General features: G+C 38.4%; 1 protein-coding gene across 4 annotated transcripts; it reads left to right on the plus strand.

Moving 5' to 3' along the window:
• The first annotated feature begins 13,662 nt into the window (after positions 1-13,662).
• On the plus strand, positions 13,663-87,669 carry GK (glycerol kinase). Of its 4 annotated transcripts, XM_058535603.1 has the most exons (21): positions 13,663-13,890; positions 30,415-30,488; positions 32,596-32,702; positions 39,794-39,871; positions 48,779-48,862; positions 52,236-52,312; positions 54,372-54,509; positions 56,380-56,489; positions 56,975-57,041; positions 59,847-59,882; positions 60,279-60,346; positions 66,673-66,715; positions 67,191-67,271; positions 77,334-77,412; positions 78,224-78,320; positions 78,875-78,959; positions 79,473-79,593; positions 79,704-79,847; positions 82,226-82,306; positions 84,781-84,867; positions 86,686-87,669. In XM_058535603.1, exons 1-21 carry the CDS (start codon positions 13,813-13,815, stop codon positions 86,694-86,696), a joined length of 1,746 nt encoding a protein of 581 aa, XP_058391586.1. In that variant the 5' UTR covers positions 13,663-13,812; the 3' UTR covers positions 86,697-87,669. The 4 variants fall into 4 exon arrangements, with proteins under 4 accessions (XP_058391586.1, XP_058391583.1, XP_058391584.1 ...); XM_058535600.1 differs by lacking the exon at positions 48,779-48,862 and having other exon boundaries at positions 13,665-13,890; XM_058535602.1 differs by lacking the exons at positions 13,663-13,890; positions 48,779-48,862 and adding an exon at positions 17,999-18,117.
• Positions 87,670-144,179: the final 56,510 nt, after the last annotated feature.

The following is a 144,179-nucleotide window of genomic DNA, read 5'->3' on the forward strand; positions in this document are numbered from 1 at the left end:
TCTTCTTGCCCACCCTATCTGTCCCATGTCACCACTGCTGACCAAATCAGGGTGACCACTTGATTAAAGGGAAGCTTACTTATAGGCAATAGGCAAATGAGTTGAGCCGATCAGATCTTCTTTTTGAGGGTTTGTATTTGGAAACAGATTGTAACCAATAAAGGATGGAGTCTTCTAGACTTGGAGACTGAGGTGTCATTTGGAGCCCTGTGCAACTTGATGAATCAACAGAGAAAGCCAGTCCTCAGAGTGAAGTAGGAAAACAGAACAGATGTTCAAAGAGTTTCAAAGAAGAGTCCCAGAGAGAGAAAAAAAAGATGGGAAGAATAGACTCAGTTCTCAGAGGCTTTCCAGCACCAGCAAACATGAAGCCTGGCTGAGCTGCAAGTCTTGTATCTAAGAAGTTGCCTGTTTTGTCATCAAAACCATATCTTACCTCCCACTCAGTATGTGACCATGCATACATACACACATATATACACACACAGAGTTTTGTTTTTAGCTAACTTAAAAGAATTTTGTTCCTTGTAACTAAAGAACCGGGCTAAGATATTTTCCATAACAGAAGAGGAAAGATGAGCAACCAGTTGTGTGATTGATATTCTCTCACATGATAGAAAACTGAACTGACTGGATGTGGGACTGTGCATCATGCAGCTTTTGCTGTATAACAAACCATCTTGAAATTTAGGGGCTTAGAACAACAAAATATTTTATTTAGCTCACAATTCTGTGGATTGTCTGTGATGGCTGAGATATTCATGATGGCTCTTCTGGTCTTGGCTGGCTGGGCTGAGGCTCGATGTTCTAGCATGGCCTCACTCACATGTCTGGTGATTGTCAAGCTGGTTTTCTAGTAGGGCCTCAGTTGCAATGACTTGTGTCTGTTCCAGGGGGTCTCTCATCCTCCAACAGGCTAGCCCAGGCTTCTCTCCATGGTGGTTTGAGGATTGCCAAAGGAGCTCTAACCATATTAAGAAGCTCATTTTAAGTCTTTGCTCATGTCATAGTTACTATTGCCCCCTTAGCCAAAGAAGTCACCAGGTCAAGTGTAGACCCAGGGTGATGGGGACTAAGCAGGGGTTGAATACAGGGACGAGTGAACACACTGGAAGCCATTATTGCAATGCCATACCACAAACTAAAATGGACAAGCAGGGCGAAGGGATACTGCTAAAGAAGGGCCTGGAAGGAAAGGCCAAAGGTCAGGGGAGTGGTATGTTTAAGGGAATGAGTCTAAGAAAACCTCCAGTTTGCTGTAGCTTGACCTACATACCTTTGGAAGAGTACAAGATTTTAACTCAGGGTCTTGTGACTCTAAAGCCGTAAAAACACTGGTCTAAATAGTTGTAAAATATATGATAAGTATCTGTAGCATTTTCACTCTCATTGGAATATATAATCTGCCTTTTCTCCTTTAGAAAAAAAGAATTTCAGTAGAATCAACAGGGGAAAAATATCAAAAGATTGAAAATAAAATCTTTCCTGAATACAATCCACATAACAAGCTCTCTTATACTTGATAGCAGAGAAAGGTCCCAAATAATAAACATAATCATAGGGGGTAAAACTATTCTGCTGCAAAACACTTCACTGGGTGCGAGGGCACAAGAAGAAGACATCACAGAAGGCACCAAACCCTTACTTGAAATGGGCTTATTCCTTTAAACTTCATAACCCCAAAGCTATGAATCATGAGTTGAAACTGGTCACTCTGTTCCCTATTCCTAAACACGTATGCCAGTCTGGGTGTCCCTATCTGTGAGACTGGCAGACTGGAGATCTCCAAATGTCGAAGCAATGTGGACTCTGTCAACTGTGAAATATGCAGGCATCCCAAAGTGTCTAGACATAGGTATTACATTAAAGCAAGTTCTCTTTAATAGGCAGAGATGTCATATCACCCCATCCAGAAGAAGAGAGAATCATGAGAGGAGAGTCATATAAACTTATGGTTTCCTCACTGTACAAATACTAATTTACAAATAGAAGTTATTTCCCCTTTAACCAGGTTCCTCTTGCTATGTTGCCTAACTGCAAACCAATGATTGTGACATCACCATCATTTCCAGGCAGCAAGACACAAACTACAAAGAGAAAATTTCCATTTGTAGACTGTGGTGTCATTAACCAGGAATTAGGGAAAAAGGCGTGAAGGCGAGTGGAGAAGTTAAGGTATTTCTGAAAATGTAAGTACAAAGTGTACTTGAAATTTTCCTGAAGAGCAGGGATTTGGGGACCAACTGTTTTTAAAAGGAGAAAAAAAATCTCTCTTCTCCATAAGTTAGTAATTTCATGTTGTGCCAATATTTTACAGAATTTTAAAATAGCTTAGCTTTAAAAAATTATTAAATTCATAAGCTTATTTAAATAAAACTAAAAGGTCAGCCCCATGGCTTAGCGGTTAAGTGCGTGCGCTCCACTGCTGGCAGCCCAGGTTCGGATCCTGGGCGCGCACCGACGCACCACTTCTCCGGCCATGCTGAGGCCGCGTCCCACATACAGCAACTAGAAGGATGTGCAGCTATGACATACAGCTATCTACTGGGGCTTTGGGGAAAAATAGATAAAATTTTTAAAAATAAATAAATAAAACTAAAAAGAATTCTAATAAAATTTACTTTGTCATAAACAAGGAAATACACCAATGCAAGCAATGTGGTCAAAAGTAAAGGAGGTTGAGGGGCCGGCCCCGTGGCTTAGCTGTTAAGTGTGCACACTCCACTACTGGCGGCCCGGGGTTCAGATCCGGGCGTGCACCAACGCACCGCTTGTCCAGCCATGCTGAGGCGGCATACCACATATAGCAACTAGAAGGATGTGCAACTATGACATACAACTATCTACTGGGGCTTTGGGGAGAAAAAGGGGAAAAAAAAGTAAAGGAGGTTGAGACCAGAGAATCAAAATGGCAATGGGAGGGAAAGAGTGATGATTTCTCAAGCAAAGTAACGGATGCCAGTAACACGAAGTGGGCCGAGGAGGATGACTAGAGGACAGAACCATCCAAATCCATCAAAACTGTCTCTACAGTTTTTAAAATAGATTTTATGTATTTAGAGTAGTTTTAGGTTCACAGCAAAATCGAGGGGAAAGGACAGAGAAATTCCCATATACTCCCTGCCCCCATACCCACAGCCTCCCCCATTATCAACATCCCCCACCAGAGTGGTACATTTGTTACAACTGATGAACCTACATTGACACATCATTATGACCCAAAGTCCATAGTTTACGTTAGAGTTCATTCTTAGGGTTTACATTCTACGGGTTTAGACAAACATATAATGACATATATCCACCATTATAGTATCAATAAGAGTAGTTTCACTGCCCTAAAAATCCTCTGTGCTCCACCTATTCATCTCCCACACACACACACACAAACCCCTGGCAAGCTCTGATCTTTTCCCCCCCCCGTTTTATTGAGAAATAATTGACATACATCACTGTATAAGTTTAAGGTGTACAGCATGATGGTGTGATTTACATATATTGTGAAATGATTACCACAATAGGTTCAGCTAACATATATCTTCTCATATAGATACAATAAAAAGAAAAAAAGGAAAAAAATTCTCCTTGTGATGAGAACTCGTAGGATTTACTCTCTTAACAACTTTCCTATATATCATCCAGCAGTGTTAACTATAGTCACCATGCTGTACATTACATCCCTAGTACTTATTTATCTTATAACTGGAGGTTTGTACCTTTTGACCATCTTCCTCCAATTCCCCATCTCCCCACCCTCTGCCTCTGGTAACCACAAGTCTGATCTCTTTTTCAAGTCTGATCTCTTTTTCTAGGAGTTTGGGGGGTTTTTTGGTTTTTTTAGGTTCCACTTATAAGTAAGATCATACAGTATTTGTCTTTCTCTGTCTGACATTTAACTTAGCATAATGCCTTCAGTCTCCATCCATGTTGTTGCAAATGGTAAGATTTCCTTGTTTTTTATGGCTGAATAATATTCCATTGTATACATGTACCACAACTTCTTTATCCATTTATCCATCAATGGACACTTAGGTTGTTTCCATGTCTTGGCTATTGTAAATAATGCAGCAATGAATATGGGGGTGCAGATATCTTTTCAAGTTAGTGTTTTTGTTTCGTTTGGATATATTCCTAGAAGTATAATTGCTAGATCGTATGGTAGTTCTATTTTTCATTTTTTGAGGATCCTCCATGCTGTTTTCCATAGTGGCTGTACCAACTTACAATCCTACCAACAGTGCACGAGGGTTCCCTTTTCTCCACATCCATGCCAGCATTTGTTGTTTCTTGTCTTTTCGGTGATGGCCATTCTAACAGGCATGAGGTGATATGTCACTGTGGTTTTAATTTGCATTTCCCTAATAACTAGTGATGTTGAACATCTTTTCATGTACCTGTTGGCATTTCATATATCCTCTTTGAAGCGATGTCTTTTCAGGTCCTTTGCTCAATTTTTAATTAGGTTCTTTTTTGCTATTGAGTTGTATGAGTTCTTTATATATTTTGGATATTAACCCCTTATCTGATATATGGTTTGCAAATATTTTCTCCCATTCTGTAGATTGCCTCTTCATTTTGTTGATTGTTTCTTTCACTGTGCAGAAGCTTTTTAGTTTGATGTAGTCCCACTTATTTATTTTTATTTTGTTGCTTGTGCTTTAGGTGCTATATGCAAAAAATCATTACCAAGACCCATGTCAAGGAGCTTTATTCCTATTTTTTCTTCTAGGAGTTTCATGGTTTCAGGTCTTATGTTTAAATCTTTAATCTACTTTGAGTTAATTTTTGTGAGTCGTGTAAGATATGGGTCCAGTTTCATTCTTTTACATGTGAATATCCAATTTTCCCAGCGCCATTTATTGAAAAGATTGTCTTTTCTCCATTGAGTATTCTTGGCTCCCTTGTCAAATATTAGTTGACCATATATTTCTGGGCTCTCAATTCTGTTCCATTGGTCTATTTCTCTGTTTTTATGCTAGTACCATACTGTTTTGATGAATATAGCTTTATAGTATAGCTAAAAATCAGATAGTGTGGTGCCTCCTGCTTTGTTCTTTCTCAGGTTTTCTTTGACTATTCGGGGTCTTTTGTGGTTCCATATAAACTTTAGGAGTGTTATTTTCTACTTCTGTAAACAATGCTATTGAAATCTTGATAGCAATTGCATTGAATCTATAGATGGCTCTTGGTAGTATTAACATTTTAAGAGTATTAATTCTTCTAATTCATGGACATGGAATACTTTTCCATTTATTTGTGTCTTCTTCGATTTCTTTCATCAATATCTTATAGTTTTCAGAATAGAGGTCTTTCACCTCCTTAGTTAAATTTATTCATAAGTATTTTGTTTTTTGTTTTTGTTTTTTGGGGGTGGGGGGTTGGTGAGGAAGAGTCGCTCTGAGCTAACATGTGTTGCCAAGCTCCCTCTTTTTTTGCTTGGGGATAATTAGCCCCGAGCCAACATCTGTGCCAGTCTTCCTCCACTTTCTATGTGGGTTGCCACCACAGCATGGCTTGATGAGTGGTGTAGGTCTGCACCTGAGATCCGAACCCGTGAACCCAGGCCACCAAAGCAGAGCATGCTGGACCCAACCACTATGCCATAGGGCCAGCCCCATAAGTATTTTGTTTTTGATGCTATTATAAATGGGATCAATTTCTTTATTTCTTTTTTAGAAAATTTGTTGTTAATGTATAGAAACACTACTGATTTCTGTATGTTAATTTTGTATCCTGCAAATTTACTGAATTCATTGATTAGGTATAACAGCTTCTGGTTGAGTCTTTAGGATTTTCTACATATAAAATCATGTCATTTGCAAATAGAGACAATTTTACTTCTTCCTTTTCAATTCTGATGCCTTTTATTTCTATTTTTGCCTGATTGCTCTGGCAAGGACTTCCAGTACTATGTTGAATAGGAGTGTTGAGAGTGGACATCCTTGTCTTGTTCCTTATCTTAGAGAAAAAGCTTTCAACCTTTGAGTATGATGTTAGCTGTGGGCTTGTCATACATGGCCTTTATTATGCTATGTTCCTTCTATGCCTAATTTGTTAAGAGTTTTTATCATGAATGGATGTTGAATTTTGTCAGATGCTTTTTCTGCATCTATTGAGATGATCATATGATTCTTTTCTTTCATTCTATTAATGTGGTGTATCACATTGATTGATTTGTGTATGTTGAACCATCCCTGCACCCCAGGGATAAATCCCACTTGATCATGGTGAATGATCCTTTTAGCGTGCTGCTGAATTCAGTTTGCTGGCATTTTATTGAGAATTTTTGCAACTACATTCATCAAGGACATGGGCCTGTAGGTTCTTTTCTAGTAGCGTCCTTTTTTGGGTTTGGTATCAGAATAATGCTGGCCTCATAAAATGCATTTGGGAGTGTTCCCTCCTCTTTGATTTTTGGAAGAGTTTGAGAAGGATCGGTGTTAATTCTTCTTTAAGTGTTTGGTAAAATTCACCAGCGAAGCCATCTGGTCCTGGGCTTTTCTTCATTGGGAAGCACTGATCTTCTTACTCTCTCCATGGTTTTGCCTTTTCCAGAATGCCATATAGTTTGAATCATACAGTGTGTAGCCTTTTTAGATTGCCTTCTTCCACTTAGAATATACACTTAAGGTTCCTCTATGTCTTTTCATGGCTTGATAGCTCATTTCTTTTTAGCACTGAATAATATTCCATTGTCTGGATGTACCACAGTTTACTTATCCATTCACCTACTGAAGGACATCTTGGTTGCTTCCAAGTTTGGCAATTATGAATAAAGCTGCTATAAACATCTGGTGCAGGATTTTGTGTGGAATTAAGTTTTCAACTCCTTTGAGTAAATACCAAGAAGCACGATTGCTGGGTCATATGATGAGAGTGTGTTTAGTTTTATAAGAAACTGCCAAAATGTCTTCCAAAGTGGCTGTACCATTTTGCATTCCCACCAGCAATGAATGAGAGTTCCCGTTGCTTCACATCCTTGCCAGCATTTGGTGTTTCTCTACAGTTTTTAATTCTTCATTCTCTAACAGAGAGAGATTGATGACAGAGATGAAGACCTAGGTTTTGTGTACAGTGGTGAGGAATGTGACCCTGGGAGAATGGAATACAAAAAATATAGTAGAAAAGCTCTCTGGAAAAAGGCCACATTTTTTTTTCAGTGATAGCTCAATTGTTTATACATGGAGTGTTTATATGTTTACAATATCTTTGGGAAAATAGTACTGTTTCTTGATTCAAAAGGTTGGCTTATACTCTTGAGTTCTTTTTTTTCACGAATAGTGATAAATTCATAAGACACACATGTGCATCTCACCTCTTGGTGACCAATTTCATACATTTTGAGTGACCTTGGACAAGTTACCCAGATTCTTGCCTTTATTGTCTTCAGCTCTAATAAGTGCAGTTGAGCTAGACAATCTGAAAAGTTCTTTCTAATCCTTTAATTTAAAAAATTAAGTCCATTTGTTCATTCACAAATAAGAAGTGCCCCCCAAAGTGGAATATTTCAAAAAGGAGTAGAGTTTCCCATTAAGAGGACAATGAATATAATTCAATTAAGATTATCATTCCTCTTTCCTTACTTGCCATTACTGAGTGATAAATGATACATTTTTTTCCAAATTTTTTCCTGATCAAGTTTAAATAGGGAGCCTAAAAAATAAACTGTCAAGTTACTTTTTCTTTTCAAGAGCTCACATTTTTTTAGAGAATCAGCAAATGAATGATTCTAATCTCATTGAGATTAGTAAATTCTTTTTATCCATTCAACATATATTTTGTGCCTACCTTGTGACTTGTCAGAGAAGGCACTGAATAAATTTTCTTTTCTTTGTATAATATGAATGTGTGAATGGAGCACTTGAAAAGTCAGTGCCCATGATTATAAATGTAATATGTAATTTATAATCATGAACATAATTGTGATTACTTTGGCTTCATTTTTGTCAGTATCCATATTTTCTACATCTCTATATACAGTGGCAAAAGGCAGAAAATAAAAAGGAACATACATCTTTGTCTCTCTTCTATCAGCCACTGGAGGCTTGGAGGTAGGCATATAAAAAGGGAAAGACAAAACAAACAAGCACACTAAAGAGAAAGCATGAGGAAAACAAGAGGAATGTGAGGCTGGAAAGCTAAACAAATGCTGAGGGAAGGAAATAAAAACTGCCAAAGTGACAATGGTTCCACCTTAAGCACTACCTTATCCTTAACAGACCCAACCAAGACCTCAAGGGCATTCCAGGTATCATCCCTGCCCCAGAACCTTATCAGGAACAGGTTTTCAAGTTGAAAACCTCTCAACTTGCAGCAGTTGCAAGTTTTCCAAATGTGTTTAGAAAATGAGAAAACTTCTGGATGCTCATATTTTGATTTTTCCAAAAGACCCAGTGTCTTGTTTGTGACCAAATACGACCAAGAATTAAATTCTATGAGGAATAGAGATCACATCAAAATGTGCTCATTGTGTCATTTATCTATTGCTGCATAACAAACGACTCCAAAACCAAGTGGCTAAAAACAACAATCATTTATTATTTCTCATGACTCCGTGGACAAGCTAGGCTCAAGTGGGTGGTTTTCCTGCTCTAGCTGATGTTGGCTAAGGTCAACTCATTCAGCAGCTGCAATCAGCTGGGAGCTCTGCTGGTGCTGAAATATCCACAATAGTTTCATTCACATATCTGGGAGTTGGTGTTGGTCAACTAGAGTGCCATTGTTCTCCTCCACATGGCTTCTCATTGACTAGTAGGTTAGGTTGGCTTTCTTACAGCGTGGCCGCTGGGTTCTAAGAGGGAAAGGTCCACTTTTGTACAAGCACTTATTAAGTCTCTGCTTGCATCATGTTTGCCAATGTCCCACTGGCCATACAAGTCACATAGCCTAAGCCCAGTCTCCTCTGTGCCTATGAAGTGGGTTGTGACTAATAAGGGTAGTTAAGGCTAGACTAGGTAGAGTAGTTACAAGGAGATAGAAAAGTGTAAGTTAACGGATGGGTTTTGTGTGCTTATCAAGGGAAATGTTAACATTTTATACCAAAGGTATTAATATCGGCAGCCTTTGACACACTATATTCCAAAAAAAAAATGAGTTTACATTTTGAAATGGTTTTTATAGCTTAGACTTTGTATGTACAGCCTGTCATACTTGTGACAGTTGTAGGACTTTATTTTATATCCAGCAGCAAAACCTACAATAAAACTTTAATGGGGGGGCGGCCCAGTGGCGCAGCGGTTAAGTGCTCGCGCTCCGCTTCAGCGGCCCGAGGGTTCGCAGGATCAGATCCCAGGCACGCACCGATGCACCACTTGTCAAGCCATGCTGTGGTGGCGTCCCATATAAAGTAGAGGAAGATGAGCATGGATGTTAGCCCAGGGCCAATCTTCCTTGGCAAAAAGAGGAGGATTGGCATTGGATGTTAGCTCAGGGCTGATCTTCCTCACAAAAAAAAAAAACTTCAATTGGAAAAAATAATGTGGGAGTGTACAACACAAGGACATTATTACCAGAAGGCATGATTCATTGGGAGTCACCTATGTAACAGTTTATCACATTGATCCATTCATTCATTCAGCAATCTCTTATAGAACACCTAGGCCCCTAGGGATATAATAATGATCAGGACAAAATCCCTGGCATCAAGGAGCCTAGCTCATGCATTTGAGGAGTTGGGGTAGGGAGAAGGTGGCAGGAATCTGCATCCTTAACAAGGGCACTGGGTGATTCTGACACAGACTAATGTTTGAGAACCTCTGCCTTAAGCCTTTATCTACCAATATTCTAACGATTACTTGATTGTTAGCAGAGAACTAAGATTTGGGAGAAAAGGGCACTAACACAAGTCATAAGACAGATTTCTCTTCCCTCACAGTTTTGCCATAGTTCTGTTAAGTCCTAGAAAAATAGAGATTCCAGCATACCCATAGCTTAGCAGTTCTTAGAGCGTGGTCCCTGTACCAGCAGTATCAGCATCACCTGGGAACTTGTTAGAAATGCAAATTCTCAGACCTCATCTACTAAACCAGAAATTCTGGGGTTGGGGCCCAGCAACCTGGGTTTTATAACAAGTCCTCTAGGTGGTCCTGATGTAGGTAAAGCTTAAGAATCATTGCTATATCCTAATTCTATTATAACCACAACATTGCATAAAGTGATACATAATTTTAGATAGTTACACTTAGATTACTAACATACATGTGAGTGGATTCTCTAGGTTGCATGAAGAGAGGAGAAGGCTTCCAATTTGGCTACTTTTATCAAGTATATTTAAATTCTTAACCTATCTTTAACTCCATCTGCTACCTTAGGCAAATCACTATGTCTGTCTGCCTAAATCATCCTAGTCCTATAAAATAAAGAAGTGCCCGTGCTATTTATTGTAATCCTTTCCAGCACTAACTTTCCATTTTATGCTTTTCATATCTATATCAATCCATATCCAGCTAATCATTAGAATAGCAATGAGAGATTAAGGAAAGGCTGGTTTTCCAAATAGACTAGACTAGAAACAAATAAGTCAGGCAAATATGAAAAGACCAAGAAGCGTTACTGGATAAAAAAAAAAGATTCTCTAGGGAAATGTAGCCTTTCTGCTTATATAAATTCTGTGTAAATTAAAGAACAAGAAAAACTAGAGGAGGAATGAGTGAAATACCCAGAGACTCTCCAAGGAGATTTATCATTGATTTCTTGCTCTACCAGTCAGAAATCATCACAGTGAGCTTTAGATGATTCAAGCTACTTAAATCATTCGCATGAAGGACCGTGGTCTTTATCTCTGGGTTTCTTGGGTGGAAACAGACTTGTCAGTGAGACTACATTTGCCTTTCATGAACTGTGCTGCTGGTAAAGTGCTTTCACAGGTATTACATCATTTAAGTCTCACATGAACCCATCCACATCAGTGACATTTCCCCTATTTTACAAATGAGCAAAAGGAAGCCATGGAAGGAAATGAGTTACTCAAGTGAGGGAGATAAAGTGTTGAAGGGCAGGGCCAAGACCAGATCAAGGTCCTTAGCTTTCCAGTCCAGTATTTCATCCACTGCTTTGCCTTCAAATCTGGGATGAGCGGCGGGGAGATCAAGGTGGACCGGTATCCTACCTTCTTCCTTTTCATCCATTTTCCTTCCTAATTTTCCTTGGCTTCCACTCCCTCAGGCTGCTGTAAAAGGGCACTAGGCTTGATGTCGAGAGATGGAAATTCTAGTTCTCGTTCTACCACAGAAAGCTGGCGGGTCTCAGACAAGTCACTTACGCACTCTAGGCCTCAGGTATACCGTTGTTATTTCCAACTCTGTCTCAATTCTAGTGTGAACAATGGAATCGGCATATCTGTTGGTTGATTTTCACATTCATATAGATTTGAGTTTGCAGACTGCGGCTGGGCTTGAAGAGATGACAAAGGGCAGGCAAATGGGAGCAATTCCAAAAGGATAAGAGAAAATTGATCTATGAGAGTCAGAGTAAATATTTAGGGTGTGGAGTTGAGATAGGCTGAGCTAGACTTTCATTTAAAACCCTTCCCTTGGGCCTTTCCAGACCTCTAAGAGAGAGCTTCGATATGGGTGACTCTTGAAAGCTCAAGTAATACCTTGGCCTTTCCATTTTGTTTTGGTGAAAGGAATGAGGATGTGGAATGCAGACTGTTGTGGGAACCACAGGATGAATACATTTAAGAATCTCTCATGTACATCTAGCCTTACTTATTCTGAAATGTCTGCATTCTGATCCTACTATACTGCTAAACAAACAATTTGCTGTCCTGTTAGTATCTGAGTCAAAAATGTGTGCAAGTTCAAACATGGTCAGGGATTGTGTGTGTGTCTGTGTGTGTGTGTGTGGAAGATTGGGCCTGAGCTAACATCTGTGCCCATCTTCCTCTATTTTGTACATGGGATGTCGCCACACATGGCTTGATGAGCAGTGCATCAGTCTGCACCTGGGATTCGAACCTGTGAACCCCCAGAACCCCCGGCCCCCCAAAGCGGAGCCACAAACTTAACCACTACACCAGCGGGCCCCTCCCCCCAATTTTTTTTTTTAATGGTTCAACGTGGTAGGTTTGGTGGCTTTCTTTTACTGCCTGCTAGAGTCAAGGAAATCCTTATCTATATCATTCAATTAATGTCTTTCACTGTGTTTAGAGGCAAATTAGCCTAGTTCTTTTACATTTGCCTGTATGCCTGTCCATGTCTTCTCCTCTTCCGGGAAATTCAGAAATACTGATTATCTGCACTCCTATCCTAAAGCAAACCAGTTTATCAACCGTTACAAGTCCAGCATTTCCATAAGCAGGCCTCATCTGGAACACCAGAATCTGATTTCTAGACAGAGTATAGGAAAATTTGCTTCCAGAGCAAGTGTGGTAAAACTATAAACACAGAGGTGGACAAGTAAGGTGGTGTAGAGTAAGTCAAGAAGGGAAAAAAATAGAAATGATATTCCACAACACTGAGAGATTGGGGAAATGGGTGGAAAGAAATGAAAGAGTGGGAATAGAAGAGTTGCTTTAGAAATTGATAGAGAGCATCGTGGTTTACAAAATCAATTTAGTGATTTTTCAACCAGCATTTAAAAAAAATGATATGCAATAGAATAAAAAAATACAGAATGCGCAGCATAGAAGGATAAATACTGTTTTGGAAACATTTTTCAATATATGTAAATATATATAAAGTTTTTATACATAATATATGTAACTATAATATGTAAATTATAAATAAATGCACAAGCACACGTGCGCACGTGCCTCGGTTGTTTTGTAAACTATTTCTCACAGTGGGTCTTGGTCCAAGTTTGAAAGTCCCTGGAACATAGAATCCAAAAGGATCCTGGCAAGATAGTCAAGGTCTAACGAGAGAGCCCCTTTTCTCTCCCTTTGCAGTCCAGAGCAGTTAATGGAAGGAAAGGAAATGGCGTATGAGGGAGGAGACACCAGAGTGATGTCAAGGAGCAAGGGCGCATCAGGACAGGAAAGTGCCGGGTGCTTTCTGCCGGGATAGTCAAATGGGGGACCTGGGGAGGTTGATCTTGACAGCTTCCCTTAAATGCTAAACCGAAATTACTTCCGCGTTCCTTGTCCCTGAAAAGCCTAAAAAGGTGAGGGATTCGCATAGCTCCTAGAGGTGACACTACACGGGGTCAGTCCCTGTAGAGAGGATTATCATTATAGTGCGCGAGGAGCGGGGAAGTGGGCGGGGCGTGGGAAGCGCGGGAAGGCGAGGAGAGGTGGGTCCAAAAAGCGACTCACGCCGCGCTCCGCATACCAATCAGAAGAACAAGCAGTTCCGTCTTTGGGACTCACCCGCACCCGGGAGCCCCAGGGCGCGGGTGGGGTTGTGCCCTGGGGCTCAACCGCGGGCCAGCGGCGCTCCCTACCAATGGGTAGCACCCGCCTCCGCCCCCGACCCTGCAGCAAGCTGACTGAGCCGCCGGGACGCCCGGCACTACGTGACCTGCCGCGCGGGCCGCCGCCTCCGCCGCGCCCAGGCCCCGCCCCGTGACGTCTCACCGCCCTCTGATCGTCGGAACGTTCCGCCTCTTTCCGCGTTAACTAATTGGTTGGCCAGGCAGACAGCGCCCCACCTCCGCCACGCCCCCGGAGCCGTGGGGACCGCGGTTGGGGCGGGGCCTATGCCAGAGGGGCGGGGTGAGAAGGCTCGCGCCGGTAAAGGCGCAGCCTGGAGCGCGGTGGAGAGTTCTGCCCGGGAGCACCGCCTGGCCCTCCGGACTCGCCGCCTGCCCCTCCCCCGTCCGCCGCCGTCACCCGGGAAACGGGCCGCGATCGCCTGCCGACCCGAAGCTTGTTTCATGGCAGCCACGAAGAAAGCAGTTTTGGGGCCGCTGGTGGGGGCAGTGGACCAGGGCACGAGCTCGACGCGCTTTTTGGTGAGCCCGGGATGACATTTGAGGAGGAGCTGAGCCAAGGCGGGAGCGCGGGGACGCCGGCGCTGGGTATCGCGTCCCCATCTCGCGCCTCCCCCGGCCCCGGGCCCCTGCCGTCAGGCAAGGGAAGGAGGCCAAGGCCCCCGGAGCGGGACCTGCCACGCTGGAGCTGCTCCGCCCGGGCCTGGGGTACCTCGGCCTCTCACGACCCTGGCGGCCGAGCTGAGCAGCCCCGGCCTCGGTGGTGGAGCCGGGTCACCTACTAATGGGGGGACTCCGCCCCCACAGGGAGCTAGGACTCGCCGAGCATCTGTGCAGAGCGGCCCGCCTGCAGCCAGGGACAGGTGGCCACACTGACCGCTGCTGCGGTCTTCCCCAGGAGCATTTGGCCTGCGGGGCGCAGGACGTCCTTGGATGAGGGGAAAGCTGTGTCACGGCCGTGGTAGCCTAACACAGCGTCTTTTGGAGCAGTAGAATGAATATAGTATTAGCTAATGATGCGTTGTCATTCTCTCCCACAGAAATTGCAGAAGGTAGAATGCTGGGGGGGGGGGGGAAGGGGGGAGGTGGCAGAACACATTAGGCAAAAGTGCTTTTTACACTGTTTTTACCAGAATCTTTATTTAATGTTGAAGACTCGCAAATTTCAGTTCTGATGCTTTGCCCATTACAAACAGATGATTGTCCTCTCCGTGCTTCACAGCGTAAAGTGACAGGGAAAGTCTGTTTCTCTTTTTATTTACCGTGTATAACAGCAGAGTTTTACCATAACGGAGTGCTATTTAAGTGACTGTTTATTAATTTGTTTCGTGCAATTAGGAAACTTGCTCTTACAGTGGTCTGGTACTGAGTTCGGTAAGATAATTTAAAACTACCATTCAAAATAAATGGTAGTTGGTTAAGAGCCCATGCTTTCAATGGACAGTTGACTAACCTGGCAAGTTGATGTAAATATTTATTGATTATTTAGCTCTGTCTTCACTGCTTTACCTCAAATAATTTTTCCTGCATTTAGTATGTATGTGTATGTATACATTATATGTACAGTATATATATTTTTTCAAAGTTCTGTTTAGCTGACCACTTGACTAAAACCTGCGTTTGTGCCTTCATTTTGATACTCATCTCTCTTGTCTAAAATGGAAAGCTTTCAGTCCAATTTTAGTTTGAATCTTATTTAATGACTTATTCTGGTTTGAGCTGCCAAGACATAGTTCTCCTATCTCTTACATTGTTTATCTTTTGATCACCCAGGGCAGATTTCGCTTTGTCTTATTTTCATAAGTGTTTATAAAGTAATCCTGAATCATAAGAAAGTCTGCCTAACTGGATTTGATTAATACATAAAATACACAATCATCATTGTGTATTTAAAATTAAGAAAGACCCTTAAGACGCGTGTTAACTGTGGGTTGATTTTTGAAGGCATATTCAAGAATTGCCCACACAAATGCCAGCAGGGGCCAGGCAGGTAGAGGGAGTGGGGCAGACTAGAGAGCAAATTTCAAGCCAAGGGGACAGCCTATAGCTGCCAAACAGGAACACAAGCCCAGTGTTGCCAGATCTTAATTCTTTAAGAAAAACTTGTAGTCTAGAGTTTTCAGTGAAATCTTCCTGTTCTTGAATATTGGCAACTAGTTCATAAAGCTTTGTGGGGGCCAAACCAAACATGGTGATTGTTGTCAAGTTTATGCAGCCTTTGCCCTCTATGAAAGTGGGTAAAATATTTCATAACTTTGTCAGCTGCCTTTTTAGGAGCCAGCCTTACTGTGCTTGTCTTCCTTTCAACTCTTCACAGTTGCTGTCCCTGTGGGACAATCTTCTTTATCTACTACAGGTTGTTCCTGGTCCTTCAGAGTCTGTTGCCCAAGAGGTATCTTTCTGTATTGATGGGCAAGGAATAAATCTTCATATTATCACAATTAGTTGTTCAGTGTGTGACATGAACAACATGAGCCTTCAAAAATTGGGTTCTGTTTCCTGGGCTCTGTATGACATGATCTCAATGAGTAAGCTAAGGTGCAAATTCAAAAGATTCGCATCCTGCTTATCGAATGATGTATAAAAGTTGATCAATAAAGTTTTCCGCTCTTTGAGAAACAACTATGAAAGGATGCTTCAGAGGTAGATAAAAAGACTTAGAGATCCTGTATGAAGTAGAGAAAAACTTGGGAATGGTTTAGCAAGGTATTTTTTCCTTTGGTTCTAAGGAAAGAGATTGCTAAACCACTTCCTGCAAAATGCAGATAATAGATTTGCTGAATATGTGTTTCAATCACAAGGTGATTCCCAGGAGTTATTCCAGGCATATTGTGCCACGTTGTAACTATGACTCAAAAAATAGTTGCTTACCTTCTCAGGAGCGAATACAGTGAATAAGAACTGTCACAAGGAAGCTTATAAAGGTATTTAAATAATTTCCTGACCATTATTCACTAAATTTGCATATCTAATTCAACTTTCACAAGACCAATAACCTCTCTGAGCTTTCTTCTTCCTTTTTCTGTGCTAATAATATTAGCTTTCTCCCATAAAGAACGCAAGATTTCTTTATTCATGCTCTTTCATCCAAAGGAAATGCCTCCTCCCCTATTCCCCATATCTGCTTCTTGAAATTCTATTCTACCTCTAATTGTGGCTCAATTGCCATCTCTTAGTATAAGTCTTCCTCAAACTCTTAGTCAGAATTTCTCCCCCTTCCTATAGCACCTTTCTTATATCTCTATTAATAGCTTTTATCACCTACTTTGTATTATAATTGTATACCTGCTGTACTTGAGAGCAGGGACCTCCTTTTAAGCCTTATTCATCTTTGTATTCCTGAAAACATCTTGGTCAACACGACAAATGAACACATATTTTGTCTACAGGGAGCACTTGACAAATGTTTATTGAATAGATTATCATTTTTCTTTAATAGGTCAACTGACTTTTAATTCTGGTTGTCTTTTTTACTTTGTCAAAAAATCTCAAAACTTTCTGACTTGGATATGTTTGATTACTTAATTTCTACTATTTTAGTAGTAGACCTGCAATTTTAGGACCTGTTCGTTTCTTCCTCCAGTTATCAGAGAATTAGTCTTGGGACCCTATGCATATGCTTTGTACTAAAGGAAAATTTCCTACTTGTCTGATAGGAAAGTGAACTGGGGTTGGCACATGGTTACTCAGATTGCACAATAGGAACTTCTTGGAAAGAGAATTAGTGTAACAGGTTTTAATGAGGGTCCATTTCTTTATAAGACAGAAGTTTGAGTTTAAACAGTCAACTTCCTTCTTTAATTTGGTAACTTCTTTTTTTCTCCATTAAGTTGAATGTTAAAAAAAACCAAAGGCTTAGAATGTGTTGTGACTTGATATGTGTCAGGTAATGCGTTGAGGACTCTTCCATAATTATCTCATTTAATCCTCATAACAACTGTGATGTAGGTAGTATTATTAAGCTCCTTTACACTGGTGATTAGACTGTACTGAGGATTGTGCCCAAGGTCGCAGAGTAACTGGTGGAACTAGGATTCAAGTCCAAGTCTGTCGCACTCAGAAGCCTGTCCTCCTAACTCCTGCCTTAGGCTCCCTGGCTTCCTCAAGTACTGTAAAGGGAAGATGAGAGGCTGGAGAAGGCCACTTACCCACCTCTCAAGCGTAAGTCCTGATTATAGTCACAGATGAATCTTCACCAAGAAAAAGATACTTATACATTGGTTTCACAGTCTGTAAAAAAGGTTGCCTTTGAGTAAGTACTGCTGGTTTTGATCATGTGATTCAGATTGAGCAAGTCCGGGGCAGGGCTCAGGTATAGTCACCGTGGATAATGGTTGCGTAACCATTTTGTTCCAATAGCCAGCGTCTATGAAGAATGACTACAATTGTAATTCTGTGCTTATTTTGGCAGGAAACGTTGCCTTGGCCCCAGTTGTTTCATCATACTTAGAGATCTCATAAGGCTTAGGGATGAATTTCTGCCTTCTTTCTTTCATTTATTTATTCAACACATATTTATTAAGTACCCATTAGGGGCCAGGGACTAATGAACAGTAAATTTGGTAAAACTAATTTGGCTCATAGCTAGAATGGGGCCACTCTTGTGATAACTACAGTTGTGATTCTTTTGTGTTTTTTGTTCCCACTGAGTTGGTTTGTTTTCTTGCCCAGCACATTACACAAATGGCAAGAGCACAGTGTCATCGGAGAGCTGCCACCCACCCTCTTGTCCTCTTGTCTCTCACAAGCGTAAGTGTTAAGAGCTTTCAATTTTGAGCTCCTTGAGGGGCAGAATGATGTCTTTTTTTTCCTCCCCAAAGCCTAACACAGCATCTGGCATGTGGCAGGTGCTTATTACGTGAATAGACATCAGCAGAGAAGAGCCTACAAGGTTCAGATGTGTTGACTAGGATTGGAAGACTAGGAAGGTAAAACTTGTGGGGTCTTGGAAAAAGTCGAATTCAGCAACTATAGCTGTATTAGACGTATGTATATGCTATTTAATACAATTTCATTTTTTTGTGTGTGAGGAAGATCAGCTCTGAGCTAGATGCTAATCCTCCTCTTTTTGCTGAGGAACACCGGCCCTGAGCTAACATCTATTGACAATCCTCCTCCTTTTTTTTTTCCCCTTTTTTCTCCCCAAAGCCCCAGTAGATAGTTGTATGTCATGGTTGCACATCCTTCTAGTTGCTGTATGTGGGACGCGGCCTCAGCATGGCCGGACAAACGGTGCGTCAACGGTGCGTCGGTGCGCGCCCGGAATCCAAACCCGGGCCACCAGTAGTGGAGCACACGCACTTAACTGCTAAGCCATGAGGCCGGCCCCTACAATTTCGTTTTTAAGAAAAATATAATGCCATTTGCTAAGTTTTCTTCCGTGGCTTTTTGGAAAACACCACGACACCTTTTGTGGTCAAGTTTGCAATGCAACATATTTGTAGCTAGTATTTTTATTTTAGGTCATTCAAATTTATATAGTATCTTAGTGTTCTAGAGCAGGAGTTTACATTCCTGAAAAATGTTGTATCACATAGTAAAGTTGAGTGTGGCATGAAAGAGTAGGCTAGTGGGAAATCACGTGAGGCGGGGAATGAGTGTGCATGTTTATGATGGAATAGCTGAATTAGTCCTAGGAGCAGTGAAGCAAGCCTAAAGGACAGTTACTTATAAGGACAGCATTTCGTGTCTCCACTGCTCTCCTTCTTCTAAGACACAGAAGGCATGCATTGTTTCAGAAAGTCCTTTTTTTGTTTTGTTTTGGTTTTTTAATTAATTAATTAATTTATTTATTTATTTATTTTTGGTGAGGAAGATCAGCCCTGAGCTAACATCTGTTGCCCATCTTCCCCTTTTTGCTGAGGAAGATTAGCCCTGCGCTAACATCTTCCTCTATTTTGTGTATGGGATGCCTGCCACAGCATGGCTTGATAAGTGGTGCATAGGTCTGCGCCCGGGATCCGAACCCGCGAACCCTGGACTCCTGAAGTGGAGCATGCAAACTTAACCATTATGCCACTGGGCCGGCCCCTGTTTTTGTTTTTAAACTTTTTTTTTTTTTCCTCTCCAAAGCCCCAGTGCATAGTTGTATATCCTGGCTGTAAGTCCTTCTAGTTCTTTTATGTGAGCCGCGGCCACAGCAGGGCTACTGACAGGTGGGTGGTGTGGTTCCATGACTGGGAAGCAAACCCGGGCCACTGAAGCAGTGAGAGTGCAGAACTTTAACCACTAGGCCATCAGGGCTGGCTCAGAAAGTACTTTTTAAACACTTTTTTATAAAAATAATTTTCCTTGCTTCTGCAGTTTTTTAACTATCCACCTCCTCCAAATCTGGAATTGAGTCGTGATTTAGGCATAGTGGTGAATATAGAGCTGGTGACTTCTAATTCTACCGCTTATAGGTAATAGTAGTAGTAGTAGCTGTAATAAGAAGCAGCAGCAGCAGCAGCAGCAGTAGTGGTAACATATTTTGGGTCTATGCTCTGTGCCTGTGCTGTGCTAAATTCTTTTCCTACATGAACTTGTTTGTTCAGTTTTTACTTGCCCTCCTCCTAAAACAAAATCTGGATCTGAGACGTGATTTGGGCTTAGAGATTAATATAGAACTGGTGATTTCAAATCCTAGTTCTATCACCTGTTGGCGGCGGTGCTGGTGGTAGTAGTAATAGTAACAACAGTAATAAAAATAGTAGCAGTCGTAGCAACAACAGTAGTGGTAACATTTTCTGGATGCATACTATGTGCCTGCCCTGTACGAAATACTTTTCATAAATTACTTTATTTAATCCTTTTACAGATGGATTTCTGAGTCAAGGCTCAGAAAAGTTCAAGTCAGATGGCTGACACAGGCCAAGCTGGGCCTTGATCCCCATCCCCAGCTCTGCGTGCCTCCCAGGCCTGTGCTCTTTGCCTCCACGTTACACCAAGTGTAAAGTTCTCATCTCCCTTTCTGGCCCAAACCAAATTCTGAGAGCAGATCTCTTTCTTTTTTTATTGAAATATAATTGACGTATACCATTGTGTAAGTTTAAGGTGGGCAATGTGTTCATTTGATGCATTTATGTATTGCAGTATGATGACCACTGTAGCATTAGCTAACATCTCTATCACGTCACACAAGTATTTCTTTTTTGTGGTGGGAACAATTAAGATGTAGTCTCTTAGCAACTTTGAAGTTTATAATACAATATTGTTGACTATAATCTCTATGCTGTGCATTAGATCTCCAGGACTTATTTATCTACTAGTTCCAAGTTTGTACCCTTAACGGATCTCTTTCTTTAAGCTTATGACCTAAAATATAAGCAACTGATTGCTGGGCATCTGCACTTATGTGCCTGAGTAACACCTCAAACACACATTATCTAAAATGAAATTTGCAATCTCCTTACCTCTTTCTGTACCCCAGCTACTGTTCCTACCCTATCCTTTGTCTTGTAAACACTGCCTACCCTAACCTGTAGCCTGTCATCCTTGGGTGTTCCTCCTTTTTCTTTACTCCTCCCCATCCATGCCCTTGATGAGTCTAACTGCTTATATCTCCTAAATTAAATCTCTCTCAGCACATGCCCTTCACTCCTTTCAATCCCCACTGCTGCGCCACCCCCCCTACCCCCCCCCATGGAGCCCTCCAGGTATCTCAGCTGGATCACTGCAGACGCATCACAGCTGCTCTCCCTGCCTCAACCCAGCCTCCCCCACCCATTCCTGGTCCCACACAGACTCCCTGCTATTTAACCTTTGCTCCCTCTGACTCAGCCTAGCCTCCCCCACCCATTCCTGGTCTCACACAGACTCCCTGCTATTTAACTTTAAGTCTTAGTCTAGAAGTCACCTCTTCTGAATATCCTTCTCTGACCCCCGCACATCTGGGTTAGGTGTCTTTTCTCCTCTTCATAGCACTGGCAGCCCCATGTCATAAAACTTCTTTGTATTTGCTGCCACTTAATGGATGATGAAAAACTCATAATTAGTATTAGTATGATTTCGTACTGGAAAAGCACTGAATTGGTATTTAGAATACCTAGAGTTTAGCACTGTTTGCAAGTATTATCCAGTCTCTTGGAGCTCACTTTGTAAATATGAGAGCAGTACATTCGGGCCATGGGTTTCAGTTTGTGTTGTCCTTTGTTTTCTTCCTTGGAACTCCATGGTTAAGCTCTTGTCTGGAAGAGTTTAAATCTGGAAGCTGAAGTCAATAAAATGTGACATCTAAGGTAGGGTGTGGTCCAGAGGCTCAGCTGGAGCTCCCTGTCTCTCCTTCCCAGCTTCTGAAGGGTCCTAGCGATGTAGGGAGCACATTTTGAAAACGCTGGCCCACAGGATCTCTTAGCTCCCATAGATTCATTGTATCTTAAAATATTCCTTTTAATTAATTTTCTTAGTGAGAGTCTTCTATTCTGTGCTGTTGTGCGTCCGAAGTTTTAACTGACTTTTAAATTTGGTGAATTTCAAACTTGAAAAGGGAGAAAAAGATATGGAGCGTCTGTAATTCTGAGGTGTTTCTCCCTTGCCATCTAATGACTTTTAAACAGATAACCATGCTAGACCTTTCATAAAGCAAACTATGTAGCCACTGCCAGGAGGCTTCATTACGATTCTTCACATGAACCTAGATATATGAAAAAAAGAGTACTCCAGAATTTCACTGTCCAGTATGACAGCCACTAGCCACATGTGGCTATTGATCACTTTAAATGTGGTTAGTACGAATCGAGGTGGACCATAAGTATAAAATATATACTAGATTTCAAAGACTTAGTACTACAAAAATGTAAAAGATTTCATTAATAATTTTTATATTGCTCACATGTTAAAATGATAATTTTTTAGATATGTTGGTTTAAATAAAATTTTATTGAAATTAATATCACCTGTTTCTTTTTACTATTTTTTATGAGAAAATTTCAAATTACATATGTGGTTTGCATTTGTGATTTGCATTATATTTTTATTGGATGGGGCTGCACTAAGAGAATTGCAGATTCTAAAAATATTAAATCTAAAAAGTGTCCCACAAACATGGAGTGTGCACAGGGTCAAATCCTAAATGCCTAAAGGTGATGTCCATTTTCTCCTCAGATTCAGAGCTCTAAAGAAGTAGGGAGGTCCAGTCTCCCTCCTGTTATGTCCAAATGCTGTGTGATCAGATGGTGTCATGCTCTAATATGGCAAATAGAATTTACCAAAATCCTTCCGTTTTCGATGCCTATTCCAAAGGCCTATAAATTCATTGTTAGGGGGCCGGCCCAGTGGCGCAAGCGGTTAAGTGCACGCACTCCGCTGCAGCGACCGGGGTTCGCTGGTTCGGAACCCCAGGCGTGCACAGACGCACCGCTTGTCAGGCCGTGCTGTGGCGATGTCCCATATGAAGTGGAGGAAGATGGGCATGGATGTTAGCCCAGAGCCAGTCTTCCTCAACAAAAAGAGGAGGATTGGCAGATGTTAGCTCAGGGCCGATCTTCCTCACAAAAAAAAAAGAAATTCATTTTTAGTGTGAGGGTCCTTAAGTTAGCCTACTTAGAACTAGGAGGTGATAGAAGAAGGATCCCGTTCCATTCATAGCCCCATAGGTCTGCTATTGAGGTTTTTATGAATCCAGCCAGCAAAAAGGATCACCTTTTTTCTTAACCCCCAGTCCTTTGGGGATCTGAGAGAAGACCCCAGGATCAGCAGTCATATGAATGAAAATAATACAACCATGGTTTCCTGTTAGAGCTTTTCTGCCACATAACCGTTTCTCATTTTATTTGATAATTTTTCTCCTGATAAGTACCTGATAGATCATATTTTTTCAGGCATTGAACATATATTTATTGAGCATCAACTCTGTCCCAGTCACCATTCTAGGCCCTAGAGATACTTCAGTGAATAAAACAGGACAAATGGAGTGGACATCCTAGAGAAATACCCCAGTGCTAAATTGTAAATTACCGGAATATTACATGGGATTCTGCCAAGCACCTTTTATTTATGATGTGTCAAGTTAGCCTTTGGCTTGTAAGATATTTTATCTCCTCAAAGGACTTGAGAATTTGTCTTCTTGCTTTCATTATGTTTCTCACTTCCTCCCAAAAAGGAGGTGTACGTGTGGTGGAGAGGGAGGGGAGCAGCAACTCACCATGTGTTTTCTTTTATGACTTTCTCTTTCTTAGTCTGCATTGAGCAGGAAATTTTCTCCTACAGGAAACTTAGGCATGGAAACACTTTCTTAACTAATTGGTGTGACTTTACTGCTGCAATTACAGTGATTTTTGGAAGTTAATTTTTTTTATTGATGTCATAATAGTTTATAACATTGTGAAATTTTAGTTGTACGTTATTGTTTGTTAGTCATCATATAAATGTGTCCCATCACTGCTTGTGCCCATCCCCCAACCCCCTTCCCCCTGGTAACCACCAAACTGTTCTCTCTGTCCGTGTGTTAGTTTATCTTCCACGTATGAGTGAAATCATGTGGTGTTTGTCTTTCTCTGCCTGGCTTATTTCACTTAACATAATACCCTCCAGGTCCATCTATGTTGTTGCAAATGGGACAATTTTGTCTTTTATGGCTGAGTAGTATTCCATTGTATATATATACCACATCTTATTGATCCAGTCATTTGTCGACAGACACTTTTTGTCGTTTCCATTTCTTGGCTATAGTGAATAATGCTGCCATGAACATAGGGGTGCATAAGCCTCTTTGGATTGTTAATTTTAGGTTCTTTGGATAAATACCCAGTAATAGGATAGCTGGATCGTATGGTGTTTCTATTTTTAATTTTTTGAGGAATCTCCATACTGTTTTCCATAGAGGCTGTACCAGTTTGCATTCCTACCAGTGGTGAGTTAGGGTTCCTGTTTCTCCACAACCTCTCCAACATTTGTTATTTTTTGTCTTGGTGATTATAGCCATTCTAATGGGTGTAAGGTGATCTCTTAGTGTAGTTTTGATTTGCATTTCCCTGATGATTAATCATGTTGAGCATCTTGTCATGTGCCTATTGGCCATCTGTATGTCTTCTTTGGAAAAATGTGTGTTCATATCCTCTGCCTATTTTTTGATCGGGTTGTTTGTTTTTTTGTTGTTCAGTTGTGAGTTCTTTATATATTATGGAGATTAACCACTTGTCAGATATATGATTTGAAAATATTTTCTCAGCCGGTGGGTTGTCCTTTCATTTTGATCCCAGTTTCATTTGCCTTGCAGAAGCTCTTTAGTCTGATGAGGTCCCACATGTTTATTTTTTCTTTTGTTTCCCTCGTCTGAGTAGACATGGAATTCGAAAAGATCCCTCTATGACTGATGTCAAAGAGTGTACTGCCTATGTTTTCTTCTAGGAGTTTCATAGTTTCAGGTCTTACCTTCAAGTCTTTGATTCATTTTGAGTTAATTTTTGTATATGGTGAAAGAAAATGGTCTACTTTCATTCTTTTGCCTGTGGCTGTCCAGTTGTCCCAGCACCATTTATTGAAGAGACTTTCCTTTCTCCATTGTATGTTCTTGGCTCCTTTGTCGAAGATTAGCTGTCAGTAGATGTGTGGTTTTATTTCTGGGCTTTCAATTCTGTTCTGTTGGTGTGTGTGTCTGTTTTTGGACCAGTATCATGCTGTTTGGATTATTATAGCTTTGTAGCATATTTTGAAGTCAGGGATTGTGATGCCTCCAGCTTTGTTCTTTTTTCTTGGGATTACTTTAGCTATTCGAGGTCTTTTGTTGCCCCATATGAATTTTAGAATTCTTTGTTCTATTTCCGTGAAGAATGTCATTGGGATTCTGATTGGGATTGCATTGAATCTGAAGATTGCTTTAGGTAGTATGGACATTTTAACTATGTTTATTCTTCTAATCCATGTGCATGGGATATCTTTCAATTTCTTTATGTCATCATTGATTTCTTTCAATAATGTCTTATAGTTTTCATTGTATAGGTCTTTTACCTCCTTGGTTAAATTTATTCCTAGATATTTTATTCTTTTTGTTGCGATTATAAATGGGATTGTCTTCTTGAGTTCTCTTTCTGTTAGTTCGTTATTAGAGCATAGAAATGCAACTGATTTTTGTAAGTTGATTTTGTACCCTGCTACTTTGCTGTAGTCATTGATTATTTCTAATAGTTTTCCAATGGATTCTTTAGGGTTATCTATATATAAAATCGTGTCATCTGCAATCAGCGAGAGTTTCACTTCCTCATTGCCTATTTGGATTCCTGTTATTCCTTTTTCTTGGCTTATTGCTCTGGCCAGAACCTCCAGTACTATGTTGAATAAGAGTGGCAAGAGTGAGTACCCTTGTCTTGTTCCTGTTCTCAGAGGGATGGCTTTCAGTTTTTCCCTGTTGAGTAAGATGTTGGCTGTGGGTTTGTCGTATATGGCCTTTATTATGTTGAGGTACTTTCCTTCTATACCCATTTTGTTGAGAGTTTTTATCATAAATGGATGTTGGATCTTGTCAAATGCCTTCTCTGCATCTATTGAGATGATCATGTGGTTTTTATTCCTCGTTTTGTTAATGTGGTGTATCACATTGATTGATTTGCGGATGTTGAGCCATCCCTGTGTCCCTGGTATAAATCCTGCTTGATCATGGTGTATGATCTTTTTAGTGTAATACTGTATTTGGTTTGCCAATATTTTGTTGAGGATTTTTGCATCTATGTTCATCAGCGATATTGGCCTATAATTTTCCTTCTTTGTAGTGTCCTTGTCTGGCTTTGGTATCAGGGTGACATTGGCCTTGTAGAATGTGTTAGGAAGTGTTCCATCTTCCTCTATTTTTTGGAATAGTTTGAGAAGGATAGATATTAAATCTTTGAATGTTTGGTAGAATTCTCCAGAGAAGCCATCTGGTCCTGGACTTTTATTTTTTGGGAGGTGTTTTATTACTGTTTCAGTCTCTTTACTTGTGATTGGTCTATTCAGATTCTCCGTTTCTTCTTGATTCAGTTTTGGGAGGTTGTATGAGTCTAGGAATTTATCCATTTCTTCTAGATTGTCCAATTTGTGGGCATATAGTTTTTCATAGTATTCTCTTATAATCCTTTGTATTTCTGTGGTATCCATTGTAATTTCTCCTCTTTCATTTCTAATTTTATTTATTTGAGCCTTCTCTCTTTTTTCCTTAGTGACACTGGCTAAGGGTTTGTCAATTTTGTTTATCTTCTCAAAGAACCAGCTCTTTTTCATTGATCATTTCTACTGTTTTTTTTTTTTTTTGGTTTCAATTTCATTTATTTCTGCTCTAATTTTCATTATTTCTCTCCTTCTGTTGACTTTGGGCTTTGTTTGTTCTTCTTTTTCTAATTCTTTTAGGTGTAGTTTAAGGTTGCTTATTTGGGCTTTTTCTTGTTTGTTAAGGTGGGCCTGTATTGCTATGAGTTTCCCTCTCAGGACTCCTTTTCCTGCATCCCATATGAGTTGGTATGGTGTATCTTCATTTTCATTTGTCTCCAGATATTTTTTGATTTCTCCTTTAATTTCTTCAATGATCCATTGGTTTTTCAGTAGCATGTTGTTTAATCTCCACATCTTTGTCACTTTCCCAGTTTTTTTCTTGTAGTTGTTTTCTAGTTTCATAGCATTATGGTTGGAAAAGATACTTGTTATGATTTCAATCTTATTAAATTTATTGAGGCTTGCCTTGTTTCCCAACATATGGTCTATCCTTGAGAGTGTTCCATGTGCACTTGAGAAGAATATGTAACCTGCTATGTTTGGATGGAGTGCTCTCTATATATCTATTAAGTCCATCTCATCTAGTTTTTCATTTAAGTCCACTGTTTCCTTATTGACTCTCTGTCTGGATGATCTATCCATTGATGTAAGTGGGGTGTTAAGATCCCCTACTATTATTGTGTTGTTGTTGACATCTCCTTTTAGGTTTGTTAATAGTTACTTTATGTACTTTGGTGCTCCTGTGTTGGGTGCATGTATATTTATAAGTGATATGTCTTCTTGGTGGAGTGTCCCTTTTATCATTATATACTGCCCCTCTTTGTCTCTCATTACCTGTTTTATCTTAAAGTCTATTTTGTCTGATATAAGTATGTCAACACCTGCTTTCTTTTGTTTTCCATTAGCTTGGAGTATAGTCTTCCATCCTTTCACTCTTGAGCCTGTGTTTGTCTTTAGAGCTGAGATGTGTTTTCTGGAGGCAGCATATTGTTGGGTCTTGTTTTTTAATCCATCCCGCCACTCTGTGTCTTTTGATTGGAGAATTCAATCCAGTTACATTTAGAGTGATTATTGATATATGAAGGCTTAATTTTGCTATTTTATCGCTCATTTTCCAGTTCTTTTGCATTTCCTTTGTTTTTCGTCCTGTGTGTTTCAGACTACCAATTCAGTTTGGCAGTTCTGTATGATGGTTTTCTTAGTTTTCTCTTTATTTATCGTATGTGTCTCTGTTCTGATTATTTGTTGAGTGGTTACCATGAGGTTTGTATAAAAAAGCTCATAGATGAGATAGTACATTTTCTGATGGCCTCTTATTTCCTTAGACTAAATCTATTCCATCCCTCTCCTCTTCCCCTTCTAAGTTATTATCGTCACAACTTATTGCATCTTGTGTTGTGAGTTTGTGTCTACGGTGATGAGGTTGTATTTATTTTTGGTGTTTTCCTTCCCTTAATCTTTGATGTTATAATTAAGTGTTTGCTAACCTATTCTTATAGAGAACTGCAATTTTTCTGATTTTGTCTATCTATTTTTCTCCTTGCTTAAAGCTAGCTTTGTGTCCCCTTTCTCTTTTTTTTTCAGGCATGAGGGCCTTCTTGAGCATTTCTTGTAGTGGGGATCTTGTGGCAACGAACTGCCTTAGCTTTTGTTTATCTGGGCTAGTTATTATTTCTCCATCATATCTGAAAGATATTTTCGCTGGATAGAGTATTCTTGGCTGAAAGTTTTTGTCTTTCAGAATTTTGAATATATCATTCCACTCTCTCCTGGCCTGTAAAGTATCTGCCAAGAAATTGGCTGAGAGCCTGATAGGGATTCCTTTGTATGTTGTTTTTGTCTTGCTGCCCTTAATATTTTTTATCTGTGACTTTTGCCAGCTTTACTACTATATCCCTTAGAGAGAGTCTTTTAATGTTGATATATTTAAGAGATCTGTTGACTTCATTGACTTGTATTTCCAGCTTCTTCCCCAGGTTTGGGAAGTTCTCAGCTGTTAGTACTTTGAACAAGCTCTCTGCTCCTTTTTCCCTCTCTTCTCCCTCTGGAATACCTATCCTTATGTTGCATTTCCTCATTGAGTCGGATATTTCTCAGAGAATTGCTTCATTTCTTTTTAATCTTAGTTCTTTCTCCTCCTCTATGTGGAGCATTTCTGCATCCTCTCCTGAATATTTCGAATTCTTTCCTCCATATTGTCAGCTCTGTTCTTTAAAGATTCCAGATTTTTCTTATCTCCTCCATTGTGTTTTTCATCTCCAACATTTCTGATTGGTAATTCATTATAGTTTCAATCTCTTTTGTGAAGAAGTTCCTGATTTCATTGGATTGTCCATGTGCATTTTCTTGTAATTCATTGAGCTTTTTTATGATAGCTATTTTGAATTCTCTGTCATTTAGGTTATAAATTTCTGTGCCTTCAGGGTTGATTTCTGGGTGCTTGTCATTTTCCTTCTGGCCTGGAGATTTAATTTATTTTTGCATACTACTTGAGGGCGTGGGCTTATTTTTCCTCATTCTGAAAATATCTGGTCACAACTTCCTCCTGCTGCCACAGGGTGGGAGTCAAGAGCTGTGTATTCTGTGCCCACCGCAATCTGCGGGTGCTCTGCCTGACTGGCTGTGCTGGTGCTCTGGGCGGGGGGAGGGGCTCTTTCTTTTGCCTACCTTATCCTGGGGGCTTCTCACTCTTCCCTTGCTGTCTGCTCTCCTGGGGTACTAGCTTGATGAAGACACCCCTGCAACAGTTCAGTCCCCTCCATATGGGAATTTCCCACAGGCTGTGAGGGAACTTGGAGAGCGACAGTTTTCCTACAGAGGGCCGCCCCTCCCAGCCCCGCCAGGAGCCGCATGGTCCCATTCCCAGGGTCTCTGTCATTGGGGAAGGAGAGGAGTTCTCCTTACCTCCTTCCACTTCCTCCAGGGGTTCCAGCACCTCCACCTTCAGATGTAAGGCTGCATGGGTCTCTCAGATGTCTTTTGTGTTGTGTGAATGTCCTCTGTTGGTATATGAATGTCCCTTTTGTTATATCTTACTGGGGGAGAGTCTAAGGGGGAAAGCTCACTCTGCCATGATGTTGACATCACTGGAAGTTAATTTTAATTAAAATATGAATCCTTACTCTGAAAGACTAAGTATTTTGGTACTCAAGTATAGGTACTCCCAGATGAAAAACAGTATATGTGGAAAAAAGTTGCTAAGTTTTAAAAAATGTGGTTTTAGTAGTATTAAAATTGTGGAAAATTGTACATCACTTCTATGTTAGCTTTCATCCATTGGCTTTAATGTTTTATATCAAGGGTCAGCAACTCCTGACAAGTATGTCACAGAAAGCATTGAGCTGAATGCCAGGATACACTTCTCCCCCTGGTGATGCAGCTCTTTTCACCTCTTAGAAGAGCTAGATGCATTGTTGCACTTCCCTTCAAATGGATTTACACAGTACGCTTCCCTGGCTAGGCATCCATGACTCTTTCTGTCTCCACATCCAAGATGGATACGGAATGGAGCCTTACACCATCACTATCAGCATTTTGCCAGCTCTCTTTTATTCTTGATTTTCCTATTCTTGAAAAGAAATTCATACTATTAGCTGGTTGATGTATTAACTTTCCTACATCTGGAGCCATTCTTGTTTTTTTAAAGAATAAGGAATTGCCTCTTTAGCTTTATCTTCAATAGGTTTCTGTTTAAAGAGAAGTTATTATTTCTGAAGCTATCTCATAACTTTTATGATTCTATCTGACGAGAAAGTAGATCATCTTGTATGGCATTTCATCTAATTGGACTTTTTCTATCAGTGAATAAGAACTTCAGTTGCTGAATTACTTTAAACAACTTTGCTCTCTCCATGCGTTTTCACCCTAATATTGCGATGTATTTTTCAGGTTTTCAATTCAAAAACAGCAGAACTACTTAGTCATCATCAAGTGGAAATAAAACAAGAATTTCCAAGAGAAGGGTATGTTTCCTAATTTAATATGTAAAGATACATCATGTTTATTAGTTCATCTCACCCCACCTACCCTGTGCTTTGTAAACTTGATCAAACACCCTCCTGGGAAAACTTGAGGAATAGGTATTAGTCAAGAAAAGAGGCAATAACTTGGTAGCTCAGCAAAATCATGTGGGTAATTGATGGTTTAGAAATTCAATGACAGAAAAGGAGGGGATAATAAAGTAATCAAGCAAAGAAGTATTAGATAACAGAAATTCTACATTGGCTTTGAAGTTATTTAGTTCTGTGTCTCCATCATTGCCAAACTGCTGCATTGCTGATTTGAGCATAAAGTTTTTTTTCTTAAATAAAGATACCTGTTTTTTAAAAAGCATTCACGTATTATCTAATACTGAAATCATCCTTTTTGGGAATAATGTTCATATGTAGTAATTGTGATTAAATACAATGTTAAGTATATTATGTAAAATTTAATGATGTTTATGATACATCCACTTTGAAAAACTCTGTGGCAATTTCTTATAAAATTAACCACACATCTGCAGCATTCCACTCTTAGGAATTTATCCAAGAAAAATGAAAGCATATGTCTGTAGCGAGACTTATACATGAATGTTTTAGCAGCTTCATTCATAATAGCCCCAAACTGGAAATAACCCAAATGTCTGTCATCAGTAGAATGAATAACAATGAAATACTATTCAGCAGTTTTTAAAAAGTGAACTGATACACACGATAACATGGATGAGTTTCATTGATATCATGGAAAGTGAAAAAAGCTGGACACAAAAGAGTGCGTACTGCATGGCTCCATTTATCTGAAATTCAAGAAGAGGCTAAACTAATCTAGGATGATAGAAATCAAACAAGTGTTTGCCCGTAGACTATGCAACTGACTTGAAAGGGGCGTGAAAGAACTTTCTGGAATGATAGAAATATTCTGTATCTCGACTGGGATGTTGGTTAGATGGGTATATACATTTGTTAAAACTCAACAAATTATGCACTTTGGATCTGTGCATTTCACTGTAAAGTTTACTTCAATTTAAGAAAGAGAAAAAATTGATATCTTACCAAATTTTATCATTTTCTTTCCATGACAAATGTGCTCCTATGTTTTAGAGAATTATTTTGATTAATAATAAAAGCTATTGATATGTTAGCAGCATTAGAATGCCTGTCCATGGGCCTGATCCCAGTGCAATTTGGAGAAAGGATACCTGGGTCTTGGAGGGACGAAAATTCAAAATATGTGGAAGGACACTGGGTTTTCGGAAAAAGAGAATTTAGAAACAAAATTCAAAGCTCAGGAAAGGGAAGCATTTAGCCAGGCAGGCCTGAGGCAGGCAGAGAAGAAAGGCATTTGAAATTCCCTTGCTGCTTCCAGAAGCTACAGTAGGATTCTTTTAACTTGTGTCGTTTCTACTTTTGGGTTTCCTCAAATCGCCATTCGTTTCTCCCAGGTTTCTCTTCCTTGTCATTTATTATGAGCCTTTCATCCTTCTGAGGCCCTGGCACCTTGCCAAAAGTGCACTGGGATTGAGTTTGAAAACTTGGACTAAGCACTTCTCTACATGAAATAGTTATTGAACTGAATTTAAATTTTTTCCCTAAATTCTAACAAAATATTTTAGGGGAAAATGGCAAAAGAGATTAGTATACTTTTTTGACTTTTCAAAATTCCTTTTGCTTCAGAAATAAATAAATAAAATATATGTATATATCACTCTACTTAAAAATAACTAGTGACTAGTGAAACATGCAGATAGTTTATCAAAATTCATCAAACCCACAGGATTTAAAGAATTGGGGGACTAATTTCTTATGGGTTTGAAAAAATGATTTAAAAGTAGGTAGAATAGTTTCTATTTATAGCCTGTTGTTACTTGCCTCCTTTCAAATGATTAACTACTATATGAAGAATAATAAAAATGTAAAGGAAATGGGCTTTTCTTTAAATCATTTGTTTAGAATATTGGATATGTTTTGCTTTGCTTATCTGATTTTAATTTATGCCCCAGCCACCCTCATAAGTGAACATTTCTAGAGAAATAAATTACAGTTGTATTGCTTTCTTGTGGACTAACCAAATACATTCTTTTGTTCAAAGATGGGTGGAACAAGACCCTAAGGAAATTCTGCAGTCTGTCTATGAGTGTATAGAGAAAACGTGTGAGAAACTTGGACAGCTCAATATTGATATTTCCAACATAAAAGGTATTTTTAATAGAACATTTTACTCCATGGTGTGATTATCTCATTCAAATTCATTCCGCACGTAGAGTGCCTGTGCAGTGGCAAGCATTTCCATGAGAACTGAGGATATAACAATAAACTGGAAGATTGAGTCCCTGTTCTCATGAAGCTTTCATTTTGGTGGGGGTAAGACCAACAATAAGAGCAGACAAATACAAGCTAATCTCAGATACTGATAAGTCCAGTGCAGAAAATAAAGCCCAGTGATATGGTAGAGTGTGCCTAGATAGAGGGGCTTACTTTGAATTGGATGCTAGAGAAGGCCTCTGTGAGGAGGTGACTCTTGCTGAGGTCTCAAAGGCCAAAAGGGGCAGCCGTGCAAATATCTGGGGGAAGAGCGTTTGAGGAAAAGAAGGCAGCACGTGCAAAGGTCTTGAGGTGGGAATAATCTTGGCACATTCCTGGATCAGAAAGAAGGCCAGTATGTCAAAAGTAGTGTAAAAGAGGGGTGAGGCTGGTGAGTAAGGGCTTTCAGTAGGAGCTGAAATCAGGGAAATGGATAGGGCCTTGTCAGCCATAGTTAGGAGTTGGGATGTTATTCTTAGTATCACAGGGAGCCATGAGAAGGTTTAAGCAAGGCGGCAGGAGATAACAGGATCTGACTTGCAGTTTAAAGACAACTTCCTGACTGCTGTGTGGAGAGTGGACTATAAAGGCATAAGTGTGGACACAGGGAGGCCAGTGTAGAGGCTGCTGTGGAAGTCCTGAGAGAGAGGATGGTGGCTTGACTGACAGAGGTAGCAGTGGAGGTGAGGAGAAAGGGCCAGAACTTGCTGATGGATTAGATGTCAGGGTAGCAGAGTAGTAGGGTGAGAGGAAGAGGTGAGTCAAAGATGATGTTTGGGGTTTTTGCTGGAGCTCCTGAATAGATACAGATGCCTTTTATTGAGGAGAGAAAAGACTAGAATAAGGAACAGCTGTGGATTGGGGGGGTTGTTTGAAATCAAAACACTTTGCTTGTAAAATCTCCCTGAAATAATTGTTTGAGTGTTAGATTATTATAGATCTTTCTGTTAATTTCTAATAATTTTAACAGAATATCTACCTAAGTTTGGCTTTGTATCATTCATACAGGGAGAAAAAAAAACAGTAATCCAAAATTGATATGCTAGTGTAAAGGATGGAAGCATAATGTGGTAAACGCCATCTCTTTATAGTTTAAATTTTTCAAGTTCATCATTCAAGGGCTATTTTTTTCTTCCTTAGGTAGTTTGGTTCTAGATAAGGGCAAACCGTCAATTAGTTGGTGGTGGCAGTGCCTTGAGGTTCATGTCATCTTGACTCTGAGACTTACCAGTATTCCTGAGTTGAAACTTTGGGTTTTTTTTCAGACTTTCTCATATTTCTATAAATAAAACTCACTTAAAAAAAACTAAACATGATCAAAACCATTCATTCAGCAAACCCATAGAGTGCCTACTATGTGCTAGGCATGCTAGGAATACAAACAATGGGGCACAAATAGGGTTGTGCAGTTAATGGTCAAGTGGGGGAAAACGATGTTAATCTAATACTCACAACAATCACAAATTAATGGAAAATTGTAACAATAGTATAGTTATTTCTGTTGTTGCAGATTTTTAAAAGAAATAAACACCCACATATGATTTGATATTTGGTTAACAATTTCTTAATATCCTACCCTCATTTTATCCCTCCATCTAAGTGGAAGTGCTTCAAACTTCTTTTAGAGTTGCATTCACCAAGATTCAGATGAATTGTGCATCACAGTGATTGTTGGTTGTTTCCTTGAATTGTTCTCACAGCTTTCAGTCTAAACAGCGTAAACATGTGAGAGGCATTCAGTATCACACTCTGTTATCAAAATATCCATTACCAAAGACATGAATAATCTAGGTGGCTTAAAGCCATGTTTAGGATGTAGATTCCAGGGTGATTGACCATGATTTTGACATCATTTTACCTCCCTTACAGGTAAGGTAGGCTGCGACGTGTTGGCCTTCTGGACCCACTCGGGTGCCGTTCCTTTTTCTCTTGTTTTTGTGGTGTATGTGAAGATGACACACAACTCCTGTCCAAGTGACTTGTCTTCCAGTTGTACTAACTGGTCTGTAAGAATACTGAACACGCAGCTCTCTTCTCTACACTTCTCCGTGTCTGGCCAGTGTGAAACCCATACCTGAGCCAAAGTGACCCAGCACTTCCTTCTCAACAACTACCAGCCTATGGCCAAGGACGAGAACGTTCCACAAGCCCCTCCATACCAGGCCAGTTGTGCTAAATATTTTTTCCCAGATAATTTATTGAATTGGCGCTGCCAAGGGCCAAGCTTTTGCTTGCCTATATGGAACTCTATCTATTTCACAGAATGCTAATGCTGTAAAGGATCTTCCATCACCTAGACCTAGCTGCAAATGAGGGAAAGGGACTTATTGCAGGTTGTGTAGCTCTTTAGTGGTGGATAACGTTAAAGCACAGCTCCCCTGCCTCCTGGTCCAGTGCTCTTTTTCCTGAGCCACACTGATGATAACCTCACAAACCACTTCAGTTTTTAGTACAAGTGTGGCAAGTAAATGGGCTTTCCAGATGAAGAGCAATTCATTTATAGTCTTACCTGAGAATCATTAAGAGTTCATCATCTCTGGTTGTATTTCCTTTGCAAATTCCAGTTTCATTGGTTTAGTTGTCCTTATCTGTCAGAAAGGTTGTTGATTTCAGGTTCCTATGAACAATTCCTCCAAAATTAAAGTTCACTCTCCAGCTGAACAGCACACATGAGCCCAGGACAAGTATATAGGCTGTTTCTTTCCTTCATGACTTAGAGAGTCAGGCAGCTCTGTTTGCCTGTCACTGGGCTGAAGGAACTACAAAGTATAAAGAAATACTTGATTCACTTTATTTTAAGAAAGAGTGCATATTTATGCTAATCAAAAGCCTGTAATATTATCTATGAGAAAATGATGCTAGATTAAAAATGAAATAAACTAAAATTTACATTATGTTGATATGTTCTTAACTTAGAATTTTCATATCTAAAGTAGTGTTCCTAACCATCATTAAGCCCATATGGTATGATTAAATTACGCTAGTATTTGAATCAGGGAGTCACTAATCTAGGTTATTTTAAATACTTAATTATTCTTCAGAAGAAAAAAAAAGAATTACGATACCACATACTCTCATCCTCTATCATGTGATACAAGCAAAACACAACATAAACTGTTTCAAAGATGAGAGCATGAAATTCTTAGCAATTAGATTCTCTTATATCAAAAGTAGTTATCTCACAGTTAGAGAAAAGGGAAACCCCTACATCCATTCCTCCACTGCCTCACCCTCCCCAACATAGTCACATACATGTCCATCACTCCTCAGACTCATACTCGCAGGGGTCTCAGAAAGGCACCTCATTCTCCGAAATAACCTCACAGCAGTGCCCACATCTCATTTGCAGTTGTCCTAACTTGCCTCAAGCACACATCTTCCAGAGACTGTTTTCTTAAAAAGCTTTACACCTCTTCCCACTTTTAGTAGCCCCAGAGCCTTCTTCTGGGGCTCTTATTACTGTGCTATATGTGTTTTTAGGTATTTTTTAAAAGTGTTCCAATTATAAATTATGATTTTATTTTTAAATAAAGATGCGTGTCATCCATAATTCTACAAAGACAACAGTGATACCATTTTTAAAGTATATTTTCTTATCTGTGATTATAACTTTTCACAGATAATTCGAAGCAAAATTTAACCAGAGCTTTTGAATGTAGCATTTAACTAGTCAATTTTACTACTGACACTCAGTGTAGAGAAAAACACCCCCTGAGAAAGAGTATGCAGGTAAAGCATGAACCTGCTAGATACGAGAGGAATACATTGGGCTTTATATATGCCAATGATTATAGTATCTGTAACTAAAAGACTGCTAGGCCAGGAAATATATACTTTATGCATGTAACTTTCATATGCTCCAAAATAGTAGATGAACTAGGGTGGAGGATTACAAAACTTGAATGTGTTATTCTGAAAAAGAGGGAATTAAAATTAGGAACTATTAAGAGAGGCACATATGCTGGGATTAGCAGTCAGAGAATTTTTCTTTAAAAAACATAGAAGATTTTAGGGTAAAAATTATAAGAAGTTAGAACATAAAAAAAGTTCAGAGGCACTGCATAAGGCCTGTGTTCCCTCATGAGAAACCAGTAATAAAGACGTGTTTATGGCTGGAAAAGAATCTTGAGAAGCTGTTTCGCTGGACTTTGATCGTCTGCAAGAAAAGCAATTGTATGAAGGAAAGGCACAAAGGAATTGAAGTAAGATAGAGGGGAAAGAAGGAGTGGTCAGGAAGGAACCTGTGACCAATGAATCAGCTACAAATAGCTCTAGATTACATTCTGAGGACAAGTTAGAAGGAACCAATAAAGAAAGGTAACATGAGGGGCATAGAATAGCGACTCAAGGATTGCAGCTAAGAGAGCAGCCAGTCTGTTTATGGAAAATTAAGGCACTGGGGAGGAACAGGAGATTTTAGTGGGCTGTGAATGCATTGGGAGCCCACATTGTAAAGTTGTCACTAAAAGTATCACATTCACAATACCCCACTTTAGCAACCCATTGCCAAGGACCCACTGAGGTCTCTGGCTTCTGCGTGCCCAGAGTGCTGCTGGGGAATTCCTTTATGTGTCCTTAGCTCAGTCCCATTCTCTGCAACTGTTACTCCACTCTGTCCTCAATAATAATGATGACAATGAATGGCAGCAATAAGTAACATTAATTGAATGGTTACTACGTTCCAGGCACTGTTTTAATATGCGTCAACTCAGGGATTCCTCATTGTAACCCTATAAGGTGGGAACTATTATTATCTTCATTTTATAGAAGATAAAACTGAGGCCCAGGGTCATACTGCTGGGAAGCAGAGGAATTGGAATTTGAAACCCAGCAGTCTGGCTTCAGAGCCTGAGCGCTATTGAATAGCACCCCAAACTCACGATCCTACTTTTGCTTGGCCCTGTATCAGCAGATAACCTTGCATGCTACTTCACAGGGAAACTTGAGACTCTGGGGCCTTAATTCTTCAACTTCCTGTTCCTGTGGTTAATGTCTGGATCTCATGCCCCCTTCTCTCCATCAGAAGGGAAGCAATAGCCTTCTGCCCTACTTGAGGCTCCTCCCTTTACCTGTGCGTTAATCTCATCCCCTCCTGTCACTACAAGGATCAGGACCGTCCCATTGATTCCCAGCCCCTCTGCTCCCCACATTCTCTTTTCTCGTCTTTATTCCTACAAACGTTTGTCTTCTGTTTTTTTAAAAAACTCTCCAAAATCTCTTCCTCATACCCTATGTCTCTAAGTTTCTTTGGAGTAGAATCTCAATCATCTTCGTACCTCTAGAAAGGGTGTTAAATAAAGGAAGTAATTCTGCATTGGGTAAACATTATTTCGAACAAGGTTGCTGCTGGTTCCGCTCAGCTCTGTGTTGGTCAGAACATTCCTATCGTGTTTTATTCTGGGTGTACAATTTGAGTAATACAAACAGATAGTTGCATGTCCCTAGGAAAGGTAGTGAAGGGATTTTAAACCATGCCGTATGGAGGTGGGGGCAGTGGAAGGAAATTGGATTGTTTAGCCTAGACTGGGGAAGAGAAGACTTGAGGGACAAAATAGCAGCTTGAAGGTTGTGAAAGACTGACATGTGGAAGAAGGATTAACCTTATTCTATGTATCTCCAAAGAAGATAGCTAAGATCTATAGGTGACAGCTATAAGGAAAGGATTTTTTTTAAACCAAAGCTGTGCAATAAAGATTGGTCTGCCTTGAGAGAGGTAGTATCTTGTCACTAGATGTGCTGTCTGAATGGTCACATGAGCGATTCTAGAAGAGATTTGAACATGAGATGTGTTGTTGATTATATTATATAGCCTTTAAAGTCTGCCATAATCTTAAATTCTGGAAGAGCTCGATCCTTTAGCCCAGTGTGCTCAACCCGAGCTGCACAGTAGAATCACCTGGGGAGTTTTAAGGAAAAATACAAATGCTCAGATCCCACCCCAGGTCAGTTAAATTGGAATGTTTGGGGCAAGGCCTGGGCATTGCTTTTTGTTTGTGTGTGTGTGTGTGAGGAAGACTAGCCCTGAATTAACATCTGTTGCCAATCCTCCTCTTTTTGCTGAGGAAGATTGGCCCTGGGCTAACGTCCGTGCCCATCTTCCTCTACTTTATATGTGGGACGCCTGCCACAGCATGGCTTGATAAACGGTGCGTAGGTCTGCGCTGGGGATCTGAACCTGCAAACTCCGGGCCACCGAAGCAGAGCGTGCAAACTTAACCACTACACCACTGGGCCAGCCCCTGTTGCTATTTTTTAAAAGCTCTGAAATTGATTCTAATGTACAACCAAGTCTGAGAACCTGTGATTTAGCTGAATGAAGCTGAACTGTATAAGATGGGATGGATTAGTATTTTATTATAATAACTTACTGTAACTATAGCACTGGAGTTGTATGTAGGTCAGTATAATGTAAATGCCATTGCATGTTGTATTTATGCCTGATTCAAACTCATATGTCTTGTAACATATTATTAAAATACAGGAATAAAACTAAATTTCTAACTAACCATAATATGAGGTTGCCCAGCATGGAGGATTTTATCTGTGGCTGTTTTCTTAAAATGCAGGCACATGGAGGGAAATTTTTTGTGGCAATTAGTAAGTAAATGAATGAAGTGATTGTTGGTCTCCTCAGAATAATAAATTGGGTTTTATAAGTTTGTAAAGTTATTGTGTTAACCTTCTTATAAGGTGACTTGGGAGCCTTTCATTTGGATATTGATCTGGGTCCATGTCATCATGTGTTGGTAATGAAGCGGAAAGTAGTCTGTAGAAATAAAAAGAAACACTTGACATTAGGTATCCACTTTTCCTGGGGCCACTCGAAAAAAAAAAACCAGCTCAATACCACTACAAACGTTCCAAATGTTTTTTCGAATTGTTATGTTTAGTTGTGCCTGTTTAAAAAAAATGAGAACTATTCTCCTGAAGTCATTTTCTACTTTATTTAATTTTCTACTCCCTTCTGTTTAACTTTCTCTTTAAAGCTATTGGTGTCAGTAACCAGAGGGAAACCACTGTGGTCTGGGACAGGTTAACTGGAGAGCCTCTCTACAATGCTGTGGGTAAGCTGTCTTGCATGGATATCAAATGCAAGGCCTTTCTTCACTTGCAAATGTTGTCATACTAAAATATCTGGCTAAAAAAAACATGCAGTCATGTTTCCTATAATCTGCTGGGATGGGCATAAGAGTCCTTTAAAAAATCAGTTGCTATATATTTACCATTTTCAGATACTTATTCACATATTGAATGAACTCTTTCTCATGTTCTCCCCTTTTCCAGATTATTTGTATTATACAAATAGGAGAATGTTGCCAGAACTGTTTCATAAACCCTGATGTTTGTGACACCTAAAAGAGATCTTACTTCCTTTTCCCCTCAAAAATCAAAATCACAAATGTTCACAGTCATCTCTCTGTAAAGTACTGGTGTATTTGTTCTTCTCATCTAGGAATTTGAATTGACTCTTCCAAGATTATGAAAATAAAATCTCAAAATTTTAACTCCTTCTGTTACAAATTTGGCTATTTCAGCAGGGGTTTAAAAACTCAAAATCTCAAATATACCACCATTAACTATCACATCTTATTAAATGTAAATGACCATGGTATATTTTAGCGTCACTCTTAGTACATGACGATTGAGCACTGAATGACGCTGTCACTTGCTAAAAGGAAAATTTTGTTTTAAACCTGCAATCACTAAAAGTTGGTTTGTCACAAGTAGCAAAGCACAGTTTTTTGTCAATAAAATACCAGGTTATCGGGTGGGGAATGGAGGCAGAAATTGTCAGAGATGGGCTGATTTATAGAGTGAGCTATTTTTACTTAACAGTTTCTTTGGTAATATAGTTACTTTAGTATTGATTGGTAGAAAGTGATATTCAAGCAAAAAATATACTAAAAAGGTGCCTTGTAAAAGTAGCATGAATTCTTTGGAGATGCTCTTTGTAGGAAGTTAAGATATTTAATGTTGCAGTGTTATAAGAAAGCATTTCGTATGTCTTCTGTATGATAAAAAATTAAGACTCAAAAAATTTCGAAGAATTGCAGCCAAAAACCCTATTACAGGGCCGGCCCCGTGGCTTAGCGGTTAAGTGCTCGCGCTCCGCTGCTGGCGGCCCGGGTTCAGATCCTGGGCGCGCACCGACGCACCGCTTCTCCGGCCATGCTGAGGCCGTGTCCCACATACAGCAACTAGAAGGATGTGCAGCTATGACATGCAGCTATCTGCTGGGACTTTGGGGGAAAAAAACAAATAAATAAAAAAAATTAAAAAAAAAACAAAACCCTGTTACACAAAAGTACATCTTTTAAATCTTTATTTTGTTCTCATTCTCATGAGTAGCTCATTTTGAATATGAGTAAAGCAAGATGTTACGATTTTAATGACTAGTACCTTGGAGTGTATTCTTTGACAGAGCAATGTTAGCTAACTTCTTGAACTAGTTAGGATTTTACTTTTTTTTCCCTGGTGAAAGAAAGGGCCTACTCAAAGGAACCAGAAAGTTCCCCTTAAACTCTAAACTTTGAACTGTAAAAATGCAACTTTGGACTTCGAGTTGTCATTTGAAAATAATGCAACTAGGTTAGTTGAAGTTATGCTTACAGTGAAGGATTTAAGTAAATATTTTACCAGAAAAACTTTTTTTTTCTGTCATGTGCTTATTTACTCATTTCCTTTTCTTCTACCTCTGTCCCTCTGCACCCCTCCCTCATTCTACGTACTTTGGAGTATTAATTCAAACTGTACCTATGGAATATGAAGAACTTTTTTTCTATATTTTTTTTCTATACATGTGTGTTTTGAGAACCTCTTATGTGTTTGGTGCCATACTGGGTGAGTTAAAGAGGATATGAATTATTGGCTGTTTTTATAAACACTTTATAATCTAGTTTTGGAAAGAGACTAACACAAAATTAGGAAATAGTTGATAAATTGTGTGCTGCTAAGTTGAATAAGAATTAGAGCAAGTGCATGTCAGTATGGATTTTGAATTTGTGGCATACCTTTGGAAGAGGTTGAACTCTATTTTGGGCCTTGAAGAATGTGTTAGATTATATTAGGAATAGAAAAAATTGAGAAATAGTGTGAACAAACTATGAAGGTGAAAATGTGTACATATATTTCGCTAGAGTGAAGAGACTGATCGAATTTGAGCATAAGATCACTTATTAGTTTTAGTAGAACTACCAGTGAAAATAATGCTCAGTAAGTGCTAACTGCTATTATCGTGTACTAGGGATTGTGCTAAACACTTTGCCTGTATTATTTAATCTCAGTGACCTGTGAAGCAGGTTTTTCCAGCCTTATTTTATAAATGAGTTATGGAAAAGCTATATAGCTTGTCCAATGTCGTATAGCTATAAGTAGAGATAAAACCACAGTTTGAACGTCAACGTCTCCAACCCCAAAGTCTGCATTCCAATTTGGATAGATAGATGTTGGTGAGGGTATAGAGGGCACTAAAAGCTGTGCACTGGGCAACATGGGACAAAATGGGTAATAAAGGGGAGTTTAGCTTCCCACACTGGTGGAATGGGTTATTTCAAATGTACTTGTCTGCTGATACCAGCTCAAAAAGCTGGACAAAAAAAAAAAAACAACACAACAACAAACTGTCTGAAGGCCTGGAAGGCTACCAAGGCAGTGAGGAATTGTGGGACCAAGATCAAGGAGAGAAGGAAAGCCCAGAGAGTTAAGCCTGGAATTTGGTGTTGCTTATTCCCTAGAGATATCTGTAGATTCTGAAAGGAACATCTGAGAGGCTAAGCAGCACTTTCATAGGTTTATGAAGATAGAGAGGCAAAAGGTGAAGTCAGGGGCTGCCAAGGGTGGGGATGATATTGGTAAAATCCCTGCCTTTCAATTGGGACAGTGAAAGGCCAATCCTAAAAGTAAGGTGAACTGGAAATGTACTCTCACAGAAATTGAAGCCCAGATTCAAATAATTTTAAACCCTGATTGGATTAAGAAGATCTGAGATTGCTAATGCTCGTAGCCAAACTTCCTTTCAGAAACAAAAGTGAACCCTTCCTAAAGGAAAAGTATCTCTAGATTTTTTCGTATACAATATCTAGTTTTCTGTAAAAAATAATCAGGCATACAAAACAAGACATGACTAAAAACCAATAGAACGTGACATTAGAAACAGACCCATAGGAAAAAATCCTGATACTAGAATTTTTCAGAGTTTAAAATAATCATGATCAACACATTCAAGTAATTAATTGACAGGATAGATAATCTTAGCAAAAAATTGGAAATTTAAAAATGGAAATTCTATAACTGTATTAAAAACTCAAACTCAGTGATGAGTTTTACATCAGATTAGACACAGCTGAACATGAATTAGTGAACCAGAGGAGAGATCAGAAGTAAATTTCCAGACTGAAACACAGAGAGACAAAGGTTTAGAAAATACGGAAAAGAATCTAAGAGAAATATGGAGTACCTGTAAAAAGGTCCAACATATTTGTAATTGGAGTCCCAAAAGAAAAGGAAAGAGAGATGATAAAGTTTTTGAAAACTGATGAAAGTTATCAAGCCCCAGATTCAAGAAGCAGTATGATCCTCAGGCAAGATGAATACACAGAAAGTCATACATAAACATATGCTGAGACCTGAAGATAAAAAGAAAAACTGTAAAGTAGCCAGAGGAAAAAAGATATATGACCTTCAAGAGAGCAACACAAAGACTTTTATCTGATTTCTCAATGGAAGCAAAGTAAGTCAGAATACAATGGCATGAAATCTTTCAAGTGCTAAAAGAAAATAACTTCCACCTAGAATTCTATATCCAGTGAAAACATTCTGAAGAAATTAAGGTGAAATATAAAGACAAAGACAACCAAAAATCGATAGAAATTATTATAAGCAAACCCCCACTAAAGGAAAAACTAAACAATGTTTTTCAGATAGAAGGAAAATGTTCTCAGATGGAAATTTGGCAATGCAGAAAGGAATGCAGAGCCCTAGAAAGGGTAAAAGTGTAGGTCAGTCTAAGTGAATTTTGACTGTATAAAACAATAATATATTGTGATGTTCAAAATATATTAAGAATTAAAATACATGACAACACTAGTACATGAAAGAAATTAGGGATAGATCAGGTTAAAGTGTTTTGAGGTCCTTGTATTGTCAAGGGTGCACATTGTAATGTCTAGGATAAGCGCTAAAAGAGTAAAATAATGTATAATTAATTAGCTTATAAATGGGTAAAGTAGAATGAAAAGTTAAGAAAGGAATGAAAAAGGAACATGAAACAGGAAGGAGGGACAAATAGAAAGCATTTAAATCCAAATATACGAGTAATTATATGAAAAAGGACAAGATTCATCTCTCTGCAGTAAAATCTAGCAAGGGAGTTAATTGAGACTGCTAGTGAATTGATGGGATTAGTGCATGGAGATAGAGAATGGAGAGGAGAAGGCAAATTAGCGAGACCTTTCAGAGGAAAGATACAATCTGCAAGTTTGTAAATTGGATGGGGCATAAAGATGAGGGAAAAATAAAACAGGGCTGCAAGATTTTTAACCTGAGAGAACAGAAGGAAATTAAGTAATGTTTAAGGGGTACCAACCTGGGAGAAAAATGGCTTTTTTTTTGGACAAGGTGAGTATTGGACTTGTAATCAAAGCTAATTTCTGTGCAATTAGAAATTTGTGGCTCTATTATAAAGAGATCGTTCAAAAATGTAGGCATAAAAGTTGGTAACATAGAGATGATAATCTCAGTTTATTATAGATGAATTTACTATAGGAATGAATGAATGCAAAATTAATTAATCCAACAAAAATTTAGGTGCCCATCTATGTACCAGGTTCTGGTGATGACCCCTAGGCAAATAGTGACAAATCAGCCAGGCATGGTGCTTGCCTTTGTGACACAAAAGGCTAAGGATAGGAATTTAGGAGCTAGAAGGAGAAGGAGAAATAGAAAAGGAGGAGGAGGAAGGAGTAATTAGCTAGGAAGAGAGGCCACTAAGTAATGACAAGGATGGATTCTGCCTCCAATTTTATTTCATCCAGGAAAACACTAGGGTGTCATATCTCCATGCAAGTCTTCAGTTGAGAATATCAACGTAATATTAAATCTTTAGCAGCTTTATCTTAAAACAACACAAGGTGGGATTGGTGGAAACAGAATCGGATTTTCACATATTATTTGTCTTTGAGCTTCTTTATCTTTGTTTATATCACAGTCTGTGGGTTTTATACTTTTTCCCTCTCTCTCTATTTGTATGTTTCTTCCTTCCTTGTCTCTTTCTCTTGTAAATCTGTCACTCTAGGCCATCTTTCTCCTCTTCATTTTTTTCTCTCTCTGAGTAAATTATATAACCAATGAGCAGTATTTATTATAGACAAGCAAAGGAGAGGAGCAGTCTACATTTCTCTTTTTAAAAAATTGCCTTTTTTTGTGGCCTTCTCTTTATGGCTCAAGGGTCATTGATAAGCAGTCAGCTTGTTCACCCCCAGTACAGTAACAGAGATAGGAAGATTTCAGGATACTATTAGTGGACGTGAAATATGCTTGTTGAAGTTGAATACCGAGAAAGGCTGCTTGTTCTTGCTTGCAATAAAGGTGTGTTGGTTTACTGACATCTTTTATAACAGATACAATTACAAGCATAGGAAAAAAGTTTAAAGGATCCATTGAGGCACAGATGGCCAGTTTTAGAAGTTTCATATAGTTTTAGGATTTGTGTGTTAATTCTGTGATGAGCGAGGTAGACATTGGTGTGGTGTCTAAAGTGAAGAAGTATCATTTGCATCACTGCTTCCCAGTCACTGGGCTGTGATGCAGCCATTTACTGTGACAACCTCACAGGTGGATTGCAGGAGCACTGTGGCCCTAGATCTGAAGCAGGCCTTTGGCTTCTCTCCCTCTTTTCAGTTATCCTGGTCCCTCTGGTACTTTTCTCTCCCTTTTAGCATTATCTTCATCAATGTTCTTTTCCAAAGAGTTTTCTCCACCCCACTCCTCGCCATTTTTCTAAGCCTTTCCCTTCCCCAAACAGATTTTGTTAGTGGTCTACATTCCTTGCTGTCTTCTAAGTATTACTGAAAAAAAGGTTTGAGTTTACCAATACACCACAGACTAAACTGATAAAGAAGCACAAAACTACCCAAGTGGTTCAAATGTGGAGTAGGGGAAGGCTTGAATCAATGATATCTAGTATGTTCATATGCACATTTCACTGATGCTACCAGCGAAATGTTCTGGCCTAACTAGGATGGCCCAACTGTTTCCCCCCTTCTTGACCAGGTTTTGTCACTCTCTACGGCAGTTGATTGGTGTGCATGACAAGCCTAGTGCAATATGACCTCACTCTGGTAGCTTTCTGTAGGGCACAATTCGTGATTTAATATAAAAGTATTATTCGCAGTAAGGACTAATATTCAGGGAGGCAAGAGTCACTGATTTAAGACCTTTAGTGTATATTAAAGAAAACCACCAACAAAAATCAATTGTCTCTGAATTATTTTTCCTTATTTAAATGGTATTGCAAACATTTTTTTCTAAGATGTTGGATTTAAAGTTCCCTAAGGCATATAACTCTTTGTGCAGAGTGTTGCAATTTTAAACATTGGTCATCCTCTTTGCCTTTTTTTATTTTTACATACTGGTTAACCCTGGGCCAGTGATTAAACCTGTGTAATCATTTGTTGAGATCTGAAGGTACCTTGAGCTCAATCCTTTTATCTTTTCTGGGACTGGGTTATGTTTCAAAGTATCAACATGCAAGAATTCCATAGATGGCAAACTACCTAAAATAGGCACATTTGGCCTTAAACAACAAAAGTGTGGTGTTGTTTTTATTGTTTTGCTTTGGAAGGGAGCAGATTTTTTATTTTTGTATAATCTAGGATATTCAACTTTATCAAGATCAACTTATTTTTCATTATTTCAAGTCTTTTAGTACACAGTTCTTTGAAAGCCTTACATCTCCTTAAATCTTGGGTAAAGAATACTGCCGTATTTTGTAATGATTGAGTTCTTCAACTCTGGTCAGTTTAAGTAAAAAGAAACTTAGATTTCAGCTTTGAGGTCTCCAATCTTTAGTATTTCCTCATATTCTATGTAAGACTATGAATTCATCCTGCCTATACCTACATCATAAAGTTTAATTCTGAATTCAAACTCTGGGTTCAAATCCTGGCTTTTCCACTTAGTATCCTTCTGTGCCTGTTCCCTCAACAGTTAAACTGGAGAAATAAAAGTATGAACCTCATAGGCTTGAGGTGAAGATCAGTGAGTTAATACATGTAGGGTACTTAAAACAGTGCCTGGCAGACTATAAGTCTTCAATAAGTGTTAGCCATGGCCACTGTTCTGAACCGGCCCCATAACCTTTTCAATCCAACAATGCCAGATGAAATGATTGATATATACATGGCCGGTGTTCTTAGGGGAAGTGCAGAGCTTACCTAGCGCCACACCTACTCATGTCAATCATCAGCATTTTGGCATTTATACACCTAAGAGCTGAAATAGGTTTCAACCCCCACATTTGAGTATATATATATTATATTATATTACATTATATTATATTGTATAGAAATATATATTATATTTGTTTTAACTCATTTCCCTCCCCACTCAGTTTTTCTTTTGGTCCCACCTGATTTCTGAAAATGTCATCATGTGAGGGACAATCATTGATATAGTCTCTTCCCCTTTGCAAATAACCTCTTACCCAGTTTAATTAATAGCTTAACTTTTGGCAAGTGGTAACACACAACAGTTAAATCTGGTTTACTATTTTTATGTCTCTTGTGGGAGGAAGAACCCGATAACACTTTGTGTAACTGTCACCAGTCCTTGCGTAGGGTGTGTTCCATAACCTGGAGCCTCACCTTCCTCTCACTTCCTGTCGGGCCAGGAGCTCCTCATAACAAATCGTCTCAGAGGAGATGTATTACTTGCCTTTGCTTCTAGTCAGCTGAAAATAATTTAGATTATCTCCAGTGTATTTTTTATTTTTTTCTTAGGTACTTTTGCCTTCTATTGTTATGACTAACCAAAAATAATTCAAATTTCTAAATATTCTAAAAATAATTTCTCCCTCTGTATTGTTACTACATCACTGAACTAAACCCTGGTCCATGGGCATTGAGGCAACTGCATTTCTCTTTACTCTTAAAACTGTTTTTCAGAATAAACTAAATCTACCAGACATATGTTGGACATGACTTTATTTAATACAAATGAAAGTTTCAGATCATCCAAGTTTGGTTTCTACTAACCTATTCATTTGATGGTCTGAACCATTTACATCTGATTTACTTGGTCTAAATAAGGGACATGCCTTCTGGAAGCAGACTATATAGTGTTCTGGACTCCATAGCATCTATTTACCTTCTTATTTTTATCCAAGTCACTTTGGAACTTAGCAGCAATTCCCTGTTCCCTCAAGACATGCTGTTCCTTTCTGTGGAGGTGGGCTTCACCTCCTGGCACCCTACTAGGGAAATGCTTTCTTGGGGCCATGGCTTCCCAAAGCAGCCCTTTCGTGTCTTCCTGCAGATGACCCCAACAGAGATTGTGGCACACTGCATAGCATTCCTCTCTGACATCCCCTAGGGATGTGCTCACTCACTGCATCATACAGCATTTCAATTCAGTGGTTGGGTGAGCAATCAATAACCAACTGAGTGACTTGTCTAACTAGGACACAGATATGTGGTCAGGTAGGGAAGAGTCATCCTGAACAAGAAGTAGATATTTACCTGGTATTGTCCAAATGGAAATACCATTGAACCGGAGACTCCGACTGGACTGGCTTTGTTCCCCTCTACTCCATGTTTCTTCCTTTTCTCTTTCTACGCTCAAATGTGTAGAAAAATGTTCATTCTGATGAACTTGCCTAAGTGATCTATCATTTCCTAAGTGGTCAACAAGAGAACACAGACCTAGAATCTGGCCATCTCTAGCATGAATTGCCATTATTTCTCCTAATGCTCCAGCTGCTCCAGTTTCTCCTGGCCCTTCAGATCCAGTTGCCGTTGTTCCTTCTGGCTCTTCAGTTCCAGCTACTGGCGCTTCCTCAGGTATTGGTGCTCTGGCTCTTGCTCACTTCCCGGCCTTCCAACTCAGACACACTGGGGGAAATTGACCACTGCTGCTGGATCTAGATCTGGCACGTCTTTTGATTGTTCTCAGAAATTAGCTCCACAAGGGGCTTAGTCTTCCAGCTTGGGGTCTTCTCTTTGGCTTTTGGTCTCTTATTCTACAAATCTAATTCTGCCATCTTAGCTTCTTTAATGAGTTTTCTAATTTTTTTTGGTTCTTAATTCAATTAATTTTGAGCATTTGTGAATTGCTTGGTAGTGTACCAACCACTGACATTTTTCTCTATGGCATTTTTACTAATTCATTCCATGTATTCTAATTGCCTTAAATTCTTGGGCTATAAAAACAAAGTAAGTATGATGCCAGCCTTCTGTGATCGTGGAATAATGGAAGGAGAGGGACTTTAGAGACCATCTAGTCTGACTGCCCTATTTTAAATTCAGGAAATCCAGTCCATGGAGGGTAAAATGACTTGCTTGAGTCACATAGTTTGTTGGTAGCAAAGCCAGAAGACGTAGAACCTTGGTCTCTTGATTTCACATCCAGTGTTTTGACTCTTTTGGGTGAGGGGTTAATTCTGCAGATACCACTGTGGATACTTGCAAGCTTTCAAGTGAGGAGTAAAGTGCCGAGTTCCTTAAGTGATCCTTGTCGAGGAGCAATAGAGTCACAGAGCCACTGGGACTCAGAGAGCCACCTGATCATCAGTCTGTCTTGAGTTTTGCTTTTAAATAAATGGTTGGAACAAATCCAGTATCCTAAAGAACATGCACTAGAAAAGATGTTCTCAAGTTCTAGTATAATAGTCAATAACTTGGGATGCTTATAATAAAAGTAGAAAGACTCAGGCCCTCCTTGCCTAGACCAGCAACCAGAATCCTGCAAGGTAGGGCCTGAGATGTGTGATTTCAAAGTTTTCCAGGTGATTCTGGTGTGCTTTCTGGGAAAGAACCACTGCTGTGGAGTCTAGCAGTGTTTCTTAAAAGGGGGGCACCTGTTTAAAAGGTGTATTTCTGGGCTTCCTCCCTAGACCTACTATCCTAGAATTTCTGAGGATGGGGTCCATGTTTTAGCTCCCTAGTGATTGTTATGCCCGTTAAAATATAGAAAACCACTGATCTAGAAGGCTTTGAGTCATTGAACAAAAAGTCCTAGAGCAATGGCTTTCATTTTCCTTGCTAAGAAATATATTTTACACCATGATTCATCAAACCTAGATAACTAAAACAAAAAAGTCAATACTTCTCTTACTGACTTCAGTGAACTCTGATATTTTCCACTCCATCCTGTTTCATTTTGTAAAAGTAGGTAATCGAAACTCACTAGAATGATTTTAAACCGCTAGCCCAATGTCGTTTGAAAAACTGAGACTTGAGATGTGCTTGTTAAGTCTACCTATCACAGATTTAAAACTTTTCTCTCAAATTCTGCTACTTTTCCCAATTACTCTTGTTAAGCCATTAGCACCTGCTGGGGTTGCTTGCCTGTGATGAAGGTCCACTTTTGTCACAGTCATACAATACTGCCACTGTGTAAAAAGTGGACTGCCCTTGCTCCCTGGACATGGGAGATCTTGCCAGCTCCATGCTGCTGCTGCTAATGGCTTGTATCAATCACATTGCAAGTAATAGAAAACTCAACCCCAACTAAATGAAGGGGGAAAAAAAGGAATTCTTTTGCCCGTGGAACCGGCGATCCAAGAGCAGCTTAGTTCAGATGCTGTTTGATACCAGACTTAGACGATATCACCTGGATCCCTCACAAGTCAGTATTTTCTAGAATGGCTCCAGATGTAGCCAATTCAGTTGTCTCTTCCTGAGGGCGGCAGGGCCCAGCCACGCACTGCCAAGCTGAGCTGAGAAGAGGGCTCTTGCGGACTGAGCACAAATCTCAGTTGGGCTGATTAGACCACATGCTCTCTCCTGAGCCCTTTCCTGGGATCAGGACGGTGGGCTGGCAGTGGACTCGAATCTCAGGCAAACCACATGGCTGAGGATGAGGAAGGGATGATTTCCTGAAGAGCAGTTGGTTGAAGTACTGCTCCCAGAGGCAGGAGGAATGGGTACTGGGCGGCAAATGCAAATGTCGTCTATCGGCCATATATCTCCTTGGTCTTCTTTGTCCTCCTGTTTCTTTGGTTGTGATGAGCCTTTTTTTTGCTGCTTTTCACACCTGTGGAAACCAGTATAGTGTCCTGAAGTCCCCGATTTAAATCTCATGTGAAGCAGTCATTGTCAAAATCAAGCACAGATAGCCCTCAAGGGAAATGACAGTGTAAGTAATTAGAAAGAATTGATTAAAACTCGCTACAGGAAAAATAACTGGTTTTTAAATGAAGAGAAAGGAATAGTATAGTTCAGGGTGAACCAAACTAGACAGTAACTGCCAGCATTCACATGCGTAATGAGCAAGTGTGTATAATCTTCCCTGGTGCCCTTTAAATAGATTGTGGGCCTGAGTCTTTTCAGGAGGCATCTGAGCACGGTCAGTGCCTAAAAATATCGAATGACCGCTAACAGATGAAAAGTTATGAAAGTTAAGTACAAAACTTAAATCTGACAAATAAAGCTCAGCTGATCCCATTGGTTACCTTCGTAATTGCTTTATGTACGATTTAGTGCCTTCTCTTTTCTCAAGCCTTCTGTCATGAAGCAGAACAGAAGTACTTGCTACTAGGGGGTCAGAAAGTGGACAATAGTTATTTAGTAAAGATAACGCTGATCTGCTAAAATGGAAATTTTTTTACAATCCAGCATGGAGAAAGAATGGTGACCTTTAAATAACTCTTTTAACTATTCTGGGTTCTAGCCTATTTTGAAAGAGTTTAATGTAAATAAGCATTTCATGCATGAGAGACTGAATCTTATTTTTTTCCCTCATAATAGTATCAGATTCTCTACTTTGTCGCAAATTGCTCGTAAGTTTTCTAAGATACACGCTTTATACACGGTACGGGGATCCTGGGCTGTGCGTTCTGCACCAGCAACTAGCCTACCTAGAGTTTAGATTTTCTCTGCACTCATGTATGCTTAGAAAATCCATATCCAAAACATTTTTTCATCATTTTCTCCTATAAAAAGGATACAAAATAAACGTCCTAAGGTTTGTATTGTTCTCCTAACTTGGTCTGTAATTTTGCATAAACGCTTTAAATTCTCCCCATAAATTTATTCTCTTCTAACAATATGCCCATTCATTTCTAATTTTCTAATTTCTGTCTTTTGAAAACTATAGCATTTTAATTGCTTATGGAAACTAATCGGTCTCCTATCCTTGACAGTGATTTCATTAAGATTTGATTTTTTTTTTAAATGAAGTTTTTCATATATATTATTATATTTTGGTCTGTAGTGTGGCTTGATCTAAGAACCCAGTCTACCGTTGAGAATCTTAGTAAAAGAATTCCAGGAAATAATAACTTTGTCAAGGTAAGAGATCTCTTCAAAAGTATACTATAATGCTTGTTAAAAAAAAAAAGTTTAGAGATTTCGCCGGAAAGATTATTTGGGCCTTACATCTTATTGCACAATAGTTATTTGATGCAATTTATAGATTATTTCTCTGCAGATAACTGAGGCTGCCTCAAGTCTTTACCTTCCTGTCTTTCTTGCCCTGTGCTGGATTGGAGCAATAATACCCCAAGGTTGAAGGCTGGAGGGGATTATAACCTGACAAACGGCTTATGTGGCTTAAACCATACTTAAACCAGTGGCTTAAACCATACTTCCCAGGGAGTGCTTCCTGTAATTCAACCCTGCTTTTCAAATCCATCCCTCTTACTTTCTACTATCCATCAAACAAAGTTCTGGGTGCTTTTGAGTTTTTAGACTTCTGGATTCAGGGAAAATAGAAGACATTCCAACCCTTTATTGAGCTCCTTTTCCACTTTCTTCATATGAAGAAAGCTAATAAAAATTGCCTAATCGTCGGCCCTTATATAGATCTCTCTTCAGACAAATGAAGGGAGAGAGAATTTTTGAAACAAGCAAGGTGTGTTTTTCTTAGCAAGGTCAAGGACAGGTTCTCCTGGTATCCAAAAGGAAGTTCTGGTTTTTGGTTTATCCCCTTAATGTTTGTCCGTGGGACTCTTACGGCATTTTATTGTGGTCTTCGTTCTGAAGCTAGTGTTCAAATCCCATTAATTGTAGCAGTTTAACAAACCCTTCCCTGCCCTCACTCACCCAAATAACTTCAGGCTATTCCTGAATATACCTTATTCATTTCCTATTCTGTTCTCTTTGTTACCCTGCTCAACCCTCACCCCCACCTCCAGCTGCACTTTGCTTCAAGGGATACATGTTTTCCTCTGCAGTGCCATTTTAGGCAATTTTTACACTTTCTACCAAAGTTATGAAAATGACATATTATGTACTACCTCACTATTGGCTTTGTGGGATGACCCTTGTTCCTTCAAATCAAGGAAGAATATTCCTATAAATTATTTCCTTTCATTATTTTTGAGCATTGATCTTTTTTTTCTAGGAAAGCTAAAAACCATGAGTTAAGATTCTTAACTTACAGGTTGCCTTAAAGTATTAAATCCTTTGGTTTGAGTTTTCTTACTAAACATATCCAGAGGAAATAAGAAGGAAAAAGGTTATCACTTTCTGTCGTTAGGTGATAAATGAGGAGGATAGAGATTGGGAAGGGGAAAGATAGTTGCATTATTTTGATGTATGTATTTTCTTAACCACTTTCATCAGCCCTTATAAATAAATTTGGTGTTTAATATACTAATAAAAATAAGAGCTAGACCTGATCCATTCTCAAGGAAGATTGATAAGCCCATATATGTTTCATTTTTACCCTTTAACCTTTATTCAATCCACCCTCCCTTTGTTCAATGTATTTGCTGAATTTAGGCAACTGCTTTCTTACGTAGAGCAACTCTGTTGCTTTAATCTGGCGTGTCTTTGAGCTCTACTTTATTCTCCACTAATTTTATATTATGTTATTTTAATATGTATGTGTGTGTATAAATATATATATTTATTTATAATACGTATTTTTATACACATAAATATATTGTTAAGTCATATGTTTTAAAACATAAAAATTTCTGGTTCTGGTTATTAGTTTATGATTTGATATACTCTCTGATTTTCAATAGTTTAAATATCACTTTCATGGAATATAAAATAAAAAGCAGAGTTTTGGACTAGATTCTGTATATAATACTAAGTCATCACAAAAGTTAACATCTCTGTCTTCACTATCTAGATTACAGGGTGTTGTGTCATTTATTTTTCTCTTTACCTTGCTACGTGGATGTTCTTTGAACTGCAAACATATCACTCTGATCTTTGTTCATGAACATGCTTTCCTGTGCCATGAGATAGGAAAAGTATTTTTGTCCATAATACTGTGGGATTGCCTTTAGGGCCATTTAATATTTTGTGACTTGTTGAGTTTTTTGGTTTGGTGTTTTGTTTTATTTTAAACTGTCATGAATTTAATTTGCTGGCTGAATTTCACGACTGTTTTTAGTCCAAGACAGGCCTTCCACTTAGCACTTACTTCAGTGCAGTGAAACTTCGTTGGCTCCTTGACAATGTGAGAAAAGTTCAAAAGGCTGTTGAAGAAGATAGAGCTCTTTTTGGGACTATTGATTCATGGCTTATTTGGGTATGTTTAAATATAATGTGTGTATGGAGAAATTTTTTTCAGAAATTTTTTAGACTACCTTGCCTGCTATCTGTTTTCTACTAAGAGTTCAAACTTTTTAGTTGGCAGCGTTGTTAAGAAAAGCCACTCAAGAAACAGCAGAACATTTCAGCCTCCATTTGAGAGGCATTTTTGCCTGCTTCCTCTTTATTTTTTCTTGCCTTACTTCAGTAAAAATGGAGGATGATTACCAAAACCATATCTCATATCTATTATCTTTAGAATAAGTAATTTAGATAATCAGTAATTAGTAATTTAGATAGCCTTTCTCTCTTGCCTACCATATACTTCTCTTCCATTAGCCATTTCTTAGAAGAAATAACTATAACATGAGAAAACACCTAGGCTATTTATATCATTCGCTTTCAACATTACACCGCTGTCTCTTATTTAATTAAGCCATAATATGAAAAATCATAGTGGAAATATCTGATATATAATCTTTTTGCCTAAGCTGAACAATAGATGAGTAGAAACTAACATTTCAAACATTTCCCAGATATATCTTAAAAGTACAAGTTCTCTCTCTCTCTCTCTCTCTCTTGTTCTCTGTTATTTTTATTATTGGCATTTTCAAATATACCCAAAAGTGAGGGAATAGTATAATGAACCTCTGCAACAGTGAGCCAGCTACAGCAATCAACTATGGCCAATCTTGTTTCAACTGTACTCACATACTCTTTCTCCCCACAGATAATTTTAAAGCAAATCCCAGACATATAATTTCATTTGTAAATACTTCAGTAAGTATGTGATTATCTTTTTCAACATTCAAGAGAGCTTCAGGGGAATATTGTCCCTATTCTCACTTGCCAGATCCACACAGCAGATCTTCCAGAACCGCTATCAGGAAGCGGTGCCTTCTCCATCCCTCCCTGTGCTTGGCCAGAGCCGGCTGTGATTTGTTCTCATGGCCAGCAGTTTTCACACGTTAGTCACAGTGGAAATAGTTCTGACAGTAGTGCTGACAATTGCCTGGAACCAGAGTAAGGCAGGATGTGGGAACTGAGCTGCAGGAGACTCGAGGGAACACGTTTGTCTGTACCCCCAATGTGATGCCATTTCTCCATTTTTGTTCCTTTCTTACCTCTTATTGCTTCCACATAAAAGAAAGCAGCACTGCTTCCAGTTCAGGTCCAAGGGTATTAACATTAGAGAGTTTAAAACTCTGTTTTCAGGATGTGCACTTGGGTGAGCACAGGCGCAACCCGATGAATTGTTATTCCAAAAAAAACGAAACAATAGCAACATAGGGTTCAATCAGATCCTAAAGACGCAGACATTTCAGTGTATTTCACTTTGCCAAATTTAATAAGACTCTGCATTTTCCAAAGATAAGAGGATGAAAACAAAACTGATTTTTTGTTTAACCATCAGTTAACTAGAACTGTGCTGTTTAATATGGTAGCCACTTAGCCACATATGACTATTGAGCACTTGAAATGTGGTAGTCTGAATCAAGATGTGCTGTAAGTATAAAATACACACCATATTTCAAAGTTACTACAAAAAAAGGTAAAATATCTTGGTAATAATTTTTTATATTGAAAGGATATTTTGGATATATTGGGTTAAATAAAGTCTATAGTATTATTAAAATTAATTTCACTGCTTCTTTATACTTTTTAAACGTAGGTACTAGAAAAATTTAAATTACATACATAGCTCACATTATAATTCTATTGGACACTGCTGAAAACTAGAAAATTAAATAATTGAAATGTTCTGCTCTCCTGCTTTATGTGCTCTACTACTGATTATGGCCCTTAAGAAAATGTAAAGTAAATTGCAAATAAGTACAAATTTAACGTGTCTGTTTTATTCTGTCTAGAGTTTGACAGGAGGAGCCAATGGAGGTGTCCATTGTACGGATGTGACAAATGCAAGTAGGACGATGCTTTTCAACATTCATTCTTTGGAATGGGATAAAGAGCTCTGCGAGTGAGTTGGGTTTTGCCTTCTAAGAATAGTTTCCAAATATGTTACCTATTTATAACCTAAATCTTACTATTTTTAGATGTCAGTGGAGCACCAAACTTTAATTGTTGATATTTCAACTACAATATGCAAGTCTATGTTGTGTGTTCTTTTAAGAGAGACTATTGTTGCATGTATAATAAACAGGCCAAATTAAGTAATTGTCTTGATTATTCTTCAAGGAAGATTAGGTTCCTTTAGAAAAGTACTTTGGTTTCTCTGTGCTTTTTATTTTTTATTGATTTGTTTGTATAAAGTTGGAATGTTAAATATCCAAGCATACAGCTATGTTCTGCTGGCTTATTTCTTTGTTACTATTTAACTCTATACTCAAATACATCCATTTCTAATTTGTTATTTACATTTTTTGCCTTTAAATACATGTAAATGTTTCAAGATGTTTATTTAAAATAGTGTTCTATACCCAATCTTATCTTATTGTTTTTCAGATTTTTTGAAATTCCAATGAAAATTCTTCCAAATGTCCGGAGTTCTTCTGAGATCTATGGCCTAATGGTAAAAAAAAAATTTTTTTCATTTAAAAAACAAAAGCTTTATTCTTCAGAATTCAAAAGTCAATTGTGTTATGTTTTATAGTTTGGGAGTTGTGACTTTTCTGTGAATGTTGGTAGTATGTAAAATAAGAATTTAGTGTTGTTTAAATAGTTTTATAACTTAAAAATCTTAGAGCCCTTCTTACCAATTGATTTTATATTTCGTAAACTTTAATTAGCTTTTCTATGCATATTATTACTTTTAAAGTATTAATGGGATAATCTAACTACAGAGGATAGCATGGGAATGTTTGAGCCAGTTTATTCTTTTTATCCAAATAACTGGTTAGTAGTTGTGATGTCTGTTTTAGTTTATAGGAGGGACTGTTCACATTTTAGTGGTGGTCTTTTTCCTATTGGACGTCTTGATGGCCAGACCATGTCTTTATATTAGATTCTATGTCGGCCTGAGCAAAACTTTAGCAAAGAAACTGAAAGCAAAGAGTGTATTTCTGATTTGTGATTGCTAATTAAACTGGTTTCCACAATGGACATTTTTACTGTTGCTTTCATTGAAACCCAAATAAAAAGTAGTTTCAGCAAAAAATGTGCTTAGCATCACTGAGTATCTTGGATTATGCATCAGGAATGAAAACCTCTAGGAGGATTTGAACTGGTGTTTGAGCCCAAAAAATCTGGAATTTATGATAAAACTTAAGAATACATCTAAGATAGATTACAAAAAGTATTGTTTAGACATTTCATGACAAATATTAGAAACTCTACTTATAGAATTAATAATAATGAAGTTGAATACTAAGTGCTCTGGATAAAGCTTGAGCACGAATTCTCAAATGTTTCATTTATAATAAAGCCTTTTAACGCAACATGGAATTTTTTAAGGGAAGCATAGTAATAAAAGCACTTCGATGATTCCATAGCTGTCCACAAACTGACTTGGGTCAGAGAAAAAACTATTCTTAAGAAATACTTTCAGAGGATGGTTGAAAAAACATTTAACTGGCCTAGTTTTCTCTTACATTTAAAATATTGTGCTTCTGTCCCCCTTTTTCCCCCTTGCTGACTATAGAAAATCTCTCATAGCCTGGTGAGTTGCCCACCAATTATGCTACTCATTCATTTGGAAAAGATACAGTGCATTTCCATTTAGTTTTAGACAAGCAGAAGTCCATTTACTAAACAGATTTACCTAGAATCTCCATGACCGTCCAAATTGTTATAAGCTCTAATCAAGCTTTAGGGTTTTTTAAAACTTAATCTTATTTGTCTGTTTTTAAGTTTTCCCTAAGACTGAGAGTGATGTTTCAAACTAAAAGACTAAAGTAGTTTTATGGAATGAGGAATTCTGATGTTCCCCATTACAAAGTACAGTTGTGATGCGCTTTGGGCTTAAGCATAATATGGAAATTAGATATACCTTTTAAATGTTCTAAACGTCTATCTTAAATGGTATCTTGACCAACTTTTCAGCCCAGTTAGTTGGAAATGCACTGTCACTTTTTCTGCATGCTTCACCGGAGGATGTTCCAGGAATCCTCCAGAGACCCCTCGCTGTGAAGAAAAAGGAGCGCTTTATGTGCCTGAACGCACATGGTAGATCCTGCTGGTAGTTTGATAATAACTTCAATAGTATAAGCAAAGACTTCTTTTCATCTTTAAATCTATGAAGATATACAGCCTCTAGGTTTCCTACCAATTCACTTTCAGTCCTTTATGAAATTTACCCTTCACTTATTATCCAGGTTCAGATTTTCTAAGAATATATATAGTAAATAAAAATAGCAGGTCTTGAATTAACCAGAAAGCATGAAAGAAATAAAATAATACCCGTTATCTAGGGAGTGTTTTCTATTTTGTAAAGGGTTTTGACATATATGCTATAATTTCCTTATCGTCATAGCCGTGTGAGGTGCCTTCTATTCTTACCCTCACTGTAACAGATAGGAAACCTGAAGCTCCCAGAGGCCGGGAAACTGGCTCGCAAGTGGCAGACTGAGGGATCCGTCCAAAGCTTGTGTTTGGTGCTCTTCCTAGTACATCAGGGATCACATTCTTTTCCCCTAATTCCTTAATACAAGTACAAATTGCTGTGTATTAGTGTATGTTTTTTAAAAAATTAAGTTTGGCAAAGTACACAGTCAGCCACTTAAATCTTGTTTTTCTTCCTAGAATGCTGGTCATACTTGGTCAAAATAAAAACCACTATTCATGACATAATTAACTCCTGCTTATCTAAACTCGAAGAATGATGTTGGCTATGAACAAATAGTACCCAATACCTGAACATTCTTGTGTTTCTTACTTACCTTAAGAGCAGTTTGGGTTGGAAGAATAGTTGACAAAACACAGCCTTCTAAAATAAATATGTTCCATGCTGTTTTGATAGCTATTTATTTGTTTGTTTTAAAGAATATGTTAGTCTGTTCTTAGTAATGGCAATAATAGCAAAGAGCTAATGGACTTCAGCATTCATGTAGCCCAGGCCCCGTTTTGTAAGATAAATAAATTGAGGCGTAGAGAAGTTTCAGCAGCCTGCTCGGTGGCTTAACACTAACTAACCAGGACCACATCTCCTGACTCCCAGTCCAACGTTTCATGTCCATTCTCCAATGCCATGGCTCTTCTTGTCATTCTAGGAATACTTCTAGCATCTGTCTCTGAACCACTCATGTAGTTAAAACACTTGCTCTGTCTTGTCTGCCCACATGCTCTGGCATGTTGCTGTTCATGTTCATTCCTGTTGCAGTTATGTTAGTAGAGCCAACAGTTTGTGATTATTCATAATTATTTTTTAAAATTTTATTAGAAAGCTGGGGCCTTGGAAGGTGTGCCAATATCTGGGGTAAGTTTCATCACCAAATATCTCCCTGCTACCTCCTCATCCCCACCCCCTTCCATGTTATGGCTTTCCTCCTATATCTTAATCAATCTGCCCCTTCCTAAACTATAGAAAACAAGTAAGAGCAGCAAAATTGGCCAATTCTTGCTCTTATGTGACACAGTGTGGGCCATCGAGAATCTTTTTAATAAATTAATTCTAACTCTCCCTTCCCATACCTATTATCTCATAGGGGTATTAACAAATGGGAAAATGGCCAAATGGAGGCAATGCAAAAAAACAGAAGACAATTCATTCCTTGATAAATAAAAAAGGAAAAATAAATCCTATGGCTTTTCTAAAAAGGAAATTAATAATATTGTCTTTGTCACTGTTCTTTATTGTCATTTATACTTTCAGTGTTTGGGGGACCAGTCTGCTGCATTGGTGGGACAAATGTGCTTCCAGGATGGACAAGCCAAAAACACGTGAGTTTAAGAAACAGTGGTGTTTGGTTTGTTTATTTTTCCCTTTGTTGCTTTGAATGAGGAAAAGCTTTTAAAGTTCATCCAAGCTGAAAATCAATAGCTTAAGAGTTCCAATACGGGTATATAAATTTTTTGCCATTTGTTTTTCTTCATCTCCTTCAAATAAAATACATTATGCATATGTAAACACACAGATAAGGCTTATGAAGACCTTAATTTATAAAATTCAAGGGGCCGGCCCCGTGGCATAGCACTTAAGTGCAAACGCTCCGCTGCTGGCGGCCTGGGTTCAGATCCTGGGCGCGCACCGATGCACCGCTTGTCAGGCCGTGCTGTGGCGGCGTCCCACATAAAGTGGAGGAAGATCGGCACGGATGTTAGCTCAGGGCTGATCTTCCTCACAAAAAAAAAAAAATTCAATACTTTTTCCATCCAGAAACTAAATTTTGGTTTAACATATTCATGCCTTTTTTGGGGAGGTTGGTGGAGAGTGGAGGAGGGCCAAGCAGAGGTGAGGAAGAGCCATTATTTAAAACACAACTTTCAACATATTGTTCCTGCCCTAGACTTTCTCACTGTAACTGTAAAGTCATATTTTTGTGGTATTTTCAGTGTTATTTTTCTGGCACTGTGCTTTCTCCCCATTGTCTGGAGTTTCTCCTTTGACAAGAAGCAGAAGAAATGATGAAAGTCGAGATTTGGTGCATTTTCACCTAATCTCGTCTTCTTACTACTCATACATGCAGAGTCTGTCTGTAACAAGCCCCATATCTAAGAGTGGTAATGTTACTCCCACTTTAGGATGAGAAAACAGATGCTCAGAAAGGTTAAGGTAGTAAGTAAGAGAAGCAATCTTTGCACCCAGATCCATCTGATTTGACTTAGCTGGGGCTCTTAATCTCTGTACTTTACTGTCCCCTGTGTGGTAAAGATTTCCAAAAACCCAACAGGAGACTATCTACATTTAATTGTTCCTTTCTTGAGGATTTCTTAATTTTCTCATCAATTTTAACTTCAGTGGCTAAGTTCTTCTTTTGTGACTAAGGGACTGTCTAACATTTTCAATAAACGTTCTTGTAGTCTAGTAGGGTCAGCAGTTGTCATGCAAGCGTGTGACATTATTTATGTGAGAGTTTTTTGGGGGGGGAGGGGAGATATGAAAATTCTTTGCAGCTCATGGTATCCTGAGGTTACAATCAAGAGAGCTTGAGTCAGCATGAGTCTGGAAACATATTCCTTGAATTCTGAGTTCCAGGCAGCTGAATCAGGAGTTAAGAGAAATGATAGAAAAGTAGTCTGTTTCCTCCCTTCTTTCCTCCTCTGCCAGGCACACTAATGCTAGTAAATCAGATGCTATCTCTATTTGTCAAGTACCTAACACAGTATAGAGCACATGGGAGGTACCCAATAAAATTGCCTCCTCTTTCGACTCCCCTCCCCCTTGAGCATTATCAGCCAAATCCTAAAATTATGAATTTAAGTTAGGGAGGGCTTGTTGAGTACCTCTGCCGCCACTGCAGATTGGAGGAGGGAAATAGCAAATTGTAAAATCTTTGGGCTCATATTTCTCTTCTTCAGGCAAAGGAACACAAACATACAGTTAATCATATTATAAATCAGAACTTATGTGCCATAAGGAACTTTGAAGTACTGCTGTTGGATTTCAAAGGGAGGGGAGGAAAAAAATCACAAAAGATTATGTTAGTAATGAGATATTTTGAAGAATGAGTGATATTGGCGAGTACATGGAACACTGAACAAAGATGCAAATAGGGAAATGGAAGACTTTGTTTAGAGACTGTAGAGAACATTTGGGTAGGAAAGTGGGAGAAAATAAGGCTAGGATAATGTTGTGAAGCCCTAAATTTGAGACTGAGGATTTTTTTCTTGATAGGCAGTGGGACACTTCAGAAGGTTTGTGAGCTGGTGTTCAGAGATGATTGGAGCTGTCCATTAATAATATGGTAGTCCTGGGTCAATGTGAGGAGTGACTAGAGACAAAGAGGCCATGGAGGAGGCTACTACATCATCCCAGTAACAAGAACAAGAACTGAGAAGGATGGGGACAGAGAGGGAGGCTATAGGTGGATGTCCATAGCACCACAGAGAGACAAGAGACAGGAAATAGGTATAGAGTCTAGTCACCTGGGCCCAGTGATCAGGCTTAGCCAAAGTAGAACAGGCCCAGTTTGAAGAATGTGTGCAATATATAGCACACATTTGGAAATGTGGAGTGAGTTCAGTATAAAAGTAGAGATTTTGAATTTCTCCTATTCAGAGGTGATTTTTGAAGCAATAGGAATAAATAAAATTACCAAGAAGGAGATATTTAGGAGAAGTATAAGACACAGGGATGAAGAGTTCAGAAAAACAGAATGCAGTTATTCATTCTTGTGGAAATCCAGGGTAAAGATATTTAAGAGGGAGGCTTGGTCAGCAGCGCAAAATACTACAAAAAGGTGGTGGAGGCTGAGAATGAGAACACACCATTGTACATAAAAATTCGGTCTTCAGCGATGGTCTCCAAGAATGAAGCTTTAGTAGAAAGAATACTCAAGATGAAAGCCAGGTTGCAAATGGTCAAAAAAGATGTAGGTAGGTAGAAAATAGAGACAGCAGGACAGAATGTGCTTTGCAAAAATGCAGCCATCCGGGAATGGTGAGCAAAGTAGGTAGTTCGTTAGGTTAACAAGATCACGCCAAGTTTGGGGAATTTTGTTTGTTTGTGTTTTTAAGTTATGGCAAGGCCAGAGAATGTTTCTTTGGAGTCTAAGCAGACAACAGATGGAAATTATAAAATAAGTGGGAGATAAGTGATGGGCAGAATGAAGTCCTAAGAGGTTGGAGAGATTGGGATTGAGAATTTAGGTAATCTCTCCAAATCTCAGCAGGGAGAAAATGACAGCTCAGAACTCAGTGGAAAGCCCATCTCTGTTTTGGGGTAGAGGAAAAGACTATGGGTGATTCTAATTTTTTATTTAGTTTATTTGTATTTTCTAATTTTTTCAGAATGAACATGGATTATTTGAACATTAAATTTTGCTTTTAAGAAAGAGAACCCAAGAGCCAGCCCTGATGGCCTAGTGGTTAAAGTTTGGTGCACTCTGCTTTAGCGGCCTGGGTTCGGTTCCCGGGCACAGAACTACACCACTCATCTGTCAGCAGCCATGCTGTGGTGGTGGCTCACACAGAAGAACTAGAAGGACTTACAACTAGAATATACAACTATGTACTGGGGCTTTGGGGAGGAACAAAAAGGGCCAGCCCCCATGGCTTAGTGCTTAAGTTCAGTGCACTCTACTTAGGCAGCCCAGGTTCGGTTCCTGGGTGTGGACCTACACCACTTGTCTGTCAGTGGCCATGCTGTGGCAGTGGCTCACATACAAAAAGGGAAAGATTGGCAGCAGATGTTAGCTCAGGGCGAATCTTTCCCAGCAAAAAAAAAAGGAGGGGCTGGCCCGGTAGCAGAGCGGTTAAGTTCGCCCTTCTGCTTCGGCGTCCTGGGGTTCGCTGGTTCAGATCCTGGACGTAGACCTGCTTACTGCTCATCAAGCCATGCTGAGGCAGTGTCCCACATAGAGGAACTAGAAGGACCTGCAATTAGAATATACAACTATGTACTGGGGCTTTGGGGAGAAAAAAGAAAAAGAGGAAGATTGGCAACAGATGTTAGCTCAGGGCCAATCTTCCTCAAAAAAAAGAAAAAAAAAAGGAAAGAGAACCCGGGATAGATGCCTCCTCTCCCCAGAGGCACTGACTAAGTGTAATAAAGGAGGCCTTTTACCTCCTTCACAGCTTCAGCCAGGGCCGCTTACCCTCTCCCTGTGCACCATCTTGGACACACTTCTCCATGACAGATAACAAGCAACCTTTACCTTCACAGAGGTTAGATAAAAGTCAGGCATCTTTCTGGGATGTTTGAACATAGTACAGTCTTGAGGAAGGATAGGTATACCATGTAATGCTGAAAGCTCCATATATGTTTGATAACTGGGAAGAAAAAATAATAAAATTAAAGAGGAAAATAATTGCCTGTGTACTGCTTTGAAAGCTGTGGCCTAAATGTAGCAAGGGAGTCTCTTCATACATTGATAATGCTCATTAATTACTTATTAAGTATACTAACTTAAGAATTCGGTTTTATTAAGCGCCTTGAGCCTTTGCATCAATTTCGTACTTTAAGACTTGCACACTACTGTTCTGTATACACAGTGTTTTGATGGGGGCTAAATTGGTACAGATTTCTCCTTCAAAAAGCATGAGACATAATTAACTTCCATTTTGGGGGCCGGCCCCGTGGCTTAGCGGTTAAGTGTGCGCGCTCCGCTACTGGCGGCCTGGGTTTGGATCCCGGGCGCGCACCGACGCACCGCTTGCCTGGCCATGCTGAGGTGGCGTCCCACATATAACAACTAGAAGGATGTGCAACTATGACGTACAACTATCTAGTGGGGCTTTGGGGAGAAAAGGGGAAAAAAAGGAGGAGGATTGGCAATAGATGTTAGCTCAGGGCCGGTCTTCCTCAACAAAAGGAGGAGGATTGGCATGGATGTTAGTTAGCTCAGGGCTGATCTTCCTCACACACACACGCACAAAAAGAATTCCATTTTTATGAATATTTATTAAAGGAGATTAACTTATAATAAAGCTTTTTCAGCATCACAGAAGTAAAAAGGTGTAGTGATTTATATGTTTTAATTCATAAATGTATTATTATCTGTGCCTAGTGTTATTTGACTGGTGTCTTTAAAAACTTAGATACAGTAGTCCTCCTTATCCACAGTTTCGTTTTCCACAATTTCGGTTACCCACTGTCAACTGCAGTCTGAAAATATTAATGGAAAATTCCAGAAATAAACAATTCATAAGTTTTAAATTGTGTGCTGTTCTAAGTAGTGTGATGAAATCTCCCGCCATCCCACTCAGTTCCACCCAGGATGTGAGTCATCCCTTTGTTCAGCGTATCCACGCTGTATATACGCTACCTGCCCGTTGGTCACTTAGTAGCAGTCTTGGTTATCAGATCGACTGTGACGGTATTGCAGTGCTTTTGTGTTCAAGTAACCCTTATTTTACTTAATAATGGCCCCAGAGCATGAGAGTAGTGATGCTGGCAGTTTGGATATTCTCTTACTGTGCCTAATTTATAAATTAAACTTTATCATAGGTATGTATGTATAGGAAAAAAGACAGTATATATGGGGTTTGGTGCTATCTGCGATTTCAGGCACCCACTGGGGGTCTTGGAGCATATCTCCCTCAGATAAGGGGGGACTACTGTATTCATTAATCCATGCTCCATGAATGCATTAGCTGTTCATCATGCAGGCCAAGAATATATTTGGGTAAGAAAGGATAGAAAGTTTTGGGCTAATTCTTATTCACAATAGTGGTGCCTAGAAAAATGTTTATCAGAAGAAATTGCCCTCGGTTTCTATTTGCTCCACAAGACAAACGCAGCTGATGTCGCAGAGCACAGCAGCAAGGCCTGTGGGGAGGGAATCCCGAGCTCGGGCAGGACAGCGTGTGGAGAGCCAAGGGTGACAGTTGCAGCCAACTCAGTTGAAAACTGTTTCACTTTGACCCTTACTGGTATCAGTTTGGGCTGCTTATCTGCCTGGCACAGGTCAAAACTACTTACTCATGTCCAAATGCCAGACTTGTTGCAAAGTCTGAAGCTTATACTGATAAGGCTGCCACAAAATAAATTCAGTTCTTCCCTGGCAGCTGTGTACATTCTGGCTCTGACTCTCTCACCGCTGTTAGAATGCCCTATCCTACAGGGAGAATGGGAAAGCTAGGCCTTAAATAGCCTTCCCCTCTATGCCACCCCTGTCTTCATGGTCCAGCTACATTTTCCCACACTCTGGACCTAGCTTCCTCTCTGTGCCACAAGATAGTGGTGTTTCTCAGTTTACGACTGACTGATGATAGAGCTAAGCTGGCCAGCCGCATTGGTGAACGGCTTAGTCACAATGCTTCACTCCACGTGGATTAGTAGCAGCGTTAACTGTGACTGAACGTAGAATTTGTTGTAATTCAGTGACATTTTATAAACAACACAGCCCTGGGCTACGACTGACTAAACACTAAATACCATACCTGCATTTTTCCATTAAGATTGCACTAAGTACATTTTCTTCTAGACTTATCTTTAAAACATTATTTCAAAAAGAATATGTGATGTCTGTTAGCTTTTGGAACTTTTCTAGAACTTGAATGACTTTTATTATACGAAGTAAAATGTCAGTTTATTTGTATTATTAATGTTTCATCATTTACTTTTAATAAAATTGTTATACTGTTCATTCTTCCCCCAACTATAGGTATGGAACAGGCTGTTTCTTACTATGTAATACAGGCCGTAAGGTTGGTTTTTTCAAATTAAAAGATTGATGAAAGTGTTCTTTAACTTCACAAATAATGCTTGAGTATAATTTGCTATTAAGTTACTTTTGAGTCTGCAGCTTTTATTTAATCTTTATCAGGGTTAAATTTAGAGCTCAGTAAAAATGAGGAAAATCGCTAAATTTGAATGGTTCTAGTAAGAACCATTTTAGGTTCTTTGAATTTTATATTTGTGTTTTTAATTGTGTTGCTGGAAAATCTACACTAGGACCTTGTCAGATTCTTAATGCAAATCTAACTTGGAACAAGGGGTAAACTTTTTGTTCTTTTTAAGTGTATTGTTCTTAATACTGGTAATTTTGACTGTTAAGATTAATTTTTTAAATTGGTATATTTATTGAATTATTTTGTACCTAGGTCATTTTAGCTTTAAAAAATATTCTTATGCTATCTTTTTATTTTCCTGACTACTGAAATCTTTTTCTCCTGCCTACAGTGTGTATTTTCTGAACATGGCCTTCTGACCACAGTGGCTTATAAACTCGGCAGAGACAAACCGGTATATTATGCATTGGAAGTAAGTTCTTTTCAATTAATTTGGATAATATGACGAACACTCAAAGCTGATGAAAATCACAGTGTTTTCTAACACCTTTTCTGATAAATCTTAATATACAGGACTCAAAACACTCAGTTTTCTTCTTGGCATTCAGTTAAGTAGAAGGAACCTGGGACTGAGCTGGGGTCAGGACTCCCAGGAGACCTTGATTATTTTATATTGGCTCCTCAGTTCTTTTACCAATTAATTGTGTGACGTTGGGCGTGTTACCTAACCGCTTTACAATGTAAGATTTTTTGTCTCTGAAGTTTAATGAAGGGATTGACTTGTTCTCTAACATTTCTTTCAGCGTTTCATTATAACCACAATGCCTCAGTGTTCCAAAGAGAACCCCTGGGCACAAAAACGCAGAGCAACTCTCTTCACGTGTATCCTCATAAAAATAAATTTTGTGTCACATTTTGATGGAGGAAAGAAAGTGAGGAGATTTATGCCATTTTTCACTGGAAGCATTTGTTTCAAACATGTTTGTAAATTCTAGTAGGAATATGTCAGCCTAAGTCTATAGGGCATGGTAAGTTTGCATTAGAACCTTTATTTATAAAGTCAAAGAAGCAGTACTCTTTTTGTAAAATCAGATACATTTCTTAAAAGCATTTCTTTACAATTCGCTTTAAATGGCTCCCTTGCAATGTACTAATATACAAGTGATCTGGAAACTTATTGAGGCTTGTTTCCTGGAGTACCTGATAATAATTTGGCCACAAGTGTTAGCCTTCTGTTTATAGTTGAAACATTTTGTTAGTTATGCCTTAAGCATGAGGAATTTGAGTTTATTTCAGTTTTTTCTTGCCCCCTCTCTGTATAAGCACTGGAATCTCTCCCCCAGCCCCTTTTCTATGGATAATAGAAGCATTTGTGAAACAGTTGGTCTGTGTATTAAAGGTATCCTAATACTTCTCAGAACTTAAACTCCTACAAGCCCTCTCCCTCTCTGTTTCCCCCTATGGAAAGTGCTTAGTGTAGCACTAGGCGCACCAAATATGCACTCGATAAGTATTACCTATGGCAATAATAGTAAGCTGCTCTCTTTTTTCCTTATACGGGGGACAATCAGTGGTTTAGAATTATAGATGCCTTAGACCTGGAAAAGGTCTGAGAGATAAGAGTTACCTGGTCTTAACTTCCCTCCCAATATGAAAAGCCTTCTCTTCTATCCTTCACTGATAGCCTTCCAACTTCTGTTGGAAGATAGCACAGAAACTGCTTCTTAATAACACCTCTACCATCAAACCTAGGTTGGCTGTCAAGAGAATTCAAATACTAGGAGGCACCCCTCAGTTTTTCTGGGTCTTCCTACTCCAGGATAAACTTCCCCAGTGCCCTGATGTCACATGTTTTCTGGATACTTTATAGTTCTGGGCTCCCTTCATTAGATGCATTCCAATTTGTCAGTGTCTTCCAGAATGGAATAGAATATTCTACATGTAATCTGACCTGTACTCACTAGTGTCATTTATTTCTCTCTGACCATAAACACTACTTCTGCTACTCTAGCCTGAGAGTTCATTAATTTAGTCTAATAACCCCATCATATCATTGGCTCCAGGAGCATATGTTAAAATATCTAGCTCTTTTTATGAATCATTGTCAAGCCGAATCCATTCCATCTGTATTTACACAGAAGATCTTTTGTTAATCTAAATTCAGGTCTTCATTTCTTCCTGTTAAATTGCATGATGGTGATTTCAGCCTATTCTGACACACACTGAATTCTTTTTCACTCTTCACTCTGTCACTTTTCTAGTTTTGTCTCATCTGGAGACTTAACAAACATATGCTTTTGATTTTGTTTTGATTCGTGTAATTTTTTTTAGATTTATAGAATTATAAAGCTGAGAAAGTAGCTTAGATGACAACAGGCTTCGCTACCCGTACCATCCCCTTGTTTTACACACGAGGAATCTGAGAGTAGACAAGTGAAATTGGAGTCACTTGGCCAAGGTAACTTTTGACAGCTAGTAAGTAGCCAATCCAGGATGCAAATCCAAGTTATTGGACATCAAAGTCTGCATGCCTAGGCCACCCCACTGTGTTGTCTCCTTCCTTGTAAATCTCGATATTCAGGGCTCCCGTCTCCAGAGTCCAGTGTTCTTTTCACTGCATCTTGCATATGTCACTTCCTTTGTCTACTAACCTAGCAACTCAGCCACAACACACACACACACACACACACACACACACACACACACACGCACTAATATGTTTACAAGAGTAAATAGGATTTTTTCCCTTTTTTTTTCTTTTCCATGTATTCTAATTTTTTTTCCAACTAACAAACATTTTTTAAAAATTAAACCAAATCTACAAAAGAGGGTGGGGAATAAGGCTAGATTGGTAAACCTTTTTCTCAGTAAAGTCATGCTAATTCCACTTAGTCACACTGCTTCCTTTTTTTTTTTTTTTGCAAATGCTTATAAAGCATGTATTTAATACTCATTTCTTTAGTTAGACAGATTGTTGTTAGGCTTGGCAATCTGGAGTATTAAAAATTTACTTTCTACCCTTTTTAAAAACTGAAACTATAGCTACCCATCTTAGTTTTTAGTGTTCTTTCTCCCTCTGCTGATTTGGAAGCAATGTAATGCATTTCTAATTTTTTTGTTGTTGTTTCAAGTTTTTACCCTCTCTCGGGGGTGGGTATAAAATCTTAGATTAACGGTTGTTTTTCCTACATCCCTTCTGGCCATTTTTAATACTGTTGAGACTTCTGCTGCTCTGATCTAAATGTGATTCCTTTATAGATAATCTGGTTTATTGTCTGGGAGTTTTTAATGTTATCTCCTTATCATTGATGTTCTGCTGTTTTACTGTTATGTGCTTGGGTTGGGATTTATTTTTACTTATCCTGTTAGGTACTTGGATACAAGTCTGTCTTCAGTTCTGGAAAATTCTCAGCAATTATCTCTTCAAATACTGCTTCTCTACCATTACCTCCATCCTCTTCTGGAATTACTATTGAATAGATATTGGAAGCTTTCAACTCATCTTCCATGTCTCTTAACTTCCCTTTTATATTTTTTCAATCTCTTTGTTTCTCTGTGCTGCATCCCTGGTGAGTTTCTCAGTATCTACCTTACATTCTCTCTTTAAAACAAACAAAACAAAACAAACATTTTTTTATTGTGAAATATAAGACACGTACAGATGCATAAAATATCAATTTACAGCTTGACAAATTATTATAAAGACAGGACTCATGTAACCTCACCCAGGTCAGGAAACAGAACACTGCCAATACCGAGGAACCCCCTCTGTGCCCTCCCAATCATAGCCTCCTCCCTCTGCCCTAAGGTAACCATTGCCCTGACTTTTATTATAATCACTTCCTTACTTTTCTTTATAGTTCTAACGCTTAAATATGCAACCCTAAACACCAGAGTTTAGCTTTGCATGTTTTAATACTTTATATATTAAAACTATAAAAGAGAGAGAGAGACTGAACCATACAGTATGTATTCTTTGATCTGGGTTCTTTCACTCAACGTTGTATTTGTGAGATTCATCCTTGTTGTTAGATATAGCTATTGTTTCATTCTTTTTCGTTACCATATGAAAATCCACCAGCAGTGTATGGGAACAGTAATTTACTCATCTTCTCTGTCTATTCTACAGGTTATCCCACCTATTACATTTCTTAATTTCACTCAGTAATTTCATTTCTAGGATTTTTAATTGGTTGTTTTTCATATCCACCTGATTTTGTTTTATTTCTATTTTCTTTTGATTCATAATTTTATGGGGTTTTTTTAATGGAAATCATGCCTCAATTTATCTCTTTGAATATTTTTAGTACATACTTATTTTAAAGTCTTTGTTAGGCTGAAGTGAATTCTATTCCAGCTGTTAAACTTTGTTGTCTGATGTCTTAATAATAGATTTCTTCATGTATTTTGAAAGTTTTACTTCCAGTCTCATCTTCCATTAAGCCGTAGCCTTAGTCACCAATTAGACAGCTGCTTGTTTTCCAGCATCCCTGCACAAGCGGGAGAGCGCCACCTAGCCCCCAACTTCAAGCACTGAAGCTGATTCTATTCCTTGTCTTCCACAAAACGTTTTGGATCCCATTCCTCTGGAGGAGCCAGTTCCTGGCCACCACTCCTGCTCCCTGATACATACAGAAAAATCAATTCGAACCTGTCATGCTTGTGGCTTCAAGTCCTCTCTGTCATGCATTTGTGTTTCTGTCCACATCAACATTGTTCTGTATTTCAGTCACCGTGTATTGTTTTGATTTTCTCTTTTCACATTTTGCCTGTTATCCTCTGTGTTTAGAACAGAAGGGATTTTTCAAGTGCAAACTCATCATTTCTATTGATGTGGACATCTACCTCTTTTTCATCACCCAGAGAATTCTTTTGTTCTCTCCCTACACCCTGGCATGTGATTCATCTAGGCCTGACATTTTGACATCTCTAGGTTCCTATTTTCATTATCAGTAAAAAGGAATTGGAGCACATGATCCTTTAGTTGTTCTAAGACTTTAAACTCATTTAAACTGCTTAAATTTGTCCCTCTCTTTCTAGTTGGAAAATTTTTCTTAGTGAGGGAAGAGACTGAAGCAAAATAGAGCAGTCAAGGAGTTCTGCCTTCCCTCTGCCATCTGTCAGTAGTGCACTATCTTCCCGAGGCTGTGCTTCTCCCTTCGCCTGTTCATCTTCTTTATCTAAATATTATTTCACAAGACAAAATCCTTTTGGGGGTTTTTAATATGGTTATGAACTTGAGCTTACTTAGGATTTGAGACTTCCGTGTTCTGTATTCTGTCATAGATGTAAGTTCCCTGAGGCCAGGGTACTTGTATGTCTAGTTCACCACTCTCTCCCAGCAGGCTGGCATGTGGTAGACACTCAGTAAGCATTGGTTGCATACCAAATCCTGTGTTATGCCATTTTTTTCTATTTAAATATGAGCTTCAAAGAGGGTTCCCTATATCCCCCCATTGGTTTCTTTAAACGTGCCTTCTCCCATCTCTTCTTTGGTATGATTTATGATTATAGTGTTAAGGTTTTCTTTAGAGTTTTTCATCCCTCTTGAACCAGATATTCCATTTTAGGTATAAGCCTATATATTAGTGAACTATTGCTGTATAACAATATTACCACAAATGTAAGTGGCTTAAAACCACACCCATTTGTTATCTCAGTTTCCATGGGTCAGGAGTCCAGGAACAGCTTAGCTGGGTCCTCTGTTCAGGGTGTTGCAAGGATGCAGTCAAGGTGTTGGCTGAGGCTGCAGTCTCATCTGAGGCTCCATCTGCTTGCAGGCTTGCTTAGCTTATTGGCTGAATTCAGTTCCTTGCAGTTGTAGGACTGAGGGCTTCAGTTTCTTGCTGGCTGTCAGCCAGAGGCTGCCCTCAGCTCCTAGAGGCCACCTGCAGTTGCTTCCCATGTTAGGACTCCTAGCATGGCCCTCTGCTTCCTCAAAGCCAGAAAGGGAGGGAGAGAGTCCAGAAAACAGGTGTGAGAATCTGATAACAATGGAATCATGTTAACATCATCACGTACATCCCGTCACCTTTGACATGTACTGTTGGTTAGAAGCAAGTCATAGGCGCCACCACGTTCAAGGGGAGAGGATCATGCAAGGGTGTGAATGCCAGGAGGCGGGGAGCATGGGGGCCTTAATTAAGAATCCCTCTGCCGCGGCCTATAAACATCGTTTATGGACTTTTGTAATGTCCTTTCTTGGAAAGTATACTTTCTGAGCAATAAATGGTTTTAATTTTAGTTCCCTAACTTGTTACTGAAGTGTTAATGATATAGATTACATTTCAAAAATAATGCTCTGTGTTTCAAAAAAAACACTCTGTGTTCCTTTTCTCTTTTCTATGCAATTAAAAAAGCTATAGAGTTAGATTTTGCATTTGTAATCTTATACAAATTAAGTACGGTATAAGTATATATGTAGAGGGGCCGGCCCCCTGGCTTAGCGGTTAAGTGCGCGCGCTCCACTACTGGTGGCCCGGGTTCAGATCCCGGGCGTGCACCGAGGCACCGCTTCTCCGGCCATGCTGAGGCCGCGTCCCACATACAGCAACTAGAAGGATGTGCAGCTTTGACGTACAACTATCTACTGGGGCTTTGGGGGAAAAAAAAGGAGAAGGATTGGCAATAGATGTTAGCTCAGAGCCGGTCTTCCTCAGCAAAAAGAGGAGGATTAGCACGGATGTTAGCTCAGGGCTGATCTTCCTCACAAAAAAAAAAAAAAAGAAGAAGCCCTCTCCACTGATGAGGGTCTTCTATAAAATACAAATAAAAAAGGTATATATGTAGAGATACATATTACTGTAGCATACGCAAAACTGTTTACTACGCCTAATGGATGATTTTAAGCAATTTAAGGATAATCTTAATTTTACATAATTTTTCTCCACACCTGCTGATTTTAAGTGTAACTGCCTTGTAGGGTATAACTCTCCTGCATCCTGAAATATCTGCTTTGTACAGATACTGTTCATGGCAGTGGCATTCATGTCAAGGAGCTTTTGAGGAAAAGTATGTTTGCCCGCTATGATGTTACATCAGATCTACTTGATTATTTTTAATCCAATCTTCCTATAACCTCTTTCTTAGCCTTTCACTTTCCAGGCTATGTGTCTAGTTTTTAAATAATTTATTCCCCTTGTCCATTTAATTCCCCATGTTACCATTTGATTTATTCTTCTTTATACCTTCTCGTTTCTATTATATCTTTCTTAGAGTACAGCTATTAGGCTTGCAGGCACCTTTCCCCGAGGATCATGACTTAGAACAAGGGTTGGTTCTTATATGTAGATGATGCGCTTAACTATTGGATCTATATATTTAGGATATAGTTGACAGTAACTTATTTGATAGCAAGTAGACAGTTACTTTCTGTCTATCATTTTAGGTTTCTGTTCCTGTATTCTTTTTCCTGCCCATCTTCAAACCATTATACCATCTTCCACTTTATCTCCTGCCTCTGAATTCAGAAGACCACATCTTTTGTGAATTTGGAGGTTTCTTTCATTTTTATTAACTTTTTAAAGGCTAACTAATACCATGTATTATGTCCTTATACCAAAATTATATACTTCTTTAGATAAGTGTTTTTAATATACCTTTTATTTTCTTATATTGAATCTATTTCTTCACTCACAACCAAATGCTCCTGTACACTTCTGATGACCAAATTTAAAATACTTTTTTCTGGAACCTTGACAGGGGCTTCCTATTTTTTTTTTCTTTTGTTTTAATTTAAGTAATTCCCTCTGGTTTTCAACCAGTTACCTTTAATTAAAACCTTGGTATTCCTTTTGCTAAAACCATATTGCTTCCTCTCAAAAAAAATATTGTCTAAGCATGTAACATCTTGCCCTTTTCAATGGAAATGAGGCACATCCGCATTTGGTTCCCCAAAGTATAAAATTCCACTAGCCACAAAACCACTCTAATAGACTTCTAGCACAGTGGCTTTTTTAAATTCATAGTTTACTCCCCTAAAACTATTGAAAATGTATACATTTCTTGGTTAGATGCCATTTAGAGCCAGTATCTTTTGAGAGCATAAGGAGAAAGGGACATCTGGTTTTTTAATTAGATCTAGAACTGTGCTGTCCAATATGGTAGCCACTAGCCACATGTGGCTATTGTGCACTTGAAATGTGGCTAGTCCAAATTGAGATGTGCTGTAAGTGTAAAATAGATACCCGATTTCAGACTTAGTACAAAAAATATATAAAATATCTCAATTTTTATATTGATTACATGTTGCAATGATAATATTTTTAATATATTGGGTTAAACAAAATATATTACAATCAATTTAACCTGTTTCTTTTTACCTGTTTAATGTGGTAACTAGAAAATTTAGATTACATATGTGGCTCACATTATATTTCTATTGGACAACGCTGGTCTAGAAAATCTTATACATTTACTAGTCTTTGGCAACTGTTGTCTCTGAATTGTTTGCTTCCAAAGGAAATTTGAAAGTAAAATTCTTAAGTCTCTCTAAGCAAAAAATTTACTTAGTTCTCCTTCATGGTCCCACTAAGTACCTAAATATATGACATATCAAAGTTAGGAAGTATATTAAGAACTTCTTTTTTGGGGGGAGACAGTGGGTTAGAGTCCCTTGTAAGGTATTTGTTGAATTGTCTTTGGCCCATTTTTTTTTTTTTTTTTTTTTTTTTTTGTGAGGAGATCAGCCCTGAGCTAACATCCGCCAATCCTCCTCTTTTTTTTTGCTGAGGAAGACGGCCCTGGGCTAACATCGGTGCCCATCTTCCTCCACTTTATATGGGACGCCGCCACAGCATGGCTTACCAAGCAGTGCATCGGTGTGCGCCCGGGATCCGAACCAGCGAACCCCGGGCCGCCGCAGCGGAGCGCGCGCACTTAACCGCTTGCGCCACCGGGCCGGCCCCTCTTTGGCCCATTTTTAAAGCCCAGTTATATTTGCACAGTGATGTCATATCTGTTCCTCAAATAGTTTTTTATAGCTAAAAGACCACTGTGTAAAGAGAACAATTGTGGTGGCCTGCAGCTTTCCAGTAACGTATAGTTACTTGTTCGTTAGAAGCTGTAAATAATAGAATTGTATCAACATAGTCAGCATCTAGTTTGTTTACATCCTGAATACTGACAGCAAGAGAGATGATCATTTATAATCCAGTTAATTGAATTGGGGACAGAAAGGTAGGCAACAGATAAAAGACATTCTGCTTCCTACACTTAATATCACCTGACATTTTGGTTTGGGGTGACTCGGTGGAAGTAATTTACATTAATAAGCTATATGAATGAAACATCAGAACCAAAAACTTATTTTGAAATTCCTAGTGGTTTGTGCTGATACTTTTTTTGCCCTCATGATCTTTTTATAACAGCTTTATTGAGATATAATTCAGATATCACATGATTCACTCTTTTAAAGTGTACAATTCAATGGCTTTTAGTATATTCACAGAGTTGTGCAGCCTCACTACAATCTAACTTTAGAACATTTTCATCACCCCAAGGAATAACTCCATCACCCCAACCCTAGACAACTACTAATCTACTCTTTGTCTCTAGATTGCCTATTCTGGACATTTTATATAAACAGAATCATACAATATGTGGTCTTTTGTGACTGGCTTCTTCCACTTAGCATAATGTTTTCAAGGTTCATCCATGTTGTAGCAGAACTTTGTTCCTTTTCATGGCCAAATAATATTCCACTGTGTGCATATTCCACGTTTTATTTACCCATTCATCAGTCGGTGGAATTTGGCTGATACTTTTTTAACACTTAAAAATTAATGAATTTAGTATTTACATTCAGTAAGAATCTTCCCATATATTCTCATATTGAGCCTCATAGTCCTTTGTTTAGGTAGATGTTGTTGTAGTCTCCACCATTTTATAGGTGAAGAAATGGAGGCTCAGAAAGCCTAACTAATTTACCTAAGATCACATAGCAATTAAGCACTAGAACTCAGACTCAAACCAGTTCATCTGACTCCAAATCATGTTTTCTTCCTTGTTGCCACAGCACACCCCGCCCCCCGTCCCTTGGTGATTTTGTTGTAAAGAATAATTACTTTGTAGTTAGCGTCTTCGCTAACTATTTTGTTGTTGTTGCTTGATTTAATATACTGTTAGATATGGGAAATGGACTTGAAAATAACTTTTAATGTGGCCTCTCCCAATAACTTTGTGGATAAGATGGGAACGTATTCTAGGTGATAATATACTCAGTAGCTTAGCAACAGATAGAACAATTATACAAGAAGCAAACTGCTTAACACATTGATGTCCACCTACGGGGACAGATCCAAGGGTGTGCTGGAGGGCTCTCTTCTTTTCCCTGTCTCATGAAAAACTTCTATAATGACCTAGATAAAAAAATATGTTTGTATTAAAAGACCTAGTTTATGATATTTGTAGAAATCCCAAAGTTGAAATTTTTGCATTTTATCCATCTGGTAGTGTCATACACAGAGAATATGCTCAATAAAAACTTTTTATAGTGATAACATATATTCTCTCTCGGATTCCTTTTTTTCCATAGGGTTCTGTGGCTATAGCCGGTGCTGTTATTCGCTGGCTAAGAGACAATCTAGGAATTATAAAGACCTCAGAGGAAATTGGTAAGTATGTTCTAACAAACAGTTAGAATCTGAATGGTGAAAATTTTTGATATTTTACCTTTGCAATCTGTTAATACTTGTGCTTTACCACATATGTGACATTAAATTATATGGATCCCTATTATGAGTTTGATTTATACATAAAAGACTATTTTGTGAAGATTTATAAAACAACAAATTGACATAATTAGTGGTGGATTAATAAACTGGCAAGGTAGGGCATAAAAATTACCCAACTATAAAATTGAACACCAAAGATTGCCAGAATCTGCAGTAAAGTAGTCCAGTTATATTTATCTGATGGGAAAGAGCTTTAACTCTTAAGAGTGAGCATTAAAACTCCAGTACCTATAATTTAAGTATTAATATGGCTATTTTCAGTCTATGGATAATTATTTTGAACTCACCTACCCACTCTGTCATCGACTTGTTTAATTTTGCCTGAAGATGAGACAATCAGAAACACATTTCTGATTAGGGACGCATTGGAGGCCACGTCTTCGTCTCCTAGTCAGCAACCTTAAAAATAACGGAAATGAGCTAAAATACCTTAATGAAACCAATCCAGTTCCTTTATTTCTTGGTCTGGGTTTCATTTTAGTGGGTGTATTCAATGTGGGGAAATTTGTTTTTGTTGCTCCCAGCATACTGCTGTAATTAGGAACATTTTGCTGTACTAATGAATAGGAAACCAAAAGCCCTGTCCTAATTTTGTTAAACAGATGTGTTTATGAACTAAAGTAAGTAGGATATGTTAAAGTAAGTAGGATATGTTAGAGTGATTTTTGTTTTTCTTTGTTTTTAATGTTAGAAAAACTTGCTAAAGAAGTAGGTACTTCTTATGGCTGCTATTTCGTCCCAGCATTTTCAGGGTTATATGCACCTTATTGGGAGCCCAGTGCAAGAGGGTAAGAATTGAAAATAAGGTATGCTTTTGTGGGTCCTGATTTATTTACTAAATTAGCTAATAACTTATTAGTTAATAGTTTCCTATCTATTTTCAAATTATTTTAAAGTGTTGAGGAAACCTTTTCCATTTGGAAAGTATAATTTCAGAACCTTTAAATTCCAAGAAGTTATAAATCATCTGACAATAAGCCCCCATATTCATATTCATGAATTCATATCCATATTCATATTAGTGTTGTTATCTTTTATCTTCAAGGCATCTGAAAGTTATGTATCAAAGAGATATCATCCAGATGAATACTGATTTGGTTTTATATTATTGTCATCTATTCAGATGGATCATGAACTTTTTCATATGTGGATGCAGAATTGTGGACTCGAAGGACTTTCCAAGCTACTTAGTGTTTATGTCCAGTTTTGGGGTTTTTTTTAATGTCCTTTTTATTTCTGCACATTTCTATCTACCAAATTCAACCTTTCCATATTCAGAACATTTCAGATTGATGACTCATTTATTCCACTCTAATATTGAAATCTTTGCATATATTTTTAGGATCATCTGTGGGCTCACTCAGTTCACCAATAAATGCCATATTGCTTTTGCTGCATTAGAAGCTGTTTGTTTCCAAACCCGAGAGGTAATAAATATAGGCCTGTTGTCTTGTACTTAATCCACTTTCATTGCTCTTAAATAAATTATATATTAATGCCAGAAATTTGTTAAGTAGTTTATCAAAAATTAAGCCTGCCTAAACACTAATACAATAAATATAACTGTTCTTTGTCCAGCTGTCATTATCTTCTAAGTTCCTGTTATCTGCCAGGCTCTGGGCATTTTACATGTGGAGGGGATGCTGAGTGGTACATATTAGGCAAAGGGAATAGCACAAACATAGGCATTGAGGCAGGAAACCAGGGTGCAAATAGAGTTGTTTGGCTTGGCTGGATATAAGGGTGAGTGCAGAGGTGTAGTGAGAGAAAAGGTTGATTGTGACCAGATCAAGGAGGGCTTGGAAGACCAGAATAAGAAGTCTAAATTTTGTTCTCTAGGCTTTGGGAAGCTCTTGAGGGTTTTTGAGTAGAAGATTGCCCTTTTCAGAGATGTTCCTACGAAATACTTTAATGATGCTCATTGCATTGGTTTATTTAAGATTTTGGATGCCATGAACCGCGACTGTGGAATTCCGCTCAGTCATTTGCAGGTAGATGGAGGAATGACCAACAACAAAATTCTCATGCAGCTACAAGCAGACATTCTGTATATTCCAGTAGGTTAGTAAGCCTTCTTTCCTTTAAACTCCTAGAGCAACATTTCTTTCAGAAGAACTAGTTTGTTAGACATAAGGAACTGCAAAGATGTTGATGTAGCTCTCTCCCCTCAGTGAAGCCCTCGATGCCTGAAACAACGGCCCTGGGCGCTGCCATGGCTGCAGGGGCTGCAGAAGGGGTTGGCGTTTGGAGTCTCAAACCCGAGGATTTGTCAGCTGTCACGATGGAACGGTTTGAACCCCAGATCAACGCTGAGGGTACATTTAATGAATGAGACCTTTAATGGTATACTGTGAAAAAGGCCTTAGTGAGAGAGAGTTTGCCTTTCTGTTTATTCATAAGTTAAGAAACTAAGTAAAATAGCAAATGCTACTGTTTCAGATTTGGCTACTAAGCATGTTGGGTCACACTGAATGAGTGTGAATGAGAGAAATAATTCCTTATTTAAAAAAAACTCCTAACTGCTTTTTTTTACCATTCACTTCTCTTGTTTACAGTCCTTTCATGTAGGAGAATAACACTGCCACAGGATCAGTTCTAGCTTGTTAGCATAGTCTTTGAGAAGGGAGATATATCACTCACCAATCCCTAATGTCTACACTGGATCGTCTTTGGTTCTAGTGGTCTGGTTTTAGGACGTGATCAGCTGGGCTAAGGGACATTCTGGTAACTTTTAAGCACAGCAGAGCTAGCCTGACAAAAGCAACAACAATTTAAGTAAATGAGCATTAAATAATCTGATTCATGGTCCTAACAAACTAAGCTAAGCCACAATCTCTGACCAATACCTTATTAAAATACAGTGATACTTCTCTTAAATTGAAATAAATGTGAGTACAATAATCAGGTTTTATATATATAATGAATTTGGTTTTATAACTTTTTAAAAACCTATATATAAAATAGCATCAAAGTGGATTTTGAGCTATTGGGAACTGAGCTTTCAAATGCATTTTTGTTTAACTTTCTGGAAGTCTATGCCAGCACTTCTTTTTTTTTTTTTTTTTTTTTTTTTAAAGATTTTATTTATGTATTTTTTCCCTCCAAAGCCCCAGTAGATAGTTGTATGTCATAGCTGCACATCCTTCTAGTTGCTGTATGTGGGACGCGGCCTCAGCATGGCCGGAGAAGCAGTGCGTCGGTGCGCGCCCGGGATCCGAACCCGGGCCGCCAGCAGCGGAGCGCACGCACTTAACCGCTAAGCCACAGGGCCGGCCCCCAGCACTTCTTAATTTTATTTGTTCTTTCTCATATATAAGAAAATAGATTGTAATACTGGTAATTTTATAGTCAGATAGTATACCATGTGCCTTGATGTAGAAATGTGTTTCAAAATCTGATATTCTGTCTGTAAGTAATTTTTAACTTTTGCAATATTGGATAAAATATGAAGTTCAAAAAATTTTTCTACTTCTGAAAAAAAAATCTACTTTTTAAAAAGAAAATAATGTTCAGAGAAAGTATATGGTCTCGAGACACTAATCCCACTCTTAAAGCAAGGAACTTTTGTGCAAAGAGTTAAGGATTACTATTTTCTGAGGAGAGCCATCCTTGCTGTTTTTTAAGGCCTTAGCCCAGAGTTAATCAGTTATGTCAATTGTCCTTCCCTTCACCAACCCCTCTGCTCTCCCGACAACACACACGCACGCACACACGCACACATGCACACGTGCACATGAATAGGCACCTATACGTACATAGTTCATTCTTCCAGCAAACATTTGTTTAGAGCCGACTACAGGCCAGAAACTGTCCTGACGTGAAAATATAGAGATGAATATAGAAATGAACCAAGTCTTTGCCCTTCAGGAAACTCAAGTATTTTGGGAGAGGTAGACAAAACCATGAAAATTCACTGTGGTAGTTGATATCCTGAGGTATGTGTGTGAGGCACTGTGGGGAGATGGAGGAGGGGCCAGAAGTGGGGCACTGGAAAGCTTTCTGAAGTGAGTGATACTTGAGCAGTGTCTCATGGGTGTTGCAGGCTTTGGGTGCTGTGGAAAGGCCAAGAGGCTTGAGAGAAGGGTAGCCCCACACGTGGCTGCCTATTGTTAGGAGGAGTACACCCTGTGTGTGGATGTACCAGTGCTCATTTTTGTTTAGTCCTCCTATTGTGGATTTCCACCTTAAGGGAATCCTGTCTCACAGGAATGCCATTTGAATCTTGTGAGAAATCAATATTTGTTAAATCCTTTGGCTGACCAAAAATAATTTTCCTTCTAGTCTTTCCACATTATAGTATGCCTCTCCCCTCAGCCCAAGCTCACACACACACACATGCGTGCACACACACACACACAAAGAGAACAGATCAAATGGGATTCCCCTTTCTAATTCATCACCACTCATTTGTAAATGGCCTGGTCTTACCAGGTAGCCTGTCTCCCAATCTCCCTTCACCCTGTAGACCATTCTGAATTTCCCCTCCAACTTCCAAGCAATTTCCCCTTCTCTTCCAGTCAGGGGCAGTCACTAGCAACCATACTCTCCCAAATATGAGTCCTGGGAGAGCCCCATGTCAGTTTAATACGTGTAACAATTTGTCAAGAATGCTGAGTGAACATTAAGTATGGTGCTTAGAACATCTCAGTAAACTACCTTTCATATGTGTGTTTTTCCTACCTTCTATTTCTAGAAAGTGAAATTCGTTATTCTACGTGGAAGAAAGCTGTGATGAAGTCAATGGGTTGGGTCACAACTCAGTCTTCGGAAAGTGGTAAAAATGTTTTTATTATTATTGCCACTTTTTCTTAGTATGTTAAATATCTTATTTAAATGTCTGACCATTTATACTTAGCAAGGCTGCTCTGAAGGAAAGCATTATCATATGTCCAGAGTTTCTAACATTTTGAAAACACTTAAAAGATCTAAACACAAAATGTAAATTCTCAGGTTGATATACATCCTTAACTCTATCCTGCCGTATCTTTTCTTATTAGTTTATTCCTGGTACTTCAATTGATGACTTAGTTTTCTAAAAGTAAAATTATTTCTAGTTTCTTCTTAATGAAAAAAAATCAACTAGAGTCTTTTTTTTTCCTCTTAATGTCTTACTTGACCTTTTTGGGGGGCTGTCTTCATGACCTGAACCAACTGAAAGCTGTATTAATTTCACAATATATTTCTACTTCCTGGGCTGATTCCAAGTTCTTAGCAAGTGTACGTTATGGGAATTCATTGGAATCAGAGAGGAAGAAATATACCATAGTAAATTAGAGGTGTCGTAATAGATTTAGAAGTGCACTTGGCAGAAAATACAGGACTATTTTTTTCAATCACTTAGGTAGGAAGGTATTTAGCTTAAGTAAACCATTTAGTTGTAAACAGTCTTAAGCTGTCTTTAATATGCCTTTGATATTTAAACAGCCTTAAACATGCCTTTAATATGGCATGATATTTTAATTCTTTGCTAAATGCAAGATATAGAACATAATGAATGGAACAATGGGCAGTAATATATTGAAGCATATACTTTAATGGAGAAGAGTTTATGAATGAAATGTAACCTGCCTTCCAACCCCAAAGTGAGTATAGAACCACTTTTAATGTATCTGGCTTTTAGGAGAAGCTTCTGGAACCATCCACTACCACAGATCACTGTGATCTGTATTTTCAGCCCTGGATGTTCCTATTTGAGGCTTTTGTTTGTTCTCCTAAATAAGCTTAATATCCTTTCTCTTTAAATCTTTTGTTCTGAGACTCAACTTCCTTTCCAAGATGGTGGCAAAGCTTTTCTTACTAAGGCTGTTTGCAATTTTGAGACCCTCTATAATTAAACTTCTCAATCATGAGTATTTCTCTACCACAGTGCTAGTTGCTGTGCAAGATATAACAGATGTGCGCCACTTCGTCTAGTGGTTGTATTTTTTTCACTCTTGGATGTTAATTTTGAATACACTTCTTTTTTAAAGAATGTTAAATTTTCTAGATATATAGTTTTTAAATTCAAGAAAAGCATAAATATAAGAAATATTCTTTAAAGGAAGAGATTCTGAGAATCCAGGTTAGAAAATATCAAAACAACCATTATTCTCAGGCAATTTTTATAAGTGTAGATTAATACAATTTAGTTTTTAAATTACAGTAATATTAATTGTGGGGTGCATTTCCTTATACACCAAATTCTATTTAAAAAAGAAAATGAAACCAGTAGGTTTTGAAATTCATTTTCAGTAGATTAATATAATTCTTCTCTGATAGCCAAAGGATCTATAATTTGAACTTTGGGGAAATTGGCTTGCTCCTGTATCTTTTGGGGAAGAATCAAGAAAGCTAAAATCAATAGCCTCCCAAAAAGTTCTCTCTTTGGCTTTGCCAGTGGAAGGCTTATGTTGGTCTATATGTGCTATGGTAGTCCCCTCTTATCTGCAGGAGACGCGTTCCAAGATCCCTGGTGGATTCCTGAAACCGCGGATAGTACTGAACCTTATGTATACTAGGTTTTTTCCTATGCATACATACCTATGATAAGGTTTAATTTATAAATTAGGCACAGTAAGAGATTAAGAATAGTAACTAATAATAGGGGCCGGCTTGGTGGCACAAGCGGTTAAGTGCGCACGCTCCACTGCGGCGGCCCGGGGTTCACAGGTTCGGATCCCGGGCATACACCAACGCACCGCTTGTCAAGCCATGCTGTGGCAGCATCCCATATAAAATAGAGGAAGATGGGCACGGATGTTAGACCAGGGCCAATCTTCCTCGGCAAAAAGAGAAGGCAATTGAACAATTATGTGCTGTAATAAAAGTTACATGAATGTGGTCTCTCTCTTAAAATATCTTATTGTACTAATCCTTCTTCTAATGATGTGAGATGGCACAATGCCTGCGTGATGAGATGAAGTGAAGTGAAGTGAAGTGAATGATGTAGGCATGGTGAGGTAGCATTATTTTGGGACCGTGGTTCACCATGGGTAACGAACCACAGAAAGCCAAACCGCGGATAAGGGGGGACTGCTGTATGTTCTTGGCTACTTGTAGCATGCTATCTGTATTGTTAATTGTCATAAGCCTTCAGTATTGATTATACTTTTGATTTGAAGTAATCACTCTTTGCTAGCTGTTATGAATATACTATTTTTATAACTTATTTTGTTTTGCTGTCATGTGATTCTTAACACAAATATTGTAATTATGTGTCTCTCTTTTGGTTTGCTTGACTGGAATTCCCTTCTACTTGGATGGCCACAGGTGACCCTAGTATCTTCTGTAGTCTACCCTTGGGCTTTTTTATAGTGAGTAGCATGGTAATGTTAATCGGAGCAAGGTACATCTCAGGTCAGTTACTCTTTAAATTAGACAATTTTATTAGTTAGTGTTAATGTATTTGTGTATAACTCAGCAGAAAGTTTTCCATGTTTTTCATTCTTCCTATGCTAAGGAACCTGGAAAGTCCACTAAATGTCTAATTAGTTAGCCCAATTAATCTTTTGGGGCAGTCGGAATTAAGGACTGTGACTCTGCTTAACCTCTTTCATTTGTAGTAGATGATGATTTCTTTGAGGGGCTACATTCTGCAGTCAGCTGCAGCAATAAGCAAAAGTGCCAAAATGAAAGGACTTTCCGAGTGACAGATGAAAGTTAAAGTATAATTTTTGACATTAATTAAATTGGCTTTCAAACATACATAAGTTGTTTTTCATACTTATGAAAATCTGCTATGCAAGTCTTAATATTTCAATTCTGGTAAGAGTTTCGGCCAGAGTACGTTAGCAGAGTTTCTGTAAAACTCTAAAACTGGGGAAAATTTAGAGTCACTTTTATTTTAGTTAAAAGAATGTATTTTGTGAGCTCAAGTTTTTAAAATTATTGCTTAAATAAATTGGGGTTGAAGTTAAAACTGAATTATTTTTGCACATTAACTTCTAAATATATTTTTAAAAGTAAAATTGCTCAGCATATTATGAAATACATTGCATAACCTGTGTTACATGTTAATTTACATGTAATAATCATTTTTGGAAGCTGTTCCTGATGATAGCTCAATTTTTCTTCAAGTTAATGGGTTAAATGGAAATGACTTGTTCCATATGTTGCCAAGAAAATGAAACATTTTTAAAATCTTCATAATTAAGGAAAGAGTTAAATTATTTCTCTTAATTAATTAGATGATGGCCTGGGTTTTAAATATAAAATGTAAACTTTTTTGATATGGGGGAACATCTGTTTGTAGAAATCTGACAAGCCTTAATTCATCAGTTTAGGGCTACCTATATATATGTATATATGTGTGTGTATATATATATATATGGAATGAAAATTATTTACATCAGCAGAACATTAGATTGTCTTTTGATTAGTGATAAAATGTAGGTTACTTGCATGAGAATTTGAAACTAGATTACCTTTTTTTATATTCATATGCAGGATAAATGTGTTTAAATCTTCTGCTTCCGTAATAACAATACCTTATTTTGGTATTAGTGCTTTACATCTTACAAATGGCTTCTGTATACGTAGATCTATACAGAATTAGCAGATATCTATTTTCTTGCTTCTCGAGAATGTTTGGTGAAAGAATCCAAATATTCCCCAGAAGAATTGTAATTTGAATTTATAAAGAAACTTATATGCTGTTTTAGGAGAAGTTCTGTTATTCTTTTATTATCCTGAGGGTTTTCTTTGGCTGCATAATGATGGTCTGGAAAAGGAAAGAAAAAAACATAGCAGCTGAATGTTTTCATTGATTTTTTTCTCCTTCTCTTTCCCCTTGGTACCATGACAGGATGAAAAAGCCTGGTCTCTATGAAAATTGAAACATGTAGCATATCTCTACACTACAGAATACATTAAGTGTTCAAATTCCTAAGCTTCCAAAATGGATATGATTACCATCTTTAGGCTCTCTCTTGGTAACATATACTGAGATTTGAGAACAGTGGGGATTGCTTGCCTTGGTAAACAATTAGCAATAGTGTTAATATTTGCTAATTTTGGAATTGGCCCAGTTATTTTTGTTGCATTTTAACTGTGAAGCAATATTTGGAAATCATATGGAATTTCTAGCTCAATAAATGATTAGGTAGTCTGCATTGCTTTAACTCCTGAATTGCATGTATGTTATTATTGACATATCGTTTTTGTCCCCCATTTTAGGTATCCCGTAAATAATACCAACTCATGGATTCCACAGATGCGAGCTCTTCATCTAATGAGAGAATCCAGCGGTTGTCTCTTAGTGTGATGACACTATTCGTAGACTCTGATTTTATTTATAAGCCACTCGCTGCATGACCCTCCAAGTAGACCTGTGGCTTGAAATAAAGAAAATGCAGCAGAAAGAATGCTATAGAAACATTTGGTGTGTTTTTTAACATCAACAGTTAAGATTGGACCAGCCACCTTTGAGGCTGACCCTTCTTTTGCCATCCCTTCCTGCCCCATTCCCTCTAAGATCTAAGAAGAATTCAGATCCTGTCCACTGGAATCTTTCATCAAACATCTTCGAACGCTCATGGGCCAGGATTTGATTCTCTGCAGTACACACACTTGATTAAAGGTTTATTACTAACAGGCTAAAAATGAGCGACTTTTTGTTTGTTTCTTTTTAATAGACCCCCAAGAGTCCTTTTTTCTGCATATTAGGGAGACCACAGCATCTTCACTGAATGTTTAAATGGAAACCTCTACTAAATTCTTAAAATGGAAATTTAGTACTCTCGTAGCTTAGATATTTTTTTGAAAAGTATTTGCTAAAGCTGAAATTCTTTGGACATTTTATATGGTCTCACTAATTACACTGAATTGCTGTCTGGATCTTATAGGGAAGGACACTTTTTCCTTTTTTTTCCATCTCTCCTTTTTGTATTTTTTACTTTGTATGTGTAACATACATGCCTATATATTTTATATACTGAGGGTAGCCCATTTATAAATTAAGAGCACATTGTATTCAGTGGGTTTATTGGGGCTGGTCTTAAGTGGACCACTATGTGTAGAAATATTTTGGGGAAAACACTGTACACATTTTTGGGCAACAGTTATGCATATTATTTACCAGGAGAAACTTTTTCTTAAAGAGCCAACATTGAAAATTTAAGTGTATGTTCTCTGTCAATAAAAAAATGTACTTTATTGTGACTTCAACTATATTTTTTATATCTTACCATTTTATTTGTTTTAGCTGGATGTATGCTTAAAAAAAAACCTGTGGAATACTACAGTAAATATTGTTTTCAAACACAAGCACTGGTACATATAAAGTTATTTTCCTTTGTCATAATTTTAGACATATTTGGGATCCTTTTGAAGAGATGTCAAAAAAGTTTAAAAACTTAAGTAGAAAAAAACCTTAGTAATAAAGCCAAGAATCTCTTTTTATCTAAATATGTTATCAGTTGCTGATAAGCAATTATTTCTATTTGGAATGACAGAGAATTATTTCTTCTTACTGTCATTATAACTGAAAAAATGTTTATTATTAGAAATGAATTCCAATGAAACCAAGAATTTCTCAAAATATTTAGTATTACGTGTTATAAAAACTTACCTAATCTAGCTGCTTAATGTCAATCTAAAAAATATTTTTAAATTAATTTGTTTACTACAAATAAGAAAATAGTGCCTCCCAATTATTTTCTTCAGTCAGTGCTGAAAATGGCAAAATATTTATATATTAATATAAAAGATTTTGTTTTGTTTGGAATTAATGATAGTTTGCATTTGCAGTTCTGATTGTACTGTTTCTACATTATTGAATCTGCTGGGTTTTATTGATGCAGCTGCCAATTTAGTGAGATAAATATTATAGAAAGGTATCATGAGATTATTACTTCGTGGCAAGGGTACTTTTTAACATAATTATGTTTCTACAAAGGTAGGTTGAGTTAATTGTAAATAATTGTGAAAATCACTGTTCAAATAATTTTAAGATTAATTTTCTATAAATTGCAATATTTATAAATGTTTGAAATTGTACACATTGATATTTAATGATAAATGTACTTAAAATAAATTGACCCCTCATTCTTACTTGCATTTCTCATTTACAGACTAGAACTTAGATCAAAGTTAAATTAAGAAAGATATTTCAGGAAACGTGATACTCAACTGTTAGCCCTTGATCAGGCACATTCTGTAGAATTAACCAACAGCTGAAGAAATAGTTTCTGGAATGATGAACACCTTAATCATTCTATTAGAAAAGACTACACTGTGCCATCTCAGCATCCAGGAAATACCCTGGCGAGGTCAGCAGCCGTTGTCATTAGGGTCTCACGTGGCTAACCGGGACCTTCTACTGGTTTCTCTCTGCCTGGATTAGTCGGTGGACTCAAGTGCGCCGTTGTTCTCTCAACTTGATAGCCAACACCTCAATCTTTTGTTCTCCAACTAATCAGTAACATACGTAACACATCTTTGCTTCTGTAATAATATCTTAGAATTTTTTAGCGTGTTTCTTTTGAAATGCCCAAAGCTCAATTCTTTGGTTTATGGGTATTTTGTATCATTTGGGAATGAAGAATGATAGCTATTTAGGAGAAACCACCAAACAAAAGATGTCATAGCATAGAAACTAGCAGCACTGACAATAGAATAGGTAGTATTTACCTCATAGTGTCTACCTAATAGGGAATGGAAGTACAAAAAGTACAAAAATTGCTATTTTTTTATTTTATTGAGGTCATAATAGTCTATAACATTGTGAAATTTCAGTTGTACATTATTATTTATCAATCACCGTATATATGTGCCTCTTTACCCCTTATGCCCACCCGCCAACCCCCTTCCCCTCTGGTAACCACTAATCTGTTCTCTTTGTCCATGTGTTTGTTTGTCTTCCACATATGAGTGAGATCATGTGGTGTTTGTCTTTCTCTGTCTGGCTTATTTCGCTTAACATCATACTCTCCAGGTCCATCCATGTTGTTGCAAATGGGACAATTTTGTCTTTTTTATGGCTGAGTAGTATTCCATTGTGTGTGTGTGTGTGTGTGTGTGTGTATATATATATATATACACACACATACACCACATCTTCTTTATGCATTCATCAGTTGATGGGCACTTGTGTTGTTTCCACATCTTGGCTATTATGAATAATGCTGGAATGAACATAGGGGTGCATAAGTCTCTTTGAATTGTTGATTTCAAGTTCTTTGGATAAATACCCAGTAGTGGGATAGCTGGGTCGTATGGTATTTCTATTCTTAAAAAATTGCTTTTTTAAGTAGTTTTAATGTGGTATAATTGATATACAGAGAAGTGTACATATTTAATATATACAATTTGATGAGTTTGGACATATGCATGCACCCATGATACCATCACCACAATCAAGGTAATAAACATATCCATCACCTCCCAAAGCTTCCTTGTGCCCCCTTTTTTTTTTAATTGGTAAGAATGCTTAACATGAGATCTACCCTCTTCAATTTTTAAGTGTACAATAGCATATTGTTAACTATAGGCACTATGTTGTACAGCAGATCTCTAGAACTTATTCATCTTGCATAGCTGAAACTACACCAGTTGTTTGTTTTTTGAAGAGCAATTTTTTGTTTCTCACTACCCCCAGCCCATGGCCACCACCCGTCTCCTCTGTGTTTCTATGAGTGTAACTATTTTAGATTCTACACATAAGTGAGATCATACAGTATTTGTCTTTCTCTGTCTGGCTTATTTCACTTAGCATAATGTCTTCCAGGTCCATCAATGTTGTTATAAATGGTAGGGTTTTCTTCTATTTTAAGGCTGAAAAAACTCTCAAAAGTATTTCCTGAGATTTCCCTGTCATCAGATTTAGTGGAAATGACCCATTAAATTAAATTTGGGGACTATGAAGATAAATATCCTGAGAGGCAGAAGATAGGTTAAAAACAAGTTGCTCAACTAGACTAGTAACTTTATTTGCCAGTTTTCATCCTATTTCAAATAACTAGTTCTATCCGACAGCATAATAGTTGAGAGGATGACAATATTTTATTTTAAAAGGCAGCCTCAGGCCTTTTTCGATTTCCCTGGTTAGTATTGAAATTAAGTAGCTGCTTTTATTCCTCATTATTAATCTTGATATTATTTATCTCATTGGTTGCTTATTATTGTATGACATTTACAAGTAGATTTCATAAATATCAAATCATTTAAATCGTCACCAGAACATTCATCAAAGGGAGACTGCTTAAATAAACTATGGTACAGCCACCCAATCGAAAATGTGTAGCTTTAGAAAAGAATGAGGACACTGTCTAGAAACAGGGAAACATACCCAGAATAAGAGAAAAAGCAAGGTACAGAGGAGTGCGTAAGATGCTACCTTTCTATTTAAAAAAGAGAGAGAAAAGTAGGACGTTCGCCTGTGCTGGAAGGACACATAAGAAGCTGTTAATAGTGTTTACCTGCTGGCTCAGAAAGCAGTGATAATCAGGCATGTGGGAGACGGGTGGGAAAATCTTTTCACTACATGTATATTTGAACCATGTTAATTATTAGTATGTATAATATTGAACCATGTTAGTGTATTAACTATTTACAAAACTAATTTTAAATTTTCTAACTTAAATTCAGAGGTCATTGTACATGAATGTTCATGGCAGCAATATTCATAATAGCCAAAGAGAGGAAACAACCCAAATTTCTATCAGTTGATGAATGGATAAACAAAAGGTAGTATAGCCATACAGTGGAATATTATTTAACCAAAGAAAAGAATGATGTGCTGATCCATGCTACAACATGGATGAACCTTGAAAACTATGCAAAGTGAAAAAAGCCATGCACAAAAAGCCACATATTATATGAGTCAATTTATATGAAATGTCCAGAATAGACAAATCCATAGAGACAGAAAAATAGATTAGTGGTTGCTAGACTCTGGGAGGGAGAGGAAATGGGAAGTGACTACTTATGGGGACAGGGTTTCTTTTGCGGTGATGAAAATGTTTTGGAATTAGAAGGTGGTGATGGTTGTACAACTTTGTGACTATACTAAAACCCACAGAATTATACACTTTAAAGGAGGGCATTTATGATATATGAATTATATCTTAATAAAAATGTAATTTAAAAAATTCGGATGTCATCAGTTAGTGAACCACAGGCCAAATTCACCCAACAGGCTTGTTTAAAACAACAACAAAATTATTTTTTATTTGTATTTATGTAAAATAAACATATATGACCAGTCCCTGATGGCATGTGAGCTTGTAATTCCTGAAATGAGCCCTCTGAAAGAAATGAATTTTATTTACTCCTGGAAAAATGGAGGTTAATAAATTCAACTCTTGTTTATTCCACTTCCACTGTTTTTCAAGCATTTAATATTGGAAATAAGAAAAATGCTTTAGTCACTAATACATAAAAAAATATGATAAAACAGAAGATGTGGCCTTCCATTCATCTTCCCAGGGGTTTTCATCGTCTGTCCGATAGAATATACTGGTATTATTGGATGCAGCTGACTCATTTCCCCCAAAGACTTGATAAATGAGGAGGCAGTCTTCTGAAAGTATTAACCAAAATATATTAACATAATTAGCAGTAACTTGACTTTCCCCAAAGTGGAAACTTTTATCTATGCCGTTTCTCAATTTCCTTAAAGGTTTAATTTCATCTGTTCATCATCTTCTTTCTCTCCAAACTCAATTTAAAGCTTCACCCTTTAGTTAGTTTACCACCACATCTTTTTCTTTACTACAAAACTTATAGGAAGAAACAATAGGTCTGACTGTATTCTACCTCTTCAGTTAGTTATGAGTCTCATTCAAATGGCATTAATATATGCAAGTTCACACTCTACGTCCCTGGTTTCTCAGCAGCCCAGGGAGCTCTTTTTAAAACGGGCATTCCTGTCCATTTTATTTTTTTGATCAGATTGTTTGGAAATAAGAGTAATAAGTGCTCTTAGAAAAATTGGAAAATAAAAGAGGTTAGAAAAAAGAGTAGAAAATCATTCATAGTCCTAAAATAATGCCTGTAAAAAATAAAAATAATGCCTGTAGTTATTTTGATTTTTTTCCCAAACTTTGAGTATTTTCATAGATCTTTAATGGTCATAAACTTCATATAAAAATTTTAATATGAAAACAATACAAGGTATCATGTATATGGATACATACAGGTGAACTAGAACTATAGAACTTGCATAGGGATGGTGGATACCAAGTTTAGGATGGTGGTTACCTCTAGAAGTCAGAGGATGGAATCAGGGAAGACTTCACTGGAGGCTGAAAAGTTGTGTTGCCTAAAAAATTAAAGGCGCTAAAGCAAATACTTCTGAGTGATGGGTACACATGTATTTACTATATTCCCTACTTTTCTGTATGCTTGAAATACTTCATAATAAAAAGATAAGGCATATTACCCTCCTAATTCTATGTATCCAAGTCCATCATTCACTGTCAATTAGTACAATTTTGTTTATCCTGACAGCCTTCCCAATTCAAAGGGTTGACATCTTATTGATCTGACACAATTATTTCAAGCACCTCATATAAAGTATCAATATACAGAAGTAATGTGTATTAGAAATTACATTCTTGCCTAGCCAATTACTTATTATGAACTGAATTTAGAAGACTCAAAAAAAAAATACCCATTTGTCTGATTTCCTATATAGTACCTTCCACAGATTTTAATAAGTAACTGCACTGCTGTAAGCCCACCACATGTATAATTACATATTAAGGCTAGAAAATTTCTGGACAGAAAAGTCAACTTGACACTTTAAAGTTCAATGTCAAGGGGAAAAATCATTGTGATCATTATATTGGATTTTTAAGTCAGGCACAAGACCTGTTTTATTGTATTCCAGGTTCTAGTTCATTACAGTTGAAAGAAAGCACTAAATAATAAAATTGGATGGACATGCGTTTAAAAGACCACAAAGACGTGGATAAAATAGAATGGTAGGGTAACAATCGAAATGACTAACACCTGCTATGGAAGGGAACCGGGCTCTGAAACGGAACAGTTACCCAGTTTCACCTGGGCTGAGGGGTTTTCCTGTTATGGCTTGGTATTTCACTTCTCTTTGCTCATACTCAGTGAGATGTTACTGCTAGTTAGTTGCTTTGTCTAATAGATTTGAAAGGAAGAGACATAACTAATGACAAACAAAATAGATTGTTCCATGGCTTTTCAATGTTACCTTTAAGTATCCATCCCACAGACTGGGTTAATTCTCTAATTCTATTCGTTAAATATGTGTTTATATGTGTATCCTGCAGGGATACACACCTACCCCCCCAACACACACACATACACATGGAGTACATATTTTTGTTCAGTCTGATGACATTTGAGTTTGAGGGATTCTTACTTTCTATTAAGTAAGTACATTTAGAATAAACAAAACCAGAGCTATTCTTTTCTCTATGAGTTGTAGACTGGATGATAAAAATTATTGGAGGGAAATTTTGTCAGGTCTCTAGTGTGACTATGTGTTCATCAGAACCACCGGGAGCCCCTTCCCTCCCTCTCCAAGAGAGGCACACGTGTATGTCAGGCCTGGACAGGGCCATGCCTGTAACACACAGGGCTTCTTACACACTGAAGCCTGTTGCTGCTTATTACCGTTTCCTAATTAACTTGGATGACTGTGTTTGACTAATTGAACTGTACTCACTGGTAACCACATGGGTCTTCCAAAAAGAAGGCTGCCTTTCAAAATGCAAGAAAGGAAATTCTCACTGCATACTCCTCCCCAGATCCTTGGCTTGAGCCAAGTGACTGTGTAGTTCAAGCCAGGGATTTCTGTCCTACCACTGGAAGAAGGACTGGTGAAGCTACAAGTGCTAACATAGGTTTCTTTCATCTGATGATGGGAGACAGGACTGCAAATTTAATGGTTGTGAGATTTTTTTATAGAGTTATGTTTTAGATACCGTAAAGCCAATATTGATTATAACATGGACAGATGCTGAACCGTTTCTGCTAAATGTTTCAAATTTCTAATCACAATTTATCAAGTAATGCGTAGCATACAAGATTCCCCTATCTTTTCTAAGTCCATCACTTGTAGTCTAAAATCTTTTATCCGCTTGCTACAGGCCATGTAGATACAGGATCTAGTGACTTGGTTCTCTATTGAAAAGCCGGTTTCTTGTTAGAAACAAATTCAACCACTAGGTGGCGCTGCTTTCCACAGTCCGGCTGTCTGTCTACTCAGGCATCCTTCGCATCAGCGTGTACTGCAAAAGTTGCTCAAGTACTCGTTTTTGGTAATCATAGTTAAATGAAAGCATTGTGGTGACCCTGAGAGATGTCCAGCTTTCATGCCAGGCTCATAAAAACCAAAGGCATAAGTAAAGCCGTCGATCCATTTACACTTCCCTGCACTTTGCTTTTCCTTAGATTTTTCAGCTCATCATAAAAGTCATATTTAAGATAATTCTCTTCATAATCTATAATTTAACATTTAATAATTATTTAAAAACTGGAATATCTCTGCTAATTACACATTATATACTCATAAATTTATTCAATCATAAACATCTTAGTTACAGGTTATTTTTTTAAAAGCTATTTTTAAACACTTCTGTTCATAGTTCATAGTTGACTCTTGGGATGACATAGTAGAATCAACCAATTCCAAGGAGGGGCCGGCCCCGTGGCTTAGCGGTTAAGTGCTCGTGCTCCGCTGCTGGCGGCTCGGGTTCAGATCCCTGGCGCTCACCGAAGTACCGCTTCTCCAGCCATGCTGAGGCCGCGTCCCACATACAGCAACTAGAAGGATGTGCAGCTATGGCATACAACTATCTACTGGGGCTTTGGGGAGAAAATAAATACATAAATAAAAATTATAAAAAAAAAAAAACAATTCCAAGGCAAAATTGTGCCTCCATTTTTTTCCCAATATCAACCAAACTATCTTTTATTCTTCATTGTTTTTTCCTTTCACCTATTTGGTTCTAGAAAATTATAATCTTTTTTTTTTTAATTTATTTTTTGTGAGGAAGATCAGCCCTGAGCTAACATCCATGCCAATCCTCCTCTTTTTTTGCTGAGGAAGACTGGCCCTGGGCTAACATCCGTGCCCATGTTCCTCCACTTTATATGGGACGCTGCCACAGCATGGCTTGACAAGCGGTGAGTTGGTGCACACCCAGGATCTGAACCCGGGCCACCAGCAGTGGAGCACACGCACTTAACGGCTATACCATGAGGCCAGCCCCCAGAAATAATCTCTTTTTAAAACAATCCACAAACATAATCAAATCGAGACAAAATTTTGTTAATGGTACCTTATGTTGATGCCATCATTATTATTGTCTCAATACCAAGCAAATCTTTTTTAACTCCATTATCATTGTCATTAGCTTTTTACATATTAAATTTACAAAGTTATTAAGAAAATATTCTTTATTACTATAATCCATCAGCATTTTGATCATGTACTAAGCACCATAGGCACTTTAGCATCCAAATATAATAAAACTTAACTAATTTTGAAAATGGTGAATAATCTAATTTATAGAATATTTTGTAGTAAAAACATTTTTCACATAGTTTTATAAGACAAAGTGTATACTTTGAAAAAACAATAGATTCATATCAATGTTAATAAGCTACAAATAGGATTAAATTCCTTTAATCATAAAACAGTTATTGAGCCGACAATTTTAACACCCTAATTCCTTAGGCGTCTTTTGGGTAAGAGTATTTTAAATTGATTTTTTTTTTAAATTTTTTATTGCAGTAACATTGGTTTATAACATTGTATAAATTTCAGGTGTACATCATTATACTTCTATTTCTGCATAGATTACATCATGTTCACCACCCAAATACTAATTACAACCCATCACCACACACATGTGCCGAATTATCCCTTTCACCCTCCTCCCTCCCCCCTTCCCCTCTGGTAACCACCAATCCATTGTCTGTCTCTGTGTGTTTGTTTATTGTTGTTATTGTCTACTACTTAATGAAGAAAATCAAACCGTATTTGACCTTCTCCCTCTGACTTATTTCACTTTGCATGAAACCCTCAATGTCCATCCATGCTGTCACAAATGGCTGGATTTTTTTCATATAAAATAAGACATTTTTAAAAGAAATTTCTTTGAATATACTACTCTAAAAAGAATCATAAACTACTTCTTTGGAATTGAGTAATACAAATTAATTTTTGTCTAAGAGAAGTAAAGATATTTTGCTTTGCATTGTACTATTGGTGAGAAATTTTGTTGTAAATGTATAGATGCTAAAAATACACAAGCGGGAAGGCATAGTCAAAGAGATTGTCTTGCTTCCAAAACTTTTTTTGGAGCTCTGCTATGGAAAGACATTAAAAATGTTTTTATCCAAAACATGTGAGTAGGATGTTAACTTGAAATAACGTGAATGGCCTTAGAGTTACACTGTTCCCTTCTCTGTACTCAGGTTTCGAGGTTAAAGAATAATGAGTTTCATTTCTAAAATTGCTTTTAGTGGAGCTAATTTTAGTCTCCTTGGGGAAAGGATTGGAGAAAGGAAGGTAGAGTTTTTCTTACTACGCTTCAGTGATCAATTGACTTTAGTATATCCAAGTGAACTTGGCCATTCTAACCATGTATGCTTAAAGATTTTTCTGAAATCAAAAGGAAAAAAGGATTAAAATCCAATTCTGGGCCAGCCCCGTGGCTTAGCGGTTAAGTGCATGTGCTCTGCTGCTGGCGGCCCGGGGTTCGGATCCCGGGCGCGCACCGATGCACCGCTTCTCCAGCCATGCAGAGGCCGCGTCCCACATACAGCAACTAGAAGGATGTGCAGCTATGACATACAACTATCTACTGGGGCTTTGGGGGGAAAATAAATTAAAAAAATAAAATTATAAAAATCCAATTCTGCCATCAAATACTTGGTTACTAAAGTAAAATATACTTAGATTATTAACAAACTTTATGTAAATACCTTCTCAAAATAATGAATAACAACAAATTGTGAGTGATGTTTTCAACATGAAAATTTCAGTTTAGGGTGCTTACAGTTTTTTATAGTGAGCTGGGTGTTATAGGTTATCTATTGCTGCATAAGAGACTTCCCCAAAACTTTGTAGCTTAAAACAACAATTATTTTCTTGGTCGCAATTCTGTGGACCATCAATTTGGCCTGGCTCAGTGGGGCAGTTCTTCTGTTGGTCTCGCTTGGATCTACCATGGGCCTACAGTCAGATGACCAGTTGGCTGGGGGCTGGCTGGCTCGCTTGACTTCACTCACACATCTGGCAGTTAACTGAGGCTGCTGGCCAGAGCACCTAAGTTGTTTTCCATCTTGTCTATCCAGCAGGATAGCTCAGACTTCTTCACATGGTGGCTGGGTTCCAAGAGGGCAAGAGCAGAAGTTGTAAGGCCTCTTGAGGCCTTGACTTGGGAAGCCCTACAATGTCACTGCCACTGTTTTCTATTGGTCAAAGCAAATCATCAGTCAGGCCTAGAGTCAACAGACGGGAAAATAGATTCCACCTCTTGATAGGAAGAGTTGCAGACAGTTTGTGGCCATATTTATCTATCACACTAGGTTATTCAGATCAACCTTCTCACTGAAAATGTCAAAATAATACTTCAAAAGTATTGAAGAGCTAAAAAGACAGAGGTAAACTCTCAGGCCAATTTTTAATTTTTGGATGATAGCCTGTGCCCAGAGATATAAGCTGTCAGAGCACCAAAGATGAATAGGCTTCACATTTGGGATCCAGAAGTCCAGGACCAAGATGCATTGAAAATATAGCAAGTCTTGTAGGTAGGAGATTCTTCATCATTACAGAGGGACCCAAAAAGACTTATACCTCCAGGATAAGGTCTGGATCTACCCCCTCGCTCTCTAGCCCAGGAGACTACAGAGAAGGCTTCCTTGGCTTTCAGCAGAGCTAGAAAAGAAGAAAGAGAAGGAAAAGAATCCCTGAGAAGTTGTTGGCACATGCCTGCCTCATTCAAATTTGTACCCCGGGGACTCACAGCCTCAATGAGCCTGGTCCCTCAAGCCCTGAACTTGGTTGGTGCAATCTGGACTTCAAGTGCTCCCTGGTGTCTGACCTAATGAAATCACAAAGCCTCTCCATTCTAGGCCTTTGGAGGCCACCAGAAATAATTTCCCTAAGGCAATAACCAGCGTGGAGTCAAAGATAGCACTAGAAGACAAAGAATCATGAAAGAGAACCTGAGACCAGCCCTGTGGCATAGTGGTTAAGTTGGCGCACTCTGCTTTCGTGGCCCAGGGTTCAAAGTTTTGGATCCTGGGCACAGACCTATGCACTGCTTATCAAGCCATGCTGTGGCAGGCATCCCACATATAAAGTAGAGGAAGATGGGCATGGATGTTAGCCCAGGGCCAATCTTCCTCAGCAAAAAGAGGAAGGCTGGCAACAGATGTTAGCTCAGGGCTAATCTTCCTCACCAAAAAAAAAAAAGAGAGAGAGAGAGAGAACCTGCTAAAATAATAGCAGGGATTTTTACAATTTTAGATGTTATCAGACAAGTTTCAAGAAATACATGACAAACTTGAAAACATCTGCAAAGCAGGTTTGCAAAAGAATCAAACCTGAACTTCTATGAATGAAAAATTCAATAACCAAAATAAAGAACGTTGTGGATGTATTGAACAACAGATTGGACACATCAGAAGAGAAAATTAGTAAACTGGAAGATAGATCAGGACAAATTATCCAGTGTGGAGCACAGAAAGAAGAGAAGGTGGAAAATCTCTGCCAGCCCAATGGGGAGTTCTGGATTGAAGATTGCCTGTTAGAGGAGCCCCACATTGGGCAGAAATGACCAGGCCTGAGTACCACCGCCTGCTCAGTCATTGGCCAGGGGTACCCTGAGAAAAGCATGAGCTCTGTTCAAAAACTAAGAAGGATCCTGGGCCGGCCCAGTGGCTTAGCGGTTAAGTGCCCGCACTCCGCTACTGGTGGCCCGGGTTCAGATCCCGGGCGCACACCGATGCACCGCTTGTCTGGCCATGCTGAGGCCACGTCCCACATACAGCAACTAGAAGGATGTGCAACTATGACATACAACTATCTACTGGGGCTTTGGGGAACAAAAAAGAAAGGAGGAGGATTGGCAATAGATGTTAGCTCAGAACCGGTCTACCTCAGCAAAAAGAGGAGGATTAGCATGGATGTTAGCTCAGGGCTGATCTTCCTCACACACACACACACAAAAAAAACTAAGAAGGATCTTGAAGGAGCCAACAGTGGGAAGCTATCAGCTAAATGCACCCCTCACAGGTGGGCAGAGCCCCTTCCATGCCTGCCACAAACATCATAAAAAAGTGAAAACACCAGTCAGAGAGTGGGAAAATATTTGCATCACACATATATGCCCAAGAACTTGTATCTAGAGTGTAAAGGAACTTCTCTAAATCGGTGAGAAAATGGCAGACAACCCAATTTAGAAAAACGGTTAGAAGAATGGAACCGGCACCTCAACAAAGAGGAAAGCCCAAAGGCTCTACTATCTTTTTTAGGGAGGCATTTATAGGTAGTAAAACTATTAAAAATGCAAAGGAGTGATTAACATTGAAGTCAGAATAGTGGTAACCTGTGGAATTCTGTAGAGGGGGTTGTGGTTGGGCAGTGTCTTAGTCAGCTCAGGCTGCTATAACAAAAATACCATAGACTGGGTGGCTTAAACAACAAATGTTTATTTCTCACAGTTCTGGAGGCTGGGAAGTCCAAGATCAGGGTGGCGGCAGATTCGGTGTTTGGTGAGAGCCCTCTTCCTGGTTCAGAGATGGCCATCTTCTCGCTGTGTCCTCACATGGCAGAAAGGATAAGGGAGCTCTCTGGGAATTCCTCATGACCTAACCACCTACCAAAGGACCCACTTCCTAATGCCGTCACATTGAGGAGTAGGCTTCAACCTATGAATTTTGGAGGAACACAAACATTCAGGGTATAGCAGGCAGTAACAGGTGGGAAGTTTCTAAGATGATGGCCTTTCTAGCTCATGACTAGAGTGCTGGGTACATGAGTATTCACCTTACAATAATACATAATTTAACTACAGGTTTATGTTTTATGTACATTTCTGTATGTAAATTATATCAATATAAAAGGCTAAAAATATAAAACATATAAGAGACCACAGAAGAAAATATCTGAAATGAGAAAAAAGCAACAAGAGCAAAATCACAACCCTATCCAACACTCTTTAGTTTCTTCCCTGATATTTTTCCTCCATAGCACTTATCATCTGACACAGTGTGTATTGTATTAAATGATTTTGTCATCTATTTCCCTTATCTTCCTCTGGAATGTATGATCCATTAAGTCAGGAATTTTTTTGTAATTTGTTTTCTCAGTGTTTAGGAGTGTGTAGCACACGGTAGGTGCTTAATATATGTGTTGAGCGAATGAATAACCGAATGAATGAATGAATAGTATTCTAAGGATTTACTGTTAGCTGCAAGAGAGACTGTTCTGGTGGGTTGAGAATGGCCATTTTAGAATGCCACTTTATGAATGATGGGCCTCCTGGTGGCTTAGATAGTGATTTTTCATCGTGTGTTGATCAGTCACTGGAGTGTTCGGCTTCCGACAGAGTTTGGTTTGAAGGAAGGCCCGTTGGCCATTTTATCTCCTAGGAGTTGCCTCTGGAGTCACTTTTCTGCTTCCTCCTTCTCCTTAAAGAATGAAGTAAAGTGAGGAAAGCTTAACAGAAATTATCAGGACGCAGGGAGCAATTCTGGACATAGTTGCTGCATATTACAGTCATCCTATTACAAACTCCATGATACTGGTTTTCTCCTACTATGGCCATTGTGATGTCACTGGAGGATGCTATTGAGGTTCATAAGAAAGATCTACACTCACCTATTAACAGTGCTTTCCTAGTGGATTATGGGGAAGGGGACTTTTCACTTCTACTGTATATACATCTATATTTGACTTTTTAAAAGATTTAGTAAAGAATTACAACTCGAAAGAGAAAAAATTGAAAGCAAATCACAACTTGCAAGAATCCTGAAGGAAAAGAAATTACATTTTTAAAACATCAGAGGAAAACAGTGGGGGAAAAGAGCATAGTGGTTAAGATCTTGGGCTTTCTGCCTGGGTTTGACATGCAGTGATTAGTCGCGTGGCCTTTGTTCAGTTGTTCAACTTGTTTGCATCATTCCCTCTTCTGAAAAAGAAAGATAACAACCCCCACCTCTTATAATAGTGAAGATTAAATGAAATAATACATATAAATAGCTCAGAACAGGAGTGTCACAGAGCAACTGCTCAATAAATGTTAACTATTATCATCTTTTAATAGGTAGGAAAAATAGTAATGATAAAGTGTTACAAAAGGAAGAGGGCCTACAGAGTTTTTTCTCCTTTCTTCTGCATCCTCTTGGTCACTTCATGCCTCATGCCCGTGTCAAAATGTCAAATGCCCACAGAGGCCAGACAAGAAATATAAAGAGGGAAAGTAAAGAAAACAGGGAGAGACAGAACTCTGTGGAAACAAGACCACATACCCGGTGCGAATGGGAATTGTTGCCAGGGGAGAATGCAGACCCCTGTTGCAATACCTTAATTAGCATAATCCTCCTCATATAAAGCAGGCATTTGGGAAATAAGAGTAGACTACATTAAATTCAGAAACTCTTGGAAAGAAGAGGTTACCAAAGTCTGGAAAATATTGCATGTCTTTAAAAAGGAGGAGCCAGAATTTCATCTAGATCTGTCTTACTTCAAGGTGAAATGCCCAAAAGCTTTAATATAAAGTATTGACCCTCTGGTTTATAAAATGTTGCCCATGTGAGGTGATAGGTAGGCAACAATAATAATAACAATATTTATTGTGTTACTATATATCCAGTTTAGTTGTTTTACCTACTTTATCACACACCATCACATAACTCTTATAAATACCCTTTATTTTTAATATTTTTTATTTCCTAACTTTTCATTATGGAAATTTCCAACATGCACAAAAAGCAGAGAAAATTGCACAATGAACTCCCAGGTACCCATTACCGAGCTGCAAGAATTGGTCCACGTTTTGCCAACCTTGTTCCATTGTTCCCACCGAATGCCTTTTTCTTCCTTCCTTCCTTCCTTGCTTCCTCCTTTCCTTCCTTTCTAGAATCTTTTAAGGCAAATTCCAAACATCGTGTCATTGCATCCGTAACACATCAGTATGCATTTCTAACCTAAAAGTTTGTTTTTGTTTTGTTTTGTTTCTATATAATCTCCTTGCCTTTAAATTAGTTAATACTATTTCCACTTTGACTAGATAATTTGTCGAAAATTAGAGAGTCTTTTGTTGCTGCTGTATGTTTTTTCCCTTTTAACACTTGGAGGGCTTTATGCTTGGGAGGAGGGGAAGGGATAAATGCTTCTGAGGGCAGTGAGTGAGGAAAGAAAGAAAGGAGACAGAGCCCTCAGTCCCCACTGGAGGAGAGACTCATGTTCTTCTCCCAACAGAGACTCAGGGAGGGAACTTCAGAGGCCTCTTGGGTAGGCAGGAGTGGGGAGGAGCAGATGGTGGAATGGTGCTCAAGGAGGCAGATCCTAGGACTAGAATCTCTCCCAGGAACAGACAAGCTCCCCGAATCCCTAAAGGCGCCTTAGAGAAGTTGAGTGATTTGCCCAAGGTCAAAGAGCAACAGAATTCAGACTCACCCCCAAGTGTATCAGACTCTAAAGCCAACACTCTTAACCACTCTACCAGACTTAGTTAGCATCATTGACTCTCTTCTGCTCATGATTAACTGTTGTCCCACCATAAACATTTCTGGGGCCAAAAGCTGGATGATGTACACATTCAGAAATGTTACCAAAAACTGGTAGTGGGACAGTAGATGGTCAAGTGCAATTCAGCCACCTCCTTGAAATTCTACTGGGTTAGCTTTTTGTGTGTGTGTGTGAGGAAGATCAGCCCTGAGCTAACATCCATGCCAATCCTCCTCTTTTTGCTGAGGAAGACTGGCCCTGGGCTAACATCCGTGCTGATCTTCCTTCACATTTTTTTTTATATGGGACGCCGCCACAGCATGGCCTGACAAGCGGTGCATTGGTGCGCCCGGGATCCGAACCCGGGCCGCCAGCAGCACAGGGCACGCACTCAACCGCTACCCCACGGGGTCAGCCCCAGGGTTAGCTTTGATTCCACATTGTAATCTATGACACAGGCTTGCCCCCCAGAAATGTGGCCCACTTGCACTCAACAAAGTTACCATGATGAATATTTGCTTGCAAGCCTTTATTTTCTTTCTATATTCTTTTTTTCTTTTTATTGTGGTAACATTGGTTTACAACACTGTATAAATTTCAGGTGTACATCATTGTTCTTCTAGTTCTGCATAGATTACATTATGTTCACCACCCAAATACTAATTGCAGTCCAAGCCTTTATTTTCTATTCAGTAACCTCTGCCATTAATATCTATTATTAATCCATAAAGCATACATAATTGTACCTAAGTAAGTGATCCTAAATTAGCAAATTCCTATCCATCAACCACAGAAGATTTATTTGTTCTAGGAGTAATGCATTTTTTTATCACGGATTCTCGGGGGGGATTTCAGAGCTTCTTTTCATGGCCATTGCTTCTCAAATAACTGGCCAAATAACCTGAGCAGCCTTTGCAAGTGCTAGATGTTTGATAAATGTCTAGAACTTTCATTTAAAGTTAAGGACAGAAGGTGATCCTTTCTCTGTGAATAATAGCAGAAAAGGAAAGAATGTCTTGATATACTTGAGATAAAGAGAACACAGCAAGTGATACCCTTGATGACTTAGTTTAGTGAACAGATTTCTTACCCACCTGTCTGGCAGCTGACAGGTGTAGAAATAATAGACCAACTAAGATATCTTGGTAAATTTCATGAATAAAATGGATAAAAGAAAAGGCATCTCAGATAAACAACCATCATTTAGGGGAAAAAAATGGAAATATCAAAGAAAAAATTTACTGTGTCTTAAAACTTTTTAAAAACCACATTTTAAACACAGAGGGAGTGGGGGGAGAGAGAGAGAGAAAGCAAATTAAAAAACGTGCAAGCAAACCAACCAGCCCAAGAACTCAGTGTGGCCAGTGGGTTCAAAAGATAAGTCATTACTGGGCTGGCCTGGTGGTGTAGCAGTTAAGTTTGTGCACTCCGCTTCAGCAGCCCAGGCTTTGCAGGTTCGGATCCCGGGTGCAGATTGACACATCGCTTGTCAAGCCATGCTGTGGCAGGTGTCCCATATAAAGTAGAGGAAGATGGGCATGGATGTTAGCACAGGGCCAGTCTTCCTCAGCAAAAAGAGGAGGATTGGCATTGGATGTTAGCTCAGGGCTGATCTTCCTCACACAAACAAAAAAAGATAAGTCATTACTGAAAAACCTTGACTAGCTAACCCTGTGGATCGAGGATGGTGAGAGACATGTGGAGCTGAACCAGATCCAGCTTAGATCAGCAGACTCCCCAGCTGCCCCACAGACATGTGAGCAAAATCAATGTTTATTGTTGTATGCCATAGGAATTTTGTATTTTGTCATTACATACGAATAGCTGACTGATACAATCATTATGTCTGTTAGAAAGAAAGAATATTTTTTAAATGGAAAGCTTACACAAAGAAATGTATAATGATCCATGAAATGCTTTGAGTCAAATACAAGATATTGGAGACCGGCAAATAATTCAAAGTTTCCTCATTAGAAGCGCAAAATCCACAAAAAATGATACTGCAGTGGCTGGAGAGCCTGCTAGGAAATCAATGGGTCAAAGCCATGGTGATCCAGAAGGATATGTACATTACATCACCACAGCTAGACACTAGGTCAAGAATGCCAGGTCAAATAGTGGTTGTGCCTAGATAACGTATTGATTCTACATAAATGTAAATAAACCCCTCAGATCATAGGAAATCCTCCTACAAGTTCTGAAGTCACTCACAGTTAAAACAACGAAACCATGTGTTTCAGTAATTGTCCCCAGTTTGGTCACAGCTCCCTATATCTACGCCCTTGAGTGATCATCTTGTATGTCAACCTGCAAAAATAGAAACCGGTTTAAGAGGCAAAGTGTTTATTTGGGATCAAAGATTTGCAATTTGGGGAGCACAGATTCAGGTAGAAACACAAATAGTGTCCCAATTATGGGAGAGGGGTTTAGGGTTTTTATGGGAAAAAGGGAGGTTGAGGTGAGTTGTATTAAAGAAGAGTTCGGGGCCGGCCCGGTGGCGCAAGCGGTTAAGTGCGCGCGCTCCGCTGCGGCGGCCCGGGGTTCGCTGGTTCGGATCCCGGGCGCGCACCGACGCACTGCTTGGCAAGCCATGCTGTGGCGGCGTCCCATATAAAGTGGAGGAAGATGGGCACAGATGTTAGCCCAGGGCTGTCTTCCTCAGCAAAAAAAGAGGAGGATTGGCGGATGTTAGCACAGGGCTGATCTCCTCACAAAAAAAAAAAAATAAATAAAAATAAAGAAGAGTTCATTGGTGCTAGATGAGGTAAGGCTAGGTCTGTACTTCATAGATTGGCCTGAGGTTTGATCATCAGGCAAAAGGCTAGACTTGTGCTTCACTGATTGGTTAGCAGTCCAGTCATCAGCAAAGTCCACTCCCTTACAGGCAGGACATTCTTGTCCTTACTGACTTCTTGGAATGTTGGTGTTTGGTCCAGTTTGGGAGATAAAACAAGACGTGCAAGGCAATTTCTCTGAAATGGCTGCTCCGGCTCTATTTTAGTATGGCTCCACCCATGTCATCTTTCACAAGTATGATGACTCTGGGCTTGACTATGTGACTTGTATTGTCCAATGGGACAACAGTAAATGTGGTGCAAGCCAAGGCTTGAAAAGTGATAGCACTTTGGGAATAGCTTCTCTTGTTATTCTTTGGAGCCCTGAGGTCACCATGTAAAGAAGCCAGGCTCGCCTACTGGAAGATGAGATCCGGGGAACAGTCAATAAGCCATCTCAGCTGAGGGCTCTTAGTCAGCTGAACTGCCAGGTGACTGTGTTCACAAATGTGATCCCAGAGGCTAGCAGCAGAGGAACCACCCATCTGAGCACAGCCCCAATTACCCAGCCTCAGAGGTGTGAATGAATAAATGCTTGTTGTTTTAAGCCATTACATTTTGGGGGTGGTTTATGGCACAGTAAACACCAACTGATACACCATGGGAATGACCTCATGGGTTGCCTTTGCGATTCTTATCCAAAAGAAAGTGTGCCTTCTTTCCATCCCTAACAAGTTAGTAGTGTGATATTATGATTTATAATGAGGAATATATATTTGGCCTTCATCCTTCCCTGGCAGAGAGCTCCAAAAACGCTTGGAATTTCCTGTGATGAGAGGCATCAAGGTGTCTTTTGTTATGTTAATGCGATCACTTTTGGAAAGCACCTAGGGATGGGGTCTGGTTGCCAGTGGAGCCAACCATGGAATTAGTGGATAGGAACTTTCAGTCCCACCTCCAGACCTCCAGGAAGGGGAGAGGGGCTGGAGATTAAGTTCAATCACCAATGGCCAACAATTTAATCAATCATGCATGTGTAATGAAGCCTCCATAAAAACCCAAAAAAGGATGGAGTTTGGAGAGCTTCTGGGTTGGTGAGCACATGGAGGTTCTGGGAGAGTGGCATGCTCTGAGAGCAAGGGAGCTCCATGTCCCTTCCCCATACCTTACCCTGTGCATCTTTTCCATCTGGCTGTTCTGAGTTATATCCTTTTATAATATACCGGTGATCTAGTAAGTAAGTAAAATGTGTCTCTGAGCTCTGTGAGCTGCTCTAGCAAATTAATTAAACCTGAGGAGGGGGTTCATGGGAACCACTCATCTATAGCTAATGAATCAGAAGCACAGATGGTAACCTGGACTTGTGATTGGCGTCTGAATGGGGGGAGGAGGAGCAGTCTTGTAGTACTCCAGGTAGATAGTGTCAGAATTGAGTCGAATTGTAGGACACTGGGGGAGATCAAAATTTGGCCACTCTGAAATATGTCCCTTTACCTTGATTGTTTTCTCTGACGGACATTTGACCTCCCCCAAACTGCCTAAAGAATTTAACATAGAAGACCTGTTTCAGGAAGAAGTTACTATCACATTATGGCTGTAATATAATGTACAATAGATGTTACAATAAGAAAGGCACCACAAGCCCATTTTATCAAAATTTCTGTCTCTTCCTGGCCACATTCTCTAGGTGGCCCTGCAAGGAGTTGCCAGATAAACATTTACATTTATAAGGGAAATCTCCATTTGTAAAGGTATCTCCTTCTCTGTATTGGGAAGAGGGGGGAAGATGATCTTATCTGGGGAAACTCTTATCAGTACTGAAGGAGAGGACTTAAATCTGCATACCCTTGATTACTGTGATTTCTGTCTCTCTCCCCACTCCCAATATCCTCCTTTGTCTTTAGCTGAAGATGGTATTTAAGATGAGAATTGCTGCTATTGTGTTGAGAAACTCAGTTTCCCTGGTTTCTCCCATGTATACATGTTATTAAATTTGTTATTATTTTCTCCTGCTAACCTGTCTTTTAATTATTTGGCAAGCCTTAAGAACCTTAAGGGAAAGGGCAGAGGGGGATTCTCCCTCTTCTCTGACAACACCCAGCTGGTGTCAGAGAATTGCTTGGTGGTGAGGAAAAAAGCCCACACATTAGAATTGGGTGCAGAATCATAGGTAGAAACCTTACTGAAGGTATTATTGAACCATTTTGGAACCTAGGAGTCAGCTTTGATACCTCCCTCTCCCTCAGCCTGCATATATCCATCACCAAAGTCTGTTTTTACCTCCTGTAAATCTGAACTCCAGCTCCTTTTCTCCATTTACATTGGTACCACCATAGTCCAGGCTCCCACCTAGTCAACTAAACAGGGATTCCTCCTACTCATCTCCCTGCTTCTACCTTGGCCCCACTCCAATCTGTTCTCCAACAGTAACAGTCAGAGCAATCATTGTAAAAACAAATCTGACAATGCCACCCTCCCACTTAAAATCCTTCAGTGGCTCTCATTTATCTTAAGATAAAAGCCCATATATTTGCCATGACCTACAGCCCTTCACAGGATGAGCCACCTCCCATTCCCCAACTCCAGCCTCATCTCCTCAACTTCCCACAACAGTCTTTCTCCCCCAGCCCTTCCTTCAGTTCTGCTAATGGGCAGTGTGCCTCCTGCCACAGAGCCTTTTTGTATGCTGTTGCTTTTGCCATGGATATCTCTTATTTCATTTTGTGATTGAATATACTCACGTTCGTGTGATTTTAAGATTAATGTCTGTATTCCCAACTACACTACAAACTCTAGAAAGTAAAGAATGTGGAGCTTTGCTCACCCTTGGAACCCTAATGTCTAGCATAGTGCCTGGCACATAACTGATACTCGATACATATTTGTTGATTGAACGTTTGATGTGCAGAGTTATAATTGTACATGGCATATAAAATATACTCAATACTGTAGATATTTGCTCAATGAAGAAGGAATAAATGAATAAGCCTGGTATAGGGAGAGGATAGTAAATGGGGAAACCATATCTTACATGCATTGCATTCTTTGCACATAATAAGCTAAATACCTATTTTTGGAATGAATGAGTAATCTAATTAGAGGATTTTGAAGGGATAAATAAGAGGATGGACAAAAAGAGAACAAGAATTTGTTTCCTTTATGCTTGAAATAATCAAGTGGTCTCCTCTGTGTAGCTATGGAACTAATTTGTAAAGAAAAAAATAGATTTCAATGGGGACTTCTCTGGATGTAGATATGTAAACGGTAGTGAGGTTCTATGGGGTAACACCTTGTGATCATCATTACCTAACATTCCCATAGTCTACAGGGGGAGTTCTCTTGGTTTTTATGACACTCAACTCTTCCCACTAGAGAAATGAGCATAAATCGAAGTCAACTTTTCTTAAACGTAAATAGAAATCAAAACAGAACATACATATTATACGGTCTCCTGATCATCCTCCTTATTAACCTTGTTTAAAGCCTCATCATGTCTCAAAATGTACACAAATGTCAAAAACAAAAATCGCTGGGGCCATGGAAAATCCACCCACGATTTCTGAAGTAAGTCACAGATGAAATCATGAAACCCTCTGCAGTAGAGTGGGGCAGTAACAGTCCCCAATTTGTTCACACCTTCCTGTGTGCACACCTTTGACTGGTCCCCATGTGCACTGACTCAGGGCCTGGCCATGTGATTCGCCTTTGCCCACAGAGTCATGAGTAATAAAATGACTGTTTGTTTAAGCCTCTATGTTTGGGGTCATTTCTTTACACAGCAAAAACTAACTGCCCTAATCTTCCTGTTCTAACAGAGTTTTCTTTTTTTTTTTTTAATAATTTTATTTATTTATTTTTCCCCCAAAGCCCCAGTAGATAGTTGTATGTCATGGTTGCACATCCTTCCAGTTGCTGCTTGTGGGACACGGCCTCAGCATGGTCGGAGAAGCGGTGCGTCGGTGCGTGCCCGGGACCCAAACCCAGGCCACCAGCAGCAGAGTGCGCGCACCCAACCGCTAAGCCACGGGGCCGGCCCTAACAGAGTTTTCTAAACATGAACCTGGTATGTCACTCCACTACTTGAAAGCCTTCAAGACTCAGTAGTAGCCCTGAGGAAGGAACCCTCAACTCTGAGGGGTCAGGGGCTGGATGAGGAGGCCTCTCAGAAGAGAAGTGAAGTTTCATTCAGGAGTTTGGTCAGATGTGTGTGTGTGTGTGTGTGTGTGTGTGTGTGTGTGTGTGTGTTTGAGTGGGTCGGAGAAAGACTCAATGTCCATGAAATTACATATGTTTCTGTAGAGTCTAATCTAGGGGCAACTTCTCAACTTATTTTGAAAATATGAGAAGTCTCTAAGATGAGGAAGCACAGATTGGGGATTTTTTGCCACCCATGATACTGACTGAGAGTTCTAAGTCTTAGGGAAGGCGAGATGTCTGCAGTCATTTCCCTCCTTGTTGAATTTCTTTTTGATGCATACTTAGCATCTTAATGCAATACTCTGGCTAGGATGCAACCCCTTCACTTCAACGTTAAACGGTGATGAATAGGTCCAGATGTTTTACTTTAAAAGGACATTTTAGTTAATGTTCCTTGAGGAGAAGCAATAGTAATCAATGTTGCCCATTTGTCTGATCTTTCTGGGCTCCAGATGGCCTCATCAATGCTTGCGGAAATAGGAATGTTTTATTGAGCCAGAAGATTAAATAATATGTGCTGAGCCATTTCTACCACTTTGGGAGGGGTTTTAAGTTTAAGCCTCTGGCATTTCTGGTAGGACACACACCAAGTGTGGCAAAGTAATCAAAACTGCTCCCTGTTGCAACAGGGTGAGTGAGCTGTTATTGTCTTTTCCACAAACAACAATTTATAGAACTGTCCTTGCCTACTAGCAGAAAAGCACTTCGAAGTATTACTGACTAAATTTACAAAGAGAGTAATTTCAGGACAAAAAATATATATATATACACAATGTGTGTCTCTGAGATCATTAAATATCCTAGCCAAAGTCCTTGAAAATGGGATTACCCTGTTAAAATGCCAGTAGGAGATTGCTTTGAAGTCACTGTCGGTTTATCAACTTCAAATATATTTCTTGTAGAGTTTGCCTGATTAGTTACATGATTGTTGTGCCAATGAGATATGATTATAAACATTATTCCATGCTAACACTTTTTAAAAATTAAAAATAGTTTCTATCAGTGGTTGATCACAAGTGATAGGAACCCAATTTGAACGATAGAAACCCAGTTTGAACTAGCTGTGGTAGATTGCAAACATGGCCACAATTCTTGTCCTCTCTTCACAAGGCGTAGTGTGTTTGTCCACTCCCTGAACCTGGGTTGATGATGTGACTTGCTTTGGCCAATGGGACACTAAAAAATGTGATACCATCAGAGGTTTGAAAAGTGCTTGCACATTGGGGCTTGCCCTCTTTTGCATCTCATGGAACCCTGTAATTGCCATGTGGAGAAGCTGGGGCTGGCCTGCTGAGGACAAGAAACCACATGGCCCAGTCACTTCCACAGCACTCAGCCAACAGCCATGCACTTGCCAGATGTATAAGTGAGGTCATCTTCTAGGTCATCCAGCTGTCAGCGTGAGTGGTACATGACTGAACTCAGGTGAGATCGACCAAGGCAGCCCAGCCCAGAATCATCCAGCCGACCCACAGTATCATGAGCTAAATGAATGCTGGCTTTTAGCCACTGAGTTTTGTAGTAGTTTGTTATGCAGTAAAAGCTAACTGCTACATAGCTTCAGCCAAAAACGAAGATTCATTGGAAGACTCCTACGTGTTTTGAGGCTGAACCAAGTGGAGGAAAGGACATGATAAACTTGGGCCTCAGGAACAACCAGTACTAAGAACTTGAACATCAACACAAAATAAAACTCACACCAACTGGGGTGAAGATATTTTTAAAGGCATATGTAGCCGTAAGTAATAAAAAACTCCAATGTTGACCCAAATAGAATGCCAAATCCACCTTTAAAAATAGTCCCTGCATGACTGGAGCAAAAGAAACAATTTGCTTTGATGGGTCCTTCAAATTTTCCCTGCCCACATTCACCAATGCAGGTACTGCCTGAGGATACCAAGCAAGTGATTCCAACCTTCACCCAGGGTCCTGATGCTAGACTGGTTTTTCCTGAAAGGCAAATACATATTAGCTACAGCTATTGGTCCATCAGAATGTTTCCTTTGGATCTTCCCCATTGGTAAACACAAGTCACTTCGTGGGCCACCTAGACTTAAAACAATGTATTATTCTTTCAAGGACTGCCTCAATGCAAAAATAAAACTCACGTTCGTAATGCACACTGATGAATAAACATGTGACTATTTCAAAGAGTGTGGACTTTTATCATTTTAATTTTTTAAATTTATTTTTATTGAGATATAATTGACATATAACATTGTGTAAATGTAAGGTTTATAATGTGTTGATTTAATACATTTATATATTGCAATATGATTACCACTGTAGCGTTAGCTAACACCTCTATCGTGTCACATAATTATCATTTCTTCTTTGTGGTGGAAACAATTAAGATCTAGTCTCTTAGCAACTTTGAAGTTTATAATACAGTATTGTTGTCTATAATCACTGTGCTATGCATTCGATCTCCAGGACTTATTTATCTACTGGTTGCAAATTTGTACCCTTTGACCAACATCTCCCCAATTCCCCCACCCCCAGCCCCTGGTAACCACCTTTCTGTCACCGACTAGGGGCCTCGAGAAACTTTTGGGTGGGTTTGGAAGCAATTAACTGTTTTTCCAAGTTGTTTCTTTTCCTTTTGTATGTTAAGGAGATGTAACCACCAGCTGTCTTGAAACTGACCAAGCCTCACCACAAGAGCTATGCCCATGACCTTTGCCTTATCTTTAATGCAAAGATCTCTCCAGGAGGAGCTTGGGCCTCATTACGTGGAAACATGTTCTCCAACTGAGCCTGTGCAAGCAAATACCCGCCTCTCCCTTTTGAATATTCATTTCCCAACCAAAGAAAAGTTCCTGCTTTCCTTTGTTTGGGGACGCCATGACTTTGGCAATGATTCCTCATGGCCTCCTATTTGCTGCAAATACACTGTACTTTGTGAGACAACTTCCACTGGTGTAGAGTTTTATTTCACTCACCAGGAGGAGAGCCCACTTGATTCGGTATCATTTCTACTCTCAGATTTTACAAGTTTGGCTTGTTTAGAGTCCACATATAAATGACATAATGCTGTATTTATCTTTCTCTCTCTGACTTATTTCACTTAGCATAATGCCTCAAGTTCCATCTATGTTGTTGCAAACGGCAGGATTTTTTTCTTTCTCATGGCTGAATAACATTCCACTGTATATATATACACCATATCTTCCTTACCCATTCATCCATCAGTGGACACTGAGGTTGTTTCCATATCTTGGCTATTGTGAATAATGCTGCAATGAGCACGGCAGTGCAGACATCTCTTCGAGATCCTATTTTAATTTCTTTTTTTTTAGAAAAAAATTTATTTACCTTATTTTGTTCCATTTCCAATGCTCTTCATTTTTTTTTTTCTATTTTTGTTTTGTGTGTGTGTGTGAGGAAGATTAGCCCTGAGCTAAAATCTGTTGCCGATCCTCCTCTTTTTGCTGAGGAAGATTGGCCCTGGGCTAACATCCGTGCCCATCTTCCTCTACTTTATATGTGGGACACCTGCCACAGCATGGCTTAATAAGCAATGTGTAGGTCCATGCCTGGGATCCGAACCTGTGAACCCCAGGCTGCTGAAGCAGAGTGTGCTAACTTAACCACTACACCACCGGGCCGGCCCCCATTTTTTAACTGAACATATTTTACATATAACATTGTGTAAATTTAAAGCGTATAACATTAATTTGATACGTTTATATATTGTAATACGATTGCCGTTGTAGCAACAATTAGCACCTCTATCACATTACATAATTATCCCTTATTTTTAGTGGTTGGAATAATTAAATTCTAGTCTCAGCAAGATTTTTCATTTTCTTTGGATAAATACCCCAAAGTGGAATTGCTGGATCATGTGATAGTTCTATTTTTAATTTTTTGAGGAACCTCCATACTGTGTTTCATAGTGGCTGCACCAATTTACATTCCCACCAACAGCGCACAAGCGTTCTCTTTTCTCTACATCCTTGCGAACACTTCTCTCTTGTCTTCTTGATGATAGCCATTCTAACAGGTGTGAGGTGATACTCACTGTAGTTTTGATTTGTATTTCCCTGATCGTTGGTGATAAGGAGCATCTTTTTATGTACCTGTTAGCTATTTGTATGTCTTCTTTGGAAAAATGTCTATTAGGTTCCTCTGCCCATTTTTAAATCAGATTGGGGTTTTTTGTTACTGAGTTGTATGAATTCCTCATATATTATGGATGTTAACCCCTTATTCGATATATGGCTTGCAAATATTTTCTCCTATTCTGTAAGTGGCCTTTTCATTTTTTTTTTTTTTTTTTTTTTTTTTTTTTTTTGTGAGGAGATCAGCCCTGAGCTAACATCCGCCAATCCTCCTCTTTTTTTTTTTTTGCTGAGGAAGACGGCCCTGGGCTAACATCGGTGCCCATCTTCCTCCACTTTATATGGGACGCCGCCACAGCATGGCTTACCAAGCAGTGCGTCGGTGCGCGCCCGGGATCCGAACCAGCGAACCCCGGGCCGCCGCAGCGGAGCGCGCGCACTTAACCGCTCGCGCCACCGGGCCGGCCCCACCTTTTCATTTTTTTGATTGTTTCTTTTGCTGTGCAGAAGCTTTTTAGTTTGATGTAATCTCACTTATTGATTTTTTATTTTGTTGCTTGTGCTTTTGGTGTTATATCTAAAAAATCATTGCCAAGACCAATATCAAGGAGCTTCTTCCTTATGTTTTCTTCTATGAGTTTTACAGTGTCAGGTCTTACATTTAAGTCTTTAATCCACTTCATGCTAATTTTTGTGAGTGGTGTAAGATAGAGGTCCAATTTTATTTTTCTTCACATGGTTATTCAGTTTTCCCAACACCATTTGTTGAAGAAACTATTTTTCCCATTGAGTGTTCTTGACTCCCTTGTCTAATATTAGTTGACTGTAAATGTGAGGGTTTATTTCTGGGCTCTATTCTGTTCCATTGATCAATGTGTCTATTTTTATGCAGTACCATACTGTTTAAATTACTATAGCTTTATAGTACAGTTTGAAATCAGAAAGTGTGATGCCTCTGGCTGTGTCCTTTCTGATGATTGCTTTGGCTATTCAGGGTCTTTTGTGATTCCATACAAATTTTGGAATTGGTTTTTCTATTTCTGAGAAAAATCCCATTGGAATTTTTTTTGTATGTGTGTGAGGAAGATCAGCCCTGAGCTAACATCCATGCCAATCCTCCTCTCTTTTTTTTTGCTGAGGAAGACCGGCTCTGAGCTAACATCTATTGCCAATCCTCCTCCTTTTTTTCCCCCCAAAGCCCCAGTAGATAGTTGTATGTTATAGTTGCACATCCTTCTAGTTGCTGTATGTGGGACATGGCCTCAGCATTGCCACAGAAGTGGTGCGTCGGTGCACGCCCGGGATCTGAACCCAGGCCGCCAGTAGCAGAGTGCGTGCACTTAACCGCTAAGCCACCAGGTTGGCCCCCATTGGAATTTTGGTAGGAATTGCCTTGAATCTGTAGATGATTTTGAGTAGTATGGACATTTTAACAATATTAATATTAATTCTTCTGATCCGTGAACACAGGATTTCTTTCCATTTGTTTGTCTTTTTCAATTTCTTTCATCAAAATCTTGTAGTTTTCCTTGTACAGATCTTTCACTTACTTGGTTAAATCTATTCCTAAGTATTATCTTTGATGCTACTGTGAATAGGTTGGTTTTATTTCGTTTTCAGATGTTTTGTTGTTAGTGTATAGAAACACAACTGATTTCTGTGTGTTGATTTTATATCCTGCAACTTTACTGAATTCGTTGATTAGTTCCAATTGTTTTTTGGTTGTGTCCTTAGGGTTTTCTATTATATCATCTGTAAATAATGAAATTTTACTTCTTCCTTTTCAATTTGGATGCCTTTTATTTCCTTGTCTTGCCTAATTGCTCTAGCTAGGACTTCCAGTACTATGTTGAATAGGAATGGTGAGAGTGGGCACACTTGTTTTGTTCCTGATCTTAGAAGAAAAGCTTTCAGCTTTTCATCCTTGAGTATAGTGTTGGCTGTGGCTTTGTCATGCACAGATGGCCTTCATTATGTTGAGGTATGTTCTTTCTATACCCAATCTGTTGAGGGTTTTTATCATGAAAGACTGTTGGAATTTGTCAAATGCTTTTTCTGCATCTATTGACATGATCATGATTTTTACCTTTCATTCTATTAATGTGGTGTATCACATTTGCATATGTTGAACAAGCCTTGCATGCCAGAAATAAATCCCACTTGGTCAAAGTGTGCAGTTTTTTTATGTGTTGTAAATTTGCTTTGCTAATATTTTGTTGAAAATTTTTGCATTTATATTTATCAGGGATATATTGGTCTATAGTTTTCTTGTAGTGTCCTTATCTGGCTTAGATAGGGTAATGCTGGCCTCAGAAGATGAGTTTGGAAGTGTTCCCTCTTCTGTTTTTTGGAAGAGTTTGAGAAAAATTGGTACTAATTCTTTTTTAAATGGCTGGCAGAATTCACCAGTGAAGCCATCTGGTCCTGAGGTTTTCTGTGTTGGGAGGTTTTTGATTACTGGTTCAAACTCTTTACTCATTATTGGTCTGTTCAAACTTTCTATTTCTTCATGTTTCAGTCTTGGTACATTGTATGTTTCTAGGAATTTATCCGTTTCTTCTAGGTTATCTAATTTGTTGGCATATTATTGTTCATAGTAGTCTCTTATGATCCTTTGTATTTCTATAGTACCAGTTGGAATGTCTCTTCTTTCATTTCTGATTTTGAGTCTTCTCTTTTTTCTTAGACTAGGTAAAGGTTTGTGAATTTTGTTTACCTTTTAAAAGATTCCTGGTTTCATTGATTTTTTTTTTTCTATTGTTCTTCTGGCCTCTATTTCATTTATTCCCATTCTTCTCTTTGTTGTTACCTTCTTTATGCTAACTTTGAGCTTAGTTCGTTCTTCTTTTTCTGGTTCCTTGAGATGTAAATTTGTTTATTTGAGATCTTTATTGTCTTAATATATGCATTTACCACTATAAACTTCCGTCTCAGAACTGCTTTTGCAGCACCCCATAGGTTTTGGTGTGTCTCCGTTTTCATTTGTTTTGAGATATTTTTTGATTTCTTCTTTGATCCATAGGTTGTTCAGGAGCATGTTAATTTCCACATATTTGTAGATTTTCCAGCTTTCCTCTTGTGATTTCTAGTTTCATACCATTGTGGTTGGAAAAGATACTTGGTATGATTTCAATCTTCTTAAATTGGTAGACTTGCTTTGTGTCCTATCATATGGTCTATCCTGGAGAATGTTCTGTGTGCGTGTGAGAAGAATGTGTATTCTGCTGCTATTGGATGGAATGTTCTATAAATGTCTGTTAGGTCCATTTGATCTAAAGTATAGTTCAAGTCCAACATTTCCATATTGATTTTCTGTCTGCATGATCTATCCATTGCTGAAAGTGGGCTATTGAAATCCCCTACTGTTATTGTATTGTTGTCTAGTTCTCCATTCAGATCTGTTAATATTTGCTTAATGTATTTATGTGCTGTGAGGTTGGGTATGTATATATTTAAGATTCTTATATTTTCTTGATGATTGACCCCTTTATCGTTATGTAATGACCTTCTTTCTTTCTTGTTACTGTTTTTGGCTTAAGATCTATTTTGTCTGATATAGCTACCTCTGCTCTCTTTTGGTTTCCACTTGTATGGAATATCTTTTTCCATCCCTTCACTTTGAGGCTATGTGTGTCCTTAAAGCTGAAGTGACTTTCTTGTAGGCAACATATAGTTGGCTCTTGTTTTTGTTTTTATTTTTGTTTTTGTTTTATCCACCCAGCCACTCTGTGCCCTTTGTTGAATTCAATCCACTTACATTTAGAGTTATTATTGATATGTAAGAACTTACTAATGCCATTTTATTGTTTTCTGGTTGTTTCGTATTTCCGTTGTTTCTTTTTCCCTCTGTTTCTGCCTACCCTTTGTGAATTGGTGATTTTTCTGCCCTGTTTCTCCTTTCCTTATCTTTTGTGCATCTACTCTAGGCTTTTGCCTTATGGTTACCACGAGGCTTACATAAGGTATCTCATAGATTAAAAAGTCCACTTTAAGCTGACAGCACTTAACTTCAATTGTCTACAAAAGCTTCACCCTTTTACTGCCCCCTTTTATATTTTTGATATCATTATTTGCCTCTTTTTATATTATATTACATATTGTTATATTTCATTAACAAATTGTAGTAGCTATAATTATTTTTAATACTCTTTTCCTTTGATATTTATACTATAGTTGAGTAGTTAACACACCATCCTATAACATAATTAGAGTTTTCTAAGTTTGACTGTATATTTATCTTTACCAATGTGTTGTATACTTTCATATGTTTTCATGTCGCTGATTAGTGTCTTTTCAGTTCAGATTAAAGAACTCCTTTCAGCATTTCTTGCAAGGCAGGAATAGTGGTGATGAACTCCCTCAGCTTTTGTTTGTCTAACAAGTCTTTATTACTCCTTCATATATGAAGGGTAACCTTGCAGGATAGAGTATTCCTGGCTGGTGATTTCTTTTTTCTTTCAACACTTTGAATATGTCATTCCACTCTCTCCTGGCATGTAGGGTTTCTGCTGAGAAATCCACTAATAGCCTAATGGAGGTTCCTTTGTAGGTTACAATCTTCTTTACTCAGCTGCTTTTAGGATTCTCTCTTTATCTTTGATTTTTGACAGTTTCATTATAATGTCTTGGAGAAGGTCTTTTTGCATTGAGCTAATAGGGTGATCTATTAGCTTCTTGAACTTGGGTGTCCAATTATCTCCCCAGGTTTGAGAAGTTCTCAGCTATTTCTTTAAATAAGCTTTCTGCCTCCTTCTCCCTGTCTTCTTTTTGTGGAACCCTGACTATTCTAATATTTTTTCCTTTGATGGAATCCCACAGATCGCATAGGCTTTCTTCTCTTTTTCATTCTTTTTTCTTTGGTCTTCTCTAACTAGGTTATTTCAAAATTCTTATCCTCTCACTCACTTATTCTGTCTTCCACTTGCTCTACTCTACTACAGATGCTCTCTATTGCATTTTTTATTGATGTTTTAATAGTTTATAACATTGTGAAATATTTGGTTATACATTTTTGTTTGTCCATCACCATATACATGACTCCCTTCACCCCTTGTGCCCACCCCCTACCCCCATTGCACCTGGTAACCACAATACAGTTTTCTCTGTCTGTGTGTTGGTTTATATTCCACATATGAGTGAGATCATATGGTGTTTATCTTTCTCTTTCTGGCTTATTTCACTTAACGTAATACCCTCCAGGTCCATCCATGTTGTTGCAAATGGGACGATTTTGTCTTTTTTTTTTTTTTTGTGAGGAAGATCAGCCTTGAGCTAACATCCATGCCAATCCTCCTCTTTTTGCTGAGGAAGAAAGGCTCTGAGCTAACATCTATTGCCAATCCTCCTCCTTTTTTTCCCCAAAGCCCCAGTAGGTAGTCGCATGTCATAGTTGCACATCCTTCTAGTTGCTGTATGTGGGACGCCGCCTCAGCATGGCTGGAGAAGCAATGTGTTGGTGCTCACTCGGGATCCGAACTTGGGCCGCCAGCAGCGGAGTGTGCCCACCCAACGGCTAAGCCACAGGGCCGGCCCCTGATTTTGTCTTTTTTTATGGCTGAGTAGTATTCCATTGTATATATATATATATACCACATCTTCTTGATCCAATCATCAGTTGAGGGACACTTGGGTTGCTTCCACTTCTTGGCTATAGTGAATAATGCTGCAATGAACATAGGAGTGCATAAGCCTCTTTGGATTTTTGATTTCAGGTTCATTGGATAGATTCCCAGTAGTGGGATAGCTGGATCATAGGGTATTTCTATTTTTAATTTTTTGAGGAATCTCCATACCATTTTCCACAGAGGCTGCACCAGTTTTCATTCCCACCAGCTGTGTATGAGGATTCCCGTTTCTCCACAGCCTCTCCAACATTTGTTGTTTTTTTGTCTTGGTGATTATAGCCATTCTAATGGGCATGAGGTGATATCTTAGTGTTGTTTTGATTTGCATTTCCCTGATGCTTAGTGATGTTGAACATCTTTTCATGTGCCTATTGGCCATCTGTATATCTTCCTTGGAGAAGTGTCTGTTCATTTCCTCTGCCCATTTTTTGACTGGGTTGTTTGATTTTTTGTTGTTCAGTTGTGTGAGTTCTTTATATATTATGGAGATTAACCCCTTGTCAGATATATGTTTTGCAAATATTTTCTCCCAGATGGTGGATTGTCTGTTCATTTTGATTCTGTTTTCATTTGTCTTGTAGAATCTCTTTAATCTGATAAAGTCCCACTTGCTTATTTTTTCATTAGTATCCCTAGTCTGGGTAGGCATGTCATCTGAAAAGTTTCCTTTATGATCAATGTCAAATAGTGTGTTGCCTATATTTTCTTCTATGAGTTTTATAGTTTCAGGTCGCACCTTCAGGTCTTTGGTCCAATTTTGAGCTAATTTTTGTGAATGGTGATAGCACATGGTCCACTTTCATTCTTTTGCATGTGGCTGTCCAGTTTTCCCAACACCATTTATTGAAGAGACTTTCCTGTCTCCATTGCATGTTCTTAGCTCCTTTGTTGAAAATCAGCTGTCCGTATATGTGTGGTTTTATTTCTGGGCTATCAATTCTGTTCCATTGATCTGTGTGTCTGTGTTTGTACCAGTACCATGCTGTTTTGATTCCTATTGCTTTGCAGTATGTTTTGAAGTCAGGGATTGTGATGCCTCCAGCTTTGTTCTTTTTTCTTAGGATTGCTTTAGCTATTCGGGGTCTTTTGTTGCCCCATGTAAATTTTAGTATTCTTTTTTCTATTTCCATGAAAAATGTCATTGGGATTCTGATTGGGATTGCATTGAATCTGGAGATTGCTTTAGGTAATATAGTCATTTTAACTATGTTTATTCTTCCAATCCATGTGCATGGGATGTCTTTCCGTTTCTTTATGTCATCTTTGATTTCTTTCAATAATCTCTTGTAGTTTTCATTGTATAGGTCTTTCACCTCCTTGGTAAGATTTATTCCTAGATATTTTATTCTTTTTGATGCAATTGTAAATGGTATTATCTTTTTGAGCTCTCTTTCTGTTAGTTCGTTATTAGCATACAGAAATGCAACTGAGTTTTGTAGATTGATTTTGTACCCTGCAACTTTGCTGTAGTTGTTGATTATTTCTAATAGTTTTCCAATGGATTCTTTAGGGTTTTCTATATATATAATCATATCGTCTGCAAATAGTGAGAGTTTCACTTCTTTGTCACCTATTTGGATTCCTTTTATTCCTTTTTCTTGCCTAATTGCTCTGGCCAAAACCTCCAGTACTATGTTGAACAGGAGTGGTGAAAGTCGGCAGCCTTGTCTCCTTCCTCTTCTCAGGGGAATGGCTTTCAGCCTTTCCCCATTGAGTATGATGTTGGCTGTGGGTTTGTCATAAATAGCCTTTATTATGTTGAGGTACTTTCCTTCTATACCCATTTTGTTAAGAGTTTTTATCATAAATTGATGTTGTATCTTGTCAAATGCCTTCTCTCCATCTATTGAGATGACCATGTGGTTTTTATTCTTTGTTTTGTTAATGTGGTGTATCACGTTGACTGATTTGCGGATGTTGAACCATCCCTGTGTCCCTGGTATAAATCCCACTTGATCATGGTGTATGATCATTTTAATGTATGGCTGTATTCGGTTTGCCAATATTTTGTTGAGGATTTTTGCATCTATGTTCATCAGCAATATTGGCCTGTAATTTTCCTTCTTTGTATTGTCTTTGTCTGGCTTTGGTATCAGGGTGATGTCGGTTTCATAGAATGAGTTAGGAAGTGTTCCATCTTCCTCTATTTTTTGGAATAGTTTGAGAAGGATGAGTATTAAATCTTCTTTGAATGTTGGGTAAAATTCACTGGAGAAGCCATCTGGTCCTGGACTTTTATTTTTTGGGAGGTTTTTGATTACTATTTCAATCTCTTTACTTGTGATTGGTCTATTCAGATTCTCCATTTCTTCTTGGTTCAGTTTTGGGAGGTTGTATGAGTCTAAGAATTTATCCATTTCTTCTAGATTGTCCAATTTGTTGCCATATAATTTCTCATAGTATTCTCTTATAACCCTTTGTATTTCTGTGGTATCTGGTGTAATTTCTCCTCTTTCATTTCTAATTTTATTTATTTGAGCCTTTTCTCTTTTTTTCTTAGTAAATCTGGCTAAGGGTTTGTCAATTTTGTTTATCTTCTCAAAGAACCAACTCTTTGTGTCATTGATCCTTTCTACTGTTTTTTTGGTCTCAATTTCATTTTTTTCTGCTCTGATTTTTATTATTTCTCTCCTTCTGCTGACTTTGGGCTTTGTTTGTTCTTCTTTTTCTAGTTCTGTTAGGTGTAATTTAAGGTTGCTTATTTAGGCTTTTTATTGTTTGTTAAGGTGGGCTTGTATCACTATGAGTTTCCCTCTCAGGACCACTTTTGCTACATCCCATATGATTTGGTATGACATATTTTCATTTTCGTTTGTTTCCAGATAGTTTTTGATTTCTCCTTTAATTTCATCAATGATCCATTGGTTGTTCAGTAACATGTTGTTTAATCTCCACATTTTTGTCACTTTCCCAGTTTTTTTCTCGTAGTTGATTTCAAGTTTCATAGCATTATGGTCTGAAAAGATGCTTGTTATGATTTCAATCATCTTAAATTTATTGAGGCTTGCTTTTTTCCCAACATATGGTCTATCCTTGAGAATGTTCCATGCGTGCTTGAGAAGAATGTGTACTCAGCTGTTTTTGGATGGAGTGCTCTGTATATGTCTACTAGGTCCATCTCGTCCAGTTTTTCATTTTAGTCCACTGTTTCTTTCTTAACTTTTTGTCTGGATGATCTATCCATTGGTGTAAGTGGGGTATTAAGATCCCCTACTATTATTGTGTTGTTAATGTCTCCTTTTAGGTTTGTTAATTGTTGCTTTATGTACTTTGGTGCTCCTATGTTGGGTGCATATATATTTATAAGTGATATGTCTTCTTGGAGGAGTGTCCCTTTTATCATTATATATTGCCCTTCTTTGTCTCTCTTAACCTGTTTTATCTTGAAGTCTACTTTGTCTGATATGAGTATGGCATCACCTGTTTTCTTTTGTTTGCCATAAACTTGGAGTATTGTCTTCCTTTCACTTGGAGCCTGTGCTTGTCTTTAGAGCTGAGACGTGTTTCCTGGAGGCAGCATATTGTTGGGTCTTGCTATTTAATCCATCCTGCCACTCTGTATCTTTTGATTGGAGAGTTCAAACCATTTACATTTACGGTAATTATTGATATATGAAGGCTTAATGTTGCTGTTTTGTCACTTATTTTCCGGTTCTTTTGCATTTCCTTTGTTTCTTGTCCCATTTGTTTCCGACTGCCAATTCAGTTTGGTTGTTCTGTCTTATGACTCTTCTAGTTTTCTCTTTGCTTATCATATGTGATTTTGTTTTGATTATTTGTTTAGTGGTTACCTTGAGGTTTGTATAAAAAATCTTGTGTATGAGATAGTCCATTATCTGATGGCCTCTTATTTCCTTATACTAAGTCAATTCAACCTCTTTCTTCTTCCCCTTCTAAGTCATTCTTGTTACAACTTATTCTATCTTGTATTGTGGGTGTGTGTTTACAGTGATGAGGTTATATTTATTTTTGGTAATTCCCTTCCTTTGATCTTTGATTTTGGTATTTAAGTGATTGCTGACCTATTCCGGTAAAGATCTACTATTTTTCTGATTTTGTCTACTTATTTTTCTCCTTGCTCCAAACTTTGTATTCCCTTTCTCTTCTTTTTTTCAGGCCCGAGGGCCTTCTTGAATATTTCTTATAGTGGGGGTCTCGTGGCCATGAACTCCCTTAGCTTTTGTTTATCTGGGAAAGTTACTATTTCTCCATCATATTTGAAGGATATTTTTCCTAGATAAAGTATTCTTGGCTGAAAGATTTTGTCTTTCAGTATTTTGAATATATCATTCCAGTCCTTCCTAGCCTGTGATGTTTTTGTTGAGAAATACGCTGAGAGCCTGATGGGAGTTCCTTTGTACATTATTTTTTGTTTTTGTCTAGCTGCCCTTAATATTGTTTCTTTGTCATTGACTTTGGCCAGCCGTAACCACTATATGCCACGGAGTGGGCCTTTGCCTGTTGATGTATTTAGGCAACCTATTGGCTTCACTTACTGGTATGTCCTGCTCCTTCCCCAGATATGGGAAGTTCTCAGCTATTATTTCCTTGAATAGGCTCTCTGTTCCTCTTTCCCTCTCTTCTCCCTCAGGAATACCTATAATTCTTATGTTACATTTCCTAACAGAGTCAGATATTTCTTGGAGACTTTCTTCATTTCTTTTTAGTCTTAGTTCTCTCTCCCCCTCCATCTGGAGCATATCTGTATTCCTATCCTCTATAATGCTAATTCTTCCTCCATATTGTCAGCTCTGTTCTTTAAGGATTCCAGATTCTCCTTTATCTCCTCCATTGTGTTCTTCATCTCCATCAGTACTGATTGGTTTTTCTTTATGATTTCAATATCTTCTGTGAAGAAACTCCTTATCTCATTGAATTGTTTGTCTGTGTTATTTTGTATTTCATTGAGTTTTTTTATGATAGCTATTTTGAAATCTCTGTCATTTAGGTTATGGATTTCTGTGCCTTCAGGGTTGGTTTCTGGGTGCTTGTTATTTTCCTTCTGGTCTGGTGATTTCATGTACCTTTGCATTGTGGTTTCTGTATTTGCTTTATTTTTCCTCATCCTGGAAATATCTGGTTGCAGTTTCTGCCTGCTGCCACCATGTGGGGCTTAAGGGCTGTGTAATCTGAGCCGCCTGCACTCCGCCCCAGCTGCTCCCTGCAATTGGCCCGGCCGCTCTGTCTGGTCTGGTCTGCTGAGCTGCAGTGTCGGGCGTATGGGGAGGGCTCTCTCTTTTGCCTGCTGGGTCCCTGGAGTGGGGGGCTTCTCGGTTGCCCCTCATTATCCACTCTCCTGGGGTGCTCAGATGTTGATGGCACCCTTGCAGCAGTTCTGAGTCCTCTGTGTGGGAGTTTCCCACTGGTTGAGATACCCGGAAGAGCTACGGTTTCCCTGCAGAGGGCTGCCCCTCCCCCCTCTCTGGGAGCTGCATGGACCTCGATGGCTGATCTGATGGGGAGGGAGAGGATTTCTCCTTACCTCTCCCCACTTCCTCTGGGGGCCCCAGCACGTCCACTCTCAGATGTGCGGCAATGTGGATCTTTCCAATCTTCCTTTTTGCTGTGTAGGAGTCCATTGTTGGTCTGTGACTGCCCCTTTTGTTGTATCTTATCAGGGGAAGAGTTTATGGGAAAGCTCACTCTGCCATGATCCAATTAAGATATGTCTATTACATTTTTCACTTCATTCATTGAGTTCTTCAACTCCAGAACCTTTGCTTGATTCTTTTCTATGATTTCTATTTCTTTGGTAAATATCTCATTTTGAACATGTATTTTTTTTTCACGATTTTATTAAATTGTCTTTCTGGGTTTTCTTGTAGCTCATTGAGTTTCTCCAAAATAGCTACTTTGAATTCTTTATCAGCTAGATCACAAAATTCCATGCCTTACAGCTCAATTATTGAAGAATTATTATTGTCTTTTGGTGATGACATATTTCCTTGATTTTTTGTGTGTGTGTTGCTTGTAGTTTTGCATCACGGCTTTTGCATTTGCAGTAGCAGACACCTCCTTAAATCTTTGCTAGTTGCCTTCAGATGGGGTATTCTGTTTGTGCTGTTATTATCTGGAGTTTTCTTTGCTTTTGTATAGGTACACCTACCTGCTCTACTCTTCTTACTCCCTCTTGTGGTGGAATTCTTAAGCTTTTATGTCTTTGATTCTTACAACTCACCAGGCTGGCTACTGGAAACCTCTCTTTTATTTTCCAAAAGGTGGCGCTATAGCTCAAGTTTGTGGTTTCTCTCTTGCCCATAGACCTTGGTCTGTTTTCTGAGCATACTCTCTATCTACCAGAGCTCACTCTGCTGCTGTACTCAGGTGTATGCACAAAATACCAGCTGCAGAGTGGGAGGAGGTGTATGTCTAGCACCCAGGGTGTTGGGGGTGCCAGGGGACCTGGTGGGTCCATAGTTCTATGACACTGGGCATTGTACTTAACTAGCTAAGCTACAGTTTCTTTAACTATAAGGTACTTAGCATAATGCCTACAACAGTAAATACTCAGTAATTCAGCTACTGTTCTAATTAGGGCATTAATAAAAGAAGCTTTAGTCTCTAAGTGAGGAAAAAACTTCATAGTCTACAAGAGTATGTATTAAGAAAATTTAGAGAGGAGAAGGTGTCTACATATCTATGTGATTTATTTCCTTTGGAGTGAGATGACAGTGTATACCTCAATGCATGGGCCTGAGCCTATAATAACAGCTCACTGTACTTAGTAAGGAGATGCTTGGATCAAACAGTGTTAATTAGATAGGAAAGCTTTTGGTTGTAAGTAATAGAAAGTAGCCCTAGCCAAAGAAAAAAAATGCATTTATTGAATGGACCTTAATGCACATCTTGGACCCCAAGGACAGGAAGATATCTCAGCCTCAGGGTTATGTTGTAGCCAAGAACTAGATCATCATCTGGTCTCTGTCACTCTTTTCATCTCTCTGCAGTCTAAGATTATTCTTCTCTGTCACTATTTCTAATTCACAAGGTGCAAATTATGACTACCACAACTGCCCAAGTTTTAGGTGTTACATTTAATGGCCACCGGGATACACTGAATCACTCTCTCCCCCATGCTGTAGTGATGGTAGAGCCAAGTGTCATGATGGAGCCTCCCTCGGCCTCAGCCCCTGGGGTGACCATTTTGAGCAGAGGCCAGAAATAAACTTTTGTTGTGTTTAGCCACTGAGATTTGGGGGTTGTTATCACAGCATAACCTAACCTATCCTGGCTAACGAGAATATCCTTGAAGTTCATAGCCTTTGTAGATTTTCTCCTTATCCCTCCATGACAGAAATACATGGGCAATTTGGGAAAAGAGAACTTAGGCTGAAAAATAATTGGTGTCCTCTATACCAAAGCTTGCTTTCTTAGTGATCTTAATGCTATGAATAGCAAACGCACAAGTAGAGTTAGCTAGAAACTGCTAAAAATGATCTTTCCTAGGAAATTAATTTGCTTGTTGGTTACAGAATATTACTTTTAAGGGATATTCTTGCCTACTAATTTAAAACACAATATTTGAAAGTTGCATGCAAAAAAAATCATTGTTAAAAGTTTGATTCATACAATCAAGATTTTAATAACTTAATGCAGGTGTTGCTTTAAATAGATTATAAATAGCATATTTCAGTGGTTTCAGTTTACCTAATATTACTCCTGTAGCAAAAATTGAATGGATCAAAGAGACCAGGTTTCGAAGCATTTCCAGGTCACGCGTTTGAGTAAGTTCAAAGCAATTACTCCAGTATAGCTCTGGTCTAGCAACTTGCTTCTCTTTGTCTCATTTCTCTTTCTTTGAGACACAACAGAAGGCCAAAGCTAAAAGGCAGGGAGGATGTGATTAAAGGCAAGAATCATTAGAATATCAAAACTGGGCTTATAAATATTTGGTCATGCACCATTACCATAGACAAGAACAAGAAAATAAAAGAATGTCTTTTTATCACAAATTTACCAAGACATTTTCTTTGTTTATTTCTTTTAGAAAAGGGAACCCTCATACAGTGGTGGTGGGAGTGCAAACTGGTGCAGCCACTATGAAAAACAGTATGGAGATTTCTCAAAAAGTTAGAAATACCATATGGTCCAGCTATTTCACTACTGGGTATTTATCCAAAGAGCATGGAATCACTAATTCACAAAGATATATGTACCTATATGTTCATCACAGCATTATTCAAAATAGCCAAGATGTGGAAGCAACCCAAGTGCCCATCAATGGATGAACGGATAAAAAAAGATGTGGTATATATATGTACAATGGAATACTACTCAGCCATAAAAAAAGACAGAATCGTGCCATTTGCAACAACATGGATGGACCTTGAGGGTATTATGCTAACCAAAATAAGTCAGACATAGAAAGACAAATACCATATGAGTTCACTTATATGTGGAAGACAAACACATAGATAAGGAGAACAGATTAGTGGTTACCAGAGGAGAAGGGGGTGGGAGGAGGGTGAAAGGGATAAAAGGGCACATATGCATGGTGATGGATGAAAACTAGACTATTGGTGGTCAACATGATGCAATCTATATAGAAACTGAAATATAATGTACACCTGAAATTTACACAATGTTATAAGCCAATATGACTTCAATAAAATAATTTTTTTAAAAGTAAATTATTCTTGAATTAAATATTGTGTGCTAAACAGAGATAAATCTAATTATTAAAAAGCATAACATACTACAGAGTTTACTTAATGTGCTGAATAGATGGTTTGCATAAAGTAGTTAATTACTTTTGATATTTATTATGTGAAAAGTATCTATCTGTGTCTACTACTATTGACTATAGTTTAAAATTAGTGATTCTGATTTCACTTAATAGATCTGTCCTTTTTAAAATAGGAAATTTGGCTTCAAAGGGCATTTTCATGATTATTATTTGCCTATGTTATGCTACCAGTAAATTAAACTTTGGCCCCTTTGTTGATAATGCTGGTTACAGAGTTTACTTATGAGAAACTTGTTTCATATCATCTAGACCTTATTGCTTCCAGACTGTGGTTTTCTGTTTTTGTGTGGCTTTTTTGTTTATAAATGACATCATTGCTTTACCACCTACATAAAGTCATACAAATATTATTTAAAAAATTAACTTATAACTGTCTTCTTGGTTAAATCAATATTTTTTCTGGAAGTCACTGCCCAGTGTATTCCAAAAGTACAAATTATGTGTACTCACACATTCAGGTATATTAAAGATTTTATCACTGAATTCCTGTAAGTATGAATACTTTCATTATTAAACAGAAAAGCACTTCTTTCTTTCCAAATAACATTTTAGAAAAAAAATTATAATGGTGAAGACAGCTTTGGCTGGCACACTACCTTCTTTGGCCAGAATTCCAGAGCACCATTTAAAGTACTTCATGAATGTGTTAACTGGGGGCATTCATTGCAATGGACAGATCAAACTACCTTATGGGAAAAAAGCTGGAACAGAAATTTATCATCTCATGTAACCAACCAGCAGTGGAGTTAGATTCAAGGACACAGGCATCAGTGATGTCTGCCACCCCTGCCAACACACACACATACAAACTACATTATCTCTGCTCCTCTGCCTGCTGGTCTCACTCTTTCCCACAGTAGAGAGAATTCTCCAAAGAGAAAGTACCTGACATGCAAGCCCCGGGCACCCATTTCTACAGTGTTCTGACTAACGAGGCAGGAAAATTTCCTCTTCAACTGCAATCCAGAAAAGTCTGGGGAAGAACTTTGGCCCTCTTGGGGCCATTCACCCACGCCTCATACTACTTTGGATAAGGGGAAGGAGAGACTATGGTTGGCAGTTCCAGAAACACCTGGACGAAGTGAGGGAGGAGCAGCCCCTTAAAGAAGAATATCATTGTTCTGGTGAGCTAGATAATATTCTTCAAATCAAGTCTCTAATCCAGTTGTGAGCCAAGACATCTAAACACAGAGAACAGAATACAATGCAAAAAGCCTTTGCAAAGATTTTAAAAAATGATCATTATACTGTGATAAAAGTTTCAATATGCCGAGAAGTCATAACAACTATAAATTTTATGCATTTAATAATAGACTCCAAATATATAGAGCAAAAATTGACAGAAATGTAAGGATAAATAGACAAATCCACAATCATAGTGGGAGATATTAACATACTCTTCTGGTTTACTATATCAAGAAGATAAAACTCATTAAACATATACACAATTTTAACCACACAATCACATTTGATCTAATAGTAATATTGCACCCAACAGTGGCAAAATACATATTCTTTTCAAACAAACAATTAACAAAAATTGGTCCATAAAACAAATATCAACATATCCCAAAGAATCAGTATCATATAGGCCATGTTCTTTGAGCAAATGTAGTTCAGCAGGAGTTCCGCTTCCGGTGTGACCAAGTAGGCTCCTAAGAAAGTGACCTTGCAACAGAGAACTAAAAACTCTGGACAAAATACAAAAAAACAACTACCTAGAGGCCAGAGAGTGAACCAAAGCAGACATATTTTGGATGGGAGAAAACTTGAAGGAGGGGATTAGCCCAGAACGACATCACCATTTTTATGGATTTTCACTTTAAACTATTTTTTTGAAAAACTGAATAATGCACAAAAACTTTTGGCAATGCTCCTCACTTATCCACAGATTGTTTGATGGGGGAAATCGATTAACTTGAAGTAGAGATTCGGTAACTGAGTAGTACCAAATAATCCATACGGTTGGCCAAAAAAATATTTTTTTCCCCTCTCTCCTAAAGTTAATTCTGGTCTATGATCCTACCCCTTAGGCTATCTGGACTCCCTGCACCCATTCCATCATGACTGTGATACCGAAACTGAGCAGTCCTGGCTCGCTGCATTAACTTCAAAAATTCATTCCAAAAAGATGCATATTTACATAGACATTATAGAAAAATGACCTAAACCTTCATGACAGGGAAGTTAGAATTCATTTACTAGTCCTTCCTCCTTTTCTCTTTCCTCCCTTCCTGCTTTCCTTCCAATAAGTTAGTAAGAAAAGTAATGCCTCTGAAATCATCCTGTCAGATTAGTAGCAGGTCACTAAGTCAATGATGGGTTTGTAATTAGGGTAAAGTTCTTTCTATTTGCCCATATTACTTTTTTAACCATGTGTAAAGTCTCAGTAATGAAGTAGAAATCTGGTAAATTGAGACAATTCAAACTGCATTCATGTGGCTCATGTGTATTTGTAACAATTTTGAATGGGAAAGACCCCAAGGACACACCAATACGCTTACTAATAGTTCAACGAGAAAGTTAATTGGAAATTGATGAGAGCAGTCAAGAACTGAATAAGGAGCACGTGAAAAAACAGAAACTGCTGAAAGAATAGAATATAGTCTGTGCAAAATAGCAAAACCTCTTTAAAAAGGTGGGGCTGCTTTTCACTCTTGCATGGAGGAGGTACTCTTGGCAAAAGGCCCTTGTAATGAGTCAAGTAAAGGAAATGTTTTTGATCATATGAGGAATTTTTTGAGAAAGAAAACAGGGTATGTTTATTTATAACTTGTCAGTAATTGTGAGTTTTATGGCTGTGACTTCTTGTTTGCTGCCAAATGAGCAAGAGAATGTTTTTCTGTCTCCTGGCAATCTTGCAGTCACCATTCCTGATGCCCTATTAACAAAAATTAAATGGTATGTCAGTAAGTTGAGTTTTATTTCAACACACAAATGTTTTTAATAAGTTTCCTGATGCCCTATTAACAAAAATTAAATGGTATGTCAGTAAGTTGAGTTTTATTTCAACACACAAATGTTTTTAATAAGTTTTCAAAGTGGGAAATAGTTAAATCCATTTGCTTTTTTCAGAAGATATTTTAACTTGGCCTGTAAGCTATTAGCAAGATTGAAATCCACAGGAAAAAATCCATAGAAAACAAGGTTGAAGAGGAATCTGATGAGATGTTAAGAGTGGTTCTCTCTTGGGAATGGGATTTTAGTTAATTTTACTTTCCTCTTTGTACTTTCCTATATTTGTCTACCATGAAGATATATTTCAAAGTCAGGAGAAGAAAAGACGTTAAAAGGGAAAACATCTCTGACAAAGGCCATATTAAAACCAGTCCATGTCTCAGGGCAAGCACTTCATTTATATAAAAAGCAGAAGTTGCTGACACCCCTTATCTTTATATCCTCCATAGTTCCTAGTGAGGTAACATAACAAAGGGTTTAAGTGTAAGGCACAACACTAACCACTGCAAGAGATAAAAAGAACTAACATGTAAACACATGTAAGAATTAAAAATTATTGAGCCGGCCCCGTGGCTTAGCGTTAAGTGCACACACTCCGCTACTGGCGGCCCAGGTTCGGATCCCAGGTGCGCACCGACGCACTGCTTCTCTGGCCATGCTCAGGCTGCGTCCCACATACAGCAACTAGAAGGATGTGCAACTATGACATACAACTATCTACTGGGGCTTTGGGGGAAAAAAAAGGAGGAGGATTGGCAATAGATGTTAGCTCAGAGCCAGTCTCCCTCAGCAAAAAGAGGAGGATTGGCATGGATGTTAGCTCAGGGCTGATCTTCCTCACAAAAAAAAAAAAAAAAGAATTAAAAATTATTTATCTTTACAAGAACTTTATGATATAAATGGTATCTGTAATTTGCAGATTAAAAACACTGCAGCTCAGTGGGGTAAGTGACTTACCCAATGTCACATAACCAGGAAGTGGTTGGGCTAGACTGTTGCAGTAATGTCCCCCAAAGAAGTACATAGCCTTATATACATACCCTTTTATCCACACTGATTCTAGGCCATGTGACTTGCTGTATCCAATGAGACATTAGCAAAGAAGACACAAGCATACAATGTTATATGTCAATCATATCTCAATAAAAAAAGAAGACACAAGCAGAGGCCTGAAAGGTGCTTGCACACTGGGACTTGTCCTCTTCTGTTGCTCTTTGGAACACTGAGTCTACCATGTGAAGAAGCCTGGGCTAGCCTATTGGAAGATGAGACGCCATGTGGAGCAGAGATGGGCCATCCCAGCTGAGGCCTATTAGACAAACTAGTCTGACAACAGTGAGAGATCCTTCTAAACCATTCAGTTTCAACAGAGCCTCCAACTGATTGCAGAGATCAGGTGAGCCAGCCAGACCAGAACTACTCGGCAGATCCACAGAGTTGTAAGAAACAAAAGATTATTGTTTTAAACCGTTAAGTTTGCGGGGGGGGGGGGTGGTTCATTTGTTATGCAGCAAAAGCTAACTGATACAGTGACCAAACATGAATTTGATCTTTCTCCCTCTGAAACTGTGGTCTTTCCTATTATATACCACTGCCTAGCAATTCCTGCCAACTTTCAAATAGGTGAAAGGGATAGACATCATCCAAATAACTAAATGCAAAGGGGCCATGTCACACATGTGTAATTTATATTCAACTAAATATATATGGCAAGAAAAGGGAGAGGAAATAATTAGCGTGGGTGATTCTGTCTGCTATATACAATTCAGAGAGGTCTCTCTGAAAGGAAAGAATGCTTTTTGGTCAGTCCACAGGAAGAAGACTGATCACTGGTTGGGGCTCAGAAGAAACTTGGTAAGGAGATGGCATTGGAGTTAGGCTTTAAAGATGAGTTGAATTTTGACAGAGGAAATGGAATGAGGAGACAAGAGATCATGAGCACAGTGGAATGATACACACTGGTTGAGTTTTTAAGTCAGCCCATGACATCAAAATCATCCTTGAAAATACCTCAGGTCAGGCCAGCCCCGTGGCTTAGCGGTTAAGTGCACGCGCTCCGCTGCTGGCGGCCCAGGTTTGGATCCCGGGCACACATGGACGCACCGCTTCTCTGGCCATGCTGAGGCCGTGTCCCACATACAGCAACTAGAAGGATGTGCAGCTATGACATACAACTATCTACTGGGGCTTTGGGGGAAAAAATAAATAAATAAATAAAATCATAAAAAAAAAGAAAGAAAATACCTCAGGTCCAGGCAGAGGGAATAGCAAGTGCAAAGGCCCTGTGGGAGGTAAAAGATGGGCTTGGAGAGGTAGGTGGGGCCTTGCAGATTATGACTGAATAGCTTGATCAACAAATGCAACAAAGTAAGAATGGGATTTTATTTTTAAAAACACAGATGTAGATTTCTAAGCAAAATTGTAAGATGGCTCAAAAAGCAAGCAATCAGAGGAAGAAGAAGAGATGGGAGATCATTGCAGCCATATAAGGAAGAAGCAAGGTGATGACCACATTGATGGAAAGGATGCACCAGATTCAAAGCATGCTGCAGAAGCTGAATTGTCAGGACTTAGTAGATGTGGAGGGTGAAATCCAGGGAAGAAATATGGGTGACTAACATTTTGACAAGCATATGGAAGAAGTAATTTTTGATGTCTGCTGTGTGCCAAGCACTTTACACTCAATGTCTCCTTTAACTTTTACACCAATCCTAAATGAGGTGAATATTTTTCTTCCCATTATACAGAAGAGAAAATTGAAGCTTGAGACAGATTGAAAAATATGCCCAATTTCAAGGGATTGGTGAGGTCAGAATTTGAACTCAAGCTTGTGTAACATCTGGTTGGGTGGGGTAATAGTGGCATCATAAACAAACATGGGGCAGTCTGGAGGGAAGAGCTGAGTTGAGCTTGAAACCTGCTGCATCTGAGGCGCTGGCAACAGACGTGGATGTTCAGCCACCAGAGAAATGGGGACTCCCAAGGGTCTTGGGAGAGGCCAGGAAGCAAATTAGGGTCAGCCACACTTGACTTGCCTCACACAATATACTCATACATACACTGGTATATTCTTCATAAATTAAAATGTAATTCTAAGTAAAACCATGCATATCAATTGGGATTTTAGGGAATTTAATCCAAAAATTTCATCTAAGCCAACCAAGTCAAATCTTTATCACCTTGAACAGAGTGAGTTAATTCTCACTGAACCAAAAATAACTCATCTGTTAGTTGAAGTATTCTTTTTTTTTTTGTGAGGAAGATCAGCCCTGAGCTAACATCCACGCTAATCCTCCTCTTTTTGCTGAGGAAGACCGGCTCTGAGCTAACATCTATTGCCAATCCTCCTCCTTTTCTCTCCCCAAAGCCCCAGTAGATAGTTGTGTGTCATAGCTGCACATCCCTCTAGTTGCTGCATGTGGGACATGGCCTCAGCATGGCCGGAGAAGCGGTGCGTCAGTGCACTCCCAGGATCCGAACCCGGGCCGCCAGCAGCGGAGCGCACGCACTTTGCTAAGCCACGGGGCCGGTCCCCTGAAGTATTCTTTTAATGTTTTCAAGCCAACAGTGGTACAAGTAATCACGGTCTTATATTACCGGTTCAGTTTACTGTCTGCTGAATTTGCAGGAAGCCAAACACCAGTCAAACGCAGATAAAACATTTGGAGGACATGATGAACCAAATAACAGTCATCTATATTTTATACAAACATTCTTCTTTTCCCCCTTAGATAAGGGAGTGGGAAACTGTTTCTGTAAAGGGCCAGATAGTAAATATTTTAGACTTTGCAGGCTATAATGGTTTCCATCACAACTACTCAACTCTGCCTCTGTAGCAGGAAAGCAGTCATAGAAGATATGTAAACAAATGGGTATGGCTGTGTTCCAATAAAACTTTATTTATATCCAGACAGTGGGCTGGATTTGGCCCACAGGCTACAGTTTGCTAACCTTTGCCTTAGACAATTATGTAAGCTAGTAGTGATATTCTCTTTTTTTTTTTTTTGCTGTTGCTTTAGTTTATTTTTATTTATTTTTATTGCAGTAACATTGGTTTATAACATTATATAAATTTCAGATGTACATCATATTTCGATTTCTGTCTAGAATACATCATATTCACCACCCAAAGACTAATTACAATCCATCACCATACACATGTGCCTAATGGTCCCTTTCGCCCTCCTCCCTCCCCCCTGATATTTTCTGATATGCATGTACATTCTAAACGTTTTCTTGGAATGGGTACTTTATTCATTTTATTATTTTTCAAAAATCATTTTACACTGGGGCCGGCCCAGTGGCTCAAGTGCTTAAGTGCGCGCCCTCCGACGCGGTGGCCTGGGCTTTGCAGGTTCGGATCCCAGGCGCGCACAGACGCCACTTGTCAAGCCATGCTGTGGCGGCGTCCCACACAAAGTAGGGGAAGATGGGCATGGATGTTAGCCCAGGGCCAGTCTTCCTCAGCAAAAGGAGGAAGATTGGCAGATGTTAGCTCAGGGCCGATGTGCCTCACCAAAAAAAAAAAAAAAAAAAATTCTGAAAAAAAAATCGTTTTACAATTATGTTATCTGTGAATCTGGAATATTAAAGATCATTCAGATTTTGAGGGAAGAAACCATTTTTTACTTATGTTTGTATCTCCTGCACCTCACTCAGTACATGGAATATGTTAAGTGCTCAGTTAATGCCCATTTATACATTGCCGAATTAATTGCATGTAGTCAACCCCCTTGTCTCAGAGGTGAGGATATGGTACCTTTAAGAAGCACTGTGGCTAGTAGGAGGGGCCCAGACTGTACAATGAGAAGGTGTAGATTCTAGTTCTGATTCTGGCCATAATACTAAATTGCTACAAGTCACTTCCCCTCTCTGGACCTATCTTCATCATCTGCAAAACCAGAGAGTTAGATTGTGGCAGACTCTGTTGGCTGCCTAGCTGACTGCCCTTCCCAACCTTCTTCCTTACTTATCTCTCTGTAGAGGCTGAAAGTGCCAAATCCTCACTTATCCAACTTCCTTTGCAGTTAGAATTGACCATATGACTCAGTTGCAGCCAACGAGATAGAAGAGGAATTAGACGAGGCTTCTGGGAAAGATTTCTCTCCCCTCATGAAAAGAGCAGGCACATACGGAGAGTTCCTTTTCTTTTCCTTCTTTGGGACACTGTCATGTGAGGGACATAATGCCTGAGCTGTGGCAGCCATACCAGAACCATAAGGCCATAAGGCTTTAGGAAGCCATAGACAGCTCTAGCTTGGCAGCTTTATTTTGCAGCCAAATTCGTTTTAACCAATATGACGAACTTGAGGGTACCTTTTAGATTTGTGACTGAAGTCACATATGAACTTAATCAAAGACCTGAGCTTGAATTCAGTGAGCTTAATCCATGTGCTTTCATCGGTATACTTTGACTCTGCTTCTTTATTTAATGTTTCATTTTATTGTTTATTTATTTTCTTATTGAAGTATAGTCGACGTGCAATATTGTATTAGTTCCAGGTGTACGACATAGTGATTTGACACTTATTTACATTACAAAATGATCACCCTGACAAGTCTAGTTACCATCTGTCATCATACAAAGGTATTCCGATATTGTTGACTATATGTTCCATTTTGTATTTTACTCATCCACTCATTAATTTAACTAAATGTATTGGGACTAGTCTACAATGTAGTTATTCTCTTAAGCAGACGTTGATACCCATAGTCCACAGATGGTATTTTGCATGGATGATCTCAAAAATGACGGGCGATCAGTTGAGACATGCCTCAATAAAATCTTGAGGGTTTGGGTTACTTCTTTCTCTTTTTTTTCAGATATGTGAATTGATAAAAAATCCTAAGTGATTTTTAAAAACTTAAAGTTAGAAAACACTGAGCCGGTGTCATTTGATGTTTGATGAAAACCAAACGGTTCTATTCTAATTAGGCCAAACAGAACACTTCTAGTTCAGCTGAAAAAAAAAAGTAAGTTGCTGTGACAACCTCAAAAACAAAAAAAAATCTCAGATCACACTAGAAATATTTAGAAGCTATATGCTAATCAAAGTTTATTCAATTGCTCCCAATTCAGAATAACTATGCTTCATTAGGTATTTTCTTTATTTCTTTGCTCTATTTCTTTTCACTATGAAGTCAAAAATACCCTTGTATAATAACGAAACATTTGAGACCAAATATTTAGGGAAGATTCATTTTACGCAGCCAATGGACCAGAGCGGATTTTAGAAAACTGGGGATAAATCTGAGAGCTGGAGGGAAATTAATCAAAATCTGATAATCTGGGTGGCTGATGGGACAGATGGCAGTGTCAGGAAATCAGAATATAAAAATAGTATTAAGAATTAAGCGGTTGCCTACTATTGAATTAATGACAATATGGCATCTTGGAATAATTTTTTAATTTTTAATTATAAGAAGTTTATGAAATAGAGAACAAAAAAATGAAAACTGAGAAAAAAAGAAAGTAACAAGTTCATGATGTAAATAGGAGTGACAAGTTAAATGTTTGTTTTTTCTAAAGAATAAATTATTTAGAAAAATTTTTTTTATTTTAGTAGAGACTGATTTTTTGGTGAAGAAAATATCCTAACCAGTCTTTCAATAGTGACTCAATTTTATGATTACAATAATAAATTAACATGTTTTTAACATCTTAATTTTGTATTTATATTATATACCAAAATATTATTTTTGAACATTCATCTCCTGTATCATTTGTATCGTTATGGGATGTCTCACTTTCAAATCATGTAACTAAGCAAAAGTTATACGGTGGACTAACATTTTCATTAACTCTGATATTTAATCTTATATCTGTTGGTCCTTGGATTTACATAGGAGGTTTCTATTTCAAAATTTAGAATATGACTACTTTTCTTTAATTTAAAGTTTTCTCTCTCCACATTGTATGCCAAAATGTAAAGGTAACTTTCTTATTATTGGCTTATAAACTTTAACAGAACTAAATGAATACTATTTAGGCTAGCTAAATTTTAGTCCATAATAATTTTAGTCCAACATAATTTTATGTTATACGAGTAAAGTTCTATATTTCTGCAAACTTATCTTTATTCTATTGTGCATATGTGGTAGATGGCAAAAACAGCCACAATACTTTGCAGCTGTTTACACCAAGAAGTGAAGTCTCTTTCCTCATCCCTTGAATCTAGGCTGGCCGAGTGACTTCCTTTGATGAATAGAATCCAGTGTAAGAGATGCGCAAAGTTCTGAGCCTAAGACTAAAGAGGCCTTACAGCTTTTGCTTTCTTGTGGCTTTTGGAACAATTTCACAACCATGTGATCAAGCCAGGGCTAGCCTGCTAGAAGAAAAGGGACAAAATGGAGCAGAGATAAGTTGTCCTAGCGGAGGCCCCCCAAAACCAAGTAGCCCCCAGCCAACCTGGCAGCTAACCACAGAAACATGAGTGAACCCAGCCAAGACCAGCAGAACTTCCCTGTTGAGCCCAGCCCAAGTTGCTGACCCACAGAATTATGAACTAAATGAATGGTTGTTCTTTTAAGCCAATAAATTTTGGGGTAATTTGTTACACAACAATAGCTGACTGATACAATCTCCCTTTAACAGACTTAAATAAAATACATTAGTACATTTTTCTACTGTTATATTTCCATTTTGACATATTTACTCTTTTGTAATTTGGTGAGCTTTAAAGACTATGTAAATGACTTGAGAAAAGTCGTTTAAATTATAGTCTTGGGTATGACAAAAATAGTTGTGTGTTGGAGTTTGAGGGGGATCAATAATTACCTCCTTCCCCTCAATCTTCTGCTCAAGTTTAGAACCAATTAAGTGACAGGCCTGGGAGTAAGGCAGAAGGAGAATAAACTGTCACTGTAATTACTGGTTAGGCCTGACCTGGAGGAAATGGCCTAGATTATGAACCTGATGCTACTGAGTTATGGATTGAGAATTACACACCCACTCACAACCCCGGCTGAAATGAATGATTTTAGGCCACTTTCAGGGAGGTTGGGGGAGCCCCTGTGAAACTTAAAGCAGGGAGGAACAGAGTAGAGTACATGCCCTGTATAGACAGAAAGTGCCTGAGGACTGGGAGGAAAAAATATCAAGATGGGCAAGTTCCTTCTCCCAGATTCACCAACAGATAAGTCACTGTCCTCAGCAAAGGAGCAGAGAAAGGCCGGGAATACTACATTTGTGGACTGTTTCTCCAAATGTAAAGCTACATCAGAAGCAATGTGTGGGCCGGCCCCGTGGCTTAGCGGTTAAGTGCGTGCGCTCCGCTGCTGGCGGCCAGGGTTGGGATCCCAGGCGCGCACTGACGCACCGCTTCTCCGGCCATGCTGGGGCCGCATCCCACGTACAGCAGCTGGAAGGATGTACAGCTATGACATACAGCTATCTACTGGGGCTTTGGGGGGAAAAAAATAAATAAATAATTATTTAGAAGCAATGTGTAAGTAAGTATCCTGTCTAACACTGTCACAAACTGAAAATGACATGGGTAACTTGAACAATACTCAGAAGTTAGTGGATTTAAAATAAGAAATACATCCTCTTGAAAAAAGGCAAAACCATTTTTCTATAGATAATAATAACAATAATAGTAATGATAATAGCTAATGGTTTTTGAGCATTTATTATAATGGCCAGTGTTGTAACAAAAGTATTTCATTTCCTCCTCATAGAACCCTATGATATAGGTAATCTTGTTATCCCCTTTTTACAGATAGGGATAATGAGGTACAGTCAGCCTAAGGAACCGGCCCCACAATAGACAGGATGGAATGGAATTGGGATCTTTTCTGGATTGTTTCCATCCAAGAGTAAGAAGTATATTTTGAAAGACAGATAACAAGCGTCGGCAATGATGTGGAGAAATTGGAAGGCTCATACATTTCTTATGGGAATATAAAATGTTGTGATTTCATTTCCTTTGGCTATATACCCAGAAGTGGGATAGTGGTGTCATATGATAGTTCTATTTTTAATTTTTTGAGGAAGCTCCATATTGTTTTTCATAGTGGCTGTTCCAATTACATTCCTACCAACAGTGCACAAGGGTTCCCTTTTCCCCACATCCTCGCCAGCACTTGTTATCTCTTGTCTTTTTGATAATAGCTATCCTAGCAGGTGTGAAGTGATGTCTCATTGTGGTTTTGATTTGCATTTCCCTGATGATTAGGGATATTGAGCACCTTTCCATGTACTTGTTGGCCATTTGTGTGTCTTTAGAAAAATGTCTATTCAGGTCCTTTGCCCATTTTTTAATTGGGTTGTTTTTCGGCTTTTGAGTTATATGAGAGTTCCTTTGTACATATTGAATATTAACCCCTTATTGAATATGTGGTTTGCAAATATTTTCTCCCTTTCCATAGGTTGCCTTTCCACTTTGTTGACGGTTTCCTTTGCTATACAGAAGCTTCCAAGTTTGATGGAGTCCCACTTAGTAATTTTGCTTTTGTTGCCTTTGTTTTTGGTATCAAATCCAAAAATGCTTCACCAAGACCAATGTCAAGGAGCTTACCTCCTATGTTTTCTCCTAGGAATTTTATCTTTAAAGGTCTTATATTCAAGTCTTTAATACATTGAGTTGATTTTTGTGTATGGTATAAGATAGAGTCCAGTTTCATTATTTTTCATGTGGATATCCAGTTTTCCCACCACCATTTATTGAAGAGACTATCCTCTCCCCATTGTATATTCTTGGGTGCTTTGTCATAAATTAATTGACTGTATATGCATGGATACATTTCTGGGCTCTGTGTTCTGTTCCACGGATCTATGTGACTGTTTTTATGCCAACACCATACTGTTTTGATTACTATAGCTTTGTACTAGCATTTGAAATCAGGAAGAGTGATGCCTCCAGCTTTGTTCTTCTTTCTCAAGATTGGTCTGGCTATTCGGTGTCTTTTGTGGTTACATACAAATTTTAGGATTATTTTTTCTATTTCTGTGAAAAATGCCATTGGAATTTTGATAAGGATTGCATTGAATTTGTAGATCACTTTGGGTAGTAAGGACATTTTAACAATAGTCTTCCAATGAATGAACACAGATATCTTTCCGTTTATTTGTGTCTTCAATTTTTCATCAATGTTTTCTAGTTTTCAGTGTACAGATATTTTACTATCTTAGTCAATTCCTAAGTATTTTATTCTTTTTGATGCTATTGTAAATGGGATTGATTTTAAATTTCTCTTTCCAATAGTTCATTGTTAGTGTATAGAAATGCAACTTATTTTTGTATATTGATTTTTGTATCCTGCAGCTTTACTGAATTCATTGACAGTTCTAACAGTTTCTTGGTGGAGTCTTCAGGGTTTTCTATATATAATATCATGTCATCTCCAAACAGAGATAATTTTACTTCTTTCTTCTGACTTGGCTGCCTTTTATTTCCTTTTCTCATCTAATTTCTCTGACTAGGACTTCTGGTACTATGTTGAATAAAGTGGTGAGAGTGGGCATCCTTTTCTTGTTCCTGATCTTAGAGGGAAAGCTTTCAGCTTTTCACCATTGAGTATGATGTTAGCTGTGGGCTTGTCATATATGGCCTTTATTATGTTGAGGTCTCTTTACATTTTCTTTCTTTCTTTCTTTTTTAAGTTTATAAAGTATTATAAACTAATACATGTATTTTATAGAAAATATTCAAATGTTGAAAGAAAAGAAATAACACTTAGTTCCACCAATCTAATATAATTGTTGTTAACATTTTGGTGATTGCCTTTCAGACTGTTTTTCCTATGCGTAGTTTTGAAATCTTTCCTTTTTTAAAAGTTTTTTTCTTTTTTTAATTTTATTGAGGTCATATTGGATTATAACTGTGTAATTTTAAGTGTACATTATTATATATCAGTTTCTGTATAGACTGCATTGTGCTCACCACCAATAGTCTAGTTTTTCTCTGTCACCATACATACGTGCCCCTTTACCCCTTTGGCCAACCCCCTCACCCCCTTCCCCTCTGGTGACCACTAATTTGTTCTCTTTATCCATTTACATTCTCTTTATACCCAATTTGTTGAGAGTTTTTATCATGAAAGGATGTTGAATTTTGTCAAATGTTTTTTCTAAATCTGTTGAGATGATCATATGATTTCTATCCTTTATTTTGTTAATGTGGTGTATCACATTGTTTTGCATATGTTGAACTATCCTTGCATCCCTGGAATAAATCCCAGTTGATCATGGTGTGTGATTCTTTTAATGTACTGTTGAATTTGGTTTGCTATTTTGTTGAGAATTTTTGCATCTATGTTCATCAGAGATATTGGCCTGTAATTGTTTTTTCTTTTAGTGTCCTTGTCTGCTTTGCTATCAGGGTAAAGCTGGCCTCATAAAATGAGTTTGGAAGTGTTCTCTTCTATTTTTGGAAGAGTTTGAGAAGAATTGGTATTAATTCTTCCTTAAATGTTTGGCAGAATTCACCAATGAAGCCATCTGATCCTGGACTTTTCCTTGTTAAGAGGTTTTTGATTACTGATTTAATCTCATTACTAGTAATTAGTCTATTCCGATTTTCTATTTCTCCATGATTCAGTCTTGCTAGGTTGTATGTTTCTAGGAATTTATCCATTTCTTCTACATTATCTAATTTGTTAGCATATAATTGTTCAGAGTAGTTTCTTATGATCCTTAGTATTTGTGTTATCAGTTGTAATGTGTCCTCTTTCATTTCTGATTTTGAATCTTCTCTTTTTTTCTTAGTCTAGCTAAAGTTTTGTCAATTTTGTTTATCTTTTTAAAAAAAACAGCTCTTAGTTTTGTTGATCATTTCTATTGTCTTTCTAGTCTCTATTTCATATATTTCCCCTCTCATCTTTGTTATTTCCTTTCTGTCGCTAACTATAAACTTAGTTTGCTCTTGTTTTTTTCTTACTTTTGTTCTTCTTGAGGTGTAATGTTAGATTATTTATTTGAGATCTTTCTATTTTTTTAATATATGCATTTACCACTATAAACTTCCCTCTTAGAACTGTTTTTGCTGCATCTCACAAATTTTGGTATGTCGTGTTTGCATTTTCATTTGTCTCAAGATATTTTTTGATTTCCTTTTTGATTGCTTCTTTGACCCATTGGTTGTTCAGGAGCATGTTGTTTAATCTCCACATATTTGTGAGTTTTCCAGTTTTCCTTTTGTAATTGATTTCTAGTTTCGTACCATTGTGGTCAGAAAAGATACTTGATATGATTTCAAAATTCTTAAATTTATTAAGACTTGTTCTGTGTGGCCTAACATATGATTTATCCCAGAGAATGTTCCATGTGTGCTTGAGAAGAATGTGTATTCTGCTGCCGTTGGATGAAATGCTCTGTATATGTCTGTTAGGTCTAGCTGGTCTAACATGTACTTTAAGTCTGTTTCTTTGTGGATTTTCTGTCTGGATGATTTATCCATTGTTGAAAGTAGGGCATTGAAGTCCCTTACTATTATTGTATTGCTGTCTATTTCTATCTTCAGATCTGTTGGTATTTGCTCAATATATTTAGGTGCTCCAATGTTGGGTACATAAATATTTATGATTGTTATATCCTCTTGATGAATTGACCGCTTTATCATTATATAATGATCTTCTTTGTCTCTTGTTACTGTATTTGGTTTAAAGTCTATGTTATGTGATATAAGTATAGCTACCTCT

Source organism: Diceros bicornis, chromosome X (genome assembly GCF_020826845.1).
Source record: "Diceros bicornis minor isolate mBicDic1 chromosome X, mDicBic1.mat.cur, whole genome shotgun sequence".
In the NCBI taxonomy this organism is placed as follows: Eukaryota; Metazoa; Chordata; class Mammalia; order Perissodactyla; family Rhinocerotidae; genus Diceros; species Diceros bicornis.

What these genes read in the sequence shown, in the direction of transcription:
- GK (XM_058535603.1), top strand. Translation starts at nt 13,813, where the DNA reads ATGGCAGCCACGAAGAAAGCAGTTTTGGGGCCGCTGGTGGGGGCAGTG. An exon ending in GAAATAATAACTTTGTCAAG is followed by an intron (nt 52,313 to 54,371) that starts GTAAGAGATCTC and finishes GACTGTTTTTAG; the next exon opens with TCCAAGACAGGCCTTCCACT. An exon ending in ACCCCAGATCAACGCTGAGG is followed by an intron (nt 79,848 to 82,225) that starts GTACATTTAATG and finishes TTCTATTTCTAG; the next exon opens with AAAGTGAAATTCGTTATTCT.